At 42.0% G+C, this 144,179-nt stretch overlaps 3 protein-coding genes across 3 annotated transcripts in view; 1 reads left to right on the plus strand and 2 right to left on the minus strand.

The window, feature by feature from the left end:
• Positions 1–6,679: 6,679 nt before the first annotated feature.
• On the plus strand, positions 6,680–10,509 carry RPL30 (ribosomal protein L30). The gene is made up of 5 exons (XM_084280221.1): positions 6,680–6,744; positions 6,835–6,885; positions 7,777–7,922; positions 8,796–8,926; positions 10,343–10,509. The coding sequence occupies exons 2-5, from the start codon at positions 6,865–6,867 to the stop codon at positions 10,390–10,392; spliced, it is 348 nt and encodes a 115-aa protein (XP_084136347.1). The 5' UTR covers positions 6,680–6,744; positions 6,835–6,864; the 3' UTR covers positions 10,393–10,509.
• Positions 10,510–12,330: 1,821 nt separating this feature from the next.
• On the minus strand, positions 12,331–74,661 carry MATN2 (matrilin 2; the record flags this gene model as incomplete). The annotated part of the gene is made up of 26 exons (XM_084260742.1): positions 12,331–12,381; positions 15,292–15,389; positions 15,623–15,730; positions 16,256–16,327; positions 20,256–20,408; positions 22,348–22,761; positions 26,432–26,554; positions 26,718–26,840; positions 26,982–27,104; positions 27,308–27,430; positions 27,605–27,727; positions 27,818–27,940; positions 28,034–28,156; positions 29,943–30,065; positions 30,514–30,636; positions 30,725–30,847; positions 31,232–31,354; positions 31,510–31,632; positions 33,107–33,229; positions 35,325–35,447; positions 39,269–39,391; positions 45,946–46,068; positions 51,752–51,874; positions 56,206–56,328; positions 60,309–60,878; positions 74,508–74,661. 26 exons carry the CDS (start codon positions 74,659–74,661, stop codon positions 12,331–12,333), a joined length of 3,834 nt encoding a protein of 1,277 aa, XP_084116868.1.
• A 23,640-nt stretch (positions 74,662–98,301) lies between these two features.
• LAPTM4B (lysosomal protein transmembrane 4 beta) overlaps positions 98,302–144,179 on the minus strand; it is a gene marked incomplete at its 3' end in the record, with an annotated part of 57,835 nt that continues 11,957 nt past the window's right edge. The window contains exons 2-7 of the mRNA XM_084260462.1: positions 139,117–139,228; positions 132,441–132,514; positions 131,691–131,813; positions 123,336–123,434; positions 115,663–115,758; positions 98,302–98,376 (exon numbers count right to left, since the gene is read on the minus strand). Of these exons, the coding sequence (XP_084116588.1) occupies positions 98,302–98,376; positions 115,663–115,758; positions 123,336–123,434; positions 131,691–131,813; positions 132,441–132,514; positions 139,117–139,228 (579 nt within the window). The remainder of the gene's footprint in view (positions 98,377–115,662; positions 115,759–123,335; positions 123,435–131,690; positions 131,814–132,440; positions 132,515–139,116; positions 139,229–144,179) is intronic.

Genomic DNA, 144,179 nt, shown 5'->3' on the forward strand with positions numbered 1-144,179 from the left:
CCTACTGCCTACCTGCTGGGAGGGGCTGTGCTGCCACAGAGGTGAAAGCAGAAATGTCTGTGCTTACAGAGGAATCCTGGCAGCGGAGGAGGCTGCCTGCAGACAGCAGGTACGCAAGGGAGGGATGGCAAACGTACCTGATATCCTGCCTTTCTCCAACAATGTTCTTTCAGAGGACAAAGCAAGGGGGACAGGCCACCAGGACGGACTCATGGAGTGCTGTGCACCGAGGAAAATAATGGAAAGCTACATTCAGTTCCTTTTCATGCCTGTGGAGCTTTGTACCTGCTTCCCTCTGTGTCCTAACCAAAGGGTAAGCAGTGTGGAGCGCACCCACCATCCATCTTACTCAAGCAGTGGAGAAAGGAATTCAGATTTCCGGGGCCAGAGAGAGAGAACATGTGTGGGCATGTATTGGCAGGCAAGGGTGCTCGCAGGGGGGGCAGGGCTGCTCTGTACGTTGTGTTCTTTAAACAGGCCTTGGATAAGGTACACAAACCAGAATGAGAACCCGACTCCCAGAATCGCTATGTAACAACTTCATGCGCTTCCTCCTTCCTCCCACCAGTAAAGCAGAAGCTGGAGCTGGACATAGGTAGGGCCATGGTAGGACAAAGCTGCACCCCTGTCTCCCGTGGGACTAGACAAATGTGATTAACCATCTCTAGGACCCTGCATGTGGTGTGGTGGTTCTGAGTCCAAGTAATGCTGCATCATTCTGTGCCATTGCCGCGTCCCAGGTCAGGCCTGGACAAGGTGTGGCCTCCACAGATCATTCAGCAGACATGCGTTCCCACAGGACAACATGCTCCTCTGCAGCTGGCTTTGTGCCACTGTCCCACCCTGCTGGGAGCACCAGGACAACCGCCCCTCCACCCAAGGCCGTACCTCCATGGGCATTACACATGCTGATGCAAACCAAGAGTTCACTGTGCAAACATGAACTGGTGCACCTTCCCTTCCTCGAGCCTCTGTACATCCATGCAAACACCACTGAGGCCAAGACAAGGCTGGGATGGTGCCACTTAAGCTCAAATGCTTTATTTTTACTGTCCAGACAGTGTGTATCACAGTGTTAACCCACGCGGACCTGTAGGCCTGGGTAAGTGGTAGTGACACGTGCTTTCCAGTGAAGAGAGGAGCCCAGGAGCTTTGGGAGTAGGAGTCTGCGGGTTATGGAAGTAAGCCACAGGTGTGAGACTGAAAGTGAGATGAGGTTCCTGGGTGAGAGGCAGTGGGAGCTGGCAAGGGCAGGGACAGAAAGGGTGTGGGACCAGGGGTTACGGCAGTGGCACTCACAAGCTATGCCCAGTGCTTGTACAGAGTCCCCAAAAATGACTGCAGGTGATCCAGCAGCTGCAGCACAATCTTGACAGATGAAAATCCTCAGCAACCTTCCCCTGCCCTCCCCCCGCATGGCACCTCTCCACAGACCTCTAACCTCAACCACCCTGGGACTACCCTGAACCACAGAAGTATCAAAGTAACCAAAAAATAACCTCGGGCAACAAACAATCATCTTGAACACCTTGAAAACCATTTTCGTTCATTCAGTCATATAAAGTGGGAAATTAAAATGCAAGCTGGGAGTGTTCAGGCACAGCTGTGTCTCCAGAGGTAAAGCAACAAATGCTTATGTCCTCTTAAAGACAAGCAGGAATGCACTTCCAAGAGGAAACTTTGCAAAAATTTCTGTAAGGTCCTGTCAATTTTTAAGTTCCCCAGCCCAGTACTACATGATCAAACTTGTTTCACTCATTCCAGAGCTCACTAGCTGTTAATAATTTTAAATATTTCAGACATGATTCCTACTGCATCTATTAAATTTATATCAGTGTTCTGTTTGACACCAATCCTGGGACTTTCCAAATCACAGAATCACAGACTCACAGAACATTTAGGAGTTGGAAGGGACCTCGAAAGATTATCTAGTCCAACCCCCCTGCTAGAGCAGGATCACCTAGACTAAATCACACAGGAACACATCCAGGTTTGACTGTCTCTGGAGAAGGTGACTCCACAACCTCTCTGGGCAGCCTGTCCCAGTGCTCCGTCACCCTCACAGTGAAAAAGTTCCTCCTTGCATTCACATGGAGCTTCCTATGCTCCGGCTTGCACCCACTGCCCCTTGTCCTATCACTGGCCTTCACAGCAGACTTTTCAAAACATTACATTAACCATGAGATTTCTTTCTTAAACTGACTCCTGTTCTCAACTCTTTGGCTATTCTGTACGGAAAGACCGGTACTTGACCAGGCAATTAAATATTCTAAATTCTTTATTGTGGCAGATAATTCAGGCCAATTGTTCCACTGATGGAAATTTTTTTGTGTAACTCTGCTGAAGGCTGCTCTGCAATGCTGGTTAATGAACTGCAGAGAGCTGCCTTCCCGAGCCACTGCTTTTGTTTTGCCCAGGATGGCAGCGGCCTCGAGACCTGGCTCCTGGGACACACCTTCCTTGTAATTTCTGCAAAAGGAGAAAAAAGATCTTCTTATCAGACTAGGTACTAACTTTAGAAATCTGCACCTCTGGACTTCTGCACAACTTGGACCTTAGGAAAGGTAAATGTCCTGGTATTGACAAATTTAACCTCAAGATTTTCCCTGTTCCCTCCTGACATCACCTTTCTGCATTTGGCCCGTTTTCTTTCCTTCCTTCCTCGCTCACAGTAGAGCCCCTGGGAAGGTGTCTGAGGAGAGGTTTGCATCTGGATCTGGCGGACCCATGAGTTACCAGGATTCCAAATTCCCAGCAACCTGAAACAAAGAGCTGCCTTTTTCTGCCCAACAATGTGGGGGATAGTTTGGTGCGTGACCCTGTGAAACGTGTTTGCATTTGCTGTAGATGTGCTGATTACCAGGGAACACAGTCTGTCACGTTTAATCGCCCTGACAAGTGCAGAAGGAGAAAATAACAATGGCTGCAGGTGTTGGCGCAACGCTGTTGTGCAATGGGCAGAGGTTTTGACAGGACTGAGAGTGTCAGAACAGGGCTGCATTTTTGTGTATTCTCATCCTAAATAAATGGTATGGTTTGGTCAAACTGGTAAGATAAAGATACAGGTCCAGCTTTCCCAAAGATGTTGGGAAAGTTGCCTTGGGATTTCTCTGGAGAAACATGAGAGCTCATGCTGCATGGATGCACCTGCAGTATGCCCAGTGCTTACTCCTTCCAGATGAACTGGTGCAAGAGACCCAACAGGCCCCTGGCCTTTCCCCCAACCCTGGCTGCACATTTCCACCCCCAGCAGAAGCCATCCCATCTGCTGTGTCAGTACTGCTGTGGGATGTGCTATCAAACGAAGCACTGACTTCACTTAGTAACACCTCTGGGGGGAAAAAAAAAGGCTCAGGAAGGGAATCTGGTCAGCTGCCATTGAACACCTCTTGTATGAGGACAGGCTGAGAAAGCTGGGGCTGGTCGGTCTGGAGACTGACAGGGGATCTGATCAACACTTATAAATATCTGAAGGGTGGGTGTCAAGAGGATGCAGCCAGACTCTTCTCAGTGGTGCCCAGCGACAGGACAGGGAGCAATGGGCACAAATTGCAGCACAGGAAGTTCCACCTCAACGTGAGGAAAAACTTCTTCACTGAGGGTGGCAGAGCACTGGGACAGTCTGCCCAGAGAGGTTCTGGAGGCTCCTTCTCTGGAGACATTCAAACTTGCATGTTGACCTCCTAGATGATCTCCAGAGGTCCCTTCCAACACTGACTGTTCTGTGATCCTATGATTCCATAGTTGGGTGATTCAGTGGCTCTGTGCCACCTCTACTGAAGTTGATGTATTATGAAATGACAGCCCCAGCTGAAGCACGGCCCTTAGACTGTCACTCCAGTCGTGACCCAGGAGTTGGTGATCGTATATGTCCGACTCAAAGAAAATAAGACTTCTTTATATCTCAGATATTTCCCATCTTTTACATCACTTAGAATTTCTCAGGCACACTGTGTTGGTTTCAATTTCCTCCAGGCCCAAAATAATGAAATTCTTACCCCAGTTTTTGGAATAGGTCAATGCTCCACCAGTGACTTTTCTCCCTCTGCTTTTGCTCTTGTAATTTACGCCTCTAACTGGTGCTTTCTTATGCAACCGTGTTCATGCAGGGAGAAGTAATGCAGCTTTTCCTGAGGTTGCCAGCTGCTCCTTGGATCTCTCCATCTTGCAAGTAGTTTGTTGGAGATAGAGATGTGGTCTGCAGCTTCCTTCCCTGTTTTTTATTTCTCCTGTACTGTGGCCTCATCGTAGAGAGTGCCTGGGTGCTGAACTCTGCCCGATGTGCCTTCCCCCATGCTTTAACACTCAGACACCTGGGCTGTAAATGCTCATCCACTCCTGGCTGCTGATTTTTAGGAACACACTGGTTGTATAATATGGCTTAAGGAGCTCATGGGGCCAAAGCTTTTCCTTCCTTCTACTGTTACTTTCACCTGACTTGAACTGGACCTTTGCCTTTATAAAGGACATTTTATGGACTGCAGACCCTAGGAGTGACCTTGATGACCACAGAAGGGAGATTTGGTTGGGTGACAGGCAATAGTGCCCATTTCTATATGCGTTACACCCAGATTTAGGGACAGAATTTGGGGTCCAGTGATCCAAAGAGTCTGTGAGAAAGTTCTTTAGGAAATGCAGTTTCTTTTCTTTTAAACACATCACTGGGAAGAACTAGTTTTATAAACACTAAAGGCAAGCATTGCATTCTTTCCTGAGTGGAGATTGCAAGGGCACCCTGAGGACAGCTCCCTCTTCCAGAGTCATGCCTGGCTCCTGCATTTTGCAAAGTATCAAAGGTAACACAAACCATGGCACAGTCCACAGGAATCACACTGAGGATGTCATGAGGCCCACTGAGCTTTATATGCTCCTTCCAGTAATTTCAACAAGCAAGAAAACATTAATTTCAACAACTGAGCAGGTAAAAATGTAAAGAATGAATGGCAGAGTCACGATATGAGGGTGGGAGTAACAGAAATGGACCTGACCGCTAGGGCGTGGAGAAGAAGCACAAAAAAGAATGAGGTGTAGAATGGACTTTACTTTTCAGCTGCTAAAGAAAATTAAAGTACACTTTAAAATTGATTTAATTATACTCTGTAAAGGGCTGAAAATTATTTTGTTTCAGTAAGTGGGCTATAGGGACACATCAACATGTAGTACTTTTATATTACTATTTGTATAGTACATGTATTATTTATATATATATACTTAATCTATACATTATTCCAAGAGGAGTTTACAGTTAGAGATGGACCAGTGCCTGAGTTTCACTCAGGATATTTAAGCTCCATTTAGGTTTGGTGACACTTTTTCTAACATACCTTTATCTCATCTTTATCTCAGTTTTAGTAGCTTAGATCTCAATCCAGGTGCTTAAACTCATCTGTCCAGACCTAATGTTGTTACTCAGTGTCTGCAGAGGAGAAGCGGCAGGGAGGATGGTGTGCATTTTGGCCACAGGCTGCTTGTCACTGATACAGTCACCCGGTGTAAGTACTGCGGTGAGGTGTGTGATTGCGTACCAGAAGTAAGTCAGCATGGAGGCAGCCGTACCAGTTGAAAGGCATGATGGTATACTGCTGCGAATTCTCTCACCTGTTTGAAATAAGCTCTGTTAGTATAAGGAAGCTAGAATAACCAAACACAACATGTTTTGGTGTGGCTTTTTAGTTTGGTGTGGGCAAAGGCCTCAAATGAGCACAGCGCTCTGGCTGACCCAGGCACGTCTAGGAAAGCTCTTACCCAGCTTTGTGATTTCCTAAGGAAATATATACGCCGTTCTGGTGTGGTGTGTGCTAAAAGCATGAATTCGTACCAGCAGCAGCCTTGCTGTCATGCCAGTGGACCCCTCGGGCCTCCCTCCTCCTGGGGGGTGCCGCAGGGGAACCCCCAAACTCCTACGCCGAGCACCCGCATTGCTCACACCTTCAAGGCTCAGGCAGGTGCCAGCTGAACTGGGGCTCGCCGCTCCCGCCTGCCCCGACAGACAGAGATCCACTGTCCTGAGCCTGAACTGGGAACTGCTCGTCACGTCACGTCACAGCCGGTGCGAGCTCCGCAAGCCGCCGCTCAAGCTGATGGCTTCCAGGGCCAGCGGGGAGCGGGAGGTGTCCCGCACTGACACCAGCACGGCGGAGGGCCGAGCTGCTCTGGCCGAGCTGCTCTCGCCGAGCCCAGGCCGCCGCGCAGCCCTGCCCAGGCAGCGCAAACGCGCCATCGTCCCGGCGAACCGGAGCGCGCTTCCCAGGGCGGAGCGTGCCCGCGCTCCCATGGCCCGTGAATCGGGGACGTTCATTCTCTCCGTACCGGCACTTCCCCGCCGGCCGGTGGCAGAAGGGGCAGGTGGGGAGGCGCGGGCCGCTCTGCAGGGGGTTTCCTTCATCAGCGCCCCGGCTCTCCCGCACGGCCGCGACGGGAGAAAGGCTGTTTCGCACCGTACGGCAGGCGAAGGGGCAGGCGACGACGCCCCCTGGCCTCAACCGGTGAGGCGCAGCACGGTAGCCATCGGCTCGGCTCGGGAAGGCTCGGCAATGCTCGGCAAGGCTCGCGTAGCCACGCCCCCCTCGCCTTACCCGGCATCCCCGTCACCCCCGTCGGTTGGGCGCAGGCGCATTGGCAGCCGGAGGGAGGAGCGGGGTGGATGTGCGCGGCTCTCGCGAGAGCTGGCGCGTGGGGATCCGTGATGCCTTGTGGGAGCTCGCTCCTTTCTGGCGGCCCGGCCATCTTGGCGGCGCGTCTCCGGTGAGTGGGGCTCTGCCGGGGCGGCGCGGGCGGGCGCGGGGGGCTGCTGCCGAGCGCTAACACCTCCCCCCGTTCACTCCTGTGTTCCAGTTACCGCCCGGCCCGACGTAAGGCAGCAACATGGTGGCCGCGAAGAAGACGGTGAGTGGGAGCGGAGCGCGCCGGCCTCACGTGGCGGCGGCCCGGCCTCCGTCTGCGGCGGGACGCGGCGGCGGGTCGCGCTGCCGGGTGGATCCCGGCACGGTCTGGGGCGGGGACCGGGGGCGGCGGGTGCCCTGGGCACAGCCGGGGGTGCTTGTTTCGGACCTCGGGCCTGGAGCCCATTGCTGAGGCGGCCGGCCGCGCCCTGTGGCCGCCTCCCACCGGCTTTTCTTCTCTCGGCTCACTCCGTGCCCCATCCCGGGCGCTTTTCCGGGCCCCTGCGCTGGCTGGAGCGGGGAGCTGGCGCTGCGCCCCTCGTGCGGGGGAAGCCCCGTTTTTGGGACTCCTGCCGTGTTCTTGCGTTTCTCTTCGCGCGGCCCCGGCCGGTGCTAGTTAGATGGCAGTGTGGGCCCTTGCAAGTGCTCGCACCTCTCTTCACGAGCACCGCGCTGCTGCGGGCGCGTCAGCTCGCAGTGCATGTGGTTGCTTGTTCTGCTGACCGAGGTAACGCCACTGACGTGGGCCCTCGGCAGAGACGTGCTCCAAAGCCGACAGAGATCGGCAAGGCAGAGGTGTGGACTTGCCTGGTAGAGCTTTGATCAAGGCCTGTCAGATGCACCTGGGCAACAGCAGCAACAGTGCTTTAAGATGTATTTTCCTATTGTGAGATACACGGGTAAGAAGTATTTTTATGAAATTGGGAAAACAAAAGTATTGGCAGCCTCCTAATCTGCAGGGGTTTTAATACTCATATGGTAGGCTGACTTTTTTAATCCACATTGAAATTAATAGAGAAATTATTAAAAGATTCCTTGCTTGTATTTGGAATTTCTTAACTTCCTTTATGTTTTCTGCCTAACAGGCAATAATGCTTTTCTATATCTTTTTCAGAAAAAGTCGCTGGAGTCCATAAACTCTAGGCTTCAGCTGGTTATGAAAAGTGGTAAATATGTGCTAGGGTACAAACAGACTCTGAAGATGATTCGGCAGGGCAAAGCCAAGCTTGTCATCCTAGCCAATAACTGCCCTGCTTTGAGGTAAGCAGATGTGCGAAAAAAACCCAATTATCTTTAAAACTGAGACGGGTTCTTTGTGCAGATGCAGCGTGTACTTCGTGTTGATTTGAAGTGCACAAAATTTGCTGTGCAAGTTACAAACTTAGGTTTCCGGCCAGAAAAATTGGGGGGGGGTGGGGTGTGTTTGTTTTTTTAAAGGTGAAAACTTTACTAATTTCCTGACATTTTCCATGTTGAATTTCTGGTCCCGTTTTGTCCTCAAGGGAGGGATGTTGACAGATTCAGGAAACTGTAAATGTAGACAAAATTAGATGCTTGAGAAATGGCAGAGTTGTTACAGTAGGGAACATGTTAGTGGGAATCCCGAAGGTGCTGGAGGAATGGCATTGACCAGTAGAATCTCCTGGTGAAAGTCAGAAGAGAAGGGAATATAAATCAAGCCTGTCTTTTGGTGTATGGTTCTTTTTTGTTTGGGTTTTTTTTTTAAAGGTAAATACAGACTTTCTTTCACAGGTAGTAGGAGCGCAATCTCTGTTCAGTACCTGGCCGCTGGGTACCGGCATTAATAAGGGCCATTGCTTAAAGCACTTTGGCTTAGCTCCTGCAACCTTTCAGAAACCTGAAGGTCCTGAATTCCCTTCTTTCATGGAGAAATGAGCCTGTGTAGGAGCAACTTAAGGATTTGCACTCCCAAAGTGGGTTTACCATTAAATATGCTCAGTATACTTCTGGATAAGCCTTCTGGGCCACAGTGCAGTAGCAGTGGTGATGTCTGGCAAGGAACAGATGAGTGTTTCTGGGTAGGAAGCACAACTAAGGTTTGTGATTGGAGTTAAAGCTGCTCTCTGTTAGAACTGGTTTTCATCCCTGTAACAGTCCGTGTTTGAATGGCAGGAAATCCGAGATCGAGTACTACGCGATGCTTGCGAAGACCGGCGTCCATCACTATAGCGGCAACAACATTGAGCTGGGCACAGCCTGCGGGAAGTACTACAGAGTGTGCACACTGGCCATCATCGACCCAGGTGCGTCCCCGTTACGGGGTAGTCACCAAGTTTGTACCGGTCCCTGGTTCCTCCAGTCACCTCTCAGTAGCAGCACTGCACAAGTAATGTGCCTGTGTGGTGACACACTGTGCTGTTCTCTTCCATTTTTGTTTAACTCCTGTAATTTCCTCTGACCAAGCTCCTGTTCTGTTGTGAGTGCTGGGTTCATAGAACCTGGAATTGCCACCCCTTGCACTTGTGTGTATCTTCCGTTGCTGCTGAACCCTGTGAGCGTGCATTGTCTCTGCTTGTTTCTCTATAATGGGGTGTCAGTGGCTGGGAAGCAACTTCATGGTAGATGTTTCTGAGCCCATCAGCTAAAACATGTGCTGGTGCAACACATGTGTGCATCAGTCTTGTGTGGCTGTTCTTAATCTAAGACAAAGGACTATGAGTTGTCCGCCTTACTGGAATGATGTGTACAAAAATAATCTGTATGCAGGTGGATATTAATCAAGGGTTGAAAACATTAGACATTAGAAAACTTTAAATCTGTGTGTAATTACTATGGCTTGGTAGCACTCTTTGTCCCAGAGAGCTTCTGTTTGACCAAAATACGCACAGATTTAACGATCTCTGTAGTAACTCTCACCGAATGCTTCTCAAGTGACATTAGTTTGAATTTGCTCTTTCTTCAGAAAACTTGATTTAACTTGTTTGTGTTCAAGTACTAGCTGAAAACTTAATTTTCGAAATATTGTGGGTTTGATTTTGGGCCGGGAGGTGGGGGAACTAAGGAACTGCAAGTAAATCTTAGAGCTGTGTAAACTAATGCGAATATTCTCGCTGTCCTGGTATTGCTGTGATCAGGGGAGGCTAGACATTCGCTATATTAAAACCATGCATTGTGTCCTCCAGGACTAGATTGTTGCTCTAGTACTGGCTTTGTAAATGCTGGTGACAGGTACATGATTATGGTTAGAAACACCATGTATAGATTAGCAAAATAGTTACAATTTGTTGTATCAAGCCATGAAAACCACTTTGTTTCTGAACAGGCCGTTTTGTTTTGCTTTCGGTTTATTCTCTATTTGTAGAATCAGTTTGTGGATGTTTCGCGCTTTTTAACTTTTTTGGCTTGTTACTGAAAAGAGATCTTTCTGTGAGTCATAGAATCATAGAGTGGCTTGGGTTGGAAGGGATCTCAAGGATAAGAGAATCCCAACCCCCCTGCCACAGGCATGGCCACCAACCTCCAGGCCTGGATCTACACAAGGTTGCCCAGAGCCCCATCCAGTTTGGCCTTGAACACCTCCAGGGATGGGGCATCCACCACCTCTGGGCAGCCTGTTCCAGCACCTTACTGCTCTCTCTGTAAATAACTTCCCCCTAATATCTAATCAAAACCTTCCCTCCTTTAGCTTCCTCTTGTAACAGTCTATTTTTGTTTTACAGGTGACTCCGACATCATCAGAAGCATGCCAGAACAAACCAGTGAGAAGTAAATGCTGTAAAAAGTGTTATTTCTACAATAAAACTGGTTACAGATCAGGTTTAAGAAAAATTTTGTATTATACCTTTGGTTTTAGGGAACAAACTATATAAAGGAAGATTCGTTACTACTGTTGTGTTTCCTGTTCTGTTAGAAATAGCCGTCACAGGACAAACTTAGGCCCATTTGTCCCTCTAGAAGTTGTAGCTTTTGAAAGAGAGGTAAATAGAGTAAGACTCAATCATGGGAAGTACAGTGCCAGGTCCCAGCAGGCTGGGGACTTAGTTTCATGATTTGGAGTGGTAGGGCAAAACCAAGGACTGAGTTTTATGATTTGGGGTGGTAGGGCAAAACCAAGGGCTTATGTGAGCTATAGGAGCAAACATGGGATGTTGGGGGGGGACCAAGAAGTGTTCACTTACACTGAAAATAAATCACATTTTACCAGATTGATCACAAAGCACTAATGCAAATTATCCTGTCTTTTCATTCTAAGAGACCATCTGTCAGATGGTAAATAGTATAGCTGCTGGATATGATGTACAGTATAAGTTAAGGTATCATAACAATTCACTTTCCAAAACTGATTTTATACTGGTCCTTGTTTCATTTCTGTTTTTGAAGAAGCTATGTTAGAGACATGAGTTGGTGTTCTCAGGTCACTATTGCTGAAGACATTGGCATCTTAAGAGTTTTGTGCTTATTTTGTGTGAGACAATGACTGTAGGATGTTCCTTGTTACCAGTGATGACTGACTGAGGTACCAGTACAATACCTAATGAGAAATGTACGTACCGGTATCCTTGCAGAACTTGCATTCAGTTTGCCAGTGCACAAGGTACCTTTTAAAGCTTGCAGTTACCTATCTGTGCTCACTCCCTGGCTTCTTTGAGGTGACTTCATGTAGTTCTGCTGCAACTACTTATGCTTTTGGCATAGAATGGGTGAAGCTGTCGATTTCCATCTGGAGGTAGTAAGGAGGCAAACCAATGGGTGGCAAAGCAGAGGAAGCGCTGGGGTCTCTACCTGTTAAGCCCCCAGTTGGGATCTGTTCAAGAGATAGATATGGCTGTTGGTGTCCAAGAAAAGCTAGAAGTGTGCTGTTGCTGCCAAGGAGGAGGGAGTTTAAACTTCAAGGCACTTCAGTTGGCCAGAATGTCTGGAAGCAATTTGCTGTTCTCATTTGTGTCTGAAGTGTTGGACAACAGCTGTGCAGCTAATTGTACTGCTCCAAGAGTGGTTCCATCATAAAAACACCAGCTGCTTTCAGGAAAGTGAAGGGATCCCTGAATGCTGACCAAGGAACAGTAAGGAGAAGACACATGGTCTGGATGTTCTAAGAGAAACAGTACTTGAAACTTTGCATTGTGGTACCCTGATAATCCATCAGACTTCCCACTCATTTACATTCATCGCAGTTGCAACACAAATATACAAATTCCTATTTCGACTTCTAACTGATTTCAGTATTCCACTCCTGTTGGAATAATGTAAGTGAAACCTAGTTGCTGTGAATGCTGTCCTGCTTGTTCTGGTTTTACATCTCTTACATTTACAGAAGTACACATATCTACACAGATAGGGTGCTCAAAATACTAGTGGAGTTAACAGAGGAGGGAGAAGTAGAAAAACAAACCGAAGTCGTACCCCCAGAAGTACTTCAAAACGTGGAGGTTTCACTTCAAAAAATAACAGCATTTTATTACTTTGCATAGCTTATTTCAGTTGTTTAGTTCTACTTAATTAAAATTTTTGCTAGTTACTAAATCGTTTATATATAAAATTTTCAATATTATCTGCAGTCAATGCAAGATAGAACACGTACAATATAGATGCAGGGATCAACTTCAGATGCGAAATTTGTTATTTTACTTTGAACCAGTTTAAGAAAATAGCTCTTGACAAGTTTGTATGTATAAATATACAACGTAGTATACACTTCAAATTTTGTTCAGTATTTTAGCCTGTTTTCCAGGTCTTCCATTCTCTTCGTCATTTCTTCCAGTAGACAGAAGTTAAGGAAAGAGGGCTGTTGACAGCATGTATTCATAGGAAATCAGTGTCAGCCAGCTGCCTGACTGCTCTGGTCCATGTATGTACATTGGTTCTCCTCTGTTACCCTCTTGGAATCCCTGGAGTTTCCGATATAATACTTCTGTATTTTTGTGTTCTGCTTTGATCAGCCAAGCAAGTGGTGTGAAGCCTGACTGTTAGCAGGCACACCTCAGCACGGAGGTGAGGATGCAGCTCACCAAAAGGCTGGTGGTTCTGAAAAGCGGCTGTTTTCCTCTGATTCAGAGGGAATCAGTCATTAGTGCTTAGAAAACGTTTCACTTAAATCTGATGGAAGACTATATGTAAACTAACAGTGGATTGTGGGCCTGTATGTAGCTCTGTCACTGCTGTACAGGTACCTGCTGCTGGTTCCTGCCCTGTGGGGGTGTAGCAGGGCGCTGCTTATACAAAGCCAGTGGTTTCCATGGGGGTGTGGAACGGAGCACAAGCTGCTCCATGATACCTGAGGCTGGCTCTGCTGTAGCAACACGAAGCGCGTATGGCATCTCTTCCCTGCGAAGCGTCTCCACTGGGTAGTGCCATGTCCCTGCAGGAGGAGGCTGGCTTGGTACTGTTCACCTGACCTCCCCTCCCCAAGAGCTGTGGTAAGGCTGGAGCTAGGGGAAGTAGGGCCGTAGCATTGAGAGAGAACTGAGGTGCTGAGGCCCACTTCATTTAGGAGGACTAAATTGCTGTGCTCTTGGCTTGTGTGTGTTCGGTGTCAGGATGTCAGCATTTTCAGATGTAGCACAAGGAAAGGGGGAACTGGACATGTAGAAGTGGAAAATGCCCTTTGTTAAAGGGCTGTTAGAAATTTGATAGAATGGCAAATTGAATTCAGTCTCTGGAAAGAGCAGCCACATGCTACCCTCATGTCACACTGATAACAGGAGAATCTGAACCCTTGGTAGCATGGAGCAAGAGTGGAATCTTCTGCTTTTATGGGGACTAGCCTGCTGTACACTGGGTTTGTGTTTGGTAGCTCCCTAGCTGTCACAAAGAAGGGATTACTATATGCATTTTGGCATCACTTGAGCTGCTTTCTATGGGACATCAACATGTCTCAAATGTTTACATAGGCAAGGTTCAAGCAGAAGAAACTGCATTCATTAACTGATGGAGAAAGTAGAATAGTTGGATACAAATCATCAACTGTTTGGACTGGTCCTGCTAAATTTGCATTCTGTAACATGTTGGCTTTGTGGCCAGTTCAGTCCTCCCCAGATTCCTGGGACAGGGACTGGCTGGCAGGGTCTTCTGCAGTTACCAAGATCTAGTCTATCAGCTGCTCTTCAGGTAAGGCAGAGAAATGAGCTTTGTAATGGAGAGGAAAATGGGTGGTGTGTACTCTGTTAAAGGCAGTGGCTGCACAGTGCTCAGGGGAAATGCTAGGCACCATTCCTGTCAAAACATGTCTGGCTTGCTGTCAGTGGATTTTCCGTCACATCAAGTCCTGCTTGGACTAAAAATCACAGGGTTGTCTGTTCCATTCGTAAAGCCAAAACCAGACATACTGCTAAGCTCAGTTTTCTTTGATTCTGAGTAAGCTCAGAGTTCCTCATAGCTGAGCTGCAGGAGATTACAGTAAAGAGCCTAAGGCTTCTGCTGAAGGGGCAAGGGGTGATCTCCTTTGTCAGCATCCAGGTCAGAACTGTGTGTGTGCATAAGACTCCTCAAGATGTGGGAAATGGCCTAAGGAGAGATTTTCCCCTCTCATGTGAAGGCTTTGTAGATGTCCCTTCAGAGAAGTATAAATGTTGGTGAGCGTTCTGAAGCACCTAGCGCTAACTTTGTGCAATGGCTTTCTCTCCCTTTATGAAGTAATTCTCCTTTGCATGGAATAATTTCAAGTCACTGGAACATCATTCCTTGAGCTGAAAGATTCACCTGGGAAGGTGAGAGTGGGGCTGGCCACTGCAGTTAGACAAAACAGCAGGAGGAGAGGTCTGAATTGGCAGGCAGTATTTTGCATCAGGTTAGCAGAGCCCTCTGTTGTTCTGCCTGCTGCCACAACCACAGAGGGCTCAGGGTGCTACCTCTGCATTCGGAAGCTGTTACCTGTGAAGCAGAGTTGGGAGCTGTTGGTATCACTGTGCTCTTCCTTGATCTTGCACACAGTTACAAAATATTAAATAGAAGTTGTGATGTTTTCTTACTACTGTTTTCATTAGGCAGACACAGCTTTCATAAAGAAAACAGGAATTTGCTGCATAAATGCTGCATGATAATACATGCAAAGTATTGCAGAGGGTTGTATCATCAATTTGCTGTTCTATCTTGAGACGTGGGTGTTCAGACACTGTAATAAAAGCTCCTGTACTAACAGCTCCCTTGAAAAAACAGACTAACAGGGAAAGGGGCATCAATCAGCACTTAACTAAATTTTATATGTGCATTTGTTTATGCAAATTAATCAGACCTCGGTCCTCTGAACTACTCTTCATTTGAAGTACTACTGTAAATGACTTGCTGCGTCTGGCGCTTCACCAAGCAGCTCAGAACGAAACATCTCCTGTGTTCTGACTCCTGTAGCCAGCAAATGCCATTTCAACACTATCTGAAGAAATGACCTGGGGCTGAGTGTTAGTCTTGAATTTGACCAGTCATTTTTGTGTTGTCCCTGAAGGTGTTCACTGTTTATTAGAAGCTAAGATCCTTATTAAAATTTTGGTCCCTTCTCTGAAGGAGCAAATTTCAAGTCTTAAAAATACTGCTTCTTGGAGATTTAACATTATTAACCGGGCTACTTTTGTTACAGTACATTTGAGCTGTGGACACAGCTTAGTCTTGCTGCATTACAATTACCTTTTCTTTTAAAATGCCCTCCTTGTGATAGATGTAACAATTCTGAAAGGATATATTGCTGAGTGAGCCTTCTAACTTCAGTGGTTGCATAGTTCTGGAATGTCACAAGGTTTTCACATTTGCACTGGTCTTTATCTTTTGAAGCTTTTGCTGAAAAACGGAGTCAAACATAAGTTAAATGATGAATAAATGGAAAGGGGTGGGGGAGGCAAGGACCGGGCCTTATAAATGCAGAGCAGGTTTAATACAGCATCCTGTTCACAAAACAGGTCAACATCCAAAGGAATGCTCTGGGGCAGATTTTGTAAATACTGGAAAACAGTACACAGCACATCTATTCAAAGAGCAGTCTGGATTATTCTAAACAAAGGTAACCTGATTACCTGTTGTTCTTGAGTGAGTGTGACTGTCTTCAAAAAGATACTTGTGGTGTACTGCAAGATTGGGACAGGCAATGACATCTGTGATGGCTATTGTGGTTGATTCAGGTCCTGCAGGAAACCCCCCAAAAGTCTAAAAATCAAACCCACTTCACTTAATTATGCAGTATATACTCACATGCACAGAGTTCTCCTTAATTAGTGAGTAATCTCACTGATTGCAGTGAGGATCATTCATGGAGAGGACTAGGAATACAAAGATGTGAAGGAACAGAGCTGTTAGGCTGTATTTACTGTATACATGATTTAAGTTGTGGGTTGCGGAACTGAAAGGGAGTTGTGAAGGTTCCTGTGAGAAACAGAAGTGATTGAAAGCAGAACATGCTTTAGAATCCCAAGCACAGTGTTGAAATACAAGCTTCCCCATGAAGTAATTCGTTTGGATGGTGTAAGAAGCATGCAGCCATGGTTTTGTTACAGTAGATCTCAAATGCTTTGTACAAAGCAGATTGGAATTGCAGACAGGAGGGGTGTGGGAGGGGGAATGGGATGAGCAGTTCTCCATGGAAGGTGACATGAAGAGGCAATTTAGCAGTGATCTGGGGGGACAGCAAGACACGCAAGTTAAGAGCCAACCTGAAGGTGGTGGACCAGTCTTATGCAGCCGCCCAGATGATGTCTGCTGCTGGTGAGCTGAGTCTCTCAAGGCTGGTAGAAAAAAATTGCCAAAGGAAATGAGATCAGAAAAGGAGGAATAAAAATGTTCACGGTCCCTAGAAATACAGATGTTTGTTACCAGTAACTTGGCGTTTGTCTCTCCTAACGCATGGAGAATGCCTCATACGCGTGCAGTCTATCAGAGGTCCAGTGTTGATGGAAGCTCCAGGACTCACCCTTCAATTCAGACTATCAGAGGAACTTCTTGAGAATTACAAGTATTTTACAAGTAAGTTAATTGTAATGAAGGAATCTGAAATGGCAGCACCCTACCTTACATCCTTCAGTGAAAATTATTGCATGTTCCATAATAAAGTCTGCTTGGAGAAGGAAGAAACTTCTTGGTCTTCCTTAAGTTTTCTCCTTCATAATGGGAAATGGTGATCAGGGTGTTGGGGGTGCTTACGTGGGACAAGTGCTGTATTTGGATGCACTACAACTATGAGACACAGTGTATGTCCGTCCGTCCCCCCCCCAAACCACCTAGGCTTTTAATTTGTGAAGCACAGCCTTCAGTCAGTGGTGGAGCCCTTGGGCCCTGATGGGCTGCAGAACATTCATTTAACAGCTGCACCCCTGATAACCACCTCAGGGCAGTGGATGGAGCATACGGGTCTCTCCCTGCTAATACACCCCAAGTTCTTTCACTGAAAGTGGATGTGTGAGGGTAGAAGGTGATGGTGCAAACTCCTGATGTGACTCATCTTGATGAAGATGCAGCAAGGAGGTGGAAGATGCTCATAGGGCCCGCAGGGTTGTTACAGCTATTGGGTTCTCTGTTGGTCTGTGACTTTTGACAGATGCGCAGTAATCCACTGGCTTAACTGAGGGGCACTGGGGAGATGAGCTGCTCTGGGGGGGGAGAGGGGGGCGGGGCAGGGCACTGAACTCTGACATTTATATCAAAAAGCCTGCATGGGAACCAGCTGGCGGAAGGTACACAGCCTCTGGAGAAGAGTTCAGGACAGAGAGGTGTGGGATGAGATCACAAGGTAAGGAATGAAACAAACCAGGAAGTCCAGCAGAAGAATGATCAACTGGGAACAAGGATACTGAAATTTCCAGTATAGGAGACAAGAAACTGGTGAGATGAACCTTGAGTGTTTGACCCTGGGTCATGACTAGAAGTCATTGAAGAGCTGGAGGCTGTCTAGGAAGGGCAGAGGAACTGACCTGAGAAGTGACCTCTGGACACTGGCTGGTACACAAAAGTAATCAGGATTCGTGTGCAAGGGACAGGAAAGAAGACAGGCACACCTCCAGTTTGGGATGGGAATCGGGTGTTTCAGAAACACCTCTTCAGGCTTCAGAAACTGGTTGGGGCCCAAAGATTCTGATCTCATCACTTCTGTAAAGCTGTGATTAATCAGGTGAGTAATCAGGCAAGTAATGAGAGAGGCTGCTAACCCTAACCAAGTCCCTTGCTAAAGTCATAGAATCACAGAATCATAGGCATTGGAAGGGACCTCAAGAGATCATGGGGTCCAACCTCCCTGCCAAAGCAGCTCCCTAGCTCATATTGCACAGATAGGTGTCCAGATGGGTCTTGAATATCTCCAGAGATGGAGACTCCCCCACCAACCTGGGCAGCCTATTCCAGTGTCAGTGCAGTGGCTATTCAGTGCAGTGAACTCCGATTTATTGGGGAATGATGCTAAAGCTGGCTGTTTGGTTTACTGTTCTGTTTTGTAACAAATCCCAGGTGTTTTGTTAGGAAAAGCCTGTGAGAAAGTGTCTTCAAAAGAGGATGTCTTGAAAAGCAGTGGCTGACTATTTGCAGCAGTGACAACGATCCATGATTTTGAAGGAGAACAGAATGTTAACCAGCAGGCTGCTGAGTCCTGTCATCTGATCAGGGCTGGGGTCTTCTGACAAAAATAGCATGCAGTTAAAGGCTCCCATAATGCACATGCTGAGAACAGGGGTGAAGAGGCAATCGCAATGAGTGCATACGATGTATGACACTGCTGCAGCCTCCTTAGTGCTTCGGGTCAGATGAGAACTGAACATGAACCAAGGCAATGAATGGGCACCTTCCCACCGAATTCCTCTTCATAAGGGGCAAAAGAGAAACCCAGAGTAATCAGCAGCTCTTCTACAAGGCTGATGCTTTCTTGTAGAATAAAAGGACAAAGCCTTACCACAAAATAAATTTGTATGGCTTCTGCTTTACTTGGAAACGTACAGCCCATCCACAGCTGAAGCTGGGGATGAGAGGTTTCGTCATCAGAGTCCATGAGGTTCGGAGGGTCTCCTCCCGCTCTCCTCATGCTGAAGCCTCAGAAATCCTCAGCTAAGGAAATTGCTGCTGTTGCAAAGGGGGGAAAAAACACTGAGGGTGTAAACTAAAATAAAGAGGAAATAATCACCCCCAACAAGAACTTCCAGGTTGTCTAACAGGCTTGGAGGCAGAATTTCTGATGGGCTGAAGTGATGGGCGATAGGTAGTCCTGGAGCGTCCAGAAAAAACAAGCCTGGGTCAACCTCCCAGCTCCCGGGTACGAGGCATTGCCTGTGAGTGACAGAAGGGGACAGAAGCTAAGGGGTGCCAGCTCTGCCGTTACTAAAGGTGTAGTCCACAAACCGCCACAAAGGGGCAGGCTTTACACACTTTTTCGTATGGTGAGTGACGTAGTTAAAAAAAAAAGGAAAATCACGGTTGCTAAACACCCCTGTGAGTACCTGAGGGATGAATTTCCATCGCCCAGCTTGGGAGTTTGCTAATGAGTGAGGATTATTGTGCCAGTTGCCAGAGTTTTGGCTTTGGCGTCTCCCCAAGCTTTTAAGATGATGTGCTGTCATCAGCAGATTATCTTCCTAGTGAGAAGGTTAATGAACAGACCTGGTTTCATGTTACCATAGTATTTTGTATTTCAGAAAGCTGGAGCTAGAGGATTCTTAGGATGGAGAGAAACACAAAACATTCATAATCTATGAAGCATTCTCATAGATTTTTTTTTCATATTCTTCATTGACATCTTCATGAGGAAGAAATGCACAGCTTCTTGCCAGCCTATTTTAAACAGTAACTCTGAAGAAAATACAATCTGTTTGCACTTAATTCTGAGAAAAGCAATCACATAAAAGCTAGTGAAAATTAAATCACCTTGCCCAACGCTAGTGCTACGACCAGTATTATTCACAGTGATGCTTCTGGATTTTGCTCCAGGTACCAATTTGATTGTACAAATCACACCAAATCCTGGGAATGTGTGAGAGGGAGAGACATACTGTCCTCTCTCTGGCTGAACTGCTTTTGTGCCGGCTCACATTCCCCCTTGCCTTTGCAGAACTTCAGCTGGGAATGTTTATATAGAGGCTGCTTGTGCCAGAGTGAGGAAGGGTGCTTTCTGGAACAAACCTTCCACGTATGTGGAGCACAACTTGGAGCTCAGCATAACTGAGATCCACTTTTTGTAGCTGTGAATATGTGGTCAATGAACTATCTTTCATCTTCTATATATACACACAGCAGCTCTTGATGATTTGTTTTGCTGTGTTTAAGTTTTTTTTTGCCACTGACCTGAATTTATTCTCATTAAGACATTACAAATCCCTGATTATTTTCCCCACATTCCTAATCAAGTAGATCATGCTTCTTAGGTGGGGTGGGGTTCTGCACATGGCTGACTTAACTGTAGAAAATGAAAAGGGAGGGAGCAACCCATTCTTCTGGGCACAGAAGATTACATTTTATGGAACCGTTATGATAATAAAGGCATCATTCTACACCTTTACCTGGTGACAGGATACCTGTACATATGCCTCACATAGTAAAGAGCAGAAAAATTACTGAGAGTGACCTGCGCCCTGTGATGTCTGACACCGCTGATCTTTGACACTAGTTGTCCTTCCAGGCCTGCAATCTAAGCATTCATTTCATTTCTCTCCAGTCTCGGTAAGAGCAGAACACCGTTACCTTCACAGATTTGGGCTCTTAGCTCTTCACTTATGTCCTCCAGAGCTGTGAAATCCTCAGCATAGAACAGATGTTTATATGGTGGCTCAGAAGCAATTTCCAGCAGTTCTTCCTCAATTGCTTTTCCTATTCCAATGGCATAGATAATTATACCTAAATTCAAAAGAAATTGCACATAATTATTACATCAGCAGTTCTAAACCCCTGTTCTTCCATGAAAGGAAAATATGAGCGTTAGTCATTTTGGAGAAAGAGAGAGAGAGAGAGAGAACACCAGAAATATGTGTGTAGTCTAACTTAAAAATCTTTTTTTGAACAGGCTCAATATGCTTTAGTTACTGGTAAGATGGGTGGAGACTCACTGTTCTGCTGAACCTTAACAGATAGTATTTAAGGTAAAGAGATGGCAGTTGCCTGGCCACTAGTGTTAGTAAATGAATGCAGAGAGAATACTGTAAAACATCCACAAGAATCACCTACATCAGCCTCACAGTTGTACTGAAAATTCATGGTTTGCGTGTGTGCAATAAAGCTAATTACTTGGTTGATGGGGAGACCTGCTAGGTATCAGCAAATGGGGCAGAATCCTGAAAGAGACTGACTTTTTAGAAAAATGTAAGTACTTGGTGATTCATCAAAATCCTCAGAGCACACTGAGATGAGATTCTTGCATGCTAAGGGATGGTAGTGGGCTGGGAGGCACTGCAAAGGCACCCAGGCCTATGAAGGTAAGAACAACAGGGGAAACCCAAGGGCTAGGAGAGAAAGAGCCTTGAAATAGGGATGCTCAGGACAAGTATTTCCCCAGATAAAATGCTGGGGAGAAAGTAAAAGGATTCATAACTTTCTTCACTCTGAAAGCAGTGTAGGAGGATGTAGTTTACAACCCTCTCTCTGGACAGCTTTAAACAAGCAATGAACACAAAACATTGATCTTCAATATGCCTTTTTCAGCAGTTAGTCATTGATTCTTTTTTTCTTTTTTAATTCTTGTGAACATATGATAGAACAATTCTCTTTACATCCATTCTGGCTTAAAAAGTGTCTGCAACTAGTGGTAATTTTGTGATTCCTAATATAAGTCAACTTCAGAATATTTCAAGCTCCCTTGTAAGATTCAAGAGCAGAAGCTGAAGAAAAAACAAACTTAGGGTGAGGACATTTGATATCTCTTTATTATCATGGGGTAGTAAATAACAGCTACACACAATTGCAGAATTGCAACTTCAACCTTTTTGCTGAAGGATCCTGGGCCTGGCAACATCATAAAATATGTATTTTCCACCTTTTTAACATTTAACATAAGTATCTCCTTACTATTTGTCATGAATCTGCCTACCATTGCACTTTACCCAGGAAACTAAAACATTCACCAGAAGCTGATTCAATTTAATGAATGGGCCAGTCATGCTGAGGTCTGTTGCTTTTTAAAGACTCGGAGATATCAGTGATAAAGCATTCAAGGCCAATTTCATATTCAGCATTACTACATTGCCTACGCTGCAGTTACACAAGGGACGGATTTGGCTTGTAGCACTACAAATATCAGCATAAGCAGTCCGGAACAGAGGTTTCATTCAGCAAATAAACAAGGTTGGCTTGTATTTTCCTTCTTCAGTCTTGTAAATCATAGAATCGTTATCGTTGTAAAAGACCTTTAGGATCATCAAGTCCAACCACTAAACCATGTCTCTAAGCACCAAGTCTATGCATGTTTGAAATACCTCCAGGGATCGTGACTCAACTACTTCTCTTCCAATACTCAAGAACCCTTTGTTATAGAGAGCAACAAGGTCTCCCCTCAGCCTCCTCTTCAGGCTAAAGAACCCCAGTTCCCTCAGCTGCTCCTCACCAGACTGGTGCTTTAGACCCTTCACCAACTTCACTGCCCTTCTCTGGACACACTCCAGCTCCTCAGTGTCCTTCTTGTAGTGAGGGCCCCAAAACCAAACTCAGTACTTGAGGTGCTAGCCAGACTGCTATGGCCAACACCCTCTTGATTAGCAAATACTGTAGTACATCCATACTATTACCACAACTTATTTCTAACAATATTTGCTTTTTGAAATGAGTCAAACCCACTTTTGCTTACCACTTCGCTTTGCTCTAGCAGCCCACTCAGAGACTTCGTCTTGGGCTCGTCCATCTGTGAACACAATGCAGATTCGAGGGACGTTTGCTGAAAGAGGTCTTGCTCCTTCTGCTTCTGTGAAGCTTCTCTCAAACATTTGCTTCAGAGCCAGTCCTGTCATGGAACCTCTCCCCATGTATTTCATTTGCAATACAGCTTTCTTCATGTCTTTGGCTGAGCTGAACTGTTTTAATGTAAACTCGGTGCGAACCTCTGTGGAATACTGAAGCAAACCAACTCGAGCAGCTTTGGGTGAAATCTCAAGTGAATCCAAGATTCCTGTGACAAACTGTTTTACAGTTTCAAAATTATCTTCTCCAAGACTTTTTGATCCATCAATCACAAACACCAGGTCAATTGGGCCTTCAGTGCATGCTGTGAAATAAGCAGCAGAGTGTTCAGATCATGAAAAAACTCCAAAAAGCTGAAAAAAGGACCTAGATACCCAGGGACTACATAAACTTGATCATCTACAGCACCTTGTTCCTGATCCACCCAACCTTGCCAGCGTGTCTAAAGACGTTGCGTACAGTCTGTATCAAAAGCTATGTGTGTGCCTGTCACCAAGAGTTTAACAAAACCAGGATCTCAATGAATACTTACCAGGACACAATGCTTTGTAGAATACTACAACTCCTAAAAATACAGCAACAATCAGCACATTTTAAGAATGACTGTTATGTGAAGAACTGTGTAACTGAAGCACATACATGGCTAGGATATAGAGACACAGCTGCCATCATTTTCTTCCAGGCATAGGCCAGTATCACAGAATCACAGAATCGTAGGGGTTGGAAGGGACCTCAAGAGATCATCGGTCCAACCCCCCTGCCAGAGCAGCTCCCTAGCACATATTGCACAGATAGGCGTCCAGATGGGTGTTGAATATCTCCAGAGAAGGAGACTCCACCACCTCCCTGGGCAGCCTGTCCCAGGGCTCTGTCACCCTCACTGGGAAAAAGTTCTTCCGCATGTTGGTGCGGAACTTCCTGTGCTCCAACTTGCAGCCATTGCCCCTTGTCCTATCCCCACAGACCACTGAAAAGGGGCTGGCTGATTCCCCCTGTGTCCCATACTTACAACATTTATAAACATTAATAAGGTCCCCCCTTAGTCTTCTTTTCTCCAGGCTGAACAGTCCCAGCTCACTCAGCCTTTCCTCATAGGGGAGATGCTCCAGGCCCTTAATCATCTTCGTAGCCCTTCTCTGGACTCTCTCCAGGAGATCCCTGTCTTCTTTGTACCAGGGAGCCCAGAACTGGACACAATACTCCAGGTGGGGCCTGACCAGGGCAGAGTAGAGGGGGAGGATCACCTCCTTTGACTTGCTGGCCACACTCCTCCTGATACACCCCAGGATCCCTTGGCTCTCTTAGCCACTGAGGCACACTGCTGGCTCATGGCCACCCTGTCATCAACCAGGACCCCCAGGTCCTTCTCCACAGAACTCTTCTCCAGCAGGTCACCCCCCAGCCTGTACTGATACAGATGGTTATTCCTCCCCAGGTGCAAGACTTTACACCTGCTTTTGTTGAATTTCATTAGGTTTCTCCCTGCTAACTTTACATTTGTGTAGGTGACCAGCACTGAAAGGCATGGAAGAGAATCACAGGAGCAAAAGGTATAGCAAAAAGGTATAGGTGGTACAAAGGAATGAGTCAGTGAAGCCATACTTAGTATATAAGGAGAAAATACAGAAGTCATGTTTAGTGGGGAACGTTGAGGTAAAAGCCAAAGGTACAGGGAAAGGCTGAGTCAGAAGAGAAGGGTGAGGTGGTCTGCCCTATAGTTGAGGATGAGTTTCAAGTGTAGGGACAAAATTCAAACAATGCCCATGTTTTTACAGCACAAAACTAAACCTCTAGTGCAGAAAAACAGCTAAAAATTTACAGGTGAGAGAGTACATGCTACAAATATGCCTAGCTGCTATGCTTGGATCCAAAGTGTTTTCATATGTTGTTTGCTTGTAACTCTCTAAAAATCTTGTTATTGGAAGGCTTATGTATTGCCTAAATTAATCTTTCCTGGTTTACCCATCAAAGCTGGGAGACATTCCAGGAGACTGACAACTTTTGAGTTCTCATACTTTTTGGCAAGTGCACATCATCAAAATTCAAAGTAGCTTGTAAGCTCCCTGCATCCGTGACATGGTTAGGGAATCCAGGGACTGCAGAATGTCTTCAAAGCTGCAGATGGGCTGGCTCTGCCAGGTTTTTTTTTTATTCTGGAAAGCAATTGCCTCTAGCAGGCACAGGCTAGTGTGCTTTGTGCAAGGGGCTGGCTGCAGAGACACTCAGCTTCTATTTGACTCGTGTAACTTCCAGGAAGAAATTGCGATAGTGAAGAATGTAAGAGGAGTTGGACTCGATGATCCTTATGGGTCCCTTCCAACTCAGGGTATTCTATGATTCTATGGTTTGCATCATAGTCTGGACCAAATCACTGTTGACCTCCACTCATCTGTGATGTCTGTACAGGGAAAAGTGCTGTAAGCACAATACAAGGGAGAATTGTGTGGCAATGTTCAGTAAGTCTCACCTGAATACAGTGCTAAACTTTATCACCCTAAAGACAAACTGAAGAGTCCTGAGTTTCATAGCAAGAGCAATGAGATATTTAGAAAGTGTGACATATCAAGAGAGCTTGAATGGGCAGAGATTGTTTGCTTAAGGAAAGGAAAGACGAATATGAAGCATGATCACCCTTCCAAGGTGCAGGAGGGGATTATTTTAAACAAGACAGTAAGTCAGTTGTTCTTATTGAAAAGGATGCAAATGGCTTCATCTGCTGTAAAGATAGCTGCTTGTTGGGGAACAAATATTGTAAAGATAACAGCATGAAAACAGACCAGGGGGACTGAAATCATATTCTGTCACTAGAGAGCTTTTGAGACCTCACTAAAACACCTATCAGATATTATTTTTATAGACACAAACACACATACACTGATTCTTCCTTACGCGTATGCCATGAACGAGATCGTGTCTCAAAGCCACTATTAATGTTCTATGTCTCTGCCTTCAATACTGGAAACCAGCAATGCTGTTTTTTCCTGTAGTTTGTGAGATTTCTAATCCAGGGTAACTGGAAAGGAGTGTAACATTTAGGAATATTTAAGCTGCCTGCAGACTAGACTAACAAATCCTGAAGGTGATTGTCTGGAAGGCATTGAGTGAGGATTGGGATCTTTAGATACCTTGAGAGAAAAGGTTATCAAAGTATGTGGCCCACAAAAGAGAACTCCACGTACTTTCCACATTTATTTCTGCTTTGCAGAAATTATTGAAGATGTCGGTTACCACATCAGTGCAGGAACAAGAATTTTCAGCTTTAAAGCTTGTTCTTAGAGAATAGCTCTATTTTAGAATTGCTGTCCAAGAATTCCTTTCCGTAGTTATCTGAGGAAAACATGTGTCATGTACTAAGGCAGTGGAAATGCAACGAGTATCAGAACCATCTCAGTGTCATTGCGCAAGTCAAGACAGGGCAGCAGTTCGCGGTGGATGGTTTCAGTTAGGATTGAGATCAGCCATGAACATGTTACCGTTCTTTCAGGTATAACAGTCTCCCCAGCTAAGGCTTCAGTTTTTGCAGAAGAAATGTTTTTACTGAGTTCTACTAGAAGAATTTCTTCTCCAAGTATTTAAGGGCTGATGAGATAAACGCATGCCATACTCTAAGCATGTCATGTTAGAAAATAAACAAATAGAATTAATGATATTTTAAAGTGGAGTAGATAAAGATAAAAGCTCCACAGCGTCTGCATCTGATTAGAGTGCACATTTCTTGATAATAAGATTTCACTTTGGCTTTTGTCCTAATGTTTGGGAAGAATTATTACTGTAGTTGATGCTATACCAAAACAACTGTTCTGATTTGTTATTTTTTTGCTTATGAAAACATGAAGTTAATTGTTTAAGACATTTTCCATCACACTTACATATGCCTTGGGCTTTCAAGTATATCATTTCTGAAGTGAGGAAGTGAGGCCCAGTAATTTTAGAAATCAAGTAAACAAATGCTTTCTTTAATAAAATGTACTTACTTCTGCACGTTTTCTGATCCTCTTTTAGTACATATCCCTCCTGGCATTTGCAGATGTACGAGTCGTCATTGTTAACACAGATATGTTCACATCCATGGGCAACCGATTTGCAGACATCCTTATCTAGGAAAAAAATGAAGTATTGACAGGCATGCTATTTATCATATCTATAAATTCAAAGACTCCACACGTGATATTTCAAGAATGTATGACAAAGGAGTGTAACATCTTTGTTTATGTAGCAATGCCACAGAAGGACTGCTGACAGACATACTCAGTTACTTACTTCGACATGTTTTCCCGTCTTGTCGCAGGACAAAACCCTCATGGCACTGACAGCTGTATGAATTGTTATTATTAACGCACACATGTTCACAGCCATGGTCAATGGATTTACACAGGTCTTTATCTGAGAATTGTTAAGAGAATTTCCTTGTTAGACCACTTCTCAAATGCAAAACTGGCATGAATAAGCTTTTAGTAAAATTAAGTCTGTTATTTCTTTTATGACTGAAAAAACATACTCCCCATAAAGTTTTCAGCTACTCACTCCTGCACGTTTTCCCGTCTCGCCTCAGTATAAATCCCTTGTGACACTGACACTTGTATGAATCGCCAGTTGGAACACAGACATGTTCACAACCATGGTTGACTGTTTTGCAGATATTTTTACCTTGAAATAATGAAAACCATATTTAGCACAGTTAGCTGGGTAAATAACTTTCACAAAATGTAATAATTATGGCAATAATCTTCCATGAATGAGCTGACTTCCATGAATTGATTCTACATTAGCGACACAAATAACACACTATTGTTGCACAGTGTGTTTCATTAACAGATCAAGAGGCACAAAACAAAGATTAAACAACTTACTCCTACAACTTTTCCCATCTTCCCTCAGCATGAAATCCTCATGACACTTGCAGATATAGGAATCATCAGTATTAACACAAAGATGTTCACATCCATGGTCAACTGAATTGCAAACATCTTTATCTGAGAAGAGTGGATGGAATTTGTGAGGTGAGGTTCATTAGAGAGATAATATATTTTATTAACCAGTTCAAATAGTTGGAAATCACAAATAAACACACACTTGTGCAAACACTCACAGCCCCAACACATAAAAGCCTCAAATAAAACCACACTTTCACAGCTCAGGCTACTCACATCTACACGTCTTTCCATCTTCCTTCAGTATGAAATCTTCTCGACATTCGCAGATGTAGGAATCTTCAGAATTCACACAAACTTGTTCACAGCCATGGTTGACTGAATTGCAGACATCCTTGTCTGCAAACAGAAGAGTTGGTAGTCAACATTCATCATCAGAAGACTCAATTTTATGTGTAATTCATCAAATCAAGTTCTCACACTACTTACTTCTGCAGGTTTTCCCATCTTCTCTCAGCAGGAATCCATCACGGCATTTGCAGATATAGGAATCGCCAGTATTAACACAAACATGTTCGCAGCCATGGCTGACTGATTTGCAGAGATCTTTATCTGAAAACAGATGACAGCTCTAGCTCATTAATGCATTTCTATACAAGCATGAGCTGCAGATAAAGATATGCTGATAAATACCAGACTACTTACTTCTGCATGTTTTTCTGTCTGCTCTTAGCAGGAATCCCTCCTGACACTTACAAACAAATGAGTCACCAGTGTTAACACAAGCATGTTCACAGCCATGGTTGACTGATTTGCAAATATCCTTGCCTGGGAACAGTTAGAGAATATTTAATGTGGTTTGATAGTTAAACATTGGTTTATATATTTTTTAATAAATCCATCCATTTTTTTAATACATCCCATAAGCAAAGAAAGATGGAAGCCCGCAAACTGAAAGCAAATCTCTGGTTAGTTAAATGACAGAAAGTTAGCTTACACTGAGCATAAGTTCTTCTACCATCTCAGCAGACCTGCAGGGTTTGGATGGCCTCTCACTAACAATAAACCATTTCAGGATTAATCTGACTAGATGAAGGAGGAAGACTTTACATTTACAGCAATACAAGTGAGAGGAGGGAGTAAGTTTAGTACAGTCATTTAGCACAAATTCATGCTGGTAAAAACAAAATTAAGAAAAACACCACAGGACATGAATCAATGTCAAAAGTCTTCAAAAATGAACCTCAGAAGAACAGGAGCTACTAAGAGAGTAAATAAAATCTAACTGCTATTGGTGAAAATTGATGGGGAGATTTATATGGCTGCAGAGTTGAAACAAGTTTGTTAAAACCTCTTCAAGAAGGACAGATGGAGAGGAAGGACAGGATGAAGTGGAGCCATCTATCAGTATTCCTTGTTTCTTTTTCGCTGTAACACAAAATAAAATACTCCCAATTGCCAATGGGGAACTACCTTTTTTACTAGATACCCCTCCAAAAACCGTGGTCCCATAATGTAAAAAGAATGCCAGAGTAGTTAAAAAAGCTACCTCATTAGAAATTGAAATTGAAAACAGCTATAAGATTTGAATAAGGATTGAAAGGACCATTCACAGAATTTATGGACATGAAAATATTAGGGATCTGTAGTCAATGAAAAAGATAAAAATCTAGGGGATTCATGGCAAAGAAAATCAAGGATAGTATAAGTTATTTAAAGATAATTAGAAACAAAAAGGTTTCTAACAATGTTCTGTTAATTAATAAATAGAAATGGTATAATTGCCAGTCTTAATGGAGAAATTGTAAATGTGAGAAAATCAAATGGCTTGCTTTCTAAGAATTTGCCTTGCTCCTCTAACACTTAACACTTTTATGAGCAACTGAAAATACAAAATAATCACTGACAAAGTTTGTAGTTTACTCCAATTTTGAGAGAATGGCAAATAAAAAAAATAGATCAGCTGCTGATGTAAGGAGACATGAATCTTTTTGCCAGCTGGGTAACAACAAAGTATATGTATGTTAAAATAGCCAGAACTAAGCTTATAAAAACATAGATTAAAAAAATAAAGGCAAAAGATAAAAAAAAAGATAGGTAGATTCAAGCAAGAATTAGATGGGTTACAGCTCCTGTGTCCTGAACGCTTCTAAGAAAAAACTTGGTACAACTGAGGTGTCCCTGGCAAGGATGCTGATAAATAGCAGTGAAGAGACTTATGAAAAGATTGAAAATCATAAAGAGCCTGAATGAGTTTCATCTACTTATCATTTACAAAAGGACATGCTAAGAGGTTAAGGAACACATGATCTGCATGAATATACACAGAACACAGTGGCAATTAGAACTTCAACCCATCAAAATGAAATGCAGCAACATCCTATGCTCAATATTAAAACTTGACATAGTCAATCTAGAAATGAACTTCACATTTTAAAAGCTACATTTGAACCTTAAAATTGGCTAATTTTTTGAAATACATCTTTAATTCAAACAATAATTAATTTATAGAACTCTAAAAATCTCTAGAGATCATTCTGACCACTATGAATCAGTGAATAATCTCCTAATGAAAGGAAAATGAAATTTCTTCTTTTATTCACAAGCTACTTACTGCGGCATGTTTTCCCATCTTGCCTCAGCACAAATCCATCATGGCACTGACAGGTGTATGAATCATCGTTACTGACACAAACATGTTCACAGCCATGATTGACTGATTTGCAGATGTCCTTATCTAGGAATAATTTAGATTTCATTTACCACAGTCTGATCACAGAATCACAAAATAGAATCATAGAATGGTCTGGGTTGCAAGGGACCCCAAGGATCACACAGTTCCAACCCTCCTGGCACAGGCAGGGCCACCAACCTCCAGGCCTGGATCTACACAAAGTTGCCCAAGGCTCCATCCAACTTGGCCTTGAACATTCCCAGGTATGAGGCAGCTGCCAACTCTCTGGGCAGCCCATTCCACCACCTTACCACTTTCCCTCCTTTAGCTTCAAAGGAATGAGAACATTTCCAAAACTTTAGAGACTAAATGCAATAAGCTCATAGTAAATAAAGATTTTATTGTCCTTTCTGTCAGGTAAAATCCCCTGAAAGAAGACCCACCTCTACCACAGTATGTATCTTCAGTAGACCTCCAAGTGCAAAAAATACAGCAACACCAAATAACTTACTTTTACACGTTTTCTCATCTTCCCTCAATACAAAACCCTCATAGCACTGGCAAATGTATGAATTATCAGTATTCACACAAACATGCTCACAGCCATGGTCAACAGAATTGCAAACATCTTTATCTGGAAAAAAAAAAGGTTGCCAGCATTTGAAACATGTCTACAAATACAGAGATTATAAAGGAAATCCATCAAAGGTATGGATACTTACTTCTACATGTTCTTCCATCTTCCCTTAGTGCAAATCCCTCATAACACTGGCAGATGTATGACTCATCAGCATTAACACAAACATGTTCACAGCCATGGTCAACTGAACCACAAATGTCTTTATCTGGGAACAGTTCAAGGAGTTTAGTTAAAGCACATGCACAGCGTATGTATCATGCAGGAAGTAACAGCTTTTATTGGTCTGCTGATAGCATTGGAAGAAATGGGCAAAAATTTAGGCAGCAAACAGTACTAAGTCTTGGTACCTAAAAAATTGTGGGTCTTTTTTTGTCTCCAGTTATATCAGTTTGACTATTAAAATATGCTATTTATGTCCACAGAATCTCTTACAAGCTTCTGCCAGGTGTGACAGCACTACTGTATTTTAACAGTAAACTATGAAAATGGTATTTGTTAGACTGCTTCCACAAATGGTATTTTGTTAGAATGCTTCCACAAATCTATATACTGTCACTAAAAGTCTACCAGTAATTATCAGAGTACTTACTTCTGCATGTTTTCCCATCTTCCCTCAGCAGGAAACCCTCACGACACTTGCAAACATACGAGTCATCTTTGTCAACACAAATATGCTCACAGCCGTGGCTCACTGATTTGCAGATGTCCCGTCCTGGGAATGATTGACATAAAGATAGGTTTTGAATGAAAACATGCTTTAAAATGTAGAACTCAAAAGGGTGTTTTTTTCCAGTAAGAAGGGACAGATTCCTTTCCTTCCTTGCCTGATGCACATGCAAAAATACTCAACAGATCCTGGTCACTCACTTCTGCACGTCTTGCCATCTTCTCTCAGTATGAATCCCTCACGACACTTGCAGACGTAGGAACTGTCAGCACTAACACAAATATGCTCACAGCCATGGTTGACTGATTTGCAGACATTTTTGCCTGGGAATAATTCAACAGATAAAAAATCATGTTGGTTAAGGCAAGATGTTCAAAGTCTTACAGTTCCCAGTCACTGAATGTTCTCGTTCTTGACATTATATTATTGGACTCAATCCTGCAAATGATGTATAGCCATAAGGAAGAGTGCACTGTTCCAGTTCCAGAGTTTGTGGAATTTCACGTCCCTCGCATGCAGATTAGTGACCCACAGGGATTTCCAAAGGAACCTAAGTCCCACATCCACATGTCAAATAAACGTTCTGGTATGAAATGGATCGTTCTGGCATCATCTTTTCAGATTCAGTAAACCTGCTTAAACTTGACATAATTATGTCAATTATTCCCCCCCCCCACTTAAGTTCGGAAGGTGTTTGTCCTTTTTTGAAAAGTAGGTTTGCAAAAGCTCGATGTATGTAAGGGTAACGACAAAGGGAGTTCATATGATTCTGCTGTGAAATTCTGGAAAATTGTCAGCTATTTCATTGTCAGGCAAGCAGATTTCCAGTGTTACAATTCGTATTTCAAAATAAAAATACTAATTAATCAATGTTATATAAAGTCACATTTTTTTTCCCTTTCTTCCCCACGCCATTTATTTTCCTGCAAGGGCTTCTGCACAGACAGAAATTTTCATTTGCTTTTATCTTTTTGCAAGATTAGAGTGTCAGTACTTTTTGAGACAAGTAAAATCAGTCTCTGTTTGCAAGGACAAACAAAGTTAGATGTTATTGTGATATAAAAACAGATAATAAGGAACTTTTCATTTGTCATGGTAGTATTTGGACGACTTTTAACTTTTTCTGTAAATGCTTTTTAAAAGCAGATGCTGGATTATGGTTCTAGAACAATTCATGCCTGTGTGTTTTTCAGAGATTTATTCATGATTCTTTGACCAGCTGGTGATCAAATATATAAAACTGGAGAAAAATTTTCAGTATTTTTTTTGTATCTGCCGCTCATCATAACTTCATTAACGTATTCACATATGTAATGCAATTATGGTGTCTCTTTTGCAATCATCCTTATCCTGTGCTGGACAAATAAATGAACTTTTTCATTGATAATGCTGCAGACCTATTCACGCTATGTAGGACTACAGAAAATTCATATATTTTTGCCTTGATTTGAAAAAGAAAATTACAGTTGTCCCACATAAGGATGTAAGTTGGATTAAAATAGTTTAGGATTCAAAACAGTCCAGTTTCAGGGCTACTTTTCAAATGGCACAGACATTGAGGGTGTGATTCAGGTGCCTGTTAGTATGTATCCAATGCCGCTTAGACACCCTAGAGTATCCACAATATTGATGTATTCCCAGAAAATATGACACCAAAGGGAAAAATGAACTTTTGGAGTTCTTGAGCATTTGAAATCAGGCTAGATGGTAATGTACAGGCAAGCAAATGCTACCTTACATATTTCTCCTACACCTGCAATAAAAATGTAACTCTTGAGTCGCCAAACAAAGCCTTACGTTTGCATGTTTTGCCATCACTGCGCAGCCTGTATCCTTCAAAGCACTGACACGTGTAGGACCTGTCACCATTTACACACACGTGTTCACAGCCATGGTCACTCAGAGCACAGTAGTCAACTCCTGCAGGAGCAATTCAAGTTATGAAAAAAAAAGTTAGCAAATCAATGATTTTTCATGTCTAGAATTTCTGTGGCATATAAGCAAGTAAATATTAAAACCACTGAACTGCTTAAACAGCATTCTCGTTGCTTACCTGATAGTACACATATAACTTCATAAAATGCAAGAGGGCCTCGTGCTGTACTTTCCACTGGCTGCTTCAAGCAGAGTTGAGAAATCATACATAGCTCAACAGAGCCCATGTCTCAGTACTTACAAGTTGAATTTAAAAAACCTCAACAAACCCAAAACGCTTTAGCAATGGTTTTATATCAGATAGTGGCAAAGCCCTAAAAGCTACCTTGTGAACACTGTTCTTTAAAGACAGTCTCTAACTGGCCTGACGTGAAGGTGGCAGTCCCCAAAAGTCACTTGTGCAGCTGACGGAGCTGCCATAGCAGCAAGCAGAAAGCAAAGCAGGGACCTCAGTGGGCTCTGGCTTAGCGTATTCAAGCTTTTGCAGAGAATTGCAAATGACAAGTACTGTCAAATGTGGTCCAGTTTTGGTCTCAAATTTCCTAAGCGTTTCTCCTCTGCAATACGCAGGACCCCTGGGCTCCTGCAGGCAGCACTTGCTCCTGTCCATTTGCCACACACACACAGTATCACTCATTTTTTTGCAATTAGTTGGAAAAGTAGAAATCTGTTACCATTCAAGTGTTCCCACAGCTGTCCTAACATACTTGTGCCTGTGGATATGACACCAGAACTGTCATTCCCAGGTGTTTTCCCATTAGGTACAGTATATGTTAAATGCTAATCCCTTCAACTCAGTTGCTCATTCAGGAAATCCCAAAGTGCCAAAACTCCTTTAATGAGAGCCTAAAAATGTCCTTGAAGTTTCTACACTCATCTGGAGCTCAGGAATAGGACAAATATCTTTGCTAAATATATATAAGGAGATGGGCATGCTAGCAAGAAGAGGGGCTGTTCAAAAGAGCTTAGTTCATTGCACAGAGGGATTCCAGAAGCCACAGCACTGTTTTGATATTGCTGATATGTCTCTACATACAGCCTGGGGGGAAATAAGTGAGAGCAAAAAACACACCTCTTTTTTCTACAAAGAAAAGGGGATTTGCCATTTGCAAGTTGATAAAATTCCCTAGTTTGGATGCTTCTTTTAGATAAATGGTTAGATAAATTGTTTCTAGTAGACACTACCCCTGTTACATGCACACTAGTTCTGCTTCTGTGTTACTGTTCGCCCTTTCTAGAGGGCTGCAGTGGCAGACAGGAGCAAAGTCTGTCAAGGTATTGGATGGGGCAAAATGGGTTAGTATGGAGGCAAATAAAGGTTAAAGACAAATTGCCTTTGCTGATTTGCCTCACTTTCCCCTAGATCCTTTTTGTGCCTGAGCACTTGCAGTTTGACTTCTGCTGAAACTGTGCTGCCTGAGTGCAAGAAAAGGGGCAAACTCTGGAGCTGCTTCAACACTCAACAAACCTGAAAAATAATGACCTCCAAAATCTGTAGAAAAAGTGGCCTCACATCAAAGAGGTCCAGGAAAAGTCAGCAGGCAAATGCAATCACACTTATCTTTTCCTGGCCTTCTCTATTTATTATCTATCCAGTGAAGAAGCCAACTTGGTTATTTGCAAAACTGCAGCGATTCTCAATGATCATGAGATTTTTAAAGGTGGAGAGCTGTCAGGACAACTTTTGTTCACTTATTAAGGGTTCCCATGCAAAATGTAAAGCTCAGGTGGGGACTCTCACTCTTCCTCCTGCCCCAGGGAAGCTGATGCAGCTTGTCTGGGGGACATGCCTGTTGCAATGACCTGTCAGACACGTTTGTCATGTGACTGAAAAACTGTCCTCAACACCTGGGGATGAACAGATCTTCCAAACTTTCCTGAAAATGTGAGGATTTACAATCATCTTGACTAGCTTCCTCCCCTATGTCCTTTTTCTCTCTGCCTCTGCTTCCAATTCACTATTAAGGTATTAGGGAAATGCAGTCTCTAAGAATACATTGAAGGGTTGTCCTCTTCCCTGTATGAAAACAGAAACCTTTCCCAAGTGAGCTGAGATCAAGAAGATTCTCGTAAGACTTACGTGTGCAGGTTTTTAGGTCCTCATTGATGACAAATCCTTCAGAGCACTGACAGACATAGGAATCATCAGTATTTAGACACAGCTGCTCACAGCCATGATTGCTTTCAGCACAGTGGTCCACTCCTATTGATTTGTGTTAATAACAGAAGAAATCACATTGGAGCATGAGATACCTACACGAACTAGTTAGCACACGCCTTTGCAAAGCGAGGGAAAAAGATCAGTACAGCTTCTTATCCATGTGGTATCCCCACCTATTTGATTAACCTGAGTTAATTAACAACACCTAAGTGAAGTGAATACAACAACTCCTCTTGGCAGATAGAAAACTTGATGAAATGCACATCTCCCTTGCCAAAAACCACAACTGGAAAATAATGCATAGTGCAATGAAAGGAGAATGTTGATGTCCCACCTGGTCTTGCCCGCAGAATCACGCTTCTTTCTTTAAAAAGAAGACTCTCTCTTTTGTTTACCATGAAATTTTCTCAGAAAGAATGAGTATTAGCAACTCTTGAAATAGAAATCACAGCTTTCAGATTATTTTGCAAACCAAAAATTCTTTTTCAACAGGATGAGATACTACCAATTTAAAACTTTAATTTGCCAACAGGTTCAAGCAGTTAAAGCCTGAGGGTGGGGTGGGACAGGACAGATACAAGTTATGAGATTGTCTTAATATGTTCCTTGTCTTTGATTTTCCTATTCCTATTGCAAGTAAGATAAAATGGAATATTTTTTGAATTCTTGTATGCAACTGGTTGTGTGAAAGATGAACAGGGGGGCAGGCAGGAGAAAGATGTTTGAATTTGGTTTAAAATCTATATTGTCTCATAGGATGGAAAGCAAAGCGGCAGGGTGAGATGCGTGGACTATAACTCTGCTCAGTATAGCAAAAGCACATTACACTGAACTTCCTCGTAGTATTTTATTGTCAACTTGTTAATGGCTATTTTTAGTTATATAGGACCAAATTGCTTTAGCTTAACTTGATCAAAAGTAGTGGAGTTGCCTCACAACCAGTCTCATATGTCCCTATTTGCAAATCATTTACAGATGTGAACAGGCATGTCTGCAGCTATTTGCTTATATTAAAAAATTCTGTACTTAATGCAAAATTACTTAGTTCTAAATATTGCTGTTTATTAGTTTATTTATCTAAGCAACGACTTTACAGTAATTGGTCCAGATTTACCATTATGCATCAACAGAGATAACCTTGGCTTGAACAAATGAGGCTGAGGTGTCAGCTTTGACCAGCTGAAGTAAGTTCCAGCTGGAACATTCTCCTTTTCCAAGAGTTTACATCATCATGAAGAGGCTTGTGTAACTTCTCAGAGCACACAAAAAATGTGGAAAAAGAAAGAAAGAAAGAAAGAAAAAACTCCAGTATTCTCTGTGAAAAACTGCATCTGTTTGGCACTGTCTTTTACAATACAAACACCCACATTAACATGATTTTTAACATTTAAATACTTTAGGTTCTCATGCAGAATCTTTTAACATACTCTTTCAAAGAGTGGAGTAATCACAAAGCTGGTAATTACCAAGTTTAGAAATGAATATACCTAAATATGGTCATCCCATATGCTTCATTACACATGTAAAAAAAAAGGAAGAACGATAAGGGACGGGGGAAGGATCAGTACTTTTATAAACAATTAATGTCTTGGAATATACTAATTTTTAGATAATCAACTTGTGATAGCCTAAAACCACAATTGCTAAAAAGTTCTGAGCTCTTGCAACACATCCAAGTTTCTTTAAATATAGCTTTATCACAAATAGTCTACACAAAAATAAGTACTCCCTGGCCCTGCAACTTTTTTTAATTTCAGTGACTGACTGTTCCTTTGGAAAAACACATCGTAAGTACATCAGGGGAAAAATGCTGCCAATATTCTAGATGATGTGCAAAGTCTCTGCACTAGAAGGATCTTCTGAAAACTGTGTGACGTCAAGTGGGCAACGTCGTTGAGGTTTTCTCCTGCCAACACTGATTTTGTTTAGTAACATTCTTACGAGATGAGGATATTTTATTGCACAGATAACTGAAAGTATAAACACATAGAAGGGGGAAGTCTCTATGTATCTCTGCATATCAGCACAGTTTATACAGCACATGGCAATCAGCTGCAGTTTATATAGCACATGGCTGTGATACTGATGTTCAACAGGAAGCACTGCCTTTGTGTCAGACACCTTGGCTGAATGCATTTTCCCCATTATTTGGATTGGAGCAGACGATGCTTTAGTTCTGTACTGGATCAAGGATCTTGCTGTAGCATTACATCACTAGGCCTGGCTCGTGGTGGGCTTTACAGTAACAGAGGTTTGTGTAGCTCAGAGAGATCTCAAAAGGGACCAGGGAGCATCTTCTCATTCGGTTCACACCTCGCCCCGCTGCAGGAACTAGTCGCTGCAGTTCACACGGCGCACGCGCTTCTGCACGTGCTGCCATCGGCCACTGGGTGTATCCAGGGTGACACTGGCACCCAAATGACTCTTCCTTCCTAACACATTTGCGTTAACAGTCACGCTGACCTAAAGCACAGAAGTTTACTGCTGTGGAGAGAAAAAGAGTGAAGAATTCAAGGCAGCCAAGAGGGTTCCAGAAGTAAATGGCTTACTTTTCTTACACAATAGTGGATTCTGTGCTTTGGACATCTCTTAAAGCTCACAGCGAGCTGAGAATCCGAGAGTGGATTGTAAATACCTGGCTACACAAGGCTTCATTTTGACTACACCTGTTCCTGTAGTCAGGTGCTGGTCACCAATGATGCATTCTCACAAATTTATAAAGAGGACATATAGTCAGATGTTCCTCTTTATTTTACAACGGGTCTTGTTATAGCAAGTTTTGGAATAGGAGCTTAATCCAGGAAATGTCACCAGGTTTAGAGCCAAATCCAAAGCCCCCTATGGTTAAGAAAAAAATACCCCAAACAGGAATCACAATCTGTATTTAATTCACAATTACATCCTTGGCAATAAATATTCCACACAGTGCTGCTCTTTTGCTCCTATACTCACCAAGGCACATCCATTCCATAAAACCCTGAATGTATTAAAATACCATATAAATAATACAAACCAGAACAGCATGGATTGCTGTAAAAATGGAAGTGTTTAGGCAAAGATGCTTCATGAGAACCTATCTTTAAGACTGAAAGAAAACACAGTTCTAAACCCAGATAAATTTTATGAGCATCTAAAAGTATAATTATACAGCTCCAGGCAAGCTTCCTATTCGTAAAATCTCAGCAGTAAAATTCTCCCCACCAAGAACTAAGACACCGGATCAGACTAGTTTATTTTGTTATGTTTTTCTTAAACTTAAACAACATTACATCGAAAATCTCCTGTGATTCCAGGCCCCAGCTCAACAACAGCTGTAACATGAAGGTCTTTTAAAAGCAAATAAGTATGTATGATTGGTTGAGAACCCTGACACTGCTGAGGCCATGTTTACAATTTTTTTAGGAAACTGTGGGGTTCTGTGTGTGACTGTAAGTTGATTTTAATACCTACATTAACTATCCAATATTTACCCAAGCTAATGAAATACATCTGTCCTTGGCTAAACCAACTGGGCAAAGCAAGGTGTTTTTTTTCTTTTTTTAAAGCTCTTTGTGTCACTACAACACAAGGTCAGAAAGTTTCAAATAAGCAATCAACTTACTGGTTTTGAGCCACTCTGGTTCCTACAGTACTCCTCAGGTTTCCATGAATCTCTTCAGAAAATGTCTAATATACAATCTCATCTATTAAACAGCAAACAGTGTCCAGCATGACTGGCTCAGTTAAAATTCAAGTCTATAAAGAAATGTTTGTTTCAACTCTAATTATAGAAAAAACTTTCACTCTCTCAGAAAGGAAACCATTCACAGCAGGTTTAAGAAATAAAAGCAGATGAACTTTATCATGTCTAAAGGATTACTCACTTTTGCATGTTTTCTTATCTGGATTAAGTCTAAAGCCTTCTTGGCATCGACAAAAATACGAATCCTCTGTATTAACACATTCCTGTTCACAGCCATGGTCCTGAAGAGCACAATAGTTTGGTCCTAAATGAGAAAAAGATTGTCAGTGTGGAATGTAATTCCTCAGAAATAAGCTAGTTAAAAACCAATTACTTTGCTTTCTTTAGTGTTTTTTTTTTCTTTCTAGGCACCATTCAATCTTTTTATCAGATTGTTTCAAATTATGAAAATAAAACGTCCCCTTTTCCCAAGTGTCTGCTATACATAGGTATACCTGACATATACTTCAATGAATCCTTTGAGAACACATGTAGTCCATGCAGTGCAGAAGTTAGAATCTTAAGTATGTCTTAACGTTTTGCAGCTAAGTCCTACACATTGCCTCATCTAATTTGCAGCTTTATTTTGCTAGTTAGATATGATTTTAACAAGCACACAAACACACTTTTGAAAGCTGTTAATTAGTTCAAAGCAGGTCATCAGAAACATAGGGGTTTTAACAGTTCTGTGTGTTTGCTACATAGTACTGCCATTTAAAATGGTCATGAGAGGGAAGATGGGTAAATTCTAGAAATGGTTTCTACTTCTGTATAAAGTAGCTTAAAAAGGAAAGTAATTTTGCGGTAAGCATTGGGATATTTATCCCATAGTGTTTACCACTACTGATGAAGTCAAAGAACCTGACATTCACTTAAATGTAGTGTCTGACCATCACTTAGTTTTCTGTCAATTTATATTAGTGGAAGAATGGTCTTAGCCCCTCAGCACTGTTAAAAATGGTTAAGTCCCATTTTTAAAGACATTCAGGCACTTTCGAACACCTCGTTACACAACCTAAAAAACAACATTCAGAGGTTAATTAGTATTTCCAGATACAATTATCTTCCTGAAGCAGGAACTGATCTTTCCTTGTATGCATGGTAGGCTAATGCAAATGAGCCTTTCTACATGATGAAAACCCTGAACAGTAATAAGCCAACTACAATTTCAGGACAAAGCAGAATGCGACATTTGTAAGCAAACCTGAGGGGTATTTTATAATTTATGAAGTCCTCTTCATATATTCATAGAACATTTAATTTACCAGCAGTTTATATGACAGCACACACACACGTACACAACACAGGGATATCTCACCTGTTCACTAAAAAAATAATTAGAAAATATGGTTTGTTCAAGAGTGCACTGAAAAGGCAGAAACTATAAAGCCACCTGTGAGCACCAAAGAAATATAGCTGTATGCCCTCTGGACCTACTCAGTGCTGGGTTACATTTATCTGCTCAAATCCTTGTTAATTCAAGCACGCAGGACAGATTTTTCTGAGTAACCGATTCTGAAAATGACAAGAACTAAAGACTGGGGCCTTCCCTAAAGGTTAACACTTAAGGCTCAGTTCCCCTAAGTACAAGCAGAAACCACCATCTGTCCTCTTGAGAGGAGCAACAAGAGTGGCAAAAGTCCCCCTAATAGTTAATTGAGCAGCTAGGAATTGCTTCTACCTGCCTCACTGATCACCTGAATGTCCTGCTCTCTTCTTCTGCCACATGAGCACTCTGCTGGTGTTGGCAGGATTGCCCTCATGAGCTTTGTTCCCTGTGTTTCATTCTGAAGAAGTTTGGAGTAACTCCTGGAGAAAACATCTGTCAGATAAGCATGACCGTACTGATAACATTTACATTTCCAAGCCTTTCTTTGTAGCCACAAGCATGAAAGCTGGAAAGCCAAGATTCTGAGATAATCACAAGATCTTGCTGATGCTGGCATGGGTGTGAGTTCTGGCTAGTTGGCTATTGTCCCTGAGATTCAGTATGTAAGACAAATATGTAGAAATTTATATTAAAGGTTTTAAATTTACAAACATTTTAAATCCAGTGATATGAAGTTTGTTTCTTCGTGTTGTTTATGCTGACTGAAAGGCAGCATGACTCACAACATGTGGGAGCTAGGGGACACTTTTGCCCTGAAGAGCTCTCATGCTGTCTTTACTTTTGCAGCTTGAGAACTACACAGTTCTTTCATTCATACTTTATTTTATTAGCAAAGCTCAGTAGATACTAATTGTAAGGAAAAGTCGCTTAGTAGGTTTTATTTATGCTTAGATTGAGGACATTCTTGAAAGAGAATAATTTGATGCAGTATTTGATGATTCCTCTTTGACTACTCTCTGAATCAATCCCAACAGCTTACCATGTCGAGTCACTTCCATTTTTTCCCTAACTGTGATGTGATGGAATTTTCTCCTTTAATTTTTAACTAATTTAAAGCACTTACAACCAAACAGAATGGAGTTAACGTAGCAGAGGTGCACCGAGCTGTGAGAAGCCTTGTCTGTGGCCTCTGCCCTTGGCTTGGACGCGGCATTTAATGTCATGCTCTCATCCTTGTTCTTGTCTGAGCTGTGTTATAGGTACACCTTTATCTAGCCTTGTATTTTGCTGATCTTGACCTGCAATCTGGCTGACTTGTTTTCTGGATTGACCTTAGATCTCTTTTGACACTATGGACTTGTCTGGTAATCTATTGGCTGAGCCGGGTTATAGGACCTCTTTTATTCTTTTTCTTTGGCTTCTGTGGGACCAAAGGCCTTGTCAGAGAGACTGGTGACCCTGCTTGCCTTGTAGCCATTCTTGGCTGCCAGCTTGCTTTCCCTTGTGGAGCAGTGTACTTTTGTGTTATATGTTAAAGATCTCCACTCTGCATATATTCAACATGAAACCACAAATGTGCCTGCTTAGAGTTTCTAGTCAAGATCACAGTGCAAATGACATCAGGAACATGGTGGTAGAGTCTGTTACCCCACATAAGGAGTCTGTTACCCCACATAACCAAAAGGATGTAGTGAGTAAGGCTTTCTACAAACAGATAGCAGAAATCTCTAACTCATGGGCTTTTGTTCATGTTGGAAATTTCAAACAGCCAAACAGCTACTGGGAGGGTAGTTCATCACTGTGCAGGCAACTCAGGAGGTTTCTGTACAGACTTGGTGATGGCTCCCTAACACAAAATCTTGAGAGGTGATGTTCTTGACTTGCTACTGTGACCATGAGATGACTGAGTTGCCAATTCAGAAGGCTGGGAGGGGAAATGGCGGAATTCGGACTCTGTATTTTACAAGCTCAGATTTCAGCTTATTCAGGGAATTGTAAGAAGAATCCCCTGGGAAAGAGCCAGGAAGAGAAAGGATGCCCAGGAGAGGTAGATGATTTTTAAAGAAAACTTGCTAAGAGCTTAGGAACAAATGATGCCATTGCACTGGAAAATCTGCTTAGAAGATCAAAAAGCTTCTCAGTGAAGTAAAACACAAAGAGGGAAAACAGTGGAGGGGAAAAAAAGGACCAAGAAAAAAGGAGGAGTGTAAAAGCATTGCTTAGGTACTTTGGGACAAAACCAAAGCTCAGCTGGATGTCTTACTACTGAGGTACAGTAAGGGTAATAAAAAGGGAGTCTACAAATATACTGGTGTCAAAAAGAAAGTCAACGAAAACACGGGTCTTTTTGCTGGGGGAACAACCTAGTGACGAACAATACAGAAAAAAATAATACCCTTTCTTACTCCTGACTCTCACAGACAAAGCCTGCTCTTAGATTTCCTTCTTTTGGGAAGGTCTTCTTTTGCAGTTTTGGGAAGGAGATGGGCTAGCAACATTGGTTTAAGACTACTTAGAGAAACTGGATATACACAGATGGGATGACTGGTGTTCACCTGTGGGTGCTGCAAGAACTAGGTGATGTGACACCACTGTCTCTAATGTATAAAAGACAAGAAGAAAGACCAAGAGAATCAAACAGCATAATTTCAGTCCCATGATCATGGGGCACATACTCTCAGAATCAATTTCCAAGGACAAGAAAATTATCAGGAATAGTCCACATGGATTTACCAAGGGCAAACCATGCCTGGCCAACCCATTCACCTTCATTACTGAAGTGATTGCATCTGTGGACAAGGGAAGATGATGGGTGTAATACACCTTGGTGCTAGTAAAGCTCTTGATGCTGCCTCCCACAGAATGCTCATTTGGAAGCCAGGGAAGTATAGGTTGGAATAAAGAACTGTTAGATGGGGTAAAATTTGCCAGGCCACCAGCCTCGAAGGATACTTATCAATGTCTTCATGTCTGGCTGGTTGCTGATAATGACCAGAGTACCACAGGGGACAGTACTGGGTGGTCACACTGATAAACATCTTTATCACTGACATAGATGACAGAAAGCACACCCTCAGCAAATCTAAATTAGGAACAGTGACTGAAAACAAATTGCAGAACTTCAGTTCAGTGGAACCTTAATAATAAACTTGATGATTGAACTAGAAGATGTCTTATGAAGTTCAGCAAGAAGACTTTGTCAGCAGCACGGCCAGTGGGATCGAGTGCACCCTCAGCAAGTTTGCCGACAACACCAAGTATAAGGGGCAGTTGACATACATCCAGAGGGACTTTGATAGGTGGGCCTGTGTAAATGGCATGGAGTTCAAAAAGGTCAAGTGGGAGGTCCTGCATATGGGTTGGCACAATCCCAAGCACAACTACAGTCTGGAAGCAGAATGGATTGAGAGCAGCTCTAAGAACTTGTAGGTGTTGACTGATGTAATGCTCAATATGAGCTGGCATTGTGCACTTGCAACCCAAAAAGCCTACTGTAACCTGGGCTGCACCAAAACCAGTGTGACCAGCAGGTCAAGGGAGGTGACTCACCCTCTACCCTGGTCTTATGAGACACATCCCCCCCAGAGTACTGCATCCAGTTCGGGGGTTCCCAGTGCAAGAAAGCCATGGAGCTGTTGCAGCAAGTCCAGAGGAGGGCCATGAAGGTGTCCACAGGGCTGGTGCAGGTTGCCAAGAGAATTGTGGACTCTCCACTGGGGCTTTCTGAGACTCAATTAGACAAAACCATGGCTGACTCAATCCAGTTTGTGGCAGTTCCACTTTGAAGAGGAGGCTAGAGTAGTTGACTTCCAGAGATCCTGTCCAACCAGAATGCGAATTTCATATTTCCAACAGAAGGACAGCAACACATGGTCAGACTGACAGTCTATACAGCCCCATGTACTGTCTCAAGCAGTAGATACCTAAGTCAAGAGGATAGAGACAGGACCAGTCTGAAGTACTACTTTCCCAGAACACTCTCTCAGCTTCCAGTGTTCTGTGGATCATCAATGTTAAACATGTTAAAATAATTCATACAGTCAGACCATAAGCTAAAATCCAGTCAAGACATACAAAATGTTTATTCATTTTGAGGTCTTTCTTCAGTTTAAACTGGAGGAGAAAACACTACTGAAAATCCACATTCATAAATTGAAGGTAATTCAAAAATATATGGATGTGTAGGTCTATGTGGAATAGAATTTATCCAGCCTTTAGCTGACAGACACTTGACAAATGGATGACTTCATAAAATTAACAAGCAACATGAACAGTACAAACTATACTCTGGCCCTTGGGGAGGCAGGAAATTCACCTCCCCTGACTCTGATCACCTAAAAATTAGGTGTCTAGTCAGGCAAGCCATCCAGGCTCCTTGCATAGTTAAACAAAACATAGGAACTTCCATAAATTTGTGTCAGAGCTGTGAGCAATCACCTTGTAGAAGTGTATTTCTCTTTCCCTTGATTGAAAGGTCAGATGTACAGCCTGGATTAATTTTTTTTTCCCTAAAAAGACTGCAATGCCCCCAAGGCTGTAAAAAGCAGAGAAATGCAGTGCTATACTGATACATTTTTCTGAGAAATAATGTTTGAAAACATTATTCAATAATAGCTAAATTCACCACTGGCATCAGCAGTTCCAGTCACCTAAAATTAATGGAGTTTGTTTATGGACATAATAGTAACATTTCTTTATCAAGGCCTGTATTTATGAAGAAAGGTAACTGGGAAGTTACATTTTTGTTTTCCCTGCACACTTCCTGAAAGTGAGTTATGACATGAAACACTGTGGAGGTTTTAGCTTGTTTTCCTAATTACTAGAAACCTTGGCAAGAATACTTCCTGGTCTGTCAGCTCCCCTCTACTTTACTTCCACTCCTAACTCTGGTAATGTTTGAGCTTGTTAGTCTGGATTCAATCAGATTTGACAAATAACAAACAAGCAAAGCCATGTAGTTATAACCTGGTGGGAATATGGAAGCTTGGTAGAAGACACTGATGTTGCCAGAGCTTTGGCACACTATCAAAGAACTCACTCTTGAGAAAATTCCACAGGAAAATGGGTTGAAATGTTTCCTCTGATTGTGGAACTACTCTATTTAATTTTAGCTTGTCTTACAAAGCAAGCTGATTATAAATTGTCTTGTACAGAATTGTTTGTTTAGCCAGCTAGGGATATGATATTCTAACTGAAAAATCTGGATAATCAAAGAGACAAGGCTCTGGGCATCTGTTATTGAAAAGGAACCTGCTTTCATCTTCAAAGCTTCCTGTTCAGAGGAAGGACCCATATCCTTGGCTGGTCACCCCAAAAGCCAATCTACCCCCCAAAAAGCTTGCATTGCTTTCAAGACCTTTGGCTTCCAGAGCACTCCAACATTTTCTATACCTGACACATTATTCAGTGTTCCCAGGACCAGCAGGAGTATTACTGCTGAGAACTGGAAAAGTACAAACTGTTCATAATTAAACCTTATCACCACTTACTTCTGCAAGTTCTTTTGTCTGGATTTAAAATGAACCCTGGGTGGCATCGACAGTAATAGGAGTCCTCAGTGTTAACACATTCATGTTGGCAACCTTGGTTATCCAAAGCACAGTAATCTACAACTGAAAAAGAACAAGCCCAACATTTACAATTAGAAAAACATTAGAACTATTATTCATAGAGATTATGGTACTAGTTACGCACAGTAGCTACATCAAAAAGGAAAAGCTGGTAAAATTTATGTCCTAAAGTCTTTCTGCAAAAAGTAGTGTACTTTTAATACCAATTGGTAAATCAGATTTGATATGAGTCCCAGACAGTATCTCCTACCCTTTGAACATTTGTCAGCTCTGGGATTGTCAGGAACCTTCTCAACATGTTTTCTCAGATCTGGAGACCGTGCCTTAGTCAGTAACTCCGTCCAGATGTTCATATTGTAGACCAGGGCGTAGCAAAGTCTGTTTGATTTAGTTCTGTCTTCTGTCTCTCTAGTCCCAGTCCTAGAATTGCTCTACTTTTCCTTAGTTACCTCCCAGCTGTGAGAGTTCTCAAGAACTGTTCCCATAGCCTGAGTATATAGGAGACCCATGACAATACCTCTACACCAAGGACTGTCATAGTACATTTATTCCCTCTAATGTGCTCCAGATTCATACTGTATAAAGCAGCTGCAGCTGTGAAGTCTGAGAGCTTCAAGTTGACATTCACCACTGATATTTTGCTTATATAATGTCTTTTGTATGAGAGAAATAAAATATCATAGGTAGTCCAGTCATTTATTTTGTAAGTCTGGTCATTTATTATACAAACCTATTTTAGAAGATAGATTGCCAGAAGGTAACAGGGTACTACTTCAGAGTTTACTCAGTCAAGCCCATTCAAAAGTGCTACAGTGGTTAAATGATTTATATATATATATATAATCTGTTTGCAGGTTAAGCTATTTCTTAAAAAAAAGTCTTAGAAGAAATTAAAGGTAAGTCACAAAGCAGGTGCTCTGACCCCAAAGAGCTGCCAGGCCCACATTAGGCAAGTTTACCTGATTCTTTCTGCAGAAGACAGTAATGTGCTCAGCTTCACACAGACATTTAACAAGACAGGCTCCCCTTCTTTGCCAACTGAGTAATTTTTTCATAACTTTATACTGCTGAGCCTCCCAAATTGCTTTAAGAGGCAATAATTTGTTTTAATGAAATCAGGTCCTTCATCAATATCCCTGCCTTTGCAAGTCATGTGTACACTCAGGTTTGGTAAGATATTTGGTCAAGGCTATCCAGACAGGAAAGCAGATCCATTTAGTTTGAAAGAGCTTCTTTTAACCCTTCAGAATATTTTTGTTGAATCAAGTCAAATGAGACTATTTATTGGCTACTATGTGAGACCGTTTTCCTGGCAAGCGCCTTCCTGTTTCCAGACTGAATGGCTTCACATTAAAACATATTTACTGAATATATGTTTCAAGGATATAATGTGTCATACAATTAGTCAGCTTTCCTCTTAAATTAATTCTAACCACATGCACATTTTCAAGTGTTTTAAAAGACACATCAAGAAGTAAGTAGGCCAGAGAATATATATATATTTATATCTAGCATCAGACCTGGAAAACAGCCCATATGGATTGCTCCATAAGGACAGCTAGTCCAACTGATGGTCCAGTCTGACCAATACAGGGCAGACCAAAAGTTAAAACTTCTAAAGAAATGCTTCCTAATGTTCAGGCTGAGCCTCTCCTGGTGCATCTTTGAACCATTCCCACAAATCCTGTCATTGGATACCAGGGAGAAGAGATCAGTTCCTCAGGAAGCTGTAGGGAGCAATGAGATCACCCCTCAGTCTCTTTCAAACTAGACAAACTCAGAGTCCTTAGCCTCTTCTTGTAGGACATGCCTTCCAGTCTTTTCACCAGCTTTGTTGTTTGAGAGACAAACAGGTCTTAGAATGCTTCATTATCACCATCTGAGCATCTGACCCTAAACACTTGAAGATGACAACTGAGCATCTGACCCTAAACACTTGAAGATGACAACTGTGCCTTCCTATGGCTATGCAGCTGCCAGCACGCTCTGGACAGAAAGGAAAAAAAAAAGTCCAATTATATTTATATTAAATAAATATAATAATATTTTCCAGGCTTGCTTTTTTTCCTTTTATAGCCTTCTTGGAACTTCTTACTTGCAAAGGTAGGTCTATTGCCCTGTAAGAATAATGAGCATATCAATGTAAATAGTGCCTTTCCACTAACACTGTTAAGAAGTGAGAACATGGTCTTGACAGTTGCTTTTGGTGGTAAGTATTACTCCATTTTTTCATCATATTGGTATACAAATTTCCCTAATTCCAGTCAGGCTTATCCTTGCAGAGTGGCACTAGTAGTTGACCTACAAATTAAGTTTTAGCTTTGTGTTTCATACTTTTGGTCATACTTGCTTAGAAGGGAGACTTGTCAACAGCATTCCAGTCAGCAAGCAGGTAAGCTGTCCATGGAGTTAAATCTTCCTGAAAAGACTGAGAAAAACTGTAAATCTGTATTTCTTACATTGAAGTACTGTGAGCCTGTAGTCGGTATGCAAAAACCCCACAGTTTTTAGGAGGGCAAATCAGAATAGTATTTTCTTATTTTTAGGTTTTATTATTGTTATATTATTATTTTTTATTTTTAAATTTTTATTTTCTATTTCTGTACTGAGATACACACTAGAATGTGAACACTGCTTTTAATGTTAGACCATGCCTGTTTCAATGAGGAACTTTTCCAAAGCATGAATTAATGACCTTTTTGATGAGCAAACAATGAATTCAATTGTCATCTCCCCATGTTTGTTCCACCCTGTTTTTCTTGCTTGGAATTAGTTGCTAAGTGATGAGGGCCATCTTTTACTTCCAGTTACTGGTTCTCTGCCCTCTCTGAACTAGGGACAGCACAGGTCACCTTTCTCCTGTATTGTTGTTTTAGTCCTATATTATTCAGGCTTAGGAGAACGACCCAAGTTAAGAAGAAAAGGGTAGGAAAAAAAAGGGACAGAATAAGTAAAGGAATAAGGAGGATGAAAAAGAATGTGGGAGGAAGAGTAGAGCAGACTCGTGGAAGCCTTTTAAGAACCTACAAAGCAGCCAAAAAAATCTAGTGGTGCTAGGACTGCAGAGAGGTGCCAGCAGCCAAACCACTGCCAGGAGAAGAGGTCCCAGGCCCAACAGCTGTGGGCAATACAGAGACAGTCTAGTACCAGTGCCAGGAAAGAGAGGACAGCATGTCCCGAATGCCAAGAGAAGGTGGAGAGACTGACTATTTAGCAGCACGATGGAGAAAGAATGGCTTGTTACCACTGAACTTTGGCTGTCAGGACTTTGTTCATGTGAAAGGAGGGCAGTTAACATGGAAAGCTGTTTAAAAAGGCAAAGTGATAGTGGTCTCACAGCCATACTTATCACTTGAGCAGACAGTTTCAAATAATGTTTAGTCTACAAATTTGTTCATAAACTGTGTTGTAAACACTTCCAGCGGTTGCCCATTCAGTGATCACTTTGAATGGATACCTTGTGAGCTGCTGGTTGTGAGATTTTATTTAATTACTGCCATTCAGGTAACTGGATGACACGTGTCTATAAAGTATTGCCTTTGATCCTTATCCAGAGAAATTAGCCCACCAATTAAGAGAACATAAACCTGCCTGTGAAATGAGCTTTCTGCACTTTCACATTTACTTCTGCTGGAGTTAAAATTTTAGAAGTCTTAGATATCTTCAAGAGAAATCTTCGGCTCTTTGGGAGAACTGCAATGTGTATGCTGTACTGAAATTCTCTCTTCATTCTCTGGATGCCAAGGGGAGAGTAACCATAATGAAGTCGCTGCTTTTTACAAAACTGTTGTTTTACTCAGTGGTCTCTGGTATATGAGTACATCACGATGTTGCTTCTGATCCCACACATTTGATAACAAATCATTCTCAGAAAGGAATGGTTAACTAGTTTAAGAGTAATGACAACTGAGACTTAAACTACTAATTCAATACTATAAAGTTTCCTTCTCAAGATTTTCCAGTAAGGATGATTATTCATTGGTGATCACATCTGCAAAAGCTGTACATTCTTGGTAGTAGCACATTCTTCAAAAATCCCAAGTTGTTCAAATATGAAAAGCCAAATTCTGGAGACTGACAGCTAATAGGATTTGCAGAAAATTAGCATAAACCCCAGAAATTACCCAGACAATCTTTTCCTGTTCGGGAAACGTAGAGAGGGTAAGTTCTGGATGGGTAAAACATAATATACATCAAACTGTTCATGTGCAACACTAAATAATGACAAAGTTAAATGGTCAAATAAATGCAGAAGAAAATAGAAAAACATAAGTGTTAATAATGTGCTTTAAAATCACAATTAATACTTGTAATTATTGCAGGGGTATGAATAGCATAAGTTCATGGTTTAGGGGTTCTTTTTGCTAATTAGATATAAATGAAAAGAAGTCAAGTGGAGAGGAAAGGCAGCTGTAAAATTGGGGATGAAAGAACCTAACAACAGAAGTCACAGGATTTTTTGTCACAGGATACAGTGAAATCGATGGCAAAGAAATAAGTGTTTTATCCTAACACAGGCAAACATCATGAGGATTAGCTAAGGTTATTGGATGAACTTCTGTGGAGTGTTAGATGTAGAAATTTGGCCTAGGACATCTAAGAGACCTTCTTGCCTAAACAGCCATTATTTGCTGCATTTTCCAAACAATCCAGCTTCAGAAAGCAGGTTCTTAAAATGGTACATTAGTCACTAAATTATGCTGAGGATAAATTATACTGAGAAGCTTAAACACTCCTCTACTGACATTATGAAACTACAAGTAAGGGAAACATTTCTGAAGAGTAACTACAGAGTGAATATTCTTCAAAACTGCATTAAGTTACCCTAGGTCTAAAAAACCCTCAAAACCTCACTTGTGGGTCCCACGTGAAACTACACGCAGAAAGTTCAGTTTCATAAACTGTCATCAATTTTGCATCTCAAAATCAGATTATCCTGCAAGGTAATAGCTCTGTCAAGGTAATAAGAGACAGATTATATGAGGTTAGAGTTGCTTAAATTGACAAGGAGTAAGCTGTTGGACAAAAGCACTGTGGTGGTCTGTGGCAGATTTGGGTCCAATGACTCCCTTGGATTCAGTTCCATGGGATTTCAGCACGTATTTGAAATTAAGCATCCATTCAGGTGTTTGTCTGAAGAGAATACCTAACAAATAAGGAGATTTTTTTAAAGGATTCACAAGGTTGGGTTTTTTTTGACGTAGATACCAAATGATTATATTTTTCCAGTGTAGCATGGAATGAAAAGTTTACAGGAAGGCTAATAGACTAGTAAAAAAGATCACCCTATAAGTATTTACTGTGTATAAATAGGGAAGAAGAGTGAGATATTCATACTGTAGTAGAGGGGGAAGTATGTTTTGTGTTAAAAAATTATTACACAGTGTTTCCACACTCGCTCTTTTGACTTGTAATTATTAGACCTGATGTTTGGTTCTTTATTGCCCATAACAAAAATTAAAGGCACATGGTGGATGGGGCCTTAAGAGGGACTAAACTTTCCTCAAAGTCATCTTCCCCAAGAGTTCAAAATCTCTCCTGGTACAATCATAAAAGCAAGTAAGAAATGACAAGAAATTGAGAAATTGTCCACTTTCAAGTTTTCCCATTTATAACTTCCTCTCTGAAAAAGAGATACCAAATTTGTCTGGCTCTTTTTGTTTTTTAATGGCCAATATATCATGCCAGTACATTGCTGACCACCTACATGGATACTCATACTCACCAACACAGTTCTTTCCGTCCGCATCCAGCTCATACCCTTCATAACACTGACAGACGTAAGACCCAGGGGTGTTCACACAAATCTGCTCACAGTCGTGTTTCTCCACAGCACAAAGGTCTTGAGCTAGAAAATGTAATTGCACAAATATGAACTTCTTTGACCTTCTATAGTGCATGGGGTAGGTTATAGATAAATAAATTTCAGGAAGCTATGGACAGCTCTTCAGAGAGAAGCTTATTTTAATGCAGATCATGCCAATGTTGTCAAACAGTGAAACCTTTTGCCAGCAACAACAATCTCTCAAAGCTGAGGAGCTCATTCCTTCATCTGAAGGGGCGACTATTGATGAGCCAATGGTAACTAGTAGAGTTGCTTGACCGTATCCTTGCCTAAGAAGTTTCAAGGGCATCCTTCAGGTTTTTGGAAAAAAAAAAACTTTTTTGGGGGAGGCTGGGTATTTCTTTTTTTTTCCTTTTCTGTGTTACCCTCACAGATAAATGATGAAGAGGTTGGAAAAGGAAAGAAAACACACCACCAAAAGATTTGACGATACTTAATTTCTGAGTTTAATAATTTTTCACTTTTGTGCTAAATACCATAGCAAAAGATCTCATTAGAAAAATTGAGTTTAGCAACTCGCCAAATGAAGCACATTAGGGTTTCTTTTCAACAGACTAAAGCTTTCTGAGAACCCCAAGTTTTTCAAGTGAAACTTCTGGAAAACAGAGTCCTTTTTGTTGCTCAGGATCAGGCCCAAAGACTGTTCAACACATTCACAGCTACAAAAAACCCAAAGCTTTTGGAACATGTTTGAGAAAACTAGCCAAGTAAATACGAATCTTCTTTTATAGCTGTCTGCTTCATATCAAGCAGTGTGATGAACAGCATAAACAGTCATTTAAGTCTCTTATTCTAGTATAAACACCCACAAATAGATAATTTACCAGCCTCTTTCAGCTACATTTCCTTTTTTGTACTGTTTTGTATATTAATGTAAGATTTGAACATCTCTGGAGAAGAATGGAAGAGATTAAGTTAAACAAACACATACAGTGGAATGAGCAAAGAATAGCCATTATTTGGCACAACCACTCTTCTATAGAAAAGTCAGACTACTGTACATGAAAGGAGTGTCCTTTCCAGGGATGCAAAGCCAACTAAATGAAAAAAGTGTAAGGATATTTCAAATTAAATAAAAGAGCTTCCCCCCCCCCCCCCAGTTTATTTTCTGGAAGATAACTGAGTTGGTTTGTTTGGGTTTTGTTGGGATTTTTTTTATTTATTTCATGTGGAAAGCAACAAATCACACATCTGGCAGATTTTCTTCCTTCAATGCAAGGAAGCACTTTTTTAGAAATAATGTTATAATGAAATGTATCAAGGAACAAAATCATCACTTACTCAAAAGAGAAATGCACCCTTTTCTGGCCTGAGGCAAAGTAGTCAATTCAGTGCTGATTGAAGCCATTTGTTAAGGGCTTTTAAGAACTGAATACTGATATGTTGTATTCTCACAACATATTAGAAAAAAGAGTGTAACTTTGGGTACATATTATTCCTCTCTTCTACGCTGTCTAATTTGGAAAGTGCTATATCTATATATATATCTGTAAGGAAATTGTTCATGAAAGAGCTGACAAATACACCCAAAACTTAGATAAATACATCTGGTTTACATTGATTGTGTATTGCACTAAACATAAACATGATGAAGATTTATTTCACTTAGAGGTCAAGTGAGGAACATGTTGTCTATGTGCACTTGCAGACAATCAGCAGCTGATGAAGGTAACTAAAATGGTCACAGAGCTTGGGGTTTCCTATCACCATGCCTCCCCTTACCTCCAGAAATAAGCTGTCCAGTTTGTCCATGCTTGGTCCCCTTTCCTTATGAATTCTGTTACTTCTCTGGGGGGTTTTTAGATGTAACAGCCTGACTTTGTCTGTACTGATACCATGTCATCTCCCTCCTTCACCAGTGATGTGCACCATCCTAGCATGTTTAAGACCAGTATGATGTCTCTTAATATTAGATTTCCAGTGTTAATTGCAAAAATTAGTTTACAGTTTAGTGATGTAGAAAAAAGTCCATTAGAAGTAGGCTACAAAGACACTGAATGACTCATTTCCCTTTTGTATTTAGCAAATGGCAACCTAGTATTATCTGATTGATGATCAAAGCAAGTACACAGTCACTCAAATCATGTGTGACAGGTAAGCAGGGGAAACTAACAAAAGAATGAGTCATAGCTAAAGAAATAAAAAGTAAAGCACTATAGCAATGGGCATCAAAAATGGCAGAGGGGGAACACATTGAGGGTTACTTTGCATGGGTCACCAGCAGGAAAACTACACACAATCCAAAAACTCTCTTTAAAATGAGTCTGTAATTTGAAGCACTGCAATGCCCAAAGGCTCTGCTACTGACTAATAAAAACTATGGAAATTTAACACAATAAAAAAGAAGACACAATAAAGAAATAATTTTTCATAGTTGTAATTAATTCCTGTTAATTGACTCAACACCCCCCCGCCCCGCGACAATTGTTAAGGGTGAAGATGGGGAAATGTCTGAGAGAAAACGTAAATAAAAGAAAAAATTTTGAATTGCAAATAATTTTCAGAAAATGGAAAGGGAAAGAATTCTGTCTTTAATTTTTTTTAAGAAAATTAATAGAAAGATTTAAAGAATACAAAATTTATAAATGAAAAGCATTTTAAGATGGACACAATGGAAAGAATAGGTTAGAGAATGTTACTGAAATTTGCTTGCACAGTTGGAGCCATCATTTGGGATTCTGACCACCCTCTTTCTGAAGAGCTATAGTAAGTACGTGGAAGCGGAGACAATAGGCTGTGTGAAAAACTGTTCTTCTCACTATTCTTGTCTTGGCTTAGCTGCTAAACCAAATAATAATTAGGAAATATTCCAGATTGGATTGAATTTTTTTGTGTCTTCTTAAGGAAACAAAAACATGAACAAAGTGTTAAATTTATTCCATTTAACACAAACCATTCCCCTATAATTCACACACATGCATATAAAAAATGTCTACATTTGGTGAAGGATGCTGGTGAAAGGGACTAGAAAACAGATTCCCAAAAGTAACTAATCCCATATCTTGACAGCACTGGAGGTGAGAAGCTCAAAAGCATGTCCCTGCTGTAGCCCAGAAGGTCTGAAGATGCAGTGTGAATGCTCAAGTGCCCAAGTCACTCATGCTGACAATCTCTTGTTCCCATTCCTATTTACTGAGGGTCTGACTGAAACCATGTGTCTCGCTGCATGTGTAAGGCCTCTAATCCCCAGGCTGCAGAGTCACCTCAGATACTGATGTGTTCCTGCTGTTTCAGTGGTCATTAAGTATTTGATGTAAAATACAACAGTAGGCAAGACAAAGTACAGTCTAAGCCCAAGCTACCTGCTTGTTTCATGACATTCTCCTGAGATGTGGAACGTGTGAGTTCCAACTCAAGAATAAGATCTGAGCCTGCATCCTTCACCTTAATTCGAAATTATGAATTGTGAGGGGTACATCCTACGCTCTCACCATGACTGTCTCCATCAGCCTTACGAAAAGATGTTTTCCAAAATTTTTCTTCTGGCTAAAATCATTTTGGCAAATTTCAATTGGATCCAGGCGCTGTCGTGGGATAAGAAACTGCATTTTTAGCAAGTACATTTCCCACAAGTAATTAAAAAGAGTATTACATTATTTCTTTAAAATAATGGTGGATACAGAAACAAATTTGGCAAACCCATCTGCTGTTAATTACTAGGAAGCAAGTTAAAATGGACAAAAGAAATATTACTCACAAAGATCACAATTAAAGTGAAATACAGTTTGTCATTGCAAACTATAAAGCAAATTTTTTAAAACTGAAAAAGTCAACCCTTTTAAAGGAAGAAATGAGAGTATAAGGAAGACTTTGAAATTTTTCTTTGAAATGTTGCAATTTCTTTGAATGGTTGCAAACCCTTGTACTTCAAGCACCAGTTAGGAAGAACAGCAACAGTCCAGAACAGCAAGTTACTCTACAGTTCTCTAGTATGGGGTTTACTACACCTTTCTGTACTACCTAGTACTGGTTGTTATCTAAGCAAGTTACTAAAGTAGTTGGATTCACCTCGTGTGAGATGATAAAACAGTTTTTCCTTTGATTGTTGTCTCATTCTTGAACTTACTACAGCAATGAAAGCCAAATGCTGTTTTATGTAGTTACATTGTACCTCTGCAGAGCTGTGAATAAAAACTAGCTTCATATATTTCAGAAAGGTTTAAAAGACCTTCATTTACATTAAAGAATTACAGCTTCACCTTCTCAGACTCTTTCTGATGATTACCTTTAATTATATACAGAGCTCAGCCCTTCTTTATAAGGCCAGCAAAAACGGGGTGTGATGTTAAACACTTTTTTGGAGCATGAAAGAGAAAAGTAAAGAAATAACATACTGCTGCAGGTCTTCTGGTCAGCATTCAGAATGTATCCTTGTTTACATCTGCATTCATAGGAGCCAGGGGTGTTTATGCAGAAGTGGTCACAGTGATGCTCAACTGTACTGCACATATGGGGCACTTAAAGAAAAAAAAAGTAAAAGGTTGTTACCTACTTGTGGTCACAACTGGGAAAAAGGAAAAGGTGTGTAAAATTTTACTGAAATTTAGATACTTCAAACTAAGTGTTGATGGTAAAGACAAAAATGGAAGCTTAAGCCTGTAAGAGTGCAAAACACACATGGCATGATGATATAAACCAAATAAAAATATACAATAGACTGGAAACACTAATTACTCCGTGGTCCCAAGAAGGCAATGAAACAAACTAAACACATTCAAATTTAGAAAACAAGTGGATTTTAAGTACAAACTGTTTTAGAGAACACTGAATTTCTTGAATGAAGAAAATCACCACACAGCACAATACTAAAGAATACTAAAGACTAGAAAACAACTTGACAACGAATCTTGCTTGCTTAGTTACTAATGTTGAGGAACATACAGGCAATAGGAGAGAGCTCTGAGGTCATGCATTTCCAAGATTCAGTAAGTGGGAGTTGAGCTGAGCTATACTCCAGAGTATAAATCTTGATGTGTCTATTTTTAATCTGCTTGTATTTTAAGTCTCCAGTAGCAAGTAGTAAAACGCAACAGGCTGAGACAGTGAGAAAGAAAGAGTAGAGAGCCCATTCTGTCGAACTCATTGATTAACTATTTTTCTCCAGATCAACGCTGGGGTATTAAGAAATCTCACTGATGATTTCTTTCCACTGGAGCATTGTTTGTATGTAATTTCTATAATATATTAGGTGAATCACTTCTCTAAGAACACTGTGTGGAAAATAATCTGTTTTGCTTAACAACAACTAGGATTGATGTTCTTCTTACTGTGTCAAGTTGACAAAGCTCAAAATTTATGGAATAGGTATTAATGACAATCTTCTAGCAGCCACAACAGAAGGCTGATAAATAACTGAACATGTGGCAAGTGTGGCACTTGGGGAAACAAAATATGGTTTTGAGATACATACTATGCTTCTCATCCTTGGAATGGTTACCAGAGTTATGCATTTATTACTAACATACAAACCACCACAATTCCCAAATCTCTTAATCAGATTTTTGTATCTCGTTATTTTCTGCCATAATAAACTTCTCAAGTATTTTTATTTACATGAATACAAAACTTGCTTGGCATTCTTGTCTTTTCATCTCTCTCTCATTCTGAAAATGAATTTTATGACCTTTGAAACTTTCTACACAGAAGTTTCGTCCTGGCTATATTTCACTAACTTTGAACACTGGGTATAGCTTGTCATGACCAAAGAAGCACTTTCAAATACAAATATATTCATTTCAGAGTTTAAGCATCAGAATCTTACCATATACTAATGCTGCAGAATGTGAATCTAAAGAACATTACTCCAAAAACAGCCAGTACTCCCTTATCAAAAGAACATGGAGTTTCAAAACAAGAGTACTAAAAAAAATTTAAAAAGATAAAAAGAAAAAAGCATTCAATGACAACCATCCCAGTAACTCAGTTCCTTTTGAGAATATATTGTTTCTATCTGTTAGCAATCTTCTGATATACTATCACACACATTTTTTTACAAAGTGTCTCTGTTGCACCCATTTCAAAGAATCAGTGGTCATCAGTCAGATTTATGTGGTGAAAGAGGCTGCTGTCTGTATGATTTCTGCACCCTCATTTGTTGCAGGAGGTGTTTGGTGGACACAGCCAGGGGCTGAAGTAACAGAAGGGGTGATCTGATAGTGAAGGAATTTGTATGTGAGGCTTGTGTCTTAGATTTTCTCTGTGTCTATGTCACAGGATCCTTATTTCATTTTGGGCAAGCCCATAATATCAGTATCTTCAAGCAAGCATCAACTTCTACACTGTATGTGTTCAGAGAGAAACACCTGAATCTGGGTATGTAAGAATGCAGGACCCACTCAGCTGCAAGTGAAGGCTGTAGAGCTGCAAATGGTTTATCACTCTAAAGATACTAAATCCCCCCGAAAAATCTGACCAGGGATTGCACAAGTTAGTGGGCAATCTTGACAGTCTTAATCCTGTTTCTGTGCCTCCATTCCTCAAACACAAAACGGGGAAGACACCATCATTTACTTTACTTTTATCTACTCTGCCATCCACGGGTAAACAGCGGTTAATTTGCTGTACTTTTTATTTTTCCCACAGAGCTTCATCACTGGGCTGGGTTTTTCTCATACCCTCACAGGAGCTGTGAAGACACATTCCCACAGACATAAGGGCAATACAGACAGGACAGACAAGGTCTTTCCCCATGGCATGAAGCCCAGAAGATTGTGTATCGGGACACCTGACCAGAGGGATGCCTGCAATTGCTTTAACAAAGAAACAAGGTGTTCAGATGTTGGACTCTGCTACAATGATACTGCCTCAGTTTACACTTGGGAGAACTTCAAAAAAACCAACCACATTTCCTGGGAGGAATGGAGATGTTGTAAGGTGCAGAGGCTATGAGATGCTTAGATTGCTCTGTTGAAATTCAGCAACTGAACACTGCCTAGACTCTGTAAAATATTAAGGATCCTATCTGCAGTGTAGCACCTTAGGTTAAAGTCTGTAAGATGCTAACAGCTCAAATTCTGTGTTGAAACTGGGCCTGGGTTTTTAAGTGTATTTCTGGATCTCACCTTCAATGCCTGCAAATGTTGTGGAGGCACTCTTGAGAGAAGGAGACAGCAGCAATCCTTGTCACCTCCATCTACATGGAGGGTGATTTTATTGAGGATCACATGTATTTGGATTAAAAGTGAGGAATAAATCTATGATACTGGACACTGGACACTGTCTAGTCAGGAAAAAAAAAAAGAAAAATGAAAAAGTGGTATTTGTCCTGGATTTGTTTCTAAAATGCAATTAAAAAAAATCAGTAAGATGAAGTGTTGTAACATTTGCTGTTCATTCCATTGAAACTCTGAATCCATGTTTAGTTTACTCTTTTTTGGTTTTTAAATGTTTCTTACTATGCCAGCTAATAACAAGGCAAGGAAGAGAGAGGAAAAAGATGTATTATCTGATGAATGTCAGTGATGGTGCTTTGTGCTGATGCAGTTCAGCTGGAGCCCTGTTGCCCTTTGAAACCATTTTAGAAAAGACCAAGGAAGGAAAACTCTCCAGATTATCCTCACAACAAGCCTCGGTTCTATTCTGGCAAAAGCATTCCTAGAGATGAGTGAACATTCAATCTCACTTTTTCTGAACTCTGCTAAAAATGCCTCAGTTTAATGCCAAATCTGTATGGAGATCTTTCATCTTTGTCTCAAGAAAAGAAGAAAATCATATTAAGTACACAGATTGGAATAAAAAAAATTACATATGCCACAGTATTTGTAAAATGTCATTTCTTATCAGGGAATCACACATGCAAGCAATTTCTCTGTTGCAAACTAATACCTATTAAAACATTATATTATATTATTTAATTTATTGTATGAATTAATAATATCACTGTAATGGCTTTTCCTAACTTCCTGTATCTAAAATGGATGGAACAAAAACACTGCCGTGTGTGTCTGTGTCTCACTTCCAGTCACAAGGCATGTAGAGGCAACTGTTGCCATAGAATTCATATGAAAGCTTTGGAAAAGGCATCCATGGACTCTGCAGAATTTTTTTAATAACTATGACTATTTAGCAGTCTGAGGTGTCAGTACTATGGCAGATCACATTTAAAATCAATAGCTGAAACAACTTCTCTAATATTCAAATAGCAGAGGGCTGTAAATTTATTGCTATTATACAATGAAAAGGAAAATACTGATATCTGTTTGCCTCACCACTCGTGATCACTAGGAATTAGACGACACTTTATGGCACTCTGCAGTAGAACTAGTTTTTCCACACTTGTGTCACTGCTGCTCTGAATGTTGTCTGACTAGTCTCCCTTTTTTCCAAATACATATTCTAACAGATAAAGTTCCAAGTAAAAAACAAGTTTAATAACAACACATTTTTTTGTGTGTTTTACTTTCATCTCTGCATTCAAATCTATAGAAAAACATCTTACCACAAAGTTTAGTCTGGAAGGCAGACGTCAGTGTTTCAATCTGACTGAAATTAGCAACCAGAAACACATGTTCCTCATGTGGTTCACTCCCAATGGACTTGAGCGTGTTCATATCTACTCTTCCCACTCCAATGGCAAAAATCAGGATACCAGAGTTGCGAGCCTTAGCGGCGATCTCCGCCACTGGATCCTGAGGTCTCCCATCCGTCACTATCATGATAATCCGGGGCACATTCTGCCTCAGAGGTCGAGCTCCTTCTGACTCTGAAAATGCGATGTTCACTGCATACTGTATAGCCAGTCCAGTCATGGTGCCAGTTGCCAGGTGCATCATCCTCTTCACTGCTCTTTCAATATCTTGCTTCCTCCTGAATGTCTTCAGTGAGAACTCTTGTTTGACTGTGCTGCCATACTGAATCAGACCTACTCGGGTGGCATCAGGACTGATGTCCAGAAACTGCAAGATAGTTAAAATGAACTCCTTCACTTTTTCAAAGTCGTAAGGACGTACGCTGCGAGAGCTGTCAATGATGAAGACAAGGTCCAGACGTTTGCTGTTGCAAGTATTTTCTGGAAGGCAAAATGCAAACAAAAATATTTTGCAAGAATCTCAAAATGCAAATTGGTTCAGGTTGACCTGACATCTCACACATGCTGTCTAAACTAACACCCTGATACGTTCTGGGAAAACACAGGAAAAGTAGAGGATGCCAAAACTAAGGCTACTTGGGCAATATAAAATTGGCCCCTGGTAAGTAGTAAAAGCTGCCTGTTACATGATCACTATATGTATGTATTGCTGCTGTTGTTATTATTATTATATCAGTGCCCAGAATGACTAATGGCAGTGGAAAGGACACTTTTGCCGTACCCTATTTGGCCACTGTTGTTGAGTTTCTGACTTCATACCCCACACAGGATGGACACCCTCTCTGAACCACACAATTACTATCTGAGTGGGCTACACTGTGATGATTTTTGTGGTAGTGCCCAGGAATTTAAAAATCTAAGACTCCAATGAGGCAGGGAGGTATCAGTCCTCTATTACAAACAGAGAAACAGAACACAAAGAAATTTAGGTCAAAGTCATCTGTTAGTTGCAGTGACCAGCATGAGACGTGAACGGACTGATTTTTCAGGGAACTTGGAAGCAGCACTTCGCATGTACAAAGCACAGCTCTCAATGACATCAACTGCAGCTGCGAGCGCTCAGCACTTCTGCAATCAAATCCCATGATTTCAAATAGATAATTAATGGCCATCTGGGAAAAGTCTTGTCTATTGGACTAGCTCAGCAACACACAGAAATTCTGTGGCTGCAAAATCCTGTTGTCTACAGTGGCATTCAACTTGGCCAAAAGACCAAGATTTCACTTCCTGAAATCTTCTGTTTCAGCCATCAACAAGTCTTTTTTTTTCCAAGAGCCACTGAAGCAGAAATACCACAGGATCTTTCTTTATCTGACAACTGCATTGGCAAGCAGGACAAGTTATCATGGATAACAACAGAACTGAAGGCTCGCTGCCTTCTGGATGTCCTATCAGGTTTCTGGGACTTTGGGTATACATCCTCTGACTTCTGCTCAGCATCCTTCTTTTTTGAAAGAATAGGGGACATACACATGAGTTGCATGATGAGAATGGACAGGGACTGACCGCTCATAGCAAGCCAGCATATGGCAGGCTTAGGTGAGCAGGGGGAGGTGAACCACAAGCCTTCCCACTGAAGGTAGCATGTGGCAGACTAAAAGGCCTTTAAAAGGTTTAATGGGATGCTGGTGAAAAGAAATAAAATTACATTTAATATTTACATTAAAGACCTCTACAGATCAGAAAATCCCTAAGCCACAAAAGCACAGCAGTTGGGGGAATACCTGCAGGTAGTATTGTCTTGTTTTTAAACTTTCTCCTATGTGTACCCTTTCGACTGCTGTTAGACAGGACATTGGGTTAGATCGACCTCTGGCTTCAGTGTGTCTGCTTGCGTTCTTAAATTCCTGTGGCTATGAATACAACTGTGAGGTAGCTAGCTGCCCATTCATCTCCCTGGCTGGAAAGACTAAAGGTGGCAAGAGTGCTCATCAAACAGCCATGGTGTCTTCACCTTACTAAGTTGAGATACCCCTAACCAGTTATCTCCCGTATTGCCCAACCCAACTCAATTCCCAGTGCACTCTCATCCATCTCTTGCACTAAATGAGACAAATGCCCAGTGGAAAAGTAGTATTTGACTGTATAATTAAAGGTCATGTCATACTGCACAAGTACAAGTGGACCAAAGACTCAATTGGAAAAACATCTGTCTGTAGACAAGCCTTTACATGAGTTTGCTTGTGACTGCTGATGAATGCTAACCGTGTGCTTCTGCCAAGGCAAGGGGTGAGAAAGGGGTGTTTTCACTTGTTAACTCACAGGCCTCTTTCATAGATTATGAAAAACGTTGTGGGCATAGAATAAAAATGCTCTTTTGAGGACAATAAAAATGACTGCCTGGATGTATTCATGTGCAGTCTACAGTATGGCTTTATTCACAGGCGTAGGAATATGCTCGAGTTGCTTATTCTTTCAGAATTAGAGAGGATGTTGAATGCAAGCCAAACCGAGCAGAAACAAAATTCCAGTTCTAATGGGATACAGATATCCTGACACATTAACTATTTTCCATCTTATTATCTTACTGGCATATCTAATTATTAAATATTTTTACAAACATAACACGAAATATGACAGCGTGGTTGTAATATAAAGATAATGCTATGATCCAATTTGTGGGAGCAGAGAAAAGGGAAAGAAAGATAATTACAGAGAAAAGGCGAAGAGGATGTAAGTACATATGAGGGGAAGGACAGAGGAGGGAGAAGGGTAAAATGTTATTTTATTTCCCTTAAAACAAGTCAAAACCAGAGCCATGGTATTGAATCATTTTAATTTGAATACAGACATTTGGATCCCAGTCTGAAGAGACTCAGTTACGTATTTTGAAGTCAGGCACAAATCGTGGTGGGAAAAAACCTGGGCAGCATTAGTGGATTGTACTACCAGAAACACACCATGTTGTGCTAAATGGCTTAAGACAAATCTATATGTGAATGCAATACAGTATATTTAAAAATTACTTTAATTAGCAAAATTCTGTCTACAGACAGAATACCAAATTAAAAAGCATTTAAAATCTTTTTTCTTCTGACTTGGTGAGGATTTTTAATAACCTCATAATTATTAAAGTGTATTAGCTGAGATGAGATCCATGGAAATTAAAATATAACTTTTACCAATTCCAGCTGGGTGGTATTTTGAGGAGTGGTACTTGGTAACGACAACAGATCTGAACACTCATCCCCTCAGAAAAGCTTTTTATCATTTCCACGCTTTTGCATTTGCCCTGTAAACTATAACCTCTTCCTCTTAAGCAGCTTTCATTTCAAACAGGGAGCTTTGTCACAACTTTGGCAAACATCCTTGTACCCAAAAGTAATTCCCTTCCACTCTTCTTATGAAAAGTGACACATTCATTTAAAAGAGCTACTCATCCATAAACCCGCTTCTAAGTCAGCAGAGGTTTTGTGTTGCCAACACAAAAGTTAAAAAAACCCTCAATGTGAGTTGTATTATCCAAAGGAAAGGCACAGACAGGACAGGTAAGACAAGGACAGACAAGGCAAGGGAAGGTCAAGTCAATAGTTCCACGTTCTCCTCCTCCACTCAATATCCAGTTTATCTGTACATGACAGTTACAGTGATGCCACCTTTGCAAAATTAAAAATGCAAGGAAATCTCAGTTCTCCCTGGAAGAATCCAGCTGGGATCCAATTACTGAGAGATACATGAAACAAAGCCCAAAAGAATAGTAATTGAGCATTTTAATTGACTCTAAAGCTGAAAATTCGATTAAGTTATTTTGTCTGATCCCTGCAGGTTTCCTCTTGCTCCTTTCTCAAAGCAAATTAAGCTCAGTCTTGAACCCATACTTTGGTTTTGACAAAGTTCACACTGCTTTGACTTTGCTCACCCATGCAGGGACTTTCTCTGAGAGCATGTTCGGACCTTCTCAGCTTATTTGTAACTAATGCTACATTGCCTTAAAATAACCAAAGCAGTGTCAGGGAGTTTTCCCGGGCATTGGAATTGCCTCTTCTAGGCTGTGAAATTATTAGAACAGTTCCTGGTATTGTTAGGCCTAGGACAATTAACATTTTCTCAAACAATCCTCAGGCATGATATGGGAAGTATCATGAGCCAGGGATCCATCCTAATAAACAATGTGGATGCAACCACTCTGTGAGCTCAGGGTAGATACCAGTACAGAAGCAGGCTGGTTTATACCACTGGTCTCAGTGCCAGAGAGCAGCGTAAGATACCAGCTAAGCTCAGATGCCAGCTGGCCTGCATCCACAGTATTAAACTCACCTTCCCACTAAAACAGAGTGGCTGTATGCAAACTGCCTGCCGGGAATAATCCCTGTCCCTCTGCAGCCGCTAAGCCAGGCACAGGGATTGCGTGGGGAGTGCCAGTCACTGTGGTGATGAGACAGCTCCAGCAATTTCACAGCAACAATAACGGTGGAGTCTCAATGCTGAAGAATGCCCAAGAGTGTCCTCTGGCACTGCCTCATTTCCTCAAACACTCCCACTTTGGGGTATTCAAACTGAACACATTCAAAGACCCAAGTTTAAGATGGTGATTTTTCAAAGGTTTTTGCAACCCTTTTGATTGTTTAGAAATGAGTTATTTATTTTCTATTGTTGTCCCCCATCTTTATGACTCCTTAAGAGTTGTTTTTAATCTGGATATCACTAAGTTATGTAGGTCTGTATCCTAATACATAAGAATGGATAAATGTTAAAGGAAGCTATTGCTGTATGCAAAGGTAAAGGTTAGCTGCTCAATTTGGTAAATACTACAGCAAAGTTAAGACACTGAATAAGTAATTTATAACAAGTAAATAATAGTTCCATGAAGATTTTTGTTACAGAGTAAGACAATTAAACAAAAAGAAAGGATGAGATCACTTAAGAAAAAATGAGATCATAGAAAAATTATTGCTTGAGCAGGTAATGTATTAATGGTAATTTTAAGAGCCAATATATTGTTTCTTAGCTCACTCTACAGTAATGTATATACAAAAAAATTACATGTCCTGTGTCACTGCCAGCACTAACACCAGATTTATTTTTAGATTTTATCATTGAATAATAGAACAAAAGTCTTTACTCAGAATGAAATAAAAGAGAAGAAAACTATTCTCCCAGCAGCACATTATAAAATTTCTTCCTAATTTTCTCTTCTTTGCCATTTAACCATTTTTTCCTTCTAGCCCTCAAGCTTGCTTGCTTCTCTTTTCTTTACAACTTCTTGCTTTATAATTATTGGTATAATTCCTACCAATTTTGTCTTAAAAATGTATGAACTTGCTGTGTCAACTATTTGTTCTTGAAGTCCAGATTCTGGTTTTCTGTAGTTAAGTATCCAACCAGCAAGATTGGATTTGACAGTTTCCTCAGATATTTCCTAAAGATTTCCCAGTGCATCAAGAAGGTTTAATCCTCTTGCCATAAAATCACACACATAGGAAATACTAAAATTTGCAATTCATTCATAAATGGGCCAAAAGCTAAATGCTCATATGGGAAGAAAGGCATAGCTATGTATCACCTACACAGAGCTTCTAGGAAACTGCAGCAGTTTCATTTGCAAAGATGAAGCATGAAGTACATAGCAGTTAATGTAACATTGTTCTTGTCTGAAAAGCACATTTTGTGGTTATTGCCAAGAGTAAATGAAGAATAGCAGTAATTCCAAGCACTTCTTGGCTCTAATGAGACATTTTGTGCACATTGGCTTCCACCCCTTTTCTTTCTTCTCATTTTAATTCAAAGAAGGGCCAAGGATGGCATGGGGCATTTCAGATCTAATCATACCTATCTCCTGAGGTAAATGTTAGAAACTGCTCAGTACCCCTTTCCTGGCACGCACACGAGCTGCACTCAGTCTCACAGGTGAGTCCACCTCTTCCTGGCTCTGGGACAGAACCTGGGTACAAGACCTGCCCCCATATTCCCTGGCCCCATCCTTGCACTGAGCCTTTCCCCAAACTCACAGGCCCTTGGCCCTAACCCAAAGTTTCATTATGAGTTTGGCATTCCTCCTTACAAATTTCTTCATCTGGGAACACTCTCTAAATGCAACACTGCCTCCAGACATTTCTTTATTGCCTCTGACAAAATCCTTTGTGAACTTCCAAAATTTCTGGGAGAACTCTACAGCAGCAGGCTCTTGTCCACAGTTTTCCAACCAAATGCTTCATTATCAGTCGCTGTGAGAAGGTCTGTTACCTTCTTTTCATTTCACCTCACTATTTCTATTCCTTCCTTGACATCCTTTTCAAAATGACCAGGTCATTATTAATATAAAGTCTCTCTAAGGTCCTAAGACTGACTCTTAGTACTTCTCCCAGGACTGGTGCAGTCTGCCATGAAGCCAAAGTATGGCAGTGGGATACTCCAAGTTCCTTAGTTCTTTTTGCAGTTTTCAGCTGTTCTGAGATGGAAACTGTTGGGTTTCCTGACAAGAGTCAAACCTACTTTCATTGTCAGGAGGACAAGGAAGGGGGTTGCTCTCCCTTACAGGCTGGGGAACAAACACCTGCATACAGGGATGGAGCATCCTGATATCCCTACACCAGTCCCAGCAGCATCAGCATCTACCCACCACTTCCTAGCAGAAAGAAACATTATGTGCTCTCAGCTGAGCACAGCTCACACCCAGGAGAGGAGAGGAATTCATTTTCTGAGCCATAATGGCGAAACCTCATAGTACACACAGTTAATCCAGTTCCCACAGACAGCCTGGAGGCATTTACTCTGCCTGGGACTGTTTTCATGCACACATCTGTAAAGAAAAAACACCACAACTAACACAAAAAAGGTGATTGCATGGAAGAAGGTGATGTCTGTATCTTTCTTAAAGGTCTGAAACTCCTATCTTGCCTAAGCTACCAGGGGCACTACTGGAAAGGCAGAAATTGTTAAAGAAGGAGCAGAGAGAAAAAGGAAATAGCTGTTAGTAGTAGTGTAAAAGATTTAGTGAAAATGAGTTTATGCTGTTTTCCTTTCAGGGCATTAGCTTTACTTTTCAAAAACTCCTATTCACAGTTTTTTTTTAAAGCTGCCCCTGTCTTTGTTTATGGGGAAAGCTGTTAGCAACCTCAGCATTACTCACTGATCAGCTGACCTGAAACCACATATTTCTATCCACTGGTAACACTGTCAGTATTAGACTCTTTTTCCAGAAGCAGCACCGTGGCATAGTACCGTACACCATTTTGCCTTGCCCCAAAATTGCAGGGCACATCATGCTCACTGGCAACCCATTAGTCACACCACTTCAGCAGCACTTACATAAGTAGATGGTCTCTTCCAGCTTCCAAAGAGATTTAAAGAGCACATCCCTTTTAATTCACAATAGACCCACTCATGTCTATAAGATGAGCCGTTCCTTAGGTTATGAAAATGCTGTTTCCAGGATTTTCAAGTTAATTTTGCACATATGTGGTTTTTTTAATTGTTAAACTGAAGTACTTGCAGTGAAGCCAAAACCACCACACTTTTGAACATTCAGTGTTCTTTCTTTTGGCCCGATATTCCTTCAAGACAACATGCACAGAGGTGGCTTTCAGCTCTTTGGCAACAGACACATAAGAATGGAGTTTGTAATTTCACTCAGTGTATTATTGTTAAGACAAACTCTTTCACAAACAGAAATGGTATTTTACAGTAATTTGTGGGGGTTGTAACAAACAATTTCAGAAATACGAAGAGGATTTGCAGTTTAGTACATGACTCAGTTTTTTCTGTAGCAGCAGATACTCTTTCCTCCTTGTGGAAACCTTGCAAATCACTTTAAAAAAAAGGGAAAAGGAAAAGGGAAAAAAACAAGAAGTAAAAGATAAAAGAATAAGAAAACAAAACAAAAGAGAGAAGAGAGGAAGGAGTGAAAAGGCTGTGTTAGAGGATATACTTATGTATTAAAGAGATACAAATACATTTCTTGTGCTGCTAGAAAAATAATTACATGCCCAGTAACATTAATGACTGAGTTGCCCTTTAAGTGGCTTAAAGTGAATGCCATTTTGATACATAAATTGAAAATTAATAATGAATAAAAAATATGACAGTGGGCAAGCATATTGTTGTTACGTGGTTAAAAATTGCTAACACAGACCAAAATGCAACCTTTCTGATCTCTGTGACAACTGGTTGCAGATGGAAAAGGACACAAGGCCCTGTAGTCTGTTATGGCCACATAGCCCTTGGAGCTCATCCCCTGGATGTGCTTAAGGGGTAACAGCTTTTGCAGGGAGCTGCTGGCCAGGCAGGCATACAGTCACCATTCAGATCCTGCCTTCTCAGACACCGGGCCCCCAGTTAGGGACTTGGGAGGCACAGCCTCAGCACTAGCCAGGCTACCAAGCCTCAGAACCACAGAGAGAGGGTTTCTCATTGTGAACAAATCCCAGATATCTGAGAGAGCTGTGTGGTCTTAGCAAGTGCAACCCTCCTGCTATCGCACAGACCCCATCCAGGTAGAAAGTTGTCACCGTTTAGCTGACTGAACCCTGGACAACAGTGGACAACAGCTATTGCAGAGGAGAGGTTGACAGCTGAGGGAGGGATTGGCACGGAAGCTGAAGTTTCAAGCCTGAGCATAAAGTCCATGGGAGATCTCTCAGCTATTAAGTCAATCACTACTGGGAAGTAAAGCATGTGATTACTAATATTGCCCTAAGGCACAATGATTGTAAGATGTACCTACACACCTCAGCAGGAAGAAAATGTGTCATTCCCCAGACTGTAAAATGCTTTACTTGCTCCCTTTCCAAATATAACACATCTCTATTTATAAGGTAATTTTACGGTGTGGTTTGATTCTAAGTTGGTAAGTATTTGATTACCTTGTAGTCTTATAAAAGTTTGGATAGGACTTTGTTTATATTTTAAACTAAATATATGATAATCCAAAAGACTTTTCAACCTCTTACCTTTATCTACTCCCTGGAATAGTTCTGATCTCCCCAAATACTATACCAGCATACTATATCAAACACATGATGTAGTTGTCACAACACAATTCTGACTTCAATTGCAATGCAGAGTTCAGTTACACTGAATGAGTCTATTAACACGTTTGAGGACAAAAAATGGGCAGGGTTGCATTTATGTAAAGAAATATGAGGCTATGAATGAGTTTCTTACAGCAGTTATTATCCCATGGTGGTTCATCAGTCCACATTAGCAGGATTTAGAGATCTCAGGCCAGCTCTTAGTGTATAAATATATGAATAATTCAACCACAACTAAACTGAAATCTTATCTGCACTCCACAGAAGCATCAGGGACTGGATTCACTTTTGTTGCACATTTTTATCTCTGATTTACAGCTAAAATTTAACCCAGAATGGTAAACACGATAATGTTCTTGAGCCCTAAAGTTACATACTTGCAAGTTTAAGAACTGGGTTGGATGTAAGAATTTTTGGAATTATTTTAAATGACTGTAGCGGGTGACTCATAAATTTAGTGAACACTCGTTGTATTTCATATTACTTCCCTGGACATTATTAGTGGAATCATATATATACAACCCAGAGATAAGTCACTATATATTTTATTGAAAAATGTAATTTAACACAGACAGGGACATTGGCGTTTAGCAGCAGTTTCTACTGAACAGGACCCAAGTACATTTCCTTCTTGGCCTCCTTTCCCCTCTGTTTCAATTTTGTGCAGTATCAGTTTATCTCCTGTAGTTTCCTTCTTCTGGTATCATGTAGTATCTAAAGGAATGACTCCTAAACTGGCTTTTCTCCTCACATAAATAGTTACTTTCTAAAACACGTAGGTGCATGTTTTATATTCCTGAGGAAAAGAGGGAATGTTATTGCTTTACAATATTTTTCTACAGCTTATTCAATTATTTCCATGCATCCACTTCAAAACTCTCTAAAGAAATATACCCATGTGACATAAAGCACATGCCCAGTTTACAAGGACAGAGTTCACCAAAAAAACAGAAAAACTCGTGTTTTTTCCACAATGTTGAAATTTTGCTTTGCTTTGTTTTATAATGAATGATTAAGATGCAGTAGGGCAAAGTTCCAAATCCAATCCACCAAAAAAACACCCCCAAACATCAAACATCAAAATAATCTACATCTTTACATCTTCAGAACATGGCACCTGATGTAAGGTGCTGTGGACCTCTGAGCATGGCCTTGAAATCACAGCATGGGAATCGCCACTCCAGACAACTGATACAGCTCTTCATCACTGTTTATGTTTAGTTGCAGAAGTCTATTTCAGTTATATTTGAAGGGATTTAGCTAACCTAACAGATATATTTTAATCTTTAAAACCATGTAGCCAAATATATTTCCATGACTGCTTTTCTTTAGTATCCAAAAAGCAATGCCAAGCCAGCAAACCATGCTTTCAGTGATCTGTGTGTAGTCTACCAAGCAGCTGCACTCAGCAGGAATGAAGATTTTGTCAGAGAGATAAGTAAAAACTCTTCAGAGCTCTGATAAAGCCTTTAAAAGAGAAGATTCTTAAAAAAAAGAAAAAAAAAAAAGCTTAATTTCCTTTAAGGAATCAGGATAAAGCCAAAGATCCAATTCTTAGGATCAAATTACTGACGAGGGGAAAGGGAAGGCAAAATTTAGTTCACGTGTCACGAAGAGAAGAGACAACCACCCTCTGCTACAGGAAAGACAAATGGATCATCCTATTCCTTTCTATTGTTTCACAAGATAGATCTTGCAGGACTATGGAAACAATCCTTTAAAACACAAATACACCTAAATTAAAATAGTACTTCCAGCAGTCTAACACAAATTCTGTTATTGCAAGAAATAACATGTAAATTTTTGCTCTAAAGCAACTACACATGTTCTACAATTAATATGCTATAAGAAAGATTTAAGAAAATGTTAACAGATGTTGATTGGCACAATCAACAAGTTTCAAATACTCTGAAGTTTGATTCAGTGTTTAAAGAGAGAAAAACTTGCAAAACAGCTTGGACTCCAAGGCAACATGTCCAATTGATTCTTGCACAAAAGATTTCAGATCTTTAATGGCAATTATTAGCTATAGCAATGATAATTTTAAACAACAATAAGCAATGCAAAGATCTGCCAAATTATAACACACACACACTGAGATTTAGCAGAAAGACTGGGGATAAGAAAAACATAGAAAAGACAACGCTCATTACTTCTGAAACCTTCATTAAAACATCTAGGCTATTAGCCCTAACAAGACAATTAAGAAGTCTATGAAGTATCAGTGCATGTCTGCCAAAAAATTAAATGCTCCTACAGCTGGATCCCAAAGTACTTTTATCTCTATGTGGACAATCCCACAGGACTTTTAATCCAATCCATTTTGCTTATTTATATTGTCAGTTTCCTGGAGCAAGGACTTTTACTTCTGTGCATGGACACTATTAGTATTTCACCAGCAAGTGTTTAACACAGCATTACTCTTTTGTTTTAAAAACTAGTAAAAAGAAGGAAAAGGGAATAAAATTATTTTAACACCACTAATATTTACATAGCACAATCCATTTAGAATCACAGGCTGTGTTACGTTGGAAGGGACCTTTAAAGGTCATCTAGTCCAAGCCCTGTGCAATGAGTAGGGACACCTTCACCAGATCAGGTTGCTCATTTAGTCCTAAAAAGAGACACCTCCACACCCCCCAAAAAAACCCCAAAATAAACCCCAAACAACCTGAACTGTTATTACTTTTCCAGGTATCTTTTTGTTCTTTGCAGCTGTATTGCTCGCTTCTGCCTGCTAACCAAGTCTTCCCACAACAGCAGCAGTTGTCACTGCCACCACTATTTACGATAGATCTATCACATAGAAGGGGACAGCTTCTAATCCCAGTTAAATTGCTATTATTCTGGAGTGATTTTATTAAGTCAGTAGACTTCATGTCACTGAGATCATGGTTTGGCACCGATCTTTCTCATGTCATTGAAGGAACGCTACGGCTTCCCAGCAGAGTGGCATGCATTTCACACATTCTGTTCCTTCCAGAGAGGCACGTTGTAACCATGCCACTGTTTATATGCGCTGCTGTACTTGAAGCAGGTGACCTAATTTACTGTAACACAAGGCAGGGCCCAAAAGTCTGACGCCAAACTGCCACGTACATTTTATGGGCTGGACCAGAGAATGTCCCAAGCTTCTTGCATCATTTAATGTCTTGAAAAAGGTTCTTTCAGCCAGAGCTGCCAGAATTGTTTGCATCCTGCACATGCCAAACTGAATAGGGATCCAAATTTTTCCAAATGCAGGGACCACAAGTTGCTTGGCTTTTGAAAGAAGAAAGAAATAATTTAATCTATATATTCTGATTTATATCAGGTGCTAATTCTTTTGATATATTTTCCACAACTTAAAATAAGAAAAAGAGGCTATAAAAGCAATTTTAAAAAAGCACAGGGGAAAAAAAGAGAAGCTGAGAAATGGGACACCTTTTAGTTTCTCCACGTAACACCTTGCTATTGTGTTCATTTTCTAGGAACAGGTAATTTATTTCTTACAGTAATAAGCTCACTTAGGGTATTTTCTGGAGAGACGAAAATATTCAAGAGGGGCTGCTATTTAACCACATTTTAAAATTTAAGATTTCAGAAAGTCTGAGAGTCTCATTGAGTAGATTGTGAACATATGTATTCTGCTTTGCTGTTTTGCATCTGTGATTTTTGACGGACTAGATCTGCAGGACTGTAGTTTTCAGCCTTCAGTTGCAGAACCCCAAGTGTCTCAAGACTACAGCTATTAGTTTTGAGAAAGGTCAATAAGAAAGAGAAATCTGTTGTCATTTGGCTTAAATATGTTCTATGGGAACTGAAAAGCAATGGTTTTAAGTTAACAAATGACATATTGTGAATAGGACTTAATAGAATTTTACATATTTAAAGAATTACATTTTGTTTGAAAAGAGTAAAGCTTGTTGCTCCCCTTTCTGTCACCCATTCCCCCATGTTCTGGCTTTTTTTCCTCTTCTTTCTTCTCAATATATTTTCTGCAGGTCATTTCACATTCCTCATGTTCACCTAGGTTATGGGGAGGCTACTTAACATCTGGTGGCTGGAGAGACACACTCAATTAGATCTACTAATGATGAGCATCATGAATCCCCGTCCACACTATGTTTTCATAATCTGACAATTAATTTAAATAATGAACAAAAGAAAATGATTCTAAGTCCCAAACTGCTGGCAGTTGAGAAAGTTGACCCACGAACTGCTTGATGACATACAGACAATAATCAACAAATACGACCACTACAAAAGGCTGAATGAACTGGGGCTGTTCAGTCTTGACAGAAGAAGACTGAGAGGGGATCTGAGTAACGTTTATAAATATCTCAAGTGTGGGACACAGGGGGAAATGGCCAGCTCCTTTTCAGTGGTCTGTGGAGACAGGACAAGGGGCAATGGCTTCAAGTTGGAGCACAGGAAGTTCTGCACCACTATGGAGAAGAACTTTTTCACAGTGAGGGTAATAGAGCCCTGGGACAGGCTGCCCATGGGGGTTGTGGAGCCTCCTTCTCCGGAGATATTCAAGACCCATCTGGACACCTACCTGTGCGACCTGCCTAGGGAATCTGCTTTGGCAGGGGGGTTGGACCCGATGATCTCTTGAAGGTCCCTTCCAACTCCTATGATTCTGTGATTCTGTGATACAAGCTAAAACTCCTAGATCTAGTAAGCCTCATTTCAATAGCCACTGATTTGCATTCAATCATCATTACGCACAGCACACAGACATAGCTAGCTAAAACTTGCTGGCATGGCAAAAGGCAGCTTTGAAAGAATATCCATGGGCCAGTATGTATTTTCTCTAAACAGTGAAAATAGGTCTTTTTTTCCAAGACAACAATCCTGTAGCAAGTATTTATTTCATACCACTTACATAAAGTAGATCTGTACTCCAAAGGTAACTACCTTCTTTCAACAGCTGATAACCAGTCAACAAACTTTTCTCATATTCCTGCTTGCAAATGGCAGTCTCCTTTTTACTATAAACTACGTCAGGCAAGGCTTGGCCAGCTGCTCACGCCATTTACCATCTGCAGTTGAGAGGAGCTTTGGTGATAGTGTTTGGGTTTTTTTGGTAACTTACCTAGTAGAGATTGTGAGTTAACATCCCTTCTTTGGGTGAAACGTCCTCCAGGGAGATCTTTTGCCATGACAGAGACAGTGGAAAGCAGAATATATCCAAACAGCAGAAAGAAGCATGCAATCATTTTCTTCATCTTCAAGAAATAGAGGGACATTCAAGGATGTAAAACTGCAGTAGAAGAGAGAAGGGGGTGAGCTCTTTGATAATGCAAAAAGATACACTCTAACCCTGTTCGGATCCCAGCTTAACTGCTGCTCTCCCATCACACACAGACGCCCAGATACACTGCTATGGCATAACCTACGCCTTCAAGAAAGAAGACCTACACCATAAAGTAGCAGTTAGCAGACCCTGCATAACGTACATAAGTATCATTAGTTGGAGTTCATAGTTAACGTTCGAAATGTATCTACTTTTACAATCACTCATAATAATGGAGTATTTTTAAACCAAGGAAAGGAACTTTGTTTTGGTCAACCTGTCAGCATAAAAAGATTCGAGGAGAACACAAATACATTTTCAGTATTCTACTCAGCACTGCATTGCATTTTTTTGAGGTTTAATGGTTCTTGTAGCCTGAAGGATACTTGCTTCAGAAAATTATCTAGAATTAAAATGAGAGAAGGGAATATATTCCAGATGAGAGTGCAGAAGGAAACTTGTTTACTCAAGGAGACAGATTCTGAGGCCCTGCAATGAGCTTGCCATAGATTATGGAGTTTTATCATACAGAAGAACAAATTAAGAGGTTAAATTCATACACTAAGAGATGATTCTTGCCCAGGAGTTTGTTGCGCCATGGCTGACTGCCCACAAACAGAAAGCTAAGCCTGACATGCTAAAGGTTCTTCTTCTGGCCAAGTCTGCTTTTGGTGGGCTTCCTTATATGGTGATTCCATCTATCCTCCCCCAAAAGGCAATTGTGGGTTGTGATGAGAGCTAGATGCAGCCTTGGAGCCAATGATATAATGAAGCTTAGTCAAGAGCTCCCCTAGGTGCACAAGAGATGGATCAAATCACCCAGTTTTAAAACAAAAAACCCTGTTCTAGCGGAAACTGAGTGCAAATTTCACCAGTTAATTACTGGAAAAGTAACTAAGACGTTGAAAACAATTTTAATAGGGTCTTGGTAAGCAGATGGAGCCACAGATCTGTAGCAGAAGGCAACTAAGCACCCCAGCTCAAAAAAAGAAGTGATTTTTTTTCTCCCATGAGGAACTCATTGGCAGAATATAAAATTTGGAGTAAATATTTTCTAATAAAGAGATTCAATACATTATTCTTCAGTCTGTCCCACACAACCATTACACACTGACCTATTATTCTGCCTATCAATCTATTTTTCCAATTGTGTATCCTCTTCAGCATCCTCAAACATGAGCACCATATTCTGGCGCATATGCCAGAGGCCAAAATGAGCCAAAGTCTTTGCACTCAAAATGCCCAGTCTTGCTTAAACATTTCGTATTATTCAGTAACAGGCAAAATGGGATTTAAGGACATTCAAACTAGGAAAAATGCTTAGAACAGTGGCCACAAACATTTAAATTTTTGTAGGCCTAGTATCATAGACACCTGTATGGTACTGCTAAAGTATTTCCAATGCTCTAGTCAGAAACAGATGGACACTGCAAACAGTACACATTGCTGAAAATAGGACAAAATTTTGCTGGAGATTACCAACAAAAGCTTCTTCCAGGTTGTCTCATCTCTCAGGACCTCAGCAACAAACATGGTGCTCTGCAAGGTGGCCTCCTTTCTCACACGTGGCAAATGAAGCTCAAGGATGCACGCCAGTTCTAGCACCGATATTTTGGAAATAGAGAAGCCACGTTCAGAGAGCTAAGTAGTATAGAGGAATACTTCTACTTATTAGCAAGGCTGTCATGGGCATCAGGCATGAACAGGCTGTTCAAAAGTGCTATCTGGCTGTTACCTAGTTATCAGTGGCTTAACTCATCCCTCCTTTTCCGATCTGTCCTCAGCAGCTGTGGAGACTGGTAAAGCCACTTTACCTGTTCCTGATGGCACATCAATGGAGAATCAAGGCTATGGAGGCACGGACCCTTCACATGTCACCGAACCACCCACTAGTACCAGAACACCAAAGAAAACCAAGAGAAAGAAGTGACTCAGGACAGTCCCATCAGCTCTGCAAAACTTCCTTTCAAATTCACTAGGCTCACAAATGTTCCCAAACAACTTCAGAAATAAGACAAAAAATGTTTGCTGTGCATTTAAGTCTTTGAATTCTGTTAAGAAAATATTTATATGGCATGTAACCATCACAGAAGAGAAGACTAAGGGGGGACCTAATTAAAGTCTATAATTATCATAAGCAGGGGATGCAGGGGGAATCAGCCAGCCCCTTTTCAGTGGTCTGTGGAGACAGGACAAGGGGCAATGGCTGCAAGTTGGAGCACAGGAAGTTCCGCACCAACATGCGGAAGAACTTTTTCACAGTGAGGGTGACAGAGCCCTGGGACAGGCTGCCCAGGGAGGTGGTGGAGTCTCCTTCTCTGGAGATATTCAAGACCCGCCTGGACGCCTCCCTGTGCGACCTGTCCTAGGGAGCTGCTTTGGCAGGGGGGTTTTACCCGATGATCTGTCGAGGTCCCTTCCAGCCCCTACAATTCTATGATTCTATGATTAACTAATCATATAAATCAAAATAGCTACATAAGCATTCATTAGCTGTCACCAAATTCTGAAAGGTAGTAAATCAGGAAATTTTCAATTTTGCATGATTTTACTGGTCCCTTTGAAAAGTAAGGACAAGGGGGGGGGGGGGGGGGTGTACTGAATAAACAGAAGCATTAAATAACAGTGAATCTTTTAATTCAAACTTCAAATAACTTTGATTGTTCAATACTGTATTTCATTTTGATTCAGAAACCATACATTCTTAGATCTCAGTATCTTCACCAGACTGACAACCAGAAAACAAGCATACTTAAAGTTCCACCAGAAAAGATCCAATTTTCAAGAAAAACCTGATCTATTATCAACAGACTCCTACCCTCACAAAGAGTGTTTTAAAATACTATTTCAAAAGCAAGCAGTAACTAACAGAGGAGCATTTTAGTTACCTCATCTTATGAATTTTTATATATAAAATCAAAGTGAAAATGCATCCATTTTCAATGAGGAAAAAAACAAGTTCTCAAAGCCAAAGGCTGTGTATGTGATAACAGATGCCACTGATCCAAGCCTGTTGCCACCCCTTCATCCAGCTTCTGTGCTGCTTTCCTGAGGTGATGACAGCAGCGTGTGCTTTGCTCTAGTTCTAGGTATGTATTTGTGACCGTTACTGTTTGCATTTTTACATGACCAGTTTGTATTGTGGTTGCAGGGCTTTTCCACATACTGTCCTCCCACAGCTCTCTTTTTATTTTGTGGGTTTTCTGTAAGGTCGCCTGTCTTCACACTGGAAGTTGGATGGTGTTTATTGTACCACATTTGGTATCTAACACCTCATTTTTCCAGCAGGCTAAGCCAGGCTGCCAGCACAGCTTCACACTGCTAGCTAACCCTTGCTTTACCAGCTGAGAACACATTCCCAAACTACCAAACTAACAAACATGCATTTTTGTGGGTACCTAGAAAATATGTTTTGGCCTTCAATTTCAGCTGTAACAGCAGCAGTATTCATCCAACTTCCCTATGCAGACTCAAGATCTAGTCACAGTATGAGAACCATCCTAAATACACTGAAAATAAAAGACACCAAAAGGATGTCTGGCTCAACCACGTTGCCCCATTCTTCTATCCATGGAGAGAGGAAGAAGATGGTCCTACACAGGGCTTTCACAGCAACCTTGGAGTAGTCAGTGCAGCACACTACTCTGCTGGACATGTGAAGAAGCTTCTGTGAGAGAAAAGGCAGCTGCTGCTAACAGAGGTACAATCTGGTGAGGGCTGCTTGCAGTACCTGCAGCTGTCTCGAAGAAATTTGGTATAAAGGAGGAGGTTCTAGAAGATGGTAAATAAATAAACAGGGTCTCTGGTTCTTTCAAGGCTTCCCTTGCTCCCTAACTGGCTGCTGGTCAAGAACTAAATACTTCTATGGTGTTTTCTTACCCCTTTTGCCTGTGCTTGCTTAGCCATGTATCCATGCACCAGAATAATTTTTCTGATGATTTTCAATTTTCATTAACTACTGCGTAAAAATACTGAAAAATGAAAGAGGGATTTCATCTTTAAAATACCTATTTCTTTTGTGGACAGCACTCAAACAACACAAGCCTGCTTCTACCCTTCCAAATATCTTTCCATGGAAGTCTCCTCATAAAAGATCGATGCCTGTTTTGGACATAAACACTACTGAACATTCAGTGTCAGTGGTAATAAATCAATTGCTTTCTCCACTGCATGGTGCATGTTACTAAGATTTGTCCTCTTTGTTGTGATAATTCTTAAATAATGCCAAGGGAGAAGAGATGCTCTGTGGCTCGTGTTGAAGTCAGCATCCTTTTGCCTCTTACCTTTCTTTCACACAGAACTGGGAAACCCTTCCACTGGCCTTGAAGGCATTTTTTTTTTCATTCAGGTGCTTTAAAAATGTGCCTGTCTTTGCTGGGCAGATCATGCTGGAAAAGAAACTAGAAAACCAGGGTAGTAATATGTTTCAACTCATGCCTCCCACTCCTCCAGGTGTTTTCCTTCCTTATCTTTCAGTACAAGGTGCCTTCCAAAGCTAAATCAGAAACATGAACTCCACAGACTCCTACCTCTCCATCATCTCCAGCTGCCACCAACACCAGCACAATGCATACAAGGGAAAATCTCAGCAGTCACCTGGAACATCAAGACCTTTAGGAACTGCAGATAATAGCCCCTCTCTTGAACCCTATATAGTATCTCATCATAGATTGGAAAGAAAGGAAGACAGAAAAGCACCAGACACAATTACCACCACTACAGTGGCTGCCTTCAGCTTTCCTTATTTGATAGTTAAGAGAGACAGCCTCTTACTTTCATTAAGCTGCCAACAGATCTCAGTGATGTAAAGAATCTAAGTGCATAAAAGGGAACACAGTCTGAAGTTCTTTCAGCACTCTTTAGTATTTACCTAAGATAACATAAAACTGAGCTCTGAAGTTAAAGGAACTGCATGTGTTTTATGGAAGTCAATAAAATCAGTCTGGGTCCCCAAGCTAGCGAGCACAGTGAGTTATTTGGAAAACCAACGTGCTCTTACTACATGAAAGCCACAAAATATCTCATTGTCAATCCCATCACCTCAGAAATTAAAAAAAATTAAGGACAGCAGGCACTGTAAAGCCCTATTAATCATCAGTTAAAACATGTACTTCACTATCCACAAGCCAAAACATGCATTACTAGTCCAATATTCATTAAAATCATTTGTGTGGCATGGGTGTCAGAACATAGAGTATTAATAATTTCCTCTGTCTTTCTGGACCAGTTGCTGGCACAGACATTTCCCAGTTCTGAAAAATATCTACAGAGCCCCACAGAGTCCAACATCGTGAGATATCTGTCCCTAGCTTTACAGGTGTTGTGTGGGGGGCTGGCCACCATCAGGAGGATGATATTCAGCACCATCAGCAAGAAGCACCGTCTTGCCTTCATCCTTACAAAGGATCATTCCACTGTCATCCTGTTCTGCCAAACGATGCACTGGGTTTTCTACAACTCCTTGCTGCACATGAAGGCTTTGGCTTCACCAGGCTCAGCAGCACAGGACAAGGAGAACTCCCCTAAATCAGTTGTCAACTGCATCTCACCAATATGGTTAAATCATGAAGAAGAAAACAGGTTGCAGGTGTTCTAAGTTTGTAAATTCCTCATCTGCTCCTCAACCCTGATGGCAGGCACTACATGCACCTTAGTCTGCCCACTACTGCACCAAGTCCTGCAAAGCATCAGAGAAGTACTCCCTTGGTAACACATTCTGTAGTTCCCTTTGGCCATTCATGCTGTCAGTAGTGCCAGATGAATCTGGAAAACTCCATATTTAAAATCAGTAATCCAGGTGTACTGAGAGATAGACAACCAAAATGTAATCAGTTTTCATAGTAGCACAGCGAGCCACCTCACCAACAAAACTAACTGTTGACTTGGCAACATCAGTCTTTTATCAATCTAATATAATGAGTGTCCAGACAGTTGTGCAGGACCAGAAGTTGCGTGGTCCAGCACAGGTATACTGAGACAAATTCTATGCACAGGTCCATGAAGGTATACTTCCTGACAGGAAGTTTTATGGCAACACATTGTTGTTTTGTGTCTGCTGAAAGGCATGATCCTAGGATGTGATGGCAATTCACTTGTTCCAGACATGTCAGTACAGTGATGGGGGTGGGATGACAACCACAGAATCACAAAATCTTCCAGCTTTGTTTCCTGTTTTTCATATGGTCCTCTTCATCCCACATGCATCACTTTGTCAGCAGCTGAAAGGATGTTCCACTGCTCTCCACGCTGAGAGATCCCTCTGCCTTCTAGTAATTCCAGAAATTTGCCATATAAAAATTAACAGCGATGCGGTAGAACAGTGCACCCATAGTATGGTTTAGTCTGCATAGTTTCCAGTGGTCAGACAGCAAGCTTCAGAGTGGAATTCTTATTTTATGAGAGCATCAATCTCCATGTTATGATTTTCTTCAGTTGCCACTTGGACAATAGACCTTTTCATTATCTTGTTCTTTTGGGGAAGACTCATTTGCACTTTCTGGTTCCGAAACTGATCTAGACATCAGCGTTTCCACAAATTTCCCAGAAAAGCAGCATGGGAAAACTGAGAAACTTCACTTTTACCACGAAGAGTAGATATTTATATGAAAGCATATATTAGATGACATATAATATACATGTGGGCTGCTTAGTTTTGTCTCTGTGAAGACCAGTCAGAAACCATGACAGACTGTTAATTGCAAACAGGGAGGCGTTTTTATCTTAAAAACATATAGCAGTTCTGAAATTTATTTGCAAACCCACACTGTCTCCTGCAACAGCACAAACAATAATTTGGGGATTAAAATTACTCCATTGCAAATACTCCTTGGTCATAATGAAAGCACGGTCTAACAATGAACACACTGTATAAAAGGAGCTTGTTAATGATGTCCAGATTACAATTAAATAGCAGTGCTTAGTGTTTTACCCTCCCATGGAGCTAGTTTAGAAGTCATAGGAGAGCATTTAGATCTGAATAGCCTTTCCCAAGGTTGCCTGGACTAAAGCATCTTTCACTATCACAGCTGGGTCCCAGGGCTCCTGCTCATAAGCACTGTAGTGCAAGTTAGTTTGTTCGGGAGAAATCTCAGTGAAGTCAATGGAAAGATTCACGTAAAGTAATTAGGTGTTAAAATCAAGTGCAAGATTGAGGATCTTAGCTGCAGCCTTAGAGTCATCATAGAATCATAGAATGGTCTGGGTTGGAAGGGACCCCAAGGATCATAGAGCTGCAACCCCCCTGCCACAGGCAGGGACACCAACCTCCAGGCCTGGATCTACACAAGGCTGCCCAGAGCCCCATCCAACCTGGCCTTGAACACCTCCAGGGACGGGGAATCCACTACCTCTCTGGGCAGCCTGTTCCAGCACCTCACCACTCTTTCTGTAAAAAACTTCCCCCTAATATCTAATCTAAACCTTCCCTCCTTTAGCTTTAGAGGAGGGAAGGTTTAGATTAGATATTAGGGGGAAGCCTTTTGTGAATGAGTGCTATATTTTCTTGAGATATAAAATAAATCAAATTCAATTTGATGAATATAGTTATAATCATAGCAATATACATGAGGAGAAGTTTAAAAAATCCAGTGCTTAAAGCTGGCACATCTATGAAAAGTGTATCATTCAAAAGTCATTGTATATTTTCTAGGGTTTTATAGAGAGGCCATATGTGTATGAGAATGTGAGGAGAATTTATGATGGGATTCAATATAATTTCTTCTGAAATAGTCAGCTGCTTGACAGCGGCACAGCTATGACACGTAACAACACATCATGTCACCTTTTCATATCTCAGTCAGGATAATTCACCCCTGGAATGACAGCCTCAAATGAAACTAAGCATTTAGGAAGCATTACATAAATCCACAGGGTGCATCCTCCCCGCTCAGTCAGCACTAGCCCACACTTAAACAGTGACAGCGGTCAGTAGGACACGGAAAGAACTGTTCTGAAACCAGAGTATGTGGACATTAGAAGATGCCACGATTTTTGTAAAGTTGAAGGGCACCGTCTATGTTGGGTGTCCAAGGTAAGCAGGTACATTACACACAGCAGTCCGTCCCCCACTCCTTCCTTCTCCAGCAAACGCACACACTGCTCTCGGGAGTCCCGGGAAGCTCCCAGGCCACATGTTTGAGGCGGCTGATCCAGTGCACAGCGACCTGCTGGGCTGCACGGGGATGAACCGCGACTAAAACACAGTGGAGTTTTCTGCTGTCAGCACATACCGTTAAATGACTTACTGAGGCGTGCGCGGTGAAGAGGGGGTACGAGGAGTTTGCCGAGCCCCGAGCAGTACCAAGGAAACAGCTCTGCGGCTGAACCGCGAGCAGGACCCCGCTCCAGCAGGACCCAGTAAGCGAGCATCCAACCCAGCCCTAACCCCGCCACGGCCCCTTGCCTCGGCCTCCCGTTCCCCTCCAGGCCCCTGCCGCCCGCACTTCAACCCCAGCCGGACGCGGAACCCTCACCGGCTACCCCCTCACCCGGAGGGGCCCCTGGGGCACCGCCGCCGCGGGACAGGACCGTCCCTCCGCAGAACCGGGGCCCCTGGGCGGGAGCGACGGCAGGCTGCGCCGTAGCCCGGAGGTGTCAGCGATGCCAAACCTCGCCAGAAGGCGCGGGAGACCGTGGGGTTACCGGTGCCCCGGGCGGGGCGCCGTGGACCCGCCTGGCGGGCGGGAGAGGCGAGGCGGGGCAGGGCAAAGCGGTCGGCAGAGCCGGGCTTACCTGAGGGGTTGGCGGGGCCGTTCCGCTCGGCGGCGGTCAGCGGCAGCGGACGGGAGCGAGCGCGGGAGCGCCTCCTCCCCCCCTCGGCGCGGCCCCGGACGGCGCTCCCCCTCCCGCCCCTCCGGGAGTGCCACGGACTGAGGGGAGCTGTTGCCTCCCGCCAACCCTCTCCCTGAGCGGCCATAGTCCGTCTCAGCCATACTGAGGGGAGAGGAAGGGGGGAGTCCCGCTAGGGAGCCACCGGCCTTCCTGCCCAGACCTACAGAGCCGGCTCTCCCCTGCGCGGCCCCGGGCGGCAGCCGCGGGTGGCCGGGCTCCCCTGTCTCTTCGGCTGTCTCCGCTGTCAGGGACGCCGTCTCGCTTCTTCCCGCTTGCCCCGTGAGGGACGCAGGCTGCCGCTCCGCTCCCTCCCGCTTGCCCCGTGTAAAGGATGCGGTCCCGCTCCTTCTCGCCTGTCCCGCTGCGTCCCTCTTGCCGTAAGGGAAGAAGCGGGACACGGTGCGTCGGCCTCGCACCCTACCGCCTGCCCCCCGAGGGACGCAGGACCCGTTCCCGCCCGCCCCTCCGGGCTCCCGGTTCCAGCGGCCCCGTCTCGGCCCCGCAACTGCTGCACACCTCGGCCCCGCCGCCGGTTGCTCCCTGTCAGACCTGGCCCTGCGCTGCTAGAGGGCGGCGAGGGGGAGCTCCTGCAGCCCCGAAGAGGAATGCCCGTCCCGGCGGATGGGGCTCTCCCCGTGGGGTCCCCGCTAGGGGAAGCGGTGTGGTTTCGGTCTGGAGACCACACCGTCCGGCTCAGCAGCGGACCGGCGGCATCCTTCCCCAGCCAACGCCGCGCTCCCCGGGCCGGGCCCGCGCTCCCAGGGAAGCGGACCAAGGGAAACGTCGGGGAATGGAAATCCCATTCCCCGCGTGGAGAACCTCCGGGCCAAGGCAAACAGTCCCCGGTGAATCACGCGGTGTCTGCCACCGCGGCGAGCCTGTGGGAGCCTCCGTCAGGGAAGACGTGGCGTGAGGTGTGAAACCAGCCAGGTAGAAGGAACCGACATTTCTCAACCGCCATGGCAGCCGTGCGGTCAATAGTCCAGGTGGAAAAAGCTGAGTGTGGGGTTTATAGCAACACTTAGGGTTTTGTTATGTATGAAAAAAACCCACCATAAAATTCGTACTTTGTTCCAAAGCAATTGTGATTCCTGTTTCCTGGGAAAAAACCCAACACAAAGGCCATTCTGAATGGCAGAGGTGAGCTGGGCTCGCTGTCATGTCCAAGAGGAAAGCGATAAAATTGTTGAGCCATGCCAACACTATTAGGTGTCACGGGGTCCAAGAGGGGAGATTTGTGCCTCCCAGAGTTGCTGGGATGGTGGAAACAATCAGAGCTAATCTGGGCAAGTTTTGTAAAGCACTATTAATTGTGAGGTGGGTGTGGAAATTATGAGCAAATCTCAGACTGAAAGGGTTGTGACTAACCTACCTGAACCTCTCCTGTAGCTAGAGCAAAGGGATAAATTTAAAAAGGCAGGAGAACATTGACAGACATTCTCACAAACCCAGCAGAGCCAAGTGCAGAACTGTTAACCTGTTCTGTTTTGTCCTTTGTAATGTAGCATAAGATGAGGCCCCAGCCATCGTCCCAATTAAGGCTGCGTCACCTCAAAATCCAGAATCTGTGCTTGTGAAGAATTTGCTGTGCTGTGGCTTTGGGCATCAGCTGAGTTGCCAGAGGAAGACAAAAGGCAGGAGAGAAAGTGGTGTGGTAAGGAGATGATGTGAGTGCCCAGAGGCTTGGCTTGGTGGCTTCAGCTCCAACTTCTGCACAAGAAATCCCCACACTAGCTCTTCTTGGAGACTGTGCAGCCCGCTGCTGATGGCAGGTTGATCACATGGAAGGTATCACAGCTGGAGATCAGAGGAATGGGTATGATGGCAGTGAATCAGCGTGGTAAGGCATCTGTTTTTTTTCAGAGGAGACAGATAGAAGATGGGAGGGGTTTTATTTTACTTTAATAATCAACTTTACTATTTATTTAATACTATATCAGAAGTTTTGTATATTCCTCATGTTACAGAGTCTCACAGTCTCTTCACCACTTGTTCTTCGTCATGTGATGAGCTTCTGTGCTCCATTCCCACAGTGTGAGCTGGAGACTTCTATCAAGCCATGCTTTGATCTGCAGGCAATTACTAAGATTGCTAACTGGATACCAGAGCCTTTCTGAGTCACTTCTTTTCTTTCCTGGCTTCTCTCAGTGCCTGGCAGGTTAGTTCTCAATCTGGAAGAAACTCACAGTGATGTAGGCTGCTTTTAAATTATCACAGGCAACTACATAATGTGAAAACCACATTTCAGAAAGTATGTCCCATCTTAAAAGCAGGTGCTTTAGTAAAAAAGCAGTGAAATGGTTTTCCTCCTGCTGTTAGAAGACTTGTTTCCCACCTTTCTGATAGTTAGACACTTCCTACTAATTTCCAGCCTAAATGTATTTATGACCATTTTATACTTGTTTTCTAGTACCAGTGTTGCCAGTCAAACTAAGTAGCTCTTTCACACACACCCCTTTTTTCTTTTTTCTTTCTTACTTTATTTCTTTTTTTCTTTTTTTCTCCAAGGTTTGCCTAAGTAGTGTATTTAGGGACAGGAGTCATTTTCAGCCTTCACTCATTTTACTTAACAAGCAAGTTCTCACTGTACATGTGCTGAGCTGGCTCCTGGGGGTGGGCATGGCAGAACTGAACATGATATGCTGTATGAGCTCTCACCAGAATGTTTCTCTTTATTGAAAATCATGTGGTTTAGGATTTCATTTTAATTTTCAGTGTCCACATTACCATTGATAGCTGATCGTCATGTTTGTGTTCAGTTTATATAGACAGCTGCACCTGTATGCCAGTGGATAAATCCAAACTAATAAATGATCTTTCATTTTATACTATGGTATTTCATCTATCTTCTAGTCCTTTCATTCTTAAGAGCATTCAAGTTTTTCCAAATGAGATCCTTCTCCTTTACATTTACAATGCCTATTGACTCTCCTGTGTTTTATAAGAAAACTTCCGTTTTTACCTGCTGATTTCATGGATGAAAAAGTTAAATGTTAAATAAGATTCCCAAACTGAACTTTTAGTAATTGCTAATAACTTTCTCTCTAACTTCCTCCTTGAACACTCCGTCATCTCATTTTTGTATTGCCATGAGCTTCGTCCATACTTATCTCACACTCCTTCTCCTAGTTCCTATTTCAATCAGTAACTTCCTCTGTGGAAACGCTTTTCAAAGTGCAGACAGATTAGATCTACTGCATTTCCTTTGCCTAAAAGAAGCAGATTAGATGAGCACAACCTAGTGCTGGGAAACAAATCTTACATTTATCACATAATAAATAAAGTTGCTCTGAAATATTGCTTTTCACTGGACACCATGTGACTCAATCCGATTGTTAGGAAAACTTGGTACGATACCTGTGCTGTCATTTGGGATGGAAATTGCCTGCTCCACTTGACTGATTGTGTTTTAAGGTCTTGCTTATTATCCTGCCTTTGTCTGCAATGACTGTAATAAAATACTTACAGATAGTGAAGTTTTTAGCATTGGGTAGATAAGCATAAGGAAGAGAGCTTTCTCAAAGGCCTAGGCAAAAGTTTTGTTAGTTTCTATCACAAACAAGAAAGTATTTAGACCCCAATAAAAAAGGCTGAAATAAATGCATAAAAAATGGTTATTGGTGCAATAAAAAGTCTGTGGCTTTTGCCAGTGGAGGAATTCAGCTTTTTATTTATTGACATGCAAGGTGTGAAATGCTTATAAACAAGATCATAAAGCTGTTGTACTATTAAGTTTCTTTATGAGTCCATAGAGAAATCAAACCATGTTTTTTAAATTGCTTCCAAACTTTGTATCTGACAGCCTTATGATTGGAAATGTTGTGATGTACATGTAGTATTAACTCACAGGTTTTATAAGCCACACTGCACTGCAATTAATCAAGCAGTTTCCAATGCATGTGGAAATTGGAGCCTATCAATGGAAGCACCAGGTTTAATTCTATAATTAGAAGAGAGGCCCTTTGCTGGGTCCAGTGCTCACTGAAATGAAACTCTTCACTGACTCCTGACATGCCGGATCAGCAGGTATTTGGTATCTTAAGAAACATATCCTGAAAGTAAAACTACCAATCGTTTCTTTCTCTACTACTCTCCCTAAATAAAGACAAGGCAGTTTTTTATACTGTCATGTAAAGTAGGTATGTTGGCCAGTAGCTTTCAATTACTTTATGATCCTCCATTGTTATAACTTAAAAACACTTAAATCCAGGCACAGGCTGCTGGCTAAAACCAAGTTTAGTAAAGATTCAAACACAGATGGAACAATAAGAGTGTTTATTTCTCACTTGTAAAAAGGATTCACCTGAGTGTTAGCGATGGTGATACATGAATTACACAGTTCCAGTCATGGTTCACGGTTTGTGAACCATTTATATATCTATATCTATATCCATATCCATATCTATATATCCATATCCATATCTATATATCTATATCTGTATCTGTATCTGTATCTGTATCTGTATCTGTATCTGTATCTATATCTATACAAAACCAGGGGAACTGAAACAGATCAAAGGGTTTATGGACTATGAATTTGTAAAGAGTGTGAACGTACTTTTCTCCTAGACTTCTGTGTGGATTTTGCTGTGTTTTAGTTACAGATGTTTGAGGATTAGGATCTTGGCTGGCTCTGTACTTAATTCTGAGAATCAATTCATATTCTTCAGGCATCTGAAGAAGGCAAATGACTCACTGGTGTGCATGGCCAGACAATACACAGCCTCAGTTCCTCAGTTCTTGCTTTCCTGTCTCTGTACCACTGAAGAGTTTCATCTTTCTGGTTGACACGGACAGCAGCTGAAGTTACCCACAGTGGCACAGAGAAATAGGCAAAAGGCAAAAGTTTTGCTTATTGAAGCCCAGACATTACAATTTACAGTTTTTCCTACCAAAATTCTCTTGGCAACTCCATTGCACTCTTTCAAATATTTTAGAAGAAAATGAGAACTCTTGCACCTGATACCTCAGAAGCAACCATTTGCCTTATCTATAGGTTACAGTTGTCCTTCATTTTACTCAGAAGAATTGTGTGGCAGCTTATGATTACTGCCCAGACTGGACAGTGTTTACTGGTGAAAAAAAGTGATACATGATATCATCAGAGTTGGGTGTTGATGAAGTTGCATGGTGTTGAAAAAATACATACTGAATTCATCTGCAGACAGACCTCACCTACTTTAGCTAACTGAAAAATTTTCCTGGGATTGCCACTCTGCCAAATATATTCACAGGCTTTACTTTTGCTCTAACTATCAACATGTGGACAGTAGAATTGCATTGTCAGCGTTTTCCTTGGTTATTTAAGGCATGACATGCTTAAATTCAACTCTCCTTTAGAATCTGAGGCACTTTTTTTCTTCAGTTCTTGGGACAAAATTGAGATCACATACAGAAGGAGCAGAACTTAGATCTTACAACATGATCCAGAAAGCGTGGAAGGTGCTAGCTCTAAATCTTTTGCACAATGAAAAATATGTTTGAATTTTCCCCCACGTCTGGATCTTCATGAATCTTCATCTGTGTTGTGCTCAAAATAGGTACCCAATCTGAACTACAACTTTGGCAGAATTTAGGCAGTCTGGATCTTGTCCTAATGAAATAAGTTGATGATATTGCTACTTTAAAAAGGAAGCAGACTGTCTCATAGCAGGTGTCAACAAAACCTTAGTACTTATACAGGTATGCTGGTCTGTATTTAAAAAAAAAATAGTGAATACAAAAATATGATTAGTGAAACTTGCTTGCCTCTGAATGAGCCAATTGAAACCAATTATGTTTAAAAAGTTATCGTGATGTATATTAATTAATACAGAGACCTGTGACTATTATGAACCAGTTTGGTGTTGATTAAATGCTGCACACTGGAAGCATCTTTTCTTTTGGCTGTGGTACAGCTGTCATGCTGACCCCTAGTTAAGTCTGGCTCGTGAACCGCCGTGATGAGATAATAGAAGGCACCAAAGCCTGTGCTGAACTTGGATTTAAAAGCGATTAGTCATGGTCTTCAAGTTTAGCATATGTTCAGAGGTTTGTGTGGTTTTCCTAAAAAATCATCACCGTCAAAAATATTTGACTCCTGCACGTTTGGCCATGCAAAACCTCGGTTTGTGGCAATGGCCCTGGGAAAACATTGTGAAGTGCATAAGGTAAAAATAGATGTTAATTCCCTTTGTTGCCAATCCTGTTCCAACACCCCTAAGACAAGAAGTCTAGTCCTTGCTGCCAAGGCTGTGCAGAGGAACTTTGGAGAGAAGAAAAGGTGTCAGGTCTGCTTGGCTTCTCTTGAGTCCTCACGCTGGTTACCCTGCGCTTGCTCTCTTGTCATTTTCAGGGCAGATGCTCCAAGCGTCTGTGCTAACAGCAGTTAGCAACAGCCAAGCCCCACCTGCACCTCAGCACGTCCTTCTAAAGACTCTCAGAGACACTTCTGCATCTGCTCAGCCCTTTCCAAACTAGTTATGTATTAAACATGATTATCAGGTCTTTCACCTTACCATATTCTTACTGGTCCAAGGCAGGAGGTGAATGCCAAGTTCCATAGGCTGGAGAAAACCTGGTCTTCAATGCAGAACTGCAGGCATCCAAGGGAGCATGTTGAGTAATTTAAAGCATTTGTAAGGTTGTGCAGCCATTGAACATGCTGTCTAGACATGAGCTATGGAATTAAACATCCAAGTTCTACTTTGAGCCTTCTGCATACCAAAAGGTACATAATTTTCCTGAATTAATTCAGTCCTGAATTAATTTATGGATTGCCTTAAAAACCCAGTCCTTTATAATCAAAACCAAGGAGAAAAAAAAATCCCTTACTAAAACATCATCAAATATGAAGGATGGAGATGAAGAACAGCAGAAAACCAGCTTGCTTCTAGTCTGTTTTTTCTATCTGCAGGTTTCTGTCATTAGGTGATGTTATACTTCTGTTGGCTGCATTGAAGACACCTTTTACTGAATCTTTCTTTCCTAAGATCTTACTTATAAGGTGTCCTTAAGTCACCTCCTAAATCTGAGTTATTAGAGGCATTGCATTTCCTGAGTTTTTCACTTGATGGCACATTTTCCAGCTCTCTAACCGTTCTTTCAGCTCTTTGCTAACACACTTCAAGGTCTTCTTAAACATTCTGCTAGAATTATCCACAGCTTTAATGTATAGGCAAAATATTTTTTCCTTTTATTTGTTTTCTTTAAAGTCATGGATAAAGAATTTTAAGCACCATGGAGTAAAAAAACCTGATTCTTCCAGAATTTCTCTTTAAACTTACTCACTTGCTAAGTATTCTTTGCTCACATAGAGCTGAAATTTATCAGCTGTTCTGCAATCTATTTCATATGTGCAACGTTGTTGCTGTATCATTCCAGTTCCCTAGTTAAAATATTGGGTTGTAACAGGTAAAGTGCCTAAGAAATGTCCAAGTGTATGATGTTCACACTCAACCCCATCTTGGTCCATTTCACAGCCACTTCAACAAAAGAAAAAAAGGTTAGTTTGGCAAAGGCTGTTTCCCCAAGCAGTCCTGCATTCTACTCTCAGTTTTCTGTGTAATGCACCAAATGACAGAGTTATGGGAAAATTTTAGTATCCCCAAGGATAGTGTTCAGGTGCTCTAAGTTACGGCCTTGTATGATGAATCTTCTTTTGTACCTGAAGTCTAAACATTTTCGTACAGGAAGTCTCCAGAACATGTCTTCTGAGTAAGCACCACCAGTGGTGTTTGGCAGTGCTTTGGCTCTGTCCCAGATCACGTGCTTTTAGAGACTGAAGTAGAAGAAAATTTAGAAAACACAAGTTGCAGTTACAGGAGAGAGGATGAAAGGCATCTTGAAAATACTGCTAATATAGTAGTAGATATCACAGATATAGAATATCTTATTTTATTGTGTTCCTAGTGATGTTAAAAAAGTCTTCAACCCTTCCTGCCCCCAAATATCTGGAAAATCCATCCAAATATGGATGCATTTCACAGAAAAAGCTTCAGAACAGAATTGTAAGCAATAAAGTATGAGATACCAAAGAAGATCAGTAGTAAACTTCATACAGTTTGTAGCTGAGTTAAAACCAATTAGATTGTAAAAGGATACTGCTAGTACTGCCACTGAATCCAACCCAAAAAGTTACACTCACAGTAAGATGAAAAAACTTTCTTTGAAAGCAAAGAAAAATTAATTATCTGCTTTGTTATCTGTGGTAAGCATAATGCAGGAATGCTTGTTAGAAACTAAAAAATGTCCAGAAAGATACATGTTGGGTGTATGTAGACATCACAAACATGATCAAGTGTCACATCTCCAAACAAACTTTCCCAGCTTGTGACTCTTGCTGGTCTCATAACCCCCGAGGCAAAGCCATGCTTCCTCAAACTTTCCTCTCTCCTTTTCTTAGTCACCTCTTTTTTGTAGGTCATCCTCAGGCTGCTTGTGTAAAATGGGCTTGTCCCAGCTCAACTTGGACCCTGCTGCCCTCGCAGCCTCTCATACCTGGGCCATAGATAAAGCAGCTCCACTGATGGGATGTAGCCCACATCTAAATATTGCTGCACAGAGGCAGCTATGGAAATGTGTGTTATGCTGCTCAGTGCCAATGGGAGTGCAGTTACAGGTGAGTTTTTCCGACCTTCACTTTTTCACAGGGGTCTAGTTTTATGGACCCCTGGAGTGCTCATGGTGTCTGTTCAGCATAATGATACTTGGCCTTTAATGTCTTTTATTTTTTTCAAACTACTGTGTCAGAATTTTTTATCCAGCTGGAGAAATTGAATTGCAAAGAGAGGAAAAAGCAACCAAAAGGTAACGATGCTGATATTATCTTGGGCTTTGGTTTTTTTTTTTTTGCTGCTTATTCACAAGATAAAAAAATAAAATAAAAAACCCTAAAAAAACAGCCACCCATAAAACAGAAACCAACTTGTTCCTCAGATGAAAATGTGGCTGTGGATGCCCTTATTAAATATCTATATTTAAATGGAAAACATTTGCATTAAGAAAGAAGCAAACTTCAATGCTCTTTGAGAATATAAAACACCCAAAACCTCCCAACCCTGCTGTATCAAATAGTCCTGTTCATTAAAAGCATTTTGAACTTCTTTAGTTCCTTTTTCCTTGTGAGAAGCAAAGAAGTGGGATCATACAATAGCAGGAAATTTAAGCTGCCCTGTGCAACTGATAAAGCTAATTTCATCCTTAGCATTAATGCAGTGGAGGAAATGAAACCCATTCCAATTTTCAGATTTGATGGGGAGAAAACTTTATAAAACCACAAAAGATACATATTTCTAACTAATTCCCGGCTCTTGCCTTTGTTTCTTTACTTTCATTGCCCTTGCTGCCCTCAGGTGAGTGCATCTGATACTGCGAAGAATGACTGCATCCATATAAATAGTACCAGACTCCCACAGTCTCCCACCAATTTAATGTTTAGCAGTCTTAATCAGGTGTACTGGTGGTACACAAAATGGAACTATAAAAGTAATTGTCTGTTCAGCCACCGTTTCTCCATAAGAGACAGGACACCAGTTTGTGCTTGCCTCTGGCCTGGAGAGGAGCCCAAAAAGATTTGCTATCTGTAAAGCAAGACTCATCTGTCTTTCTAGGACAGTATCTGTATTTTTATGAACACTTTGCCCACCCTGACACTGAATGTGCTCAGAGGATTTAATGCTATACAGGTCTATCACTGTGGGGCATCTGACTCTAATTGCATCTGTGCCTTTGCTCTCATGAAGGGCCCCAAAATGGGGAAAGAGTTTCAAAATTGCAGGTGATCAACTCCCCGGAGTTCCTGATGATGAAGTAGAAGGAATCTCAAAAAAAAAAAAAAAAAAATCTCTTAACCCATCCAAAAACCAGAAGTATTTGGATACTTAGGCAAAGCTCGTATGAAAACAGAAACCTGTTATAGTTATTAGCAGGACGCACTTAGATACTGTGATGGAGCTCAGGTTCTGGCCTAAAAAGCTGTGTGTGTGTGGCTGATCCTTGCTATTCCTGGTCATGTTGACCTCACAGAGGAAACAGAAGTCCTCTGAAATGGCTGCAGAGACTCCATCATGCTTCAGCTCCCTCTCTCAGAGTAGCTTTACAGCTCTTCTAGCAAGCTTCTATAAGCCAAGTAGCTATCCATGCTGTATTCCTGATTCAGCTCCTTGCTGTTTATTGAGACACTGAAGTGACCCTGTGTCCTCTGCTCAGAGTAATTCGTTAAGTCCAGCTCTGGCTGCAAAGGACAAAACCTGTCATGATTTTCTGAAAACCCTCCTGTTTGAAAGGTTTGCGTAATCTGAAGGAAAAAATAAGAGAAACTGCATTAAATTTCGTATAAGCTCCTCATTAAAATAAATATACTAGGATACATGCTACTGACTACTAGGATATAGTTCTAGAACTGACTTTTTGCTTTGAAGTAACATTCTATCTGCTGGCTGGGAGACAATGAGAATTTTACTCCTGTGTCTTTGGTGAGCTGTTTTGCTGGAGGTAGACACAGGCTGCGAGCAGAAGGTCATAGATCTATCTGGCTTCCACACCCTGCTGAGCTATTCAGCTGAAAAACTGGCCACATTGCAGAACCATTTTGGGTCAAATCCATGGGTGTGGAGACATCATTTCCAAATACCAGAGTCCTCCTCTGAAAGAACTCTAATCCTGATTTATCAGAGCCAAGCCTCCCTCTAGATAGCTGTGGCTCCTGGTTTGGGTTTCTCAGAGCTGTGAACTGAGATAGTGCTGGAACATCTCTGTCGCCACAGGCACTGAAATATTGCAAAAAATGCTTTTCTGTGGTAGTCAACTGCAATTTCTGCATTTAATAGGGACATGTAAATGGGAAGGATATCAGCTCCAGAGAAGCAGCTCAGTCTTTGGTCAAACTGGACAGTTTGGCAGGGATTTAACACCAATACTCCTTCTGGTTTAGAAAAATAAATCTGTAGATGTCTTTGCCTTAAAACAAGTAAGACCAAGGTATCACCCACTCCAGTGATAAATGTTTGCAACAGGGGTCATGATAAATGTCTGCAACAGGGGTCATCTAACCACTAACGTAACAGGTTACAGGAGCAATTATATCCTCCTGACCACAGCACAGGAGAAAGACAGCACATAAGCCAACCAGACTTGTAGCAGTGGGTCCTTACAATGCAATGTGTCTGTGCTGTTTAAAGGACATAGATGAATGCTGCCCTCCCACGCTCTGTTCCTGCTGCTCCTCTTCTCTCTGCTCTGCCCTTATTGGTAGCCAAGTCTCCCAGCTTGGCATATTTCAAGCATCAATTTGCAGAGTTGTTGAAATTAGCAAGACTTTGCTAAAGCTGTCCATGGTGTCCCTAGTTGCTACACATTGGCCAGCAGGGTAGTGGTGAGGAACGCCTGCTTTGAAAGCACAGAATTTGAAGCTTGGTTCAGTCCAGTTATGGTTCCTTCTGCTTCCTTGCCAAGCTTTTATCTGGCCATAAACTGGTCTGATACGGCCTTTGGTAACATACCAAATCTGTGTTGTTTTCACCAACCAGAGGTTTTCCCAAAGTACAGACAGGCTAACACCTAAAATAGTGGTTGTTAATAATTGTTTTAGACAACTTAATATACTTACAAGCACAAGTGCCGGACTGTCAGGTCACCACTATGAATTCCTCTTTGCTTTCTCAAATATGATGCATGGATGAGTGTATAAATGAGGGGAAGCTGCATTGGTCCCTCAGAAATATAAGTATCAGGCAGAGGTGAGAGAAATTTGCCCTGTGCCTTAGTCTGTGTTGGCTTTGAGAAGCCTGCAATGCCTTGTAACAGATATTTTTAAAAAATCAGAATATTCCAGTAGGAGATCTTATATTTCTGGTACCATCAAGGTTTAGATTCCTACTTGCTGCTTTTGGTACCATATTTATGGTGTTTCATGTGAACATACCTTGAAAATACTTTCTTTCCACTCTTAAGTTACTAGGAACTTTAACGATAAACTGCTATGTTAGAGTTTGAGATAAGAAAACAGAAGAGTAAGCACATGCTTTTAATATCTGGGAGAAAGGAAGAAATCCAAGGAATAATGAAAAAAACTCTGTTAGGACCAAGCAGTTCCCAAAGCACAGAAACCTAAAGCCAGGTTTTTAATGGGTTTTTGTGTCACAGATGACTGACTATTAAAAATGAATTACAGAAAAGCTGTGGTGTGAATTCCCCAGGATTAGACATGGAAATGGAGAATCATTTCAACAACTGAGGATATAAAACCTTCAGCTGGAGTTCATGTCTCTTCATGTAACTCAGAGAATCTCATTTTTCTTGGGGAGTGGGAGGCATCTCCCACATGAATCCTCGATACGTTAGCAGGCTTGAACTTAGATTATCTACCCCCTCTGACCCAGCTGTCTATCCACAGAATGTGCAGGAAAGTCATGGGTTTTGCCCTGCCCTCTCTTAATTCCTATTGGACAAAATCCAAAAGGTATTAGGAGTACTGGCAGGACACATGTACTCACACTTATGCACGTATGGTGTGTGTAAAGAAGCCTTGACTCTTTAGTAAGACAAGCTAAAGTCTACATAAATTTTATGTGAATTAGCACAACATTATCCCTATAATGATGTGGAGGAAAGACCCCAGCTTTCGGTGTAGCTCAGTGTAGCCCTGTTCTGTATCACACACTTCATCAGACCTGGGAAACTGCCTGCTGTTCTGACAATGAACTAGAAGCTTGAATTATGTCTTGGGTTTACAGTACAATAAATTATACAACTTACTGCTATATTCTCCATTTATACAGTATGGAAGGAAAGCTGTGGAATGGATTGGTGAGTGGACCAAAAAACTGTTGTTTAGGACATTTACAGAGGAAATCCTGCCAGGGAAGACTGGACAGTAATATGTGTAAGTTTGTGCTTGGAAGACCAGCAAAAAATGAGTTCCATAGTCTTGAGGAAACACCCTTTTATTGTAGAGAAGTTTGTATACACAGATGCAATGTATTTACAACCAGCTCTTCTCAAATAATGACTGTTTAAAATCCTTCACAAATCTGTCAAGAATGAAAGAAAATGAAGCTCAGATGCCCAGTCAGCCATCCCATCCCCCAAATTCAGATTAATTCCCAAAGATAACTATACTGAATTATTATATTCCTTATTCTGAAGGAAGCAGTAGGATTGTGACAGAGATCAGTGGATGATCATCAGGATTGGTTCAGTCAAAAGCTTTGCTTAGTTTGGTCTCAGAGTAGATGAACCCTGAAATAAAATTCCAGTAAGCAGATAGGGACTTGCTTTTTCCCAGGGATGTGGAAAGGACAGGCTGAAAGAGTCTGGCCAATTCCTTCCCTGGCCTCGGCAAGGACAGGTGGCAACTTCTGTGAAAAGAAGTTGTTGGTCCAGTGCTCCCCTGGAAAGCTCTCTTCCAGAAAAAGGCAGGGAAAGCTCCATTCTTCTTCAGTCTGCAGAAGGGAGTCAGTGCACTGAGGGTGAGAATGGGTGTCCTCCTTCGGAAGGGTGTGGACCTTGGTTTCCGCTGGTGCCTCGCCAAACTGTGGCTCAGCTCTACACTGCCCTTTACCTGGGGCAGTGTGTAATGGCATCACTCTAGCTTCAGCCTGTTCAATCACTCAAAATATGAAGGAAACAACACAGGGTGGGGACTTGGGGGGGAACAATGAGAGGTAGAGACACACATTATATTCCCTTTTCGTGTTCCTTTTCAATTAAAAGTAGAACTTTCATCGACAACAAAAAGTTACATGTGCAGGAGGCACTTCTCTGGGGAAGAAATAAATACCTCACACAAGCATTCATGGATGGATGAGTCCCATGAGAAAGATTCTCAGCACAACCAGCTCAGTCATAACAGGAATACCCACGTGGATGTATATCAGAAATATGCCAAACATACCTGCTAATGCTCGAGGAAGTTACATGCATAAGTTTCCCGTAGGTTGGGAACATATATCTTAGAATCTGCATAATTTAGTTCACACTCAGCAGAACATTGCGATATTTACAGGCACATTCCAAAGGGAAAACATTTGCATATTGAGTGTGAAAGATGTAGCTTTGTCACCTAACCATGGGACTTCGAAAGCAGGGATTTTGTGACCTCAAAATACTATTTCTGAAGTTGGTGGGGAAGAAAGATGTCTGTAGGCAGGAACAGAAAATCACCAGAAGTTGGTAAGAACTCTTTTTTTTTTTGAGTGTTAGAATGGTTGCAGGCTGCGACAAAGTGAGTCCACATAGACCACAGGTTTGGGTTTCTTACACATCACAGAGTGCTTTGTCCACTCTCATTTGTCATACTTATTCTTCCCAATTAAATTTGTTTCCCATTAGCCAGCTTGATGAGAATAGTATGTAAGACTCATTCTTCTTGCAATCATCACCCTTCATATCATAATAACATCATGAATTCTCGCAGAACAGAAATGACGTGGAATGATGCTGATTTAGGCTAAAAAAGAAAATTACACTTTGAACTGGATTGAGAATGTGAAGTTCTATGTTCTCTAGCACTGCATGTCAGACATGGTGGAAAAAGCTATTCAGTGACTACTGTACCCTTAATGCTGTTCTGAAACTAGTTCAGTAGCTTCTGAAACACTACTGTAGTTGCAGCAAATTATTAAAACTATCTATGGAATTTTAATCATACAATTTAGGTTTCAATATGTCAGCATAACAGCCATGTATAACCCACAGAGGTTATATCCTGGAAGTAAATTTATCAAACTATTGCTCCAATGCCTGAAAAGTAAAGCTATCCTCCCTAGGTACACAGCACTCTCACTTATGCTGACACATAAGGTGGTGGTGGATCTTTAGCAGCTCCATTCACAGGATCGTCATACGGTGGCAACAGGACCTGAGGAAAGGAAAAAAAGATTATAATTTTTAGAAGCCTGCTGATAAAATTTACAGAAAAGAAAACCTATAAGGACTTGTCCTAGAAAAAAATGACAAAAAAGAGTAAGTTAGTAAGCAGGAGCAGAATAGTTAGAAAATTTGAAGAAACTTCAAAACCTTCAAAACAGTATTGGCGTGAAGTTCCTCCTCTTCAATTTGTGTGCCTGTTTTCATTGTGAAGGAAAAACTGATTTCTTCTCATTTCTTGCTGACTCCAGTGACAGCTTGATTTCAGTCAAAGATCATTTGTGCTGGTACATGAATTTGTTCAATCTGGCGGTGACAGTGGCTGCTTACTCTGCAGCTCCACTCTGTCAAAGGCACTTCAACCACATCTCCTGGCAGAGTGCTCAAAGTGCTAATCCAGAGTTAGAAAAAAGCCCCAAAAACCTCTTTTTGAGGTATCCCTGGAAGAGCTAGTAATTATTTTGGGGTGAGGGGAGAGAAAGCAAATAGAGAACAAATTACCCAATGTCTAAATAAATCTTCAGTTTTGTGCTTCTGCGGAGGAAGATCTACGTTCCCATAAGCCCTTCAGTGAATACTTAAACATCTGATAGGAATTAGGACAGCTTTAATCATACATTATCATCATTCATAGGAGTCCAGGCAGCTTCCTAGGACATGGGAGATGAAGTTCAGGCCACACAGAGCAGAGGTGGGATTTGAACCAAGATTTCTACTGCTTGAGGCAAGCATGCTAGCTATCATGCAATTTTTAATTGACAGCACTGACAGTAATTAGCTTGCATGTGAAAAGGCAAAGGAACATTTGGTCGGTGAATCCCAGAAGGGACTGAAGATGAAATAGATGTCCAAATGAAGAATGAGTGTACATTCCCTAAAATATCTCAGTATTGTGTAAGAATATTGGTTGCAGTGCACTGGCAGAGCTATTTTGTGCAGCTGAAGATCTGGAGTTTCCAGATTTATCAGCACTGCTTCTTGGTCATTGAAGAGCAGATAAAGCTGATTACCCAAACATACACAGGGAATATCCTGATTGCAATAAAGTCAATGGAAGTTTTTCCACAAGGGGATTTCACCAGTTCTTAAAGAAGCTGATAACCTACCATCTGCAGAGAAACATCTGTTTGGATGTTTGGACATCGTCCACAACTTAACACAATCAGTGGGAATAATTCTATAGATTTAAATAGACTTTGGACTGGGCTTTTGTGCAATACTTCCAAGTGTGATTCACATTATACTTATGTGAGTTTACAGACGTGAGTTGATGACCATGTGTTCAAATACATCTGTGCACGTTTGTTGGATTACAGAATGGCTACCTTGGCATCTTCAGACCTTAATAAAAAAAAGCTTAATTATTTAGAAAAGGAAATAGTCAGAGCCATCACTCTTTATTAATACCATATGTTTGAGCTTGTAAATGCAATATACTATACACACATCCACTATATAATCTAAAAAGCCTTGTACTGAGAAGCTTTTAATTAATTATGTCAGCTTTAAAGGGTGTAAACATCTTATGGCAGACTACTTCCCTAGTGAAATTGGAACAACATATAGAACTTCAAACAAATATCGTGATAACAATCGTAAGTATATGTTGCAATGTAATGTCAGTAAATCACACTGTTAAAGCATGTAAACTGAAGAATGCCACAGTTGAGATCCTCTCCCTAGTGCTGATCATTAGCTTAATAACAGGGTTTCTAGTAAAATCCTAGTGTTACTAAAAAAGGCACTAGTTTCTCAAGTGTACTGAACCATGTTCATTAATTGATTATGAAGCAATATAATTAGTAATTAAATTTGATCTACAGATGACTCTGAAAATGAAACAAATTCACTTAATGAAGATTTAGACATCTTATTGCACTCTTGTAGAGCTAAGCCCCAAGCTGTTGTCCATTCCTTTCAGGTTCAGAATCTACCAGGAATGGTAAGAAAGGGCAGCAGATGCAATCCAAAAAGGTCACCATCTTCCAGGTCTATGAGCTGATTAATAAAGGACAATACCTCTTCCTGTGCCCTGATCTTCTTTTGGATCAATATGTCCTAAGACTACTGTAATTACATCAATATCATTACTTCAGTATTGAGGTTACTGTCATTTGCAATAGGTCTCCTGGAGAGTCTATCAATATGAGGGAGCTTCTTCAATCCCTTCATTCCTGTATGAAACAAAACCTGCCTGGTAGGAGAACAACCTCCCAGTGAGACTTTGACCTCATGGAAGGTGAACACCCCTTTGCTCTGTGGAACCAAAACTTATGTGAGTCAGTCACACCAAGGACCCTCAGAAGATGCTTTCTCACTTACCAACAGTTCCAACAGAAGTGAGGGGAGATAGGAATACCTACAGGAGCTATTTTAGAGAAGCCACCCTCTGAATCCTAAAGCATATGGATATGCTATAGGAATAGTCAAGCTATGCTGCATATAATCTGAGGAGTCCTCTGAAAAGGTTCAGAAGTTTCACAAGAAAATATCTACAGTGAAAGTCTACAGAGTACTTGTCAAAAATCTGTAGGGTCATTTTATTGCTGGCAAAGGTTATTTGTCTAAACAGTTCTATCAATGATGACTGTAGAGGCTTACTCCCAACACATTTTTGTGGTGAAATGTTTAAATATCCTGATCTCGCATTCTCTGACATGAACAGAATAGTGATAAAAAATGAGTGTAGAATGAGCAGAATTCAAAATTACTGCTCTTGCATAGTAGTGTTTGAGTTTGACAAAGAAAATATGGACAGGATATTAAACGAAGATTAAGATGAATGAATGTGATGGACAACACATGGAAGAATGTACTTGGAGTTAGTGGAATACATGGTGCCACCTGGGACCCCAAATATCTCACATCATTAGTACAGGAAAAAGACCTTTAAACTCATTTAACTCCTTTACTTTCAGTCAATATAGTTTTGTTACTTAATCATCTGTCAACTCTAAGTCTAAATAATGAACCTTCAGCTTCCATGCCAGTTTGAGTAACTCCTCAACCACTGTGTAATTACAAATCTTGCAACTCTGCCTGGGTAAGGGTACCTTTTAATTATTCTTTACAAAAACAGAGCTTCAGACATTACTTCCCCTTAATAATTTTCCCATCTTTTCTCAATTAAGTAAGTCTATTCTGGGAAAAAAGGAGAAGTATGATAAAACTGGAATTATCTCAGCTTTTAACTGTTTACTGTTGAAACAGCTAATGGTTTACAAATATTTCAAGGTAAAGAGAATTCCATGAGAATTTTAATTACTGAATTTATACCAGAGTATCTGAGATGAAAATCTGGATCAGAGTAGTTTTCCATTCTCCTGTGTTCATTTTAAATCTCAGCATGGTTTAGTGGGAGCAGATAAGTCCTTTGGACATAAAACAGCATAGTTATTCAGGCAGTACGTTATGTTCTCCAGAGACAGAAAATGGAAGCCAGTCACTAAGCCAAAGGCTGAAATCAGAAACTGGAAAAATAGACAGAAACTTGCTATTCCGTCTTATCTAAGAACCTAATTAGAAGGGATGCAGTCTAAATGAATTTATGAAGGACAAAAATACATGCATATTTTAAGTCCATGATATACCCAAGGCAGAATATCCACTAGGACAACTGATGTGTTTTGCTTCCAAGGCAATATATTTGAGCATTTCCTTGCTTGTTTGTTTCGAATTGAGAAAAATCTATCTTGGTTCCCCTGAATACTCTGGGACTAATATTTATAGAGCATTTGAGACTCACAAGTTAAGTGTAAAAGCTGAAGTACGTCAGACCTCCATTTTTTGGAACTCTCTGATTCCTGTGAAAAGAAGTTCTGGCTTTTTATCAGTAGACCAGTAAGCAAGATTGGAGGATTAGATGGTTGCAGCGTTCAGTCTTACAGGATTCCTAAAATTCAGTTCCTAACTTCTTTCACAACTCCTATAACTGTATTTAAGAATGATGCAGCATTTTAGCATCATGCAGCCAGAGGAGGGGGTGACATTACTCACTGTAGAGTGGTCTGGTGATAAAAGCATTGCAGAGAGATTCTGAGATCAGAGCTCTACAGGCTTCCAAACCAAGAAGGTTCAAACCTGCAGATCCTATCTGCCACATGAGTGCATCAGTTTTCAGTTAGGCTGCATGTGGACTCTTCCCTGCCCTCCTGATGAACCAGTGAAACCAAGTATGCAAGAATCCACGAGGAAAAAAAGAAAATAGGAGAAAGTGTGGCTATGTAACACCATGGTTAAGGTGCTTAAGTGAGACAGGGAGTCCTGGGTGCCGGGCTTTGCTCCCAATAGTATTTCAGCTTTTTGTGGTATCGGTCTTGTTATGCAGAAATAACCCAGAACTGACCCATAAGAAATCCTGGTCCTGACTTAGCTGGTGTCATCCAAATGGTTTGGATAATTGTATTACATAAGCCTCTCTCTGTTATAAAGCACATGATACAGGATGACCTTCTCTGGAAGAAATAATTACCATGCAAGTTTGCCAATGGCTATAACATATCCAGTTAATGCAAGCATATGTCACTTCTTATATTTCACATCCTGTTTAATCTGGTTTTGGAGAATAAGTTTGTAAAGACATTGCTTAGAAATCTGCCTAAGAAGAAACATAGGCAAACATCTGTATATTCAAACAGTTTGGAAATAATTTTGCCCAAAGGTGGTTTGTTTGGGTTTGGGTTTTTTTTTTTTGGGGGGGGGTGGGGGAGAGTTGCATAATTTCAATAATGGCTCTGTATTTTGCAGCTGATTCTACATTTACGTGAACATGCAGTAGAAAAATTTTCTTTCTTCAGCATATGTACAAGTTTTCTCATAATGCTGCAGTTACTCCTGTTTGAACTCAGGCTTTTAGATCTGTTTGGCGTCTGGTACATTTCTAGAGGACAAAATGTGCTTAGTTCTGTAGGAGTAAACTTAAATATTTCATGAATTGATTATTTCTGCATTCTTAAGGGTCTCACTTAAAACTCACTGAACTCAATAGAAATCTTTCCATGTCTCCAGAAAGCTTTGGATTGCTTTTTCCCACAGCCATTTGTATTCCCCATTGGGTGGAATGGTACAATTTACACATAACAGCTTTAGTTTGAACAGCATTTTGGCTGGCAGCTATATGAAACTTCTTTGAGTTCCCATAGCAAAATATCTTGTTGATATCTTGTTAGAAGCCAACATTTTTAGAGATGGCTCTAATTCACTTTTCTCTAACACCTTCTAGAACAAAAATGCACTTGATAATGCCCCAAAAAAATCCATAGATTAAAAATATCTGTGGTAAGTGGTGATGCTTGTAGTGAGCATTCAGGATGTTTGGTCAAATTTTAACTTTTCAATAAAAACACCAGTCCTTTATGCTGAAGGATGTCACATTGCACCAATACTCAGTACCTAGACAAAGACCAGTAACAATGAGTAGTTGAGTAGAATTAGGCTCATCACTGCTGCAATTTAATCATGGTCCTGTCACAGACATTTTGGCTTTTGACAAATCATTTGACTTTGTCTTCAGAAGACTTCCAGATTGTCAAACAGGCTTATTATTTGAAACACGTTAAAATGTATTAGAAACCTTAAGACTTAAAAGTCTCTTGGATGAAACTTGCATATGACTGTATGAGACAAGGAGTAAACTGTGGAAATATTTGCAAGTTAAATATATATTTGGAGAAATTTCAGCTTATGTCTGGAAGTGTTTACCCCCAACCTCTTCACCACAGCTATGTGTGCATTACATACCATTCTTCTACAGAAGTGGCCTTTAAATTTCAGACACCTAAACCACTACCAGGAATCCTTATGGGAGGCCCGTACAAATATGTGGGAAGAAAGGGAGAGAGGGCAAAAGGAGCCTTGTCTTTCACACAGCTCACACACAAACTTCCAGTGGATTCAGGCCTTAGTCTCTGTTTACTTTAAAAAGTGAACAGTACTAGGCAGATGGTAAGAGTACGCCAGAGCTGGACTACTTCACAGGTAAAAGTGCTGAACAATAAGAATTTCCTTGCTCAGGAGCCTCTGTCCAATGTGCAGTCCCTGGCCCAGTGATGAGACAAACACTGACACAGTTCACCAGCACAGCTGCAGGCTGAAATACAGCCACCACATGGCTTTCCCTTCCTAATTCAGGATAAATTTTCTCATCAGGTTCAGAGAAAAATAGATTAAAAGATGAGGTTTTAAGCAGAAAATGCCCAGTTGCATCAGTCATAAAATTATAGAATCATGGAATGCTTTGGGTTGGAAGGGATCTCAAAGATCATCTAGTTCCAATCCCCCTGCCATGGGCAGGAGCACCCTCTATTAGATGACATTGCCCAAAGCCCCATCCACCCTTTTAGTCCTCTACTTTGGGTTCATTCCAGCTTGGTGATTCCAGCTCAAGACCAACCACTGACTTATACCAATCTGATACCACTGTGTGGTTTGGAGAGGCTTTAGAAGTATATAATCCCATTCAGTAATGTCATGGTTACTTCCCTGCTCTCCCATCACTCACCCAGCCAAGAGAAATGAAACCTCCTCCCACAACTGCAGTGCTTTGAGTAGCTATTTACTGCAATCTAAACCATGTTCAGCTGTGGTGAAGCAAGCAGGGAGTCTACAAAGAGTCCTCCCATACTGCTGGGTTCCTGATTATGACAATATTATGAAGATCACCTGAGGGAAACAGAAGATTCCTGTGTGCATAAACAGCTATAGCTGGCTGATTGTTTCACTCTGCATGCTGAGAACACTCTTCCTTTTGAAATGTTCCTGTCAGATTTGGCAATGTGGGTTTTTTCCTGAGATTGCAGAGGGAAATGTAAAATTAAGATAGGGTTACATGCTGATTTAGGGTGAGCATTCTTGTACTGAGTAGAGTTGGCTGAACATAGTTTTTGGTAGGCAAAATATTGGGTGAGAAATTCTCCTGAAAATGTGGTAAGATACCCTGTATTTATTTTTTGCTTAAAATTTTCTAAAATTCAGATTTTTTTTCAGTAGAGCCTGTTTTGGAGACTCAGGGCACCAAGTGGCAGCTATTTCTTTTAGTACTATGTATGACAAGGAGCAGCTGACCATATGTAAATTTTTTAAAATTTAATTTAGAAGGAAATAAGCCTATTAATGTATCACATTTTATTTCCTGTTCAAAACTTGCTGGAAGTTACTATATGTACTGGTTTTATTGAGGCACACTCTAAAAAAGTTTTGAATGTTTCTTTAAGGGGGATGGGAGGAAGTGGCTTTTAGGAGGAATTTCTGAAGAATTGTGTTTTTTCCACAATGGCTACCCAAGAGTTTTAAGCCCCAGGCTTTTCAGATGTGTCAGAAGTGAGTTGTCCAAAGACATCTGCTTTTTAAAAGAAGTTCATAAACTGCAGGTGCAAACTGAACCTTTGGGTCATCTGATTTAGTCATCTCTGAGGTAACTTTAGAAAAGCAGGTAATGATTTGACCCTGAAGAACAGTAGATCATGCACGCTGAGATTATCAAGAGAGAGGAATTGCCTGAAACTGGGAGTATTAGAACTAAATCCATTGAGAATGCTGAGTTTTCTCTTTAACCCCTTAACATGAAGACACACTTTACACTGGCTACATGAAAAAGCCTTCAAGAGAGGGGGAAGCTCTTTCCTAGTAATGAAGAAACAGGAATAATAATAATTCTGTGATAAGAAGCAGTCAAATGTTGCATACAATATAAGAACTGGAGAAAGAAGGGATTAACTTCCATCATGCTGCAGCTAAGCACATGCATGTAAGGACAGCTCTGCTGGATCAGGTGAAAGGTCCATCCAGATCACAGCAAGTAGCGATGAGTGATGAAGAAAGAGAAGTTCAAGAGAGAACAATAAAAGAAATGAAGACAGAGTCATGTAAGTATACATATTTATGACTTGCCCATAATGTTCTCCAAGCTGTCAGAAATTTACATGTCAGTGACTTGCTGTATACTGGTCATGTCTTACAGGAATGTATCTTCCACTGTTTTTTCTAGCCTGCATTTGAACCCATGTTGACTCTTAGCACCAGCAATGTCCTATGGTAAGCAGTCCCAAAGCTAATCTAGGTTTCTACCTTCTTTGGTTTGCTTCAAAGCCTTCCACTAGCTATTTCATTGAATGTTCTGCAGTGCAGCCTGCATTGAATGTTCTGCAGTGCAGCCTGCAGTTAATTTCTTCATGCTAAGAAATCCACTTGACAGTTTTGGGTCCAGGCTGAAGAGAGAGCTCCAAGACCAGGCGTGTGGAAGCATTACAGTGAGGAGTATGCTGATCAAGGAGCTGACATCCATCTGGGTGAAGATTCCTTCATGCTTAGAAGAGCAGCAGGCACTTTCACCTGCCTGACCTCTGTTAGATGTTCTTGGAGATGAAATAAGTGCCCTTCAGAAGCAATTCTTATAAATAACTGCTTATAAATGTCTGCTTCAGAGGTGGCTGTTTGCAGTGTAAATGGTTGCTCTGGTCAGTAGAAGCAACTGCTCCTGAGCAAGTTAGAGAGCAATGTTGACAAGAAACCTTTCACATCTATCTTTTTGTCCTGCCCCTGTCCCTGGATAAAAAAGACCTGGGTTTATGGCCAAAGCTTCCTATCTGAGCCAAATCACATTCCATATGAAGTGAGAAGTATTTTATGCACAGATGCTTTTGCTTGAAAAGTTTGTTCAAAACATGCTAATTACTATTTAAGGGTTTCATGATATGTTGTCTGTCAAATAAATCCCAAGAATCCTTCCCCTCAACATGGACAGGAAGTATTTTCATGTTTATATGTATGCATTTCCGTTAGAAACCACATGAGAATGATTACAGATGGAGTAACTGGAAGCAGAATAACTTGGAGATAATTTATATCCTCATTTAGCAAAGATGTAGGCCTCAATGCTGCAAAAGCATCTGTGCAAAGTTAGAGTTGGTGTGTTTTGTTTTCCTTTGACAAAACTGCTTGGTTATTCCAAGCCACCAGCTCTCCAAGACACTATTTAAGAAACTTTACACGACTTTATAGATTTCTGTAATGAAGCAGCTCAATGTTTTCGCACTCCAGATAGAGGAATAAATGTATATATTACTAGGACACGGCAATATTTATGGACAGATTGTGATTACCCTTGCGTGGGAAGAAAATTGGATTCAGGAAGCTATTGTCTTTTTCCATCATGTGCAACCTCATAAAAGTCATCCAGAATAATAGCGTAATTACCCTCTCCATTCAAAGGCGCGGAGGGATAGTCCACCTCAGGCCACAGAAGTCTCTTCTACCACTTGGCCAGCCCTCTACTGCTGCATCTCTAGTTGTGCATCATGATTCTTCATGGGATAAGCATATTTATTTTTTCAATTTTCTCCTTAATTTTATTCAAAATGAGAATTTGCTGGGTGAGCACATGCTTTCTCAAGAGGTTCTTGCTTACATGTCATCAGTACTGATGACTGGAGAAGTATACTTTGCGTAACAAATAGTTGATGTGCTGTCCAGAGTGCAGAGACTGTGACAGAGCACTTATCTTCTGATGGACTTTTTAATTCCTAACCTGCACCTCTTCCTAACCTGATCTCCTTTTTCAATTACATTGTGTATCCTGCTCAGAAGTTAACAAGACAGGAACTTCTGAATAGCTCACATGGGGCAGCCAAATTGTTTAACAGGACTGGTCATGTCCCAGGAGTGTGATTATCAGACATGCTTGCATTACAGTTATTGCCATCTTATGTTCCCACTGGATGAACCATTTTGACCTAATCTATACCCCTGGGAACATGGGGTGACAGAGAGATGGGCCTGTTGTAAAGTCTGGAGGTAAATTTTGAAATCTCAGAGCATTTGGACACAGTAAGATCTGGAATTGTGAGATGACCACTATCTAGTTCTGTCTTCCATAAATATTCTTTCACTAATTTTTATTGAAACACATTCAATAAAATAACAAATTCAATAAAAATCGAATGTGTATCAGTATTAAAAAGTAAGCTATAATATTGCTATAAAAATACCATTTTTCTTGCATGGTGCATGTAGGCATTTGCTAGTGAATGCTGAAGGCAAGACTCTGCATATAACCGAATTACTGTAATAGGGTGTTAAAACTACAAATAACTAGTGTCATGAAAGGTGATAAACTGACAGCTTGTGGGAACAATCTTAGGTTTATATAAAAATCTGTTAATGTTAGTAAATCACATCTGTAAAGCACCTGTCAAACTCCCACAAACATTTGCCAGTCTTCCAAATTTGGTAGGTAAATGCCCTCCCAGCCTTTCTGAAGTCCAGGAATGTTTGCAGCAGAGTTCACTTGAGGCAGACCTTACTTTCCTCGCTGCTTGTCAGCCAGACAACAGAAACCACAAATGCTGTGCAGCTCAGGACAGGCTGCAGGGAGCAGTTCTGTGTTGGTGAAGTCTTGGGGAAGGTTTGGGAAGAGCACAGTTGCTCTCTGGAAGCCATTAAAGTAAATTGAAATGAGACTGAAAGAATAGTCCAGAAATCACCATTAATAACTGCAGGAAGCCAGACCTCTTGGTTATTGTCACACCCTCAGCAAAACAACCGCAGCTGGGTGCTCAGGGGTTCCTGGCAGGGAGCAGAGCAGTTGTGCTCATGCATCTCTAAGAGAACAATGCCACCTACTGAACCACCAGCTGCAGCCGCTCCCTCCCACCTAACTGATGCCTGATGTGCGTTCTGCATGGTTTGTGACACTGGGAAAGTTTCCACACGGAGGCTGGGAGCTGGAAGAACTGGGACGTCTCCTCCGTTTGGCAAAGGCCAGGCTTGCACTGCCTCATGGACTGAATTCAGGCCTCCCCCCATCCTTCACTGCACAGTGTAACTACGGCTTCAGCCTGACCTGGAAAAATCACATGTGGCTCAGCTTATGCACCCATATAGCCTTGGCAACAGGGATTTAAGTTGTCATCGGCTTTTGCCACACTGATATATATCCTTGGAATTATCCTGAAGACTTCAACTCAATTTTTTGAAGCCCACAAAAGCAGCTGTCATATGGTAATGAATCAATCCTGTTAGGAAAAAAAAAAAAAGGGTCTCTAAAGAAACATTGCAAATTTATAAACACTCTGTTTTTTTCTACAACACTCCAAATTAGTGAATCCAAAGAGATTTGGAAGATTTAAAGTATGCATCACCATTTTGTATCAACTTTTTAATCTAATGTGAACACTGGGAACAGATTTGTCTATTTCTACTGCAAATCCTTTATGGATTGTCATGTCTTAGAATAATTCCAGTATTTGAGCTGCAAACATAAATACAGTTCTTTTGTGTTTAAAATAAAAATCTACTGGGAAAATAGATAAAGGTGTATATTTTGATCTTGTACTTTAACTTGTAAGTATGTTTAGTGACTGTAAAGACAAGTGAAAATGTTTTGGAAATCTTATTTTTAAGCTTAAGAGGGTGGTTGCCCCTAACTGACACCATTAATACCCTGTTACAAACAGCACAGCTGGCTCCTGACAGCAGCCACCTAGTAATAGGTGAGACAAGAACTGTGATTAGCAAATAGCACTAAGCAACAGCACAAACAGGCAGCGTGAACAGCAATTCAGACCACAGGGAGTGCTGGATTTTAAGACAAAATCCTTCAGTAAACAAGGAAGCAGTGGAAGAGGGACCTGAGTATAGATGTTAAGATGGGAAAGTGGTTGGTTGTTTTTTTTAAAAAAAGAAGAAACAATCTCGGCACCAAGATTTAAAGGACAGCTGACAAGGGGTGGGACTTCACTGCACATGGAATGTGAAATGCTGGAGCAGTTGAATAGCTGTTTGTTGGCAGATGCAGACTGGCACGATGCTTCTCTGCAACTCAAGAGCAAACAGAAGAGGAGGTGGAAGTGCACACGTTGCACACGCACACGAGCAAGGCGTGAATCTGGCGTCCACATGGAGCAGGAGCCCTTTGAAGAGTCTCTGATCAGAGACACTGCTCTGGGAATGCTTAGAAATGCAATTCCTCAGAAAAACAGATGCAGCATTTAAACCACACCCCCAGGTCTCCTGGACATGTGATTACTAATTACTACATGTGGTTACCAACTAATCACCCCCTTTACTTCAAGCGCTGGGTAGTTCTGCTTATATGCTTTCTTTTTTTTTTCTTGCCCTGCTACTTCCCCTTCTCCCTCCACCCCTGTTTCATCTATTTTCCATCCTGCAGGTTTCATCGGGCAGTTTCCACTAGGGAAGGTCAGAGCTCCTCTGGCTGGACCCAGTGGGAGGCCCTGAGAAGAGCTCAGAGAGTGAGTCATGCCAGGGGCATTCGTTTGTGGTGTTCCGCTCACTTTAAAGTGTGTTTATGGTTACTACTCACTGGAAAAGGATGCCTCTGATCTAGTAATAATGTCATGCATGCAAACTGCCACATAAGACCAGTTACCTGGTGAACACGGCCAAATTTTAGGATTCTTATACCACATTATGGGAAATATATTTAAAGCAGGATTTTTCTCGAAGCTGCCTTCTACTATGATATGTACCATCCCAAAACAGGCTCAGCAGCTGGAAATCACAGGTCTCACAGCATCTACCAGAAACAAGAGCTCTTGGTCTCCCATCTCGTGCTTCGGTCTGTTTAACTGACATGAGTCTAAACCCTTCTCTCCATCTCCTGCCAAATTTACCACCTTCCACGCATGCTGAATAACACAATAACTTAATATTTTCTCTAACCTTACCAAAGAATTCCTCTGCTCAGACGAATCAGCTAGTAGGAATGGAAAACCTAACTCTGCATTTCTCAATTGGGTCTCTTCCTTTGAGAAATGAAGAGCAAACAAAAGAAAAATGTTGGCAGATTAATTATAGGCTACTTATTTGATGTCATGTCCACAGAAGGAATGCTGGAAAAACAAATAACTAATTAACTGTTGTGGATAAATGTATGTCAGATAGGATCCATTGGAGTGATTTGGTAAAGTATGTAAGGATGTAAATCCCACTTTGAAGAGAGATTTACAGCTTTACATTTTATCCCCACTGGCAGCATGACCAGAGATGAAACTTCCATTGATTGGCTTCAGTGAGAGTTAAAAATAAACAAAATTAAATCCCCTGGCTGTTTGACAGCACAAAGGAGCTGTTCCTGCTCTGGAGAACAAAATGTCTAACTTTGGGTTATCTTCTGCTCTCGTACACTAGCAATTTTTCCAAATTGGATGAACATTTCCATGGTACTGCTCTCACATTTTAAATTAGTGTAGAAAATTAATCTTCATCTATGGTCTGACTGAAGTAGTTGGCAAGAGAAAAGCAATCCCAGATTGGGAAAGTGGAAAAAATAATGTTCAGGTTCCTGAACATTATTCATTGCAGGGAGAGCCATGTTACTGCCATGCCAAAATCTCCTACAGCTACCTCCAGAGGCTGAGAATGGGAGAGGAGAGAGAAGTACTGGAAAGAAGCATAGAGGGAGATGGTAACACATCCCCAAGTAACTTGGTGCAATTGTGACGAGGGTACACAGAGGGGTCCCAGTCCTGGGCTTAGCAGCCCCTGGAGCATAAGAAGGTCATGTCTTCTACCAGCTGGGGTCCAGGCTGTTCCCCAGCCCAGCACCAGTGGGCCCCCCACCCCATAATGCAGCCTGTTCGAGGAGCTAAGCTAGAGATATTCGTGTGGTGTCAAAGGTCAATCAAGGGCCACAGGAGGAGGGAGGACCTGTCACCTAAGAGGGGCAGCAGGAATATCCCATCCACAGCCTGCACTGGGGAGGACGTTCATTTGTTCCAGATGGCACATTTGCAGGAAGGATGGCATAAACCACTTACACTGAGATTATCCGGTAGCCGGTAAGCGCAGCTATCGGGTTAGTCACAGTTCAGATCTATGAGCTTTATTTGTAAGAACCAGTTTGATCGGATGGAACTAACTGGAAATTTCTGCACTGGGAATTTCCCCTCCCCAGATCAGTCCGCCCTTAAAGTTGTTCTCATGGCTTTTCCTGGTATGAAAATTGGTTAGTAGGAAGGCAGAGAGATTAGTATTTTTAAAAATAAAGTGTTACTGAATTGGGGGCTGGTAACAGAGGGGCCTCTGTAGAGAGGATCTCAGGAGGAGTGTATGACAGATGTCAGAGTGTGACAGACACAGGAGAATGCCAGCAACTGGCATTGGCAGAGCAGACCCATAGGAGGACAGAAAACACAAAGGAACATCTCTTGGCAGGATGATCAGCATATTTCCACCACACACCCAGCTAAGAAGATGACGGGTGAGCGCTGCTGTTGAGACCTGTACACTCTCAACATGGATTTACAGAGTTGTGATGGACTTGCTCTAGATAGAAATGTGAGACCCACCAAAGACTTCCTGAATGTGGAGAGCCAAGGAACAAGGGACAAGAAGCAGGCCTGCATGGCTGGGCTTAAGGAGATACTCATTTTCCTAATTGAGTCTGGATGTGGTATGTAGCTATAATGCCCAGACCCATATTTAACCTTAGATTTTCACTTCCATTTGTACAGATGGGTGTTCTTTCAGCTACTGATGATGATAAATATGTATCAAAAAAACACCCCTGAATGTGGGAATATGCCCTACAGATATGACCTGCAGGTCTGTTGGAATTCAGGTAGCAGGTTTGATTCTAAAAATTACATATTTTTTTCAAAGCAGAGGGCAGAGATTGTCACACATTTTTAAAAGAAACTTGTAGTTTATAATTTAAAGGCATGTTAGGGTGAAGGCCCTGCCAAAAGAAGTTTCCCAGCATCAAAAAGAATGAAAACCTGTGGTTTTAATACAAAAGTACACTGAAATCTTGAGGGAATATTATACAGTTCAACAGACAGCAGTGACTTGTCACAGCATTTCAAAATTTCATGTAGCCTCTTCAAGACTCCTAAACTCTCACAGGTCCCCAGCACTCAACTTCCAAAGCCCTATCCTTCCACACTTCATTTTGAAACCATTTTTAATCCAAGTAAGTTGATGTTATTTTTTAAAGTCATTTGAATAGAGATTTTTGCTGATGTCTCTCAATGTAGGCATAGAAAAAAAATTCCTTTTGAGTTGGTGACCTGGAGAGGTGATGGGAGGGGAGAAAAGTCTTCCAATTCACAGTGGAGAATGATGAGAATTCAACCCTATAAACTCTGTTGTTCTTTGCTGAAGCATGGCAATGAGCAGAAGAAAGAAAGGGGATGCTCAGGAGCATGTCAGCTCCTCCATCACATTTTGGAGTACACTGCACTGGCAGGTGTCCATGGAGCTTGCCAGTGAAGGCTGTGCAAGAGATGGAGACCAAATGTGTCACCTAGTGATTAAAGAACTCATCCTGACTTGGGAGATGCAGTCAGACATGGGCTTGAATGAAACTTGTCTCCATCCCAAGCAAATAATTCAAAAACCAGGCTGTTGGTGACTCTTCTCCTCCTGCCTCTCTGGCTGGCCCTGAGAAACACTTCCCTAGCAACATTGCTCTTGATCCTTTCTGTACACCTGAATGAGAATTTTTTGGTGAAAAATATAGTTAGCTGATAAATTCTCAAACAAATCTTTCTTTAGGACCTGGTCTAACATCATCCCATTGAATTTACTTAGAAAGAGTAACAAATGCATCGTGTCTAAAAGTAACAGGTTCTGACCATATTCAGAGTAAGATGTAAATATTGAGGAAAGAAGAAGAGTCTGATGGTTGGGATGCACAGCGTTTCTGAAAACCTGCCTCTGCCAGAGCTGTCTTGTAAGATCAAGTGAAACTCACATCTCAGTGCAAGAATGTCTCACCTGCAAACTGGATAAAAGGACTTCCTTTCCTCACAGAAACACAAGTGCTTTAAAGATGAGGAGGCAGCTCAGAGCACTTTGGTAACTACTAAACACAGAAATACCAAGAGGAGTTTCAATAACCAGGCATCTCCAAATACCAGTCGGTGTCTTCTGCTTTGTAGAGACAGCAGTGGAGCAGGTGGTTTTAATGCAGCTTTTAAAAGCTTTGATGAGCTTAGTTTCCCAGGTAATCCAACTGACACGTTCCCACCACTGAGCCTGTGAGTTCTGTGGGCGGTAGATTTAGCTGCATTTGAAGCTGAGTTGCAACCACCTAAGAGCTGTTGATATATTTTTGCACATAAAACTCCTGTTTTTACTCAAAGTGAAGAAAGAAGTAATACTTCTGAGCCTTCAATAAGCCTGTACTTTTTTACTTAAATGTCCTGGTTGCCAGCTCTGATCACAGCATGTAAAACTGCTTATGCTTTTCTTAAAGCTCCAGTTATTGAAGACACGTAACTGTGCAGGAGTTACAACTTTCATGGAAAAGTATTAGTAGTTTTCCACTCCTTGTGGCTGCTCAGGAATCCCTCATCCCAGTGGTTTAAAGTTGATGGTCTAATACCTCAGCCTGTGGAGACCACCCACCATTAGGAAAACCTGAGAAAGGCAATCCTGAAATTGTACCCAGATGATCCAAAGGACCGAGTTCATGCTGCTCTCATTCTGTTACATAAATGATGTAAAGACCCTCATTACATAAGACAGTGGAGTCACCCCAGGGACTGATTTGGCGTGGTTCCTTCCATGTGTAGCTTGGGTGGAACCGAGCAGCTCCACGGAGATACCACTACAAACAGAACTGGCCCTTTCCAGAGACTCTTCTGGTATCCGTGCAGTGCCTTCTGCAGCAAGCAAGACGTTGCCTATCAGTCAGTCATGCCATGCTGCACATATGCACATCAGCAGTAAACCACCGTAACATGAACTGACACCTTCCATTCTTTGAGGTTAAAAACCTGTTTATTAGTTTCTTTTACGCTGATCTTTGTTTCAGTCTGTCTCCTTACTGTATAAGACCCATCAATTGCTGGGAGATGAATCACTGAACTTTTGTTGCCTTTTAGCTCCTCTCTGTGAGTATGTAAAGCACTACACCAGATGCTGAGTGTCCTAAATCACCATTTCTACTGCTAAATCCACACTCCATTGCAGGTGTAGACCATGGCATCCCTGGGTCCTAATCAGTCCCCCCACTGTCCAGATCATCAGTCAGCTGGAGGGATCAGAACTGGGGGTCATTCCTGGGGCCATGAAGTAAGCTGTAGTTTATGCTTAACACAGATCCTTTAACAGATTATATGCATAAAATCAGTAACTTAGCAATAGATTGCATTTGTAACCACAGGACACCGCTCTGTTGAATCTCAGGTCTAAACATAATCAACAGATGAGGATTCTCAAAGGAATTAAGACAGTTGACTGAGTCAGAAACCAATATAAAAAAAGTTAATAAATGCATAATGTTAGACAAATGTTTGTGATCTACCATCCTTACCGCAGTGTCATTGGTGGTAATGTACACCAACACATCCGAGTTGTTCCTGCCATTAATGTATCGGTAGCAGTTCCAAACGCAGCTTATCAAGTAACCCTGCAAAGAAAAGGGATTTATGACTCTCTGCAGAAAATAAATAATTTTCATCTTTCTGTTAGAGCATTTATATTCTTGTATAAATAAGAATTTGAGCCTAATAGCAGCACAGGGCAGTCACTTTGCTGGTTGCAGTGACTGTAAGTACACGCAGGGGCTCTGAGTAACCCAACACCATTCATCATAATGAGAGAGCTGGGGGTTGTTCGGCCTGGAGAAGTCTCCAGGAAGACTACTGTGGCCTTTCAAGGGGACTCATAAGAAAGATGGAGACTTTTCACCAAGGCCTGTAGTGACAGGACAGGGACAATGGTTTTAAACTGAAACAGAAGAGACTTAGAGCAGATATAAGGAAGAAACCTTTTATGATGAGGGCAGTGAGGCCCTGGCACAGGTTGCCCAGAGCAGCTGTGGCTGCCCCTCCCTGGCAGTGTCCAAGGCCAGGTTGGATGGGGCTTTGGGCAACCTGGTCTAGTGGAGGGTGTTGTGGCCCATGGCAGGGGGTTGGACTAGATGACTTTTAAAGATCTGTACCAACCTAAACCATTATGTGGTTATATGGTTCTGTGATTATGGATACTTGTGTTGCACCACTAGACACTCCATCTAGGCAGACATACTGCGGTCTCAACCACTCTGAAGTTTACTACTCAGTTTACTATTACCACACACTTAATGTAGGCTGATTGTTTTGAAAATAAACAGTTTCTTTGGGTCTGAATATAGCTAAAATAACACCATTTTGTGTATATAAACTCCTTTTTACTTAAATGAGCAGGTCACAGATGGTGGCTTGTGTTCTTACACCTCGCTAGAAATGCAGAGAGATAGGAGTTCAGTCAGACACCTCACTGTATTTGCATGGAGTACTGTGTACCAGCAGGGCTGAGTTTTACAACATAAAATGAAGGTACAAATTAGACTGTGACAAAAAAGAGAAGGTGCTACAGATCCCTGAGGAAAAGAACTTGTGGGACTTAAGACTTGGGGGTACTCATGGATGAAAAGCTGGACATGAGCCACCAATGCGCACCTGCAGCCCAGAAGGCCAACTGCATCCTGGGCTGCATCAAAAGAAGTGTGGCCAGGAGATTGAGAAAGGTGATTCTGCCCCTCTGCTCTGCTCTGGTGAGACCTCACCTGGAGTACTGTGTCCAGCTTTGGAGCCCTCAACACAAGAAGGACATGGACCTGTTGGAGTGTGTCCAGAGGAAGGCCACAAAAATAATGAAAGAGCTGGAGCACCTCTCCTGTTAAGACCTGCTGAGAGAGTTGGCCGCCTTCTTCTTGGAGAAGAAAAGGCTCCGGGGGGACCTTATAGTGGCCTTTCAGTACCTGAAAGGTGCCTACAAGAAAGATGGGGAAGACCTGTTCATAAGGGTGTGTAGCAACAGGACGAGGTGTAATGGTTTTACACTAGAAAAGGGGAGAATTATGCTGGATATTAGGAAGAAAGTTCTTCACTTTGAGGGTGGTGGATCACTGGAACAGGTTTCCCAGAGAGGTAATGGAGGCCCCATCCCTGGACATACTCAAGGTCAGGCTTGATAGGGCTCCTGATCCACAGCAACCTGATCTAGTGAAGTTGTCCCTGTTTACTGCAGAAGGGTTGGGCTAGGTTGGGCTAGATGACCTTTAAAGGTCCCTTCCATCTTATGCATTCTATGATTCTATCATTCTATGCAGAATGTCTTGCAAGTACCTCAGCAAGAAGTAAACAGAAACCAGTTCTGAATTCCTCTATGGTAAGGATGTTAAAATATCATCAGCCAGGGGTCAGTAGTATTAGAAAGTGGAAGCAAACCACAGTAGAAAGAGCAGAAGCATGCTAGGGACTGAAGAATCATCAAGCAAATTAGAGGAAATCCTCGTCTTGTGAGCAGAAGCCTGGCCAATGACTATGTGATGATCCTATTTATCGCCTGCATTGTTTCAGTACTCTGTTTCACTTAATCTGAAGTTAAATCAATGTATTCCATATGACTGCAATGATCTGGGGACTTTGTGTTCTTGCCTGACTAAAGAAAATTGCCAGTGTAAAAGTTTTTACTGAAGTCTGAAATTATTTCTGATCTTCTAACCATTATTATAAATACCAGGGTTTTTTTTTTTTTAAATAAAGAAAAAGAAAAGCCCTGTTATTGCAGCAGTGATCCTACCGCAGGATTGTAAACTTCACTGGTTTATTTTAGAGCTCGCTTGGCTCTGGGTAGGGCTTCTGCTTGACAAACAACTAGTTATCTCCATTATTTTTTTTTTGGCAAAGTTCTCACATCTATCATCTTCTTCTCCAGCAGGAGATATTCCTCTTTGGTCAGCAGAGATGAGCAAAGTGACTCAAAGGAAGATAGAAGCAGTAACGTGTGGACAGGTAGGAGCCAGACCCTCAGCATGCCAGGGACAAGGCTGGTGGGACTAAGCAGTTCCCCCTGGAGCTTTCTGCTTCCCACGTAGTCATGCACAACCGTGATGTGGAGAACAATGTATTTTGATTTTTTCATAATGTATTTTTTACTTAGCAGGTTCTGCATGGCAATTCTTTCACAAACCTAGCGCGTGCAAATTCAACTGCCAGGCCGATTGGATTTGCATGTGTGTCTTGCGCTGAGTGAGTCATAGTTTTGTGACTCACTTGCACTGATGACCTTCCAAAAGCCTCTTATCCTTTTGAGCTGCCCTCAGCTTCCTCCCTCTCCAGAGCTGTCACACACGAGCTGTGTTTTTCAGGATGCCACATGACTCACTGATGGCTTGCTTGCAAGCCAGGAAGAGGCTGAGATGGCTGAAATCCAGTAAATTTGCTTCCTCTCCTTTACAGACCCTGGATGGCTCAGGGGTGTCGCAGACCTTCACAATACTTCTGACCATCAAACAGGGAAAGCTAAAAGGCTTTTGGAGCGAGCTGAGTTCCAAGGGAATGTTAGACTGGCTCTACAGCCTGAGCTGTAAGCTATGCAAACTTGTCCCAGGCTACCGAAACAAGCAGAGTAAAGGCACTTATATGGAAAACTGCCTCTTTTCCAGAATTAAATAATGCTATCCTTAATTATAAAAAGTAATAAGTAGCTCAGTAACTTTCTTTATAAGCCTTTACAAGAAACCCTTTACATTAAGCCTACCTATTTGCAAACCAATTTCTATATTCCTTCTGTCAAAATCCAAACTGAGGGAAGCCCCTTTTCTAATAATAAGGTCTTATCTGGGAGAAGCTAGTGGGATATTTGGGTTTGAATGCTGTCATTCCATTGCATGTGGTAAACAGACACATTTAACCCCCTACAGCTCTTCCAGCTCTGAGCCCTAGCTCTAAACCATCCCTATTCTGGCATGCACGAGCTGTTTCTCAGGGGGTGATGTCTGTTCCAGCCCTTAAATTAAAGAGGTCACCAACCAGCACACACCAAGTAATTGGCCCGGAGACACTGACCCACATACGTCTGAGAGTGGTGGCAGCTTGGAGCATGTCCTTGTCTGAGTGCTTTGGCCATGCGCTGCTGGCTTGCGAGTCGTTGAGTCATGGAAACTCGTTTTCCTCAACCTGTAACTTCTTGTTCCCAATCGTTCTCTACTGATGCTGTTGCACCCTTAAATGGGATTGCTGATTCATTTACCAATTTTTTTCCTGAAAAACTTGGCTGAGCTTTCAAGTACTGCTTTAAAATGTGTGGCTGGACACACAGTACATAAACAGATCGATTCTTCTCTCAGGAGATCAATGTTTACCTTTGGAATAGGCTCTACACAAAAGGCATTAAGTCCCTTCAGCCGGATCCACCCTCACTGCATTCCTGCATACCACAGCACAGGCTGCTGACAGACACTTGGTGGGGGCAGGAAGGGTAGACAGCCCCAAGTAGCCACCACGTGAAAGGATGTGTGCTGAATGTGGGTGGGATCGGGCGCCGTGCCTGCTTCTGCCAGGTTTCAGTCTGTCCTTTGAGTGGGGGGAAATGACTTGAGCCCCTGAGGAACTGAGACATGCAAAGCCTTCTAACCCTGCCCCTTGCTGTCACTACTGCGTGTGCACTCGCTGGGCAGCATGACAGCAGCAGCGTTCTGCACGACTCCCGCTCACCAGACACATGCCCGACCAGCTGACTGACCAGCGTCTCTGTGGAAATCAGAGGTTGCTGTATCCTGCTGCTTCTGTGGAGCAGCAGGGAAAAGCCTGTGCCGATCTGGGTCACAGCAGCCCTCTGGGCAGCTCCCTCGCTGGCAGCAAGCACGGGCTGAATGCCGCAGACCCAACAAAGACCCTCGGGTTAGGAGCCATCTGCGTTTGGTCCCATGTTATTCTCCAGCTGCTTTGAATTTTCTGTTTGTGGAGGCTGGGCTGGGCTGCTCTAACTGGTGAAAAAGGGATAAAGATTTCTGCACAAACTGAAATTTATGTGAAGATTTCAGAGGGATGCTAATGGCAGGCCAGTTGGCCACATGTATTTCATATGTTGGTGCTGCAGAAAGACAAACAATGGGTCGCTGTGCTGATGAAATCTGCAATTAAACTCATCTTCTCAGCACAGTAAAATGTGTATCTGGTCAGTGTGAAAAGGCCATACATGAACCGCCCATAAGTTCAAATAAATGCTGTGATTGAAAAGAATTCCTGATGTCACTAATGGTCTCATCTCCAGGCTCAACACCTTGCACACACAGGTTGTAGGCAGATTATGGAGACCAGCGTTAATATTCAGTTTGCTGAAGACCAGCATGTCTCACTGAACCACATTCCCTGTCGGCTGCCTCACTGGCAACTACCTCCTATAGAATCATAGAATCATTTTGGTTGGAAAAGGCCTTTAGGATCATCAAGTCCAACCACTGACCTAGACCTGCCAAGTCCACCACTCTTGCTGCCTCCTTTCCAGAAAAGAAAAGGCCAAAGAAGCAGAGAGAAAGAGGCTGTACTCAGCAGCTGCAGTGCTCAGGGCAGCCTGGGGGAAAGGTTTATTCTGTTTTGTTTGTGCTAACCTGAGCCTCACCCGTTTGGGTCTGGGGGATGTAGGCCCACAATTGGGAGAGGAATGTTGAAGCCTCAACCATTCTGCCTCAGCAGCTGGGGCCAGCCAGAGGAAACCAAGGTCCTGTTCCCCAACCCCACTGCAAAGGAAGGCATGATTGGAAAGCCACTGTGTTGGCTTTTGAAGTCCCGTGGACATGTGTGCAAACACATTTGTGCCGCTGGATGAAACACTGTAAATGGAATAACACTCTGAGGAAGATGCTGTATGAAACCGCCTGAAATATCCATTAGCTGCTTTGGATCCAAGTAAATCCTAAGGACTAAAAAGGCGTGTGTGTGTGTGGTTAGCTGGCTGGCTTTCTTACTACCCTCTCGTGTCCCCCTTCCCTGTTCACAATCCCATGATTGCAGAGCACAAAACCACCATCTAGTGCTGCTGTATCCTGATTTCTGCTCAGCTGTGGTTTCCTTTGGGTATAGCTACACCCAAACCAAAAGTGTCACAATGCCAAATGTTTCTGAGGAATGATGAGATTGTGTTTCATATTTACCACCAGCTGAATGCAGCTTTTCCTACTGTAGCTTTTCCTAGCTTACAATGTTTTGACTTCGCTCCCTATTTCTAGTCAGACTCCAGAAGGAGAGAGAGCACAGGCATATTTTTATGCACGGTACCTTTTCAGTCTCAGTATGTAAACGTGGTGGTACCATCTGTTAAGTCTATCAGTGATAAAGTGTGATACATCTGATAGTGTCCAGCTTTCTTTTCATGGAGCAAATTCCATAAATCTACATAGCAGCTCTTCTGGAAACACAGGAAATTCAAATGAAAACGCTAACTGGAGTTTAGCACATGTTTCTGTTTGATTTGGGGTTTTTTGTGACTCTTGCACAATAATACGTGGCTAGAATGACCATTATATGAGCCATATATACTCTTGGAAAGAACGTGTGTTAGCAACTTCAAAACAAAATGAGTGTTTGCACTGTTAATTTCTTAGCTTTCTTTTTTCTGTAGTTTTTTTGCCATTCTAATTTTAGTTGTATTTTCGTTATAAGCTTGAGATTTCCTTGCCATACTTTGTGAAATACCAGACCCACCTGGGGTAAAAACAAGCTAATACTTGCATCTGAAAAATGTAAAGAGCACATCCCTTGTGGCACCTGACAGACCTACATATTTATTACATTCACACATATTTCTTAAAGGTGCAAAGACAATGTACAGCTGTGAACAGATAAATCCAGAAGGTTAAATTGTATTTCTGTATCATAGAAGTGAACACCACATCACTTCCTGCAGCACCTTAAAATACTCTCACTGGATTTTTCTGTTGTTTTCCTGGGTTTGGGTTGAGTTTTTTGTTGTTGGTGTTTTGGTTTTTTTTTTTTTCCAATTTTGAAGTAGCTTCAGCTATCTAATCTACCTCTTTTGTCACAATAACTTTTCCTGTTCATGTGGTCAAATGTATTGCCTGGAAGCAACATCCCTCATGTCACCACAGCAATTTGGGGCTTTCTGTAATGCATAATTGCTCTTCAAAGAAAGAGCAAGAACTGTTCTGAAATAAAACCCAACTGAAGGAATAGAAGAACAAGAGCACCACACTGTGAGAAGCTTGCAGGAAAGGGCAAGAAGAGGGCAAACATGCCAGCATACTTTCCAAGAGGTCTGAGGCTCAGGGGACTAGTTGAGCCACTGATGGTTGTTTTGCAGACCTTGATTTATCTGACCTTACTCTGAGCTCCTCTTGGACTTCTGCCCCGCACAGCATGTGGGGGTCAACCTCGCTGGACCATGAACCTGGGTGTGGTGTTTCACATGAGCCCTTTCCAGCTGCATTGGGCAATGCCACATCTCCCCTTCCTCTGGTATGTGCCACCTCCAGCCCTCTCACCCGTGGGATCCTGTGCCCCTTTGCTGCCTGGTGTGACAGTCCCGTATGTTGTCCCTCCCAGGAGGGATTGTTTGGATCTGTTCACCTGCTCTACAACATCCTTTCTGAGACAGGGCAGCAGAAGTGAATGCTTACTTCCAGAGGTGGCACCAAAACTGGCAAAGGAATCTTTAGATTTCTAGTTTTTCTATTCCTTTCTTGATATTCTTAGCATTTGGTTTACTTGTTTGACCAGAACTGAGCAGTACACTAGTATTTTCACAGGTCTACCTGTCACAGCTACAAAATCCCTTTTTCAGGTGGTGATGTTTAGTTCACAGCCCACAGCAGTGCCTGTGAAACAAAACTACGCTTCCTCAGTGCCCACCACTTAGATTTCATCGCCACTGAGTTTCTTTGCTGTTTCATTGATCCATCAGTGCCATGAGTTCCTTCTGCAACGCCTTCTTGGCCATTTTCCCTATTTCGCATGACTTGGCAAAAAAATATGATCGGATTTCCTTCCCCTTCCCAGATCTTTGATATATGTACCGGGTGCCATGGGTCTTACTGGTGTAAAGACTGTTAATTTATCCTTATTCTCTATTTCCTAGCTACAGGCCTGAAGTTTTCTGCCTGCTCTGTAGTTCCCTAGGCATCTTCAAAAGCCAGGCCTCCCAGCAAGGGACATTCCACCCATGACCAGGAGTAGGCTTTATACACAGTAATGCACTTACCTTAAAAGCCAAAATGATGCTTATGAAAAGGAGGATAATCACAACCAGACACGTAGGGTTCACAGACATGATCTCTTCCTTGTAGGGAAAATTGGTGGGCTGCATAAGCGAAAATAAGCAAAACACCGTAAATTAATCTCACAAGTCATTTAAAAGCAATTCAATCAGTGCACTCTATAATTAACAGCTTACAAAACTTGCTGTGAGTGACTAAATTGAGAGGTCTCTGCACCAATAACCAGTTTGGGTAAGTTTGGCTGGAACAGGCATTGCACAGACTCAGCTGCCAGACGTTGAGGGGGATGGGGGTGGGGTGCTGAGGGGGTTGCTGATTGCTCTGTATGGTGTGTGGGCTGGCTTCTCCTTCTGGGTTTGTGTCTGACACAAACCAGTTAAGGGCTTTTCTCACAAAGCTTTGCAGTAGGAAATCTGCCGTCTTGGGCAATGGCAGCCAAGTCCTGTACTTATTAACTAATCATTACCTTGTACTGGCACTGGTTGATGAAGACCAGTGGCAACTCCTTCCAGAAAGGAAAAGGAAGGAAAAGCTGGACAGTATGATTCTTTCTTGTAAATATTTCATCAAGAGACAGTGGGTCTATTCTGCTCCATCTTATTCTGGCTAAATTTGGACTTAGCTGAGGGGCACTTGTTAGTGCTGCTGCTTGGGTGCATGGAGGTGACAAAATTAATCTTCCTACTTAGCACAGGCTCTAGTGATTTACGATGGTGAAACACTTTAGGATCACTGGCTGAAAAACAACCTCTAAAAGTGTTTTACTATATTTGTTATTGCTTAAAGAAAACACACTCTTTAAAAATGAATGTTCCTGATCATTTTGAAATATTGCAAGGCACAAGTTCCTATTGCAGTTAGAATAAACCTTTGTTCACAGCTAGAGCTTGCTCTCCATAAAAGATAGCGCTGCTGCAACAGTAGCTCATTATAACTGAATGCATTAGCTCCTTCCACATGCAATCCCCTTTTTCCTTACAGGTCTAATTACTTAACCAGGCCAGCTCTGCATCCTTGTCAGGACAATTAACTAGACCGAGCTATTACTGTATTGTTGGCGATGATGGTGTAAATCCAGAGTAACCCCTTAATACCCCTTTAAACCAGAACAGAGCCCACTGCATCAGGAAATTCTCCTTTTTTTCTCTTTTTTTTTTTGGGGGGGGGGGGGAAGTGAAGGGGGGGCAGCTGCTAGTGAGAATAGCTCTTTATTTAGCGCTTCCATGAACTGTTCAGGGTGGTTAACATCAACAGCAGCTGTAACCGTTTGCAGATAGATGTTACATAAGCACATTTTCCGCTTCTTGACAGCGCTGTGTCTGCCCCTGTGCTGAATTTCATGGCTGAAGTTTTTATCACGTTATCTTCTTTGTTGAGGTACAGCTTTTGTAGGTAACTAGCTTGCCATAATTGAGTAAGTTGCTGGGGATTTTTTGTGGGTTTTTCTTTTCCCTGGAAGGTTATTGCTAAATATAGTGGATGGGACCAAGAAAGCAAGGATAAATGCCAAGAAAAGATGCACTGAAAAATAAACAGAAACCTTATATGCAGAAAAATTAAGTATTAATGCGGTGGCCTGCCCTCCTGCTTGCAGGTTGGAGGCCATGCACATGCTTAGAAAGTCCAGGAGGTTAAGGGCAGTTACAGTAAAACTGACCTCAATCCATTTTTTTTAGTACTGACCATTAAAGAACTACTCAAATCAGCTTGTGACTGTAGTAAGAAAGTCCCAGTGAGGCTTTGGCCCTCCTTTGCTCTGGGTTTTGGGAAGCAGTCACTGATCCAAGGCTGGATGACTGCATGCTGGGATCTTGGCCACAGCCTGTTTCCAGATATGGGTGATAAAGTAAAATAAAGATGTGGGTGATAAAGTAACATAGAATTTAGCACAAATAGTATGCTAGAGTTAGTTAATTATTATTATGAAGGAATAGGATTAATGGAAAGGTCATGGTCATGACCAGAAGATGTTTAATGGTGGTTTGCCAAGGCTGGCTTATGAGCTGGACTCATAACTACAAGCCTCTTCAGTACAGTAGGAAAAGCAATTTATAAAGCCTGTATCTTTTGTCAAAGAAGCAGGAAAGATGATGGGAAGCATCCCAGCTGGCTCCAGGCTCTCCTGGTGGCCCTTAAGTTCTGCCCAGGACAGCAGCTGCTCCCAACGTTTTGTTCATTCCCATGGAAGATGGACACCGGCAGTGGCCCAGGTGAATCAAACACCCATTGCCCTTCACCAGCAGCAGTGGCAAGCCTGAACAGTGATGTGGGTGTACAAGGTAGGAAGAGAAATTCTGCCTCTGTGCTGGGAGTTTGTTCTCCCGTGGGGAGAGCGGTAGCCGAAATCCTGCTGCTGGGAAGGCCCTGGGAACTGGACTTGGCACTGCATCTTCTGGGAAAAGCTCAGTGTCATGTTGTGCAAGGCTCAATGAAGCTGAGACTGAAATATGGTGGGAAAAGTCAAGCCTGCTTTTGGAAATACAGGAGTGAGGTCAGGTTGGACCGGGTTCTGAGCAACCTGATGTAGTTGAACATGACCCTGCTTGTTGGGGGTTTGGATTAGGTGACCTTTAAAGGTCCCTTTCAACCCAAACCACTCTGTAACTGTGATTCTGTGATATTTCAGCAGATTATGATGAAATTTTATATGCAAATAAGTTAGTAGTACTTCTTTGGAATTATAAAATGGCATTAAAAAAGTCAGAAATAATATTCCTTTTATAAAGCTTTAGTTTGTAGGAATTTCTTTAGGTTTAATCTCTTCCATGTCCTCTAGATGTTTCCCCTAGGATTTAAAAGCATGACTGATACCACCTAATTTGTTAGACAGCAGCACTGCAGATAGTCCCACAGTAAAGCTAGTTAATCTGCTTTGACATTTCCTTTAGATGAACTGCAGTAGTGCTGTACTTCAATAAGAAACAAGTTTGCATAACTCGTTTGCAGACTAGCCCGTTCTGCAGCTCTGCTCCGATTCATTCTGTGCCCTGCCATCAGGTGACAGAAGATGAAGTGTTTAATCTGAAGGCTTTCCAAAGCCCGTATATCAGAGATTTAGTGGGGCTAAAGAAGAGAAATGTGCTTTAGGTCAAACTGCTTTAGACAACTACCCCGCTATGTATTTTTTGGTTTATACATGCTCGATTTACTGTGTATGAAGGTTTTTGTCTTTCTAGTGGCAGTGATAATGGCCAGGATGTCCAACATAACCCTTAGAAAGTTATATTGGATGTCATCGCCGTACAACATTTCAATTCCTAGATTTATAACTTCTACTCATATTACATGACCCTTCATGCCAAGATGCTCTTGCAATTTCTGGGAATTAAGTGGCACACCTATGTGCAACCAGGTATTAAAAGGCATCAAAAAAGTTTCCAAAGACACTCCAAAAGAAGCAGTTGGTATAGTATAAGCTGATGTTACCAAACAGCCTGTGAACACAATGTTCTGTATTTTACAATTGCAACATTTTCAGCTAGGGCTTTGCCTGTCCTATTGATGGGTACTCATTTATCATCCTGTTCAAGGTACACAGAGGGTCTCACAGTAGCTTGCAATTCACCTCCAATAGACTCAAATCTGGCAGACATGCACCAAAGCGAATACATAAAATAATTCCAGATACTAGTGTAGGGAAGGAGAAATGGTAAAAAGCATGGGGCTTTCACCTTAGAGCAATGAAAAAAAAAAAATAAAGTTCTTCTGAGACTGCCAGATAGATTCCATTACCTAATGCATACCTCCTTCCAGATATTTGATAATGGATTTGAAGAAAGATTGGGATTTTTCATTTCCCTTAACAAGCTGTGCTCCCTAAAATATTACTCCCCAAATTCACAACAGTTTTAGAGGAACAAAAACTGTAGGGATGCCAGGAAGAAACACAACCCTTGCTTTCCATCTCCCTTGGCAGACATCTGCAGAGGGGGTGGGAGCAAGATGACGCTAGGTCTTATTTATAAATCATCAGGAGGAATCACACCCAACTGGCATGACTCAGGTCTCACCTACAGGGACAAGGGTATTAACCACAGTCTTGTTCTAAATGCGGTGTTTGAGATGACAAAACTACCTACTATGAGTATTGTTAAAAGGCAGGGAAACACATCCATGGGCACAAGCCTGTTTAAGCATATTTGAGTGCCAGCACAGCATTATTGCTAAGAACTGGAAAAGCTTAGTCTTAATTTCATCTTGTCATGTGTCTGAGTATCCAATACCAGCAGATGCAATCTTCACCTCTCCCTTTCGCTTTTGTCCCCTCAGACAGAGTCTGTTTGCTCTGAACCAAATACAACAACCTTTTGCCAACTGATTTGGCTCTTCCAGGTGAGCATGTGAGGGCTTCATGCTGAGCCACTTGTGCTAGGGACCACAGCTAAGACACAGGAGGTCCAAACAGCTTCAAAGCAGATGCAGAACAGCTTCAAAAATGCTTCAAAACTTTTTTGAGCAAAAATGCTTCAGAACCTTTTTTTAACAGTACAAAATTCATCACAGCTCTTGGTAGCTTTGCCAATCACTGATCTCCACTGTGAATGGTAAAATAGAAATGACACCTTGTTTATAAATGGACATAACTGGGACTAGCTTTTCGCTACTCATTATATTATGCCTCTTGTCTAATTTAAAAGCCTTTTAATACCTCATTATTCTGCATATGAAAACTCTAACGGCATCACTTTGTGGTCTCCTCAGTAAACAAAACAGGAAAAGCTGATTGCCTCTCATCATACTACAGTGTATCCAGCTTTTATATAGCTTTTGGGGGAAAATACAAGTTCTCTGACTTTTGAGCATTGTTCTTTACAACCAGATGCTATAAATAGACAGATGAAATCTCTGTCACCAACAGAGGAGGGAAGTCTCCTCTCCATTACTATTCATTGCTGGGATTTGTTTGTCCACAAATCCCAGTTTTTGGAAACAGCAAAAAAAAAACCCCCTCTGGGGACTCTTGATTTGGCACTTAGTTTACTAAAATCCTTACAGGGTCACTGCATCCCAGGTACAGTTTCCATACTGTACACCCAGCTGTACTTCTCATGGTTCTTTATCTCTTTGCATTTAGCAATGCAGCACACATTAATGACTGAGCTCAGGTTTGCAGTCAGTCTGGCTCACTCTGATTAATGGCTCCATCCTTAGTGTTAGTTACTTCTTCATCAATCTCTGTGTCAGCCATGGGTGTTATTAGAAGTGGTTTTGCTGGGAAACGTCACAAGTGCTGCCTCTGGGAAATGTGCTCACTTTGGGCAATGCAGGGACAGGGTCTTTCAGAGGATGACACAGAACAGCTAGATTAGGCTCCTGCTCACTACCTTCCGCTACAGGACTTGATCCCTCTAGACAGTGAGCCTGGGGAAGCTCTTCCAAGGCTGCCTTTGTGAATGGCCTCTCGGGAACCAAGGTTATTAATGGAAGTCAGCAAGAGCACGTAATCTACTGCTGATTCCTAGAGGCCTTCCTCTACCCAAAATAGAAACTCATCGGCAGATGGCTGGCTGGACCACGACCCTTTGCAGTCTGCCAGCTAACCTCTCCTAATCCATTTGATGCATCCTTTATCGATCTAGTGCTTTATTGTTGCTCTGAGCATCGTGCTGCGAAGTCAAACGTCTCAGGAAAGTCTATTATACCCCTGCCCGTCTTTATTGCCAAAGTCAGTAATCTTGTCAGGGAAAGAAAATGAGTTTGCCTGCAGGACTGATTTTCCATGGAACTGTGCTGGCAGTCATTAATCATATTCTTCTGGTCTAATCCTTTATCAATTGACTCTCCTCTCAGCACTTCTGTTATTATTCTGCTTGGTAGCAATGTCAGGCTAATCAGCCTATAATTATCCTGGAAATCCCCCTTGCCCTTTTGAGCACTGACAGTTTAGCACTCCTGAAGTCTTGCGGCATTTCATTACCAAACCAGAAAATGATTTATAACAGCAAGACAAAGATGTGTGCAACCAGAGGTTTTAACGCTCTGCAGCAGCAAGGAGGCTCAAAAAGTGCTCTGTGGCACTGTTCCCGATGCCTTCCAAGGCCTGCTCCTTGTATTGCTGCTATTGAAGAGCTTATTGTAATTGGGGTTTTTATCTGCAGGAACACCAGTGATGTTTTAACAGACATTTTTAGAGAATCTACTTGAAAGAAGGTTGTAGTGAGTTAGGGGTGAGTTGGTCTCTTGTCCCAAGAAACTAGTAATAGGGCGAGAGGAAATGGTCTCAAGTTGCATCAGGGGAGGTATAGATTGGATATTAGGAAAAATTTATTCACTGAAAGAGTGGTCAGGCATTGGAACAGGCTGCCCAGAGAGGTGGTGGAGTCATCATATCTGGAGGTATTCAAAAAACATGTAGACATGGCACTCCAGGAAATGGTTTACTTGACATGGTGGTATTGGATAGAAGGTGCAACTTGATCTTAGAGGCCTTTTCCAACCTTAAAGATTCTATGATTCTCTAATCAGCTGCTCTTTGCCTTCCTGGTGAGCTGGCCTCAGATGTGGCACTGGGTTTTCAGTAGAACAGGGCTTTTTGGTGTACAGCTCCCAACCTGCTCACATCCCCTCATGTTCTTGTACAGTGACCAAGGCAGAGTAAAACCTGTTTATGACTCATACCCTGGGAAGGTGGGGAGTCCCTACAGCCATGCAGATGCTTGTGCTGCCACTAGAGCAGGGCTGGTGCTGATGCAGACCCTGGGGACTGCAGGTGAAGGGTGGGCAGGAGGGCTCAGGCCAGCAGCAGTGACAGCTTCCAGCACTTGCCAAGCTACGGCTGCAATTTGTAGTTGTATCTCTGAGAACCTCTTGAATTATTCTTTGGTTTCTCTTCCGGTGTAGCACCAGCCGTGAGCGCAGGCGGGTGTTAAATAAGGCAAAGGATAACAGGCCCCTGATGCTTCCCAGCTCCCACTGGCTTGACACATTGCCTCTTCCTGCAGATTTGTGTGGCTACTTATCTGCCTGCTGCTTCTCATTACCTGTTATTTATACTGCCCTAGCTAGTTTTCCGTTCACATAACAAAGTTCACAGCCAAGCTAATCTGTATTCAGGTTGTCTAGGCAGATTTTCAGAGAAAGAAGCAGCATTAGCCTCTCCAGAGCTCTGCAACTCCACCTGAACCTTGTCAGACACGGCCAAGGTACTGCAATGAGTCGGAGGCTGGTGAGCTTTTGTGGCCGTAGGTGGTTGCAATCATGTCCTGTAAACTTGCACAGCACTGGTGCCATGGTTTTGGCTGGGATAGAGTTAATTTTTTTCCCTAATAGCAGGTATAGAGCTGTGTTTTGGATTTAGGATGAGAATAATGTTGACAAAACACAGATATTAGGTTGTTGCTAGGTAATGCTTACACTAAGGCAAGGACTTTTCAGCTTCTTGTACTGACCTGCCAGTGGTTAGGCTGGGGGTGCATGAGAACCTGGGAAGGGACACAGCCAGGACAGCTGACCCAAACTGGCCACAGGGATATTCCATACCATATGATGTCATGCACAGTATATGACTTTGGGAAGGCTGACTGGGTGTTTAGACCATAGCTCAGGAACTAGTTGGGCATCAGTGGTCTGTAGGTCATGAGCAATTGTGCTGTGCACCGCTTGTTTTGCATATTTTTTTTTCATTCCTGTTATTATTGTTTCTGTTTTTGTTGTTATTATTGTTGTTGTTGCTGTTGTCATCCTTTTTTTGTCATTCTAAACTGGTTTTTCTCCTGATTTTCTCCTCCATCCTACTGGTGGGGGAGAAGTGAGTGAATGGCTCTACGGTTCTTTGAGCTACTTGCTGGGTTAAAACCACAGCATTGGGCTATGGATGTTTGGCCAAAGTAGACCATGGCAAGAAGGCAGCCTTTAATTACCCCGAAGACAGAATCCAATACTGTTTTCTAGCAAAAAAACCCACAACCTTGCATGGAATCAAACTCCTGCCTAATGAAATCTGTGTCAAAGCCACCAAATAAATTAAAAGGAGCAGCAAACTATCCTTGAAATAGTATCAGAAATAAGCCACTGGATATGAACACAATAACTCTGAATCCAAAAGCAATTACTTATTATCTGTGTCTTGCAATATGAGTCTCATTCTAAATGAAGGGCTGCTGAGAGCTTCCACAACATTGCAAAACTCCAGAGCTCTGTACAAATATTACAGTAAGTTAGCAATGTAACCTTGGAAGGATGTTGAACACAGACTATCAAGGACTGAGAGGCCTTTACAAGGGCTGCACAGGAAGTCAATAGAAAACTGGTGGCTAGAAACATGTGACAAACTATGCACCTTGCATAGATATTATTTCCTCCCAAAGCCCTCAAAGGCTTGTGAACATCAGGTGACTTACCAGCTGTCGGAGGTAGTCCTGAATTGTGCTGGGGTAGACAAGTACACTGATGGCAACCAACGTGTTGAGAGCAAAGTCAAAGATCTGGTAGCAGAAGAACGGGATGATCCAAGCCGCATGTTGCTAAAATGGGAGATAAGAACTCATCAGCCACAAGCTAAAATAGGATATATGTCTTTCTGCACTAAAGCTAAGGAATATTTGACACAATGCAATACATTTCATGAAGCCATAAGCGAAAAAAAATCAGCTAAAAGAATGTATGACATACAGCAAAAGGGTTGGCCAAGCCAGCTTGGCTGCTACCTGCAGTAATACATGTGGTCCAAGTCCCACAACTCGTTGTACTACAACATTTAGAAACCACATGACACTTTCCCCCTCTAATTAATAGGATTAATATTGGGACAAACCACAGGGTTGCAAGGTGAATGGGAAAAAATTCCCTTAACTTTGATAAGAACAAAGTTCAGTTCTCTGAACTCACAGTGTGACCAGAGATTACTCAACACAGGTGGGCACTCTTCCTGCTGGCAGCATGGGACACGACTCATCCACACTATCAGTTCTGCTGTTGCTTTGACTTCCCCACACCACCACACCACACCACACCACCACCCCCACCATCCCGCCCCAGTTTTCAGCTAAGCAACTGAACAAGAAATTGTTAGAAAGCAATTTTCTTAACTTTGTTTCTACAGAGTTGTATAGTTCCCCTGGTTTGTGTCTTCCCTGAAGAGAGTGAATTACCTTATATGCGCCATACGTAGCCATGGCGCAGATCAGAATCATAAGGAGAGAGATGGCTGTGGCAATGCACATATCTGGAAGAGAAACACATCAAAATCATTGCAAATAAACTTTGATCATGGTTTAGCTATTTTGCCAACTGCCTCATGCAGGGCATCTCGAAGGCCAGAGTGGGAAGTGAGGTGAAGATGGGGGCAGATCCATCATTTGGCCACTGCTGGAGGAAATCTGTGGCTCTTGTGGGAAACCTTCTAAATATGAGAAGCACCACCAGTGATTACACTGTGCAAACCTCTGCAGCCTCTGTGAGGTTGTGGAGATGCCACAAATGGTTTAATTTTTCTAAGAATTTTTAAAACTCAGGAGCAGGCTTGACTGGAAGACTATACTGCTGGTGACGATGATGACATCTGTAGTCAGAAATTGTCTGCTTTACTGACCCACAAATTGGTTTTGCACTACTACCTGCTGCATACCATTGTTTACTTACCTCTGAAAACTTGATAAAAGGAGAAAATAATTTTCAAAAGCAACACTGGCATCTTAGAGGAGAAATTACACACTGGAAATTTCAATTTCAACCACAAATGCTACAGAGGTGTAGGGTTTATTGATGAAGATTATACCTGTCAGGAGAGGTGAAGTGGTAAAGGAAGCAAAATATTCTTTAAGGTTTTGACTGGAGTAATTACAGGACTCCTATATTTTTCTTCTTTTGCTGCTCAGCTTTCAATTAACATTTCATTAGACTTAAGGAGCTCCTAAGCCACTAAAAGCTGGAAGGAGATCCTGGGGGGAAAAAATTACTGATTTCTGAACCTGACCTTACAGTGAGTTTTGGGTGCAACTGAACATTACAGCTGCTTTTCTGAGGCTAAGCCAGTGACAAAGAGGAGAGAGGCTGTGAGGTATGTAGGGCATGACTTTAGAGAACCCATCTTTCTGGGTATCTGTGACATACCTGCTGTTCACATTGCTGACACCAGATCCATTTAAACTACCTGCCTTGATGAGACATTTGGTAGACTTGAGACACACAAATACATGATGGTGCTCACGCTGTTCCCTACCCATCACTGCCTGTCTTTGGAGGCATTCAAAGTGTGAACATGCCTCCATTTGATCACAGAGTTGCCACAGCCTCTAACTTTAGCACATGATGAGGAGCATCCCACAGCAAGGGACAGTCCATCCACCTCCCTGGCTGCATCAAAATGAGGTTCTGGGAAGGTGCCTGGGGCCTGCATCAAAGTCCCTGAAAGGTCCTGATCTGTTAGCTGTGGACTTGTCTCACCTCATACCACCAGACAGCAGTGCAGGTTCACACGGGTCACAGCTGAAGAGGAAGGACAGACACTAAGTCTCCACTGTTGGTTTTTTCCAGCCTATCACTAAAATCATCCATGTAGAAGACAAAGGACATGGTCCTTGAGCCTCCCCTACCTGAGGGAACACAAACCTTGTACTAGCACACAGTTCCTGCCACCACTAATTCAGATTTCTGCTGGCCCTTGATGCAGAGAGGAACCTGAGACTTGCGAAGGTGGCAGAAAAATGAGCAAGACAAAACTCACTTTTTGGTGGGGGTGTCTCTCCAGAGTGATTACATGTTGGGCTACAGGCTCTTTGGGTACTGTGCCTACCAATGGTAGGATTAACGACTTAGGGACCCACGTCTGGTCTTTTCCATGATACTGGCCCTGTCTTGGATTTTGGGACTCTCTCACTCTTGCCCAAAACTTTTGATTGTGATTTCGTAGTGACTCAGATGCCACAGAAGCAGCCTTACTGCAGGCTACTCCCTAATTTAGTGGATGGGGCCCCTCTCCTGGGCACTTGGGGGAGCACTTTCAAACCACCATAGTCTGACAAGGGCCTGGCAACCTGATGTCTTCACTCACAGTGCAAATGTTTGAACCTTTACCTTATCAAAATAAGCAGGTCTCACCCGGGAGAGACCCCAGTACTCAGTGCTGAGGTTAGCTGCACCCCTTCACTCCTTGCTTCCTACCCAGTGGCCTTACGCAGCTTGGCTTGCTAGTGCCTGGAAATGGCATTGTAAGGCATCTGAGCTCCCTGTTCGTAATTCAGGAGGGTATGACATCATAGGGCATCCAGAATTGCTCTTCAGAGGCACCTCCTTCTCCTCTTTGACTATGTAGAGAATCCAGAAATCCCACCTTCTCCCCCTGCTCTTTTCCTTTAAAGAGCAGGCAGCTGTGTGGATCTTGGCTCTCAGCATACATACAGCCTGTGACATCAAAATTCTTTTGAGTAGAGCAGGTACAATCGAGGTGTGAAAGAAGTGGAAACGTCCGCCTGTAGCTGCTAACCTCAATTGAACCTCTTGTTAAAGAGGCTCTTGGATCAATATTTTTATTTCAACAATCAGTTTGAAGGTACTGCTCATGGATTTCTTCTGTCCATTCTTACTCCCAGTCACCTACTCACTGTACCCAAGGGGAAGCCGCTGTCATTGTCATTTGCAGCAGATGCAGCAGTCACAGGCCTTGCTTTGCCCGTGACCGCAGCAGCCCTGGTTCAGAGCCAGAGCCCAGCAAGCTGCAATAAACTTGACATTGAAGCTCTGGTCTGACACACTCATGCTCCCCATCTCTAGCATCTCTCTAGCTGTGCTTCACCATGCCAAGTCCTAGTTGGCTCAAGCTGGTTCTTTCTCATTTAAGGCTTCATTGGGTTTTTTTGAGCTATGTCAGCTTCAATTAATCAGAATGAAACTAGATATGTAGCACATTAAAAGAGAAACTAAAAGGGGTGTGAGAAGTTTTTCCACCCATGCTGTACCTGGGATTCATGGCTAGAAGGGCTGTCCTCACACCATTGCAGTGGTTTTACAACCTATTGTCCTAGATGGCTTTTTGCGTTCTCAGCTTGGGTTTAAAGAACCAATCAGTTTTTTTTCCTCTTATACCTTGCAGTGAGATCCCACCTTCCTGCCACATTGGGAAGCAGATGCTACTGTGGCTGGGCAGAGCTCCTGCCATGGGGTGCTGGCGTGCACAGTAAGCTTTTCAGCTGGAGCTCCCTCAAACCCATCTCACAAGCATTTCCTTGCCTTCCCCTCTCCTCTTGCAGAGGCAGATGGTGGTGGATGCTTCTGGGACCAGGGATGAGCAGTCCCTGAGCCAGGACCTGTGTGGAGTGATGGACACCTCAAATCCTCCAGCTCATCACCTGCCCCAGCCCTGGAATTAATTGCTGGCACATAGCTCCAGCAGCAGGGGCCAGAAAGGTGCTGACCAGCAGCCTGCAATTCTCAGGCAGTTTTGCCAGCCCTCCCAGCCATATTTATCTGGCATCCTGGTCTCCATACTACCATCAGAGAGGTAGCTGAGGCCCCATCCCTGGACATATTCAAGGTCAGGCTTGATGGAGCTCTGAGCAACCTGATCTAGTGAAGATATCCCTGTTTACTGCAGGGGGGGTGGACTAGAGGACCTTTAAAGGTCCCTTCCAACCTACATAATTCTGTGATTCTATGATCTCAGGATTACTGCCTCACTCTCCACTCCAAGCTGCTTGTGCAAGCTTGGTGCTGCTGTGGCCAGCCACCATGCAGCCTCCTGTGTCACAACCCATGCAGCAGCGCTATTTTCTCTCCAGCAAAGGAAGGAGGGCAATGAGAAGGAGAGTTTTCTGCACCTTTGATCCCATCTCATTTACCCCAGAGGATAAGGCTAGAGGGGAAGATACAGCCCTGAATATGCGATGCTGGGGTAGCAATCTAGATTTTCTTTCTCCCTCCCTGTGGCATCGGGCTCATGCTACACGGTTGATGTTGTTTGTATCAGGGCAGGAAGGGTACCTTCTCTACCACTTCCCTTTACCCCCTAACAGAATCACAGAATCTTAGGGGTTAGAAGGGACCTCGAGAGATCATCGGGTCCAACCCCCCTGCCAAAGCAGCTCCCCAGCTCATATGTATCTATGGTAATTGGTTTCCGATTCCTGATTAGGATTCCTGGATATATAGATAGTACAAACAAAGCCCAAGCCTGCTGTCTGTAGGTTTCTTTATTAAATTTTTTCTGTTCAAATTAATCTTTCCAAGCCCTGGATGCATGTCACGTTCGGCAGAAAGACTGAGACATTATCCTGCCCTGCCCTGAGATGCTGCTTCTCATGTCTGCTCATCCCAGGGCAGGGACACAGGCAGATTTTGGCCTGAGTTGCTGACAACGGTGCCAAAGTTCCCCTCAGTTTCTATAGGGCACACATAGGATTTAAGCTTAAGAAGTATCACACACATCCGTGACACTGTGAAGGCGGTAAATAAACCCAAGCAGTGCTCACTGCTTGTTTGGGCTGCTGACATGTCAGGATCATGGTCTTTGTGTCTGGAGAAGCTGAGCAGGAGGCTCAGGTCGAACCCTCTGTGAAGTCAAAATTATTTATAGGGCTTTTCCATCTCCTGCCCAGAGATTATTAGTCTTTTAACAGCAGCAGTGTTACCTTGGGCAGCTCACACGTTTCTAATTTTTCCTAGTCCAGCTTCTAGTTCATAAACTCCCTCAGGCCCTGAGGAAATAATAAAGAGAAAGATGAGACTAAATGGGCTCAGCTGAATATGCGGCAAGGGAGAAAGCCCAGTGTTTTCCCTGGCTCCCAGACGTTTGTCTCAGAGAGCCAGCCAAACCACACACGCTGGTGTCTTCCAATGCCTCCATATGCTGCATGGCAAGTCTTGGCAGACTTTTTTCCCCACTTTGTTTCTATTTCTAGAATAAAAGGGAGAAGCTATATCCTATGGCTTTTCCTAAGCACTCGGGTAAATCCCTCCTCTACTTAATGAAAAGTAGCAATGAGAATAACAGCTACGAGTATCTCCATCGTTATTATTTGCCAACACAAGTAGATATAGATAAAACCTTTGGGACCTTCATTAGCATGAAAATGGATGCATTTTCCCATATTTCATACACATGGTTTCACATCTAAGAAATTCAGCATGTGCAGCTAAACCTGGGAAATATTTCTTCAGTAAAGACAAATAAAAGTAGGACAAGAGAAGAGCATGTGGAAGTTTTTCTCGTGTTTTTTCTCATAAGAAGTGTTTTACTGAGATTTGAACAAATCAAGTCATACTTACAGAAAAAAAAGGAAAAAATTATCTCCCGCCAGCTATTTCCAGTAACTATAAAAGCCAGTCACTTGATTCGCCTGCCTTTACTCAGTAAGGCATTAAACCGGAGGGAGGCAAAGAATAAAAGGAGACATTAATTCAAATGTTCATTCGTAATTTAACTGCCTGTGAAATGTTCCCTTCACCAAATGGAAATGAGGTCGCTTGGCCCACGAGCCATCCTTTTACAGTCTTGCAGGGTTCACTTCAGAAGCCTTGATAAAAAAAATATAGAAAATACAATTTTCAAGTGTAGATGGAAATCCCCAATGTACTTGATCCGACAGCTATTGCCTTACAAAACAGAATTACTATTTTAAAGCCTTGGGCACTGGCAGGCCTCTGATGTCAGCTATATAAAACCACACTGACAGACAGTCATTACCAAGGTTAATCTCTGAGAATTAGGACAAGGCAGTCAGTTTTAATATGTCAGAATCAGCTAGGAGCCCATCTGTATCTACTACGGTCCTTACTTTCTTAAATCCAGTTATATAAAAAGGTTTTTAAAGTTGTAGGTGGTTTTTCAGTGAAGACAAAATGAAGTAGCAATCGCTCCTTATTATTAATGAAATGTAAACCCTCAAGGCAGATCTGTGCTAAAGACCTTGTGGAAGTGAACACCCCTTAACTGATACCCAGCAGCTCTGACCCACCATAGGTGCAATTATCGTCCTTACATGCGGGGTACTCCTCCTCCCATGGGTATTTCTATTGACTTCAGTAGGAATGAGGAAAGGACCTAGAGCCTTTTGCTGTGGGTGGGCATGATTCTGAGCAGCAAGACACCAGAGTGACTAGTAGGAGACCTTGCTTCAGATTATGGAGAGAAATGTGGCATGTCACAGTCTTTCAAGCGAAAATGAAAATAAACAGACACTTTTATCAAAAATCACATTTTAAGATACAGATTAAATGGTTAAAGCAAATCAACAAACCAAATATCACCAAAAAATATGAAACAGTCACAGGAGAAAGAAGCATTCACAAAGGGCAGAAGGTTATTGCAGGAGACACAAGTGTCCTGGCTCATCCTTCCCTGAAACTGAGTTGAAGACTTTGGTGAGAGAAGGAAGCAGCCCTGTGTTAATATGCCTGTGACTATAGAGTTAATATTTATACTTGCATCTATCACAACAGGCTTGTGCAAGTTAGGCCATGTGCACGTGGGGAGGGTGTAAATGTGCACAGTGTGAACGAACGCATCCGGCCAGTTACGCGCCCTTCTGCATGTGCGGCACTACGAGACGTGGGGCTGAGAAGTGCAGAGACTCCTTATCTCTCTGTGCCTTGCAAAATCCCCCTGGGCTTTCAGCTTCGTGCTCAGGGATAACATCATGTCAGGGTTGGATCTAAGGTTACTAACAGATATCCAGTTTGAACTGTGCCATGAGTACACCTTTCACAGTAAAAGTGCATCTGCAAGATACTAAGGTGAAGCAATAATTAAAGGACAGTAATTACTGAAACAATGGGGCGGTTACATAAATGCTGGAGCAATGAGTGTTAGTTATTGAGATGGTTTGTACTTACTGGCATCATCCATAAATTCAAATTCACCCCCCAGTTCAGCACTGGTTAGGTGGTACTGGTCAGGGTCAGTCAGGGCGCTCAGCAGAATCAGCAACACCACCGAATTGATGATCTACAGAGAGGCAAAAGGGAAAAGGGTCAGGCTGGGAAAGTAATACATGAAAAACCTCTGGGCAGGATATACCCACCACAGTCTGTGCCAACTATGTCAGACACTGTTTTCCAGCTGTACAGCTGTAGTGTTTAATGAACAACACAACTAGTTTCTCTGGGTTTGTGGGAACAGGACCTATTTCTTCCCCAAATGGCAGCAGGAAAATGAACCATGGATTGATTACCCCTTCTTGTTCTGACTCTCTGCTACACCATCAGGCAGATTATAGAGCATGTTAGCACATCCACATCAGGCTGTTCCGTTGCAAAAACTAAAAGCAACTAATCACTGCCATTTTGAGATTGTTACTATGAGTGTGGTTTTCAAGAATTATTATCATGGCAGAGCTGGAATTCCTACTTAATCAAAGAGGAGCTGATTTGGTAGAAGAGGCTGAATTTTAAAAGAGGCTGTGAGTGAGATGCTGATTCACAGGAGCTGCTACATCAGTGGGTCGCAGAATCACAGACTCACAGAACAGTAGGAGTTGGAAGGGACCTTCAAAGATCATCTAGTCCAACCCTCCTGCCAGAGAAGGATCACCCAGACTAAATCACACAGGAATGCATTCAGGCAGGTTTTGAATGTCTCCAGAGAAGGAGACTCCACAACCTCTCTGGGCAGCCTGTCCCAGTGCTCCCTCACCCTCACAAGGAAAACGTTCCTCCTTATATTCACATGGAACTTCCTCTGCTCCAGCTTGCACCCGCTGCCCCTTGTCCTGTCACTGACCATCACTGGGAAGAGCCTGGCTCCACTCTCCTGACTCTCACCCTTTACATATTTATAAACATTAATGAGGTCACCCCTCAGTCTCCTCTTCTCCAAGCTAAAGAGGCCCTGCTCCCCCAGCCTTTCCTCATAAGGAAGGTGTTCCACTCCCTTCATCATCTTGGTGGCCCTATGCTGGATTCTTTCAAGGAGTTCCCTGTCCTTCTTGAAGTGAGGGGCCCAGAACTGGACGCAATGTTCCAGGTGTGGTCTCACTGGGGCAGAGCAGAGGGGGAGAAGGCCCTCTCTTGACCTACTAACCACACCCCTTCTAATACACCCCAGGGTGCCATTGGCCTTCTTAACCATGAGGGCACATTGCTGGCTCATGGTCATCCTGCTTGAGGGGTCTTGAGAGGCCAGGCAGTAGTAGCAGGCAGTGTGAGCCCAACATCCGATGTGCACGTTCCTGAGTCATATGGCACAGAGAGAGATTCACATACACTGAGGCCTTGGCTATGGATTGAAATAAGTGACTTAAAAGCAAGAGTATGGCATTGAGTGAATCAGTAGAAGCAGATTGTCAAATATCAGCTATGAGAGGAATGCAGAGGGAGTCATAGTCCAGATTTTAAACCAATTCTGAACAAAATGCTCATGTCACTTTGACGTGAAGAGGGCTAATTGCAGAAAAGAAGATTGCTTTCAGCCTGGCTAAAAGGTTATTCCACAGAACTAGGAAGATAACTGATGAACAGGGAAATGGAGAAAGCTGATAATTGAGGATGCTGGAAAAGATGTGTTTTATTGTTTTGGGTCTCACTTCGAAGTCATCCTAATCTGATCACTGGCTACTAACAGCAACAAAAAGGTGTATGAACATAGGCTATAACAAGACATGAAGAGGCTAGATAATATCTTGGGTAAGATAAGTGCTTTTGGATAGGCAAACTCCATCAAGTTTAGCTGATACCAGATCTGATAGCTGACATCAATCTGTTCTCAACAGTTTTTCAATGATCTTTGAAAAACTGTAGAGAACAGATTGAGTTCACAAGACGGTGGGAGAGCAAGTGCAGTTTGTTCCTTTACAAAGCAGGAAGGCCATGTAAAGAACTTCTAGAATAAAAGAAACCCAAGAACAGATAATCAAGCATTCTCCCCATTTGCACTTCAAATTTGCGTGGTCATAACCAACAATCAAAAACCATATTTAATTAATCTTATTTCCCTTCTCTGACAGGCTAAGAGGCCTTGTGGACAGGGAAAAAGTGGTAGGTATCATCTCATTGCTTCTTAGCAAGCCCTTTGAAATTATGAGGTTCTCCTGAATGAGCTAGGAAAACCTGATTTGGTTGAAGGTGGAGGAAGGTGCGTGCACAAACAGCTGAACACTTGTAATGAAAAAAATAGCTCTCAACGATTCACAACCAGCATGGAAGATGTATTGATTAGGGTTTTCCAGTATCATTGAAATATTCGGTATTTAAAGTTATGTGTGGCTTGTATCTTTCTTTAATTTGCAGACAGTGCCAAGCTGTAAGCACTTTAGATGAGTAAAAAGATTTTGAACAGCTAGGGCAGAATTATACAATATTGTATAATTTGGTACGAATCAGCATAGAGCATCACATTTGTGACAAACTGCAGAAGAACAAGAGGAGAAATAACTGAGTAGGTAACAGTTCCTCTGTAAGGGGTCTGGGTATGACAGTGAATAAACTGAACGTGACTGTGTTATCCCATGGGATCATATTTGTGGCTGCCTGGTGGTGGGCAGTACCGCAGAAACCTGGGTATGAGTTGTCCCCTCTCTCACCCTCCACAGGGCATCTGCAGTTCAAAGTCATAAAATGTACCAAGAAAAACCCTGGGGAGGATCCTGCGACAGAGCAGAGGGTGCTCAGACATCTGGAAATTGTGGTTGAAGGGGAAAAAAAATTGACCTTTTTGAGGAGAAGGTGGAGGGAGATGCTCTCAGTCTTTCATAAACAGAAAGGTGAGGAAAAGAAGAGGGTAACAGACTTTTCTCCTGATCCACTGGGAGATGAGTAAAGTAACAGATTTAAATTACAGCAAAAGGAAATTTAGGTTATACAGCTTGCTGAACAATATGAACAATCAGACAGCAGAAGAGGTTGTCTGGAGGGGGTTAGAGATCTTCATTCCCACATTTTTTTTCATAGAACAGTTTCGTGTTGGGATTGCTGTAGCCATAGATGGTCCTGCCTTGACTTTGAAGACAGATCAGATGATTGTCAGGATTCAAAGTTATATTCTATAAATCCTTTTAATTTTTAATATTATGCATAACTTCATATTGCAATACAGTTCTTGCTTTATGGGAAGCTAGAGGACATATGCCAGTAATAAATATATGTACTCAAAATAACCGAGCAATCAGGAACTATAAACATATATAGTATTGCTATTTTAAAGGCATACAAGTTTAATCTTTTGTACAGATATAGCCAGGAAGATTCATAAAATACTGACCTAAGCACTCCACTTTCTCCATATAGATATGTCCAGATTCAGATTATGTGTTTGTCAGCATTGCCTTTCAGTCTCTGTGTAAGACATAGATTGTCTCTGCCTGATCTGGAGGTTGCAGTAGGAACCTCTCCAATGCTCTTTAGTGCATCACTTTCCTATTCTATCTCCTGAGGTCCTCATAATGATCAATGAGCACCGTCCAGCTGTGCTGTCAGCAGCGCAAATGGAATAGACCATGGGTTTAGTTGTTCACACTCCTTCTCCAAAAAGAAACGTGTGCCCAGTTGGGTGCATTGCATTTGTTATGCTTTTTCTCTTGGTTTGAAAGTGATGTGAGCATTGGCTTTTGAAAAATATTTTAATGCATAAATTTAATGTGCCTAAAAGCTTACTGGTGTAGCATCTTCCAAGGACACAGAATCAAGGACGCCAGCATGACGTGATTTCCTGTTGATACATGCAATTGGTATGAGAGTTGAAATCTCTTCTAGGAAATGCAAAGGAGGTGGGATTTTTTTCTCTCTCAATAGGGCCAAGTTTTCCTTCAAGATGTTTTACATTCCTCCAGCAACAAATAATCTAATGACTAATTAACAGTGGCGAGAAAGCATTTTCATTAGGCAAAGTTTCAACAAGTGACTAAGCTCTATACTTTCCCACTAAAAAAGATTTCCTCCTTTCATGAACAGTGGGACAGAAACACGTTCATGATCATGCAGCAGGGTGGTGTTCAGTGGTAAGAATAAAATACCTGATTTCATGCTATCAACTCAGAACTGTGATCACTGGTTCCTGCTGCTGGTTATGGCCTTAGTACTATCCAGCGTTATGGGAGAGGAGCCCCAGGTGCACTAAAAGGCCTTACTGCCCCTGTCCAGCCCCACCATGGCCTTCTCCATGAAAAGCTGAAAACAGGACATATTATGGAGGAGATAACTGGTCCAAATGGTGGAGAACTACTTGGATTTCCTGCTGTGGGTTTGCAAAACAATTTCAGATTTTAGTGGAAGATAGCTAAACAGCAACAAAACTGTGTGAGAGAATGTGCATGCTGGCATGAGGAAGAAAGGCAGCAAGTAATGACATAATACCATCACCACCAGCCACTACTGTACCACAGTAAGAAACCAGCAGTTATGTGTGATGTGAGGTAGCTCTGCTGGAGAGAACATGCAATGTTTAGGATGCAAAGGAGCAACCGCATGTCCTCAACATCTAGAAACTATCTAACATTTCAGACCTCTGCCACCAATGAGTTTGTTGTTTTCTTTTCCACATCATTTGTTCCAGAAATCAGAGGTAAACTCTCATAACCCATGGAGATAAAATACAGTGTTGTCAGGAACCACTGCACCAACAGGTGACAAGAAAATGAGTACCACTATGATTTCAGTCCCTCACAGACATGCAGCTGCATGGTATCTGTCCCAGCTTATCTAAAATGAAATGAGTTCCAGTAGTTCCTAAGAGCTTGCCGTTAACACATGGCTTTTGCTGATTCCTAACTCAAGCAGTCAGAGAAATGCTCAAGCCAGCAACTTACATAGTTGTCTGTAAATACTAAAAGAATTGTCAGGGGTTCCAATGGCTTCATTTTTCTCTGCTTTCCCCCAGCTCCCAGTCAAGAGTTTAAATAAAATTGCTTTGATAAAGGAGTTTAGAAGGGAAAATATTAAGCTTCTTTTAACTCAATACATTGCAT

Source organism: Gallinula chloropus, assembly GCF_964237585.1.
Source record: "Gallinula chloropus genome assembly, chromosome: 2".
Lineage (NCBI taxonomy): Eukaryota > Metazoa > Chordata > Aves > Gruiformes > Rallidae > Gallinula > Gallinula chloropus.

Excerpts from the sequence above, each read along its gene's own strand:
- RPL30 (XM_084280221.1), top strand. The coding sequence starts at position 6,865 with ATGGTGGCCGCGAAGAAGACG. Across the intron at positions 6,886-7,776 it reads TGGTGGCCGCGAAGAAGACG|AAAAAGTCGCTGGAGTCCAT; the intron begins GTGAGTGGGAGC and ends TATCTTTTTCAG. Across the intron at positions 8,927-10,342 it reads ACTGGCCATCATCGACCCAG|GTGACTCCGACATCATCAGA; the intron begins GTGCGTCCCCGT and ends TTTGTTTTACAG.